The sequence below is a fragment of the Lissotriton helveticus genome, chromosome 2_1 (genome assembly GCF_964261635.1).
Source record: "Lissotriton helveticus chromosome 2_1, aLisHel1.1, whole genome shotgun sequence".
Taxonomy (NCBI): domain Eukaryota; kingdom Metazoa; phylum Chordata; class Amphibia; order Caudata; family Salamandridae; genus Lissotriton; species Lissotriton helveticus.
Genome location: NC_136059.1, coordinates 1,547,338,525 through 1,547,482,703, shown reverse-complemented (window position 1 = coordinate 1,547,482,703; position 144,179 = coordinate 1,547,338,525).

Here is a 144,179-nt window from a genome sequence, read left to right as displayed (position 1 = left end):
ATGCATCACGTTGTGAAGCCCTGCGCCATCAGGGGGCGTTCCGGCGCAAGGGAGGGCGTTCCTGGGCAGGAACGCATCCTAAAAGTGGATGAGGGAAATCTACAAGATTTCAATCAGTCACTTTTAGGACAATGATGCGTCACTCAAACCCTGCGCCTGCTTGAAGCAGTTGTACGGCTTGACGCAGCATTGGGAAGATAGGGCACCCCAGAGCATTGCTGGAGCTGCGCCATCGTTGCGACGCAACTCCAGCAATGCGCCGCCTTTACGGCACAGATGCGTAACGCTTCGGTGACGTTTTGGGCCCATGGTGCGCCGCATTGTAAATACGGCGCACCATGGGTGGTTGTGGCGTGGCGCACAATTACTGGCACATCCCTACTACTTTGCAGGGATGCGCCAGTAATTGCAAATCTGCCCCTTAGTGTCTAGCATTACGCAGTTCTGTAAACTACACTCATACATAATTTCTCAGGCCAATGAAATGAACACAAAATCGAAAACAAATAAGCATAGTAGCAACGCTACTGAGAAGGAGAGCAGTGCACCTGAAATGCACAGAAGATTTTGAAATATAATTTACCTACAATGTAATCGGCAGCATTATTGCTCTTGATAAAAAACAAAAAAATTTGCAATATAATAACACACAGAGCAGGAGAAAACAGAGTAGTGATGAAATAGCTACTACTACTCACCAAGCCCGGGGATCTCGACACCGAGCAGGCCGAGCAAGTCGCGTTCCCGGTCCAGGAGATCCGTCCAACGGTTGGTGGCCTGGTTGTTGGTGCGCCGGACCCGAGAGTGTTCAAACATGGCCCGGCACACCTTCTCCCACCGCGTCCGGCGCTCCCGGAGCCCGTAGCCACTTGCGATCTTGCCGCCTGCCGCGATGGTCCTGGGGAGGCGGCACTGTACAAAGTACACTAGTGCGGCCACCTTCTCCGCGCTAAAGATCTCCTGTGGCATCAAAGCTCCCCCCTCAAACGCCCGCACGGGAGCCGGGCACGGGGTGCGGGACCCTTCTCCTTCTCGGGCTGCTTCCCGGCTCCCTTTACCATGGTCTGGGCAGAAAGGAAGGTAAATAATAAAGAAGAAATAGAATAGGGAAGAAGAAAAGAGTTTAGAAAAGTAGTTTAAAATTAACCAAAAGTAGCAGAAAACACAAAAATATAGAGGTAGAAAAATAGAGGGATAGATAATAAGTAAAATAGATTAAAAAAACTTCAAACAAGCAAAGGATGGCAGAGATTGATAGAGGATACAGAAGGATGCCCAGAACCATAGCAATGAATGAAAAACAAGATGGCCCCGCCCGTTCACGACCGCGTGGGTAAGTTCGCGCGAGATTTCCCCCACGATCACACGCGAACTTGTACTAGCGAGCTGCACACTTTGCGAGATTACACATAGCGCCCGGAAACGGAAATACGTCACGCAAACAAGATGACCGCGCCCATGTACGACCGATAGGGTAACTTTGCGTCGTTGCGCTACAAGTGGCTTGCGAAAACGCAAAAAATCACTCGAACTAACACGCCGCAAAAAAACAAGAACAGAGTTCAGTTGCCTACTTGCAACTATTCTATGACCCTGCTCTGACCCTCACAGCAGGCTCAGAGAATAGCTACAAGTATGCCACAAAGGTCCTGTTAAAAAAAATTACACTGCAACTGAAAGCAATTACAGATAAGGAATCAGGTGCCAGACTGGAAGTTCAAATTCAGTGACACATTAATCAGCCCCTTATTCATTCATGTCAGTTGAGGCAGGGCAGGTGTGCTAACGAATTTTGCAAAACTGAAAGCAGTTAGCAGGTTCAAAAGTTCAAGCTCATCATTAATCAGGAAGCACTTACAGCTAAGGAAGCAGGTGCCAGCTCAAATTCAGTGACACATTAAACAGCCCCAAATTAATTCATGTCAGTTGAGGCAGGGCAGGTGTGCTTTTCCCCCCATAATCTACAGTGATGAACCAGAGGGTATGATGAACCAGAGGTGGCATGGGTGAACCAGAGGGTGGCAGTGGTGAAACAGAGGGTGATGTGAATGATGAACCAGACGTAGAAACAACATGGTCGCGACCGTTGCGACCCGACAAGTAAGTTCGCGTTTGCGAACTGGTAAAAAACCCTCGCGAACTGGCAGAAACCCTTGCGAACAAAAAAAAAATTTCGCGAATTTTGCGGATTGCAAATACGCAAATTTGCGAATTCGCAAAATTCGCCCATACTTAATAAAATCAACAACAGTGTGGTCATCAATGTTGGGACCATACACTGAGCAAAAAACATAATTCTTTCCCCTTATCTCCATCTGTGCAATTGCCAATATATCTCTCTGATCGGCCAGTGTTTTGCATTTCATACATGAAAACCGTTTATGTTTTAATATAGCAACCCCTGCATAGAACCTTGTAGTGTACACACCACGATTTCAAACCCTAGTTGTTTTAAAAGGCCACGATCTTTGTATGACAGATGCGTTTCTGTTAGCATTACTACCTGAGGGTTATAGATTTTTAGCTCTTCACTAACAAGATGCTGCTTAATTCTGCTATTTAAACGTGCCACATTCCAAGCAAGACATTTAATCCACTCCATTATAAAGATTATTCCCTCCAGTATTTCTAATACCACACTGAATTGAACCTGTTCCGTTTTCATTAAATATGTTCCCAGAGCTGCTTCTTAGTGCCCTCGTGTTGACCTTTTCTTCCCCCCAATAACCCCACCCATTTTGCCATAGGCGAGCTCTACACCCTCCCTACATCCTGATGGAGGAATTTTCCCCTTCTAACAGCTGCCGCTGAATTGGCAGCTACTCAGAGCAGGTGCACCCACGGCAGCTCCATAGGCCGAGCCCACACCCCCTACATTTAAACCTTTATCAATTGCAAAAAGAAATATAAAGAAATGAAAGAGAAAAAAAGAGAGAGAAAAGAAAAGACAATATATGCCCAGTGAACACAACCCTTCCCTCCCCTCTGTTCCACCCTAAACAAGAACTTCAGGCTTTCTCTGACTCACCTTTTTTCCATCTATCAATAGCTTATTTCGCTTCTTTTTCTTTTGAAAAAAATAAGATTGGCCCCCGCAAAACCTTCAAGCGTGCTGGCTCTTGAAGAAATACTTGCGCCCCAGTGCCTTTCAGCGGATCAATCAACTGCTGTAATCTCCACCGCCTGTCCTTTGTAGTTTTGCAGAGATCTGACCGCAAAGAAAAAGAATCGACTGTCACCGGAGAGCTAGGGTGGGCCTTCAAAGATATGGCCTGCTGTGACAAAAAATTGCTGAGGTAAATCAAAAATGGCCTGGGGTATTGAGAGCCCTGTTTGTGCTGTATTAATGGGAGTCTATGAGCCCTTTGCACTTGACAGTCCCAATACCAGTCTCCCAGGTCCGGAAAAGCCTTCTGTAAAAGCTGTACAACAAAAGCTCTAGAGTCTGGCCCCTCTTGGCCCTCCGGGACTCAGCTTTAAATTATGCTGCCGCTGGCGGTCCTCCAGGTCTTCTAATTTGAGTTGCATACCAGTTATATGGTCATCATGCTGCTGGAGTGAACTAGCCGTTTTAGTAGTTGCCTCCTCAGTATTAATCACCCTCTGCTGCAATTCCGTGACATCCTTTGCCAGTGATCCGACATTGAGTGTCATTTCCTGCAAGGACTGCTGGATAATATGATGAGCCGCCCTAGCTTGAGCTTAGTGCTCCTGTGCCTCTTCTCGCTGAGTTTTCAAAACTTGAAGAATCAAAGCAAGTGTCAGAAGATCATCATGTGCTGTGACTTTTCAGATTGAGATTCTTCGGTGGCTAGTTGCAACCCTTGAGAAGAGCCAGATGGTTGGCCGGAGGGTATTGCTGAAAGGTATTGCTGAAAGTATTACTGAACCTGACTCCGAACAAGCCGCTCCAGTCACTACCGCCATCATAGTACCACAGCCATCATCTGTTAGACTGACACCCGATAGCCTTGAAATCCTTGTCTTGACTCCTCCTTTTGCTTGAACCCAGCTTGGCAAGGTACTATCTGCTGAAGCATCTTTAGTCCTTGATGGTGGATCAGTGCATTGCTGCTGGTCAAGCCCGTTATGACCTTTCTTTGCGCCTTTCGTTATTCTAGATTTGGTATTTTTCTTCTTCGCAGACAAATTAAGTACAGGAGAAACCTGCTTTTCCCCGGGGTTACCCAAGACCTGCTGAGAATCACGTGGTGCTACTATGTTTTGATCATCTTGCACCTCACTATTTCCAATCAGTGTCCGAGATGGAGATTGCCTATTACTATCAATATCTGAACTCAAATTAGTAAGAGTAGGGGCCAAAAATGTAGCAGAGATTGTAGCGGAAGAGCAGATCAAACCCCTCTGATCATATGCCACACCTGGCAAATCAACAAGTGCTAAGCTTCCACTGGAGCATGTATTAAGTCTGCTGCCAATCTTGGAAGCTTCAGTTTGTGATGAATCCATTACTCCTCCTTCCATTGAATCAAGCGTAGGCTGAAGCGCAAACGAGTCCATTCCTGATATTGACACATTTACCGCTACTGATTCCTCCATTGAGTCAATTCAGGATACTACACCATTCTCACCGTTGGTAGCGTGATCATTAACAATACCAGTAGCATCAGTGTCATCAGCATTGTCAGCGCTACTGATGTTATCAGCGCTATCGGACCCCTCTAATATGCCAAAATGAGCCCTTCGTACATCACTGATAGAGTTTGGGTCGGAGTGAGCATTCTCCATTCTACTTTGTTGCCCGGGAATTGTATGTGTTACAATTTCAACTAACATGTTGCCAGTTATTAATTCAGCCGCAGAGCCTGTAGCAAACAGTTCCGCTGCCTTACCCGATTGCAGGAGGCGCAGTAACGGCTTACCGACTCTCGATGGAATTTTAGAAGAGTCCGCAGATTGAATCGCCAGTGCCTCTTCATCCCCATCAGCCCGCCTGATGCCTGTAGAAGCTGATATATTCACTGACAGTCAACTCTTTGACTGAGTGCCTCTAGCTGATGTCTTTGGTGGCGCCATATCTCCGGGACAGCCCAAATGCTGATCGCCAGCCACAGACGAGCCTTTCGGAAATGTACAGCAGCTGCCTGATGCCGCCTGCATCTGCAGTAGTAAGTCAGAGCCCCCTGACAGTAATCCACAAGGCAACACTTGTATGCAGTGGTATACAATGATTGAGATAGAGAGAAAGCACTTCGCCTTTCCTCCTCACACCATACTCAGAATTGCCTCACTCCTTCATTTCTTTTCCTTTGTCTAAACTAACTCTGTCTTCATTTATGAAGTTGAGTGCAGGAGCTCGAGAGCCTGTCAGTGTGTGCCTGCTCACACAAGCGGCGTCAATCCCCCATCTTGCTCCTCCCCATCATTTTCACTTTCATGATCAAAATCAGACAAGAGCATGTGAGAAAGATAATCAGCTCTAAAGTTCCTTCTGCCTGACACATGACTTATAGTAAATGTATATTCATGTAGTTTGGAAGGAAGTCTGGTCAATATAGCTGATATGTTGTTGTGGACACTCCCTGTAAAAATAGAGACTAAAGGTTTGCGATCTGTGTGAAGTTCAAACCACCTGCCCACAGATACATTTTAAATTCAAGCACAGCCAAGATGCATGCTAGAACCTCACGTTCAATCGAGCTTTATTGCTTTTCAAAGTTTCTAAGTGATCTAGATGCAAATGCAACCTTTACCATTTACCTTTTGGCTCAGAACTGCAGCTGTACCTTGGATCCTTGGTACCGTGCAACAGAACACGCCCCGATGGTTCCGGGTTTCGGTTGATAGAAAGAATTCTGACTTAGGCAGTTTGGAGAAGGGTTGGAGAATAACGAACTGAGACAACAAGGACAATTGAGTAGTCTACGGCGGTACTAGGACGCTGTGTGATAGCCAGGAGAGTACATTCCTGATTGCTCGCAACAGGGATCCCAAGACAGCTTCACCAAGCATGAGCTCGGTTGTTGAGAAAGCTTAAGAGTCTTTATGGTCCTGATGAGAACCCCACCAGTTTGAGGGTTCGAAACGCGTCGACCTAGTCCCAGGTCACCTGAACTAAGAAGTCATCATCGTTCATTTAGCTGATTTATTGTTAGAAATTGAAAAATTACTACAAACGTTGCTTTATAATCAGCTTTCATTATTGAAGTGTAAATTTTGTTTCACTTGAATTTTCTTCATGTGGACTTTGGTGCTCCTAGGAACAATTGTGTAGTATGTTTGGGAAGTTTGAAAGAGGTTTGGATGTAGTGTAAGTGCAATTTGTTCAATTGTAAATGTTTTGTATATTCTGTACATATTTGTATATAGAATTTATTGTATAAGGTGTTTTTTTCACACAGAATATATTTCAATTCAATTTTTCAATTTCAATTTCAATTTATTTGCATATGATTTGGAACTCAACAGAGATCCACATATTTACAAAGATAAAAACATACAATTACAGCGATTTTTTTTTTCCATACAATCATTACAATTAATATAAAGCCAAAGAACATTTAAAAAAGTAAAAAATTCTGGGACAAAACATTTCATTAGGCGGATTACACATAGCGTCCAATAGGGATTTAGAGGAAGAAATGCATAACTTTAAACATATTGGTCTCAACCACTTTCGACGCTGAGCCCTTAGGGCAGGACATATAAAAAGGATATGAGTGATATCCTGGATTGAGGAATCAACGCTACATAAATTACATTTATCGGAACAACCGTGCCATCTGGCTAATAATTTGTTTAAAGGGAGAAGGTCATATCTTAAAAGAAACCAAAAGCGGCGTAAGCCGTGGGGGAGGGACCAAGATGCGTAGGGTTGTGACTTTTTAAATATGTAAGAATTAACAACCTTAGTAACACCTTTCTTTGTACAAAAAATATCTCTGTCCCTCTTAAAACTTAACTCCCATGTTGCCCGTTTTAAAGTCAGCTTTAGCTGATGCAAAGATAATAAAAAGAGCGATGATTCCTCCAATTTTAATAACGTAACTGCCCTTCTAAAATTCTTTATAAGTAAAGAATATTCATTCATAGGGCCCAATAGTTCTTTTTTGATTAGGCATCTTAATGTGTCGGGCTTGCACTTGGCTAAATGAAAAACCCAACGTATTACTCCTGCCAGCGCCTGAACCCAACTGCTTCGTAGGCCTAATTCAAGTCTAAGGGTTTCAACTGTGCACGCATTGCTGAGTGACAATAAACAACGTAAAAGTCTACCCTCAATGGTATCCAAAAAAACCCATTGACTTAGATCTATCAGTTCAGTGCCATAGAGCAGGGAAGCAGGAATTTTCGCTCGAAAAGCCTCCAAGAGAATTGCAAAGTGTCTTCTACCGGTGGATTTATAAAGAGCGCCCAGTCCCTTCCCCTGGGACATGGCTTTCCTGGAGTTACCATCTATATGTGCTTTGTCACTTAAATTGCCACACGCTATTTTTCCCAGGAAAACATAACTCTTTACAACCTCCAACTTCTCATTCCCTAAGAGCCAACAGAAATTGCATAATTTAGGTTTTTTCTTCCCCGTGAAACACAGTACTTTGCTTTTAGACATGTTAATTTTCAAATGATGATCTTTCGAAAATAAATGCAAAGCGTGCAGGCGACTATTAAGGCCCTTAGGCGTAAGATCAAGAAGAAGTATGTCGTCTGCATACATTAAACATGCTACCTGTTTGTCTCCTAAAGAGGGGGCAATTCCTTCACTCAAGGAAAGGATCTGTGGGAGATCAGAAACATAAAGGGAAAATAGCAAGGGTGCCAATAAACAGCCCTGTTTAAGACCATTGGCTGTCGGAATTACTTGGGAGAGGCCTCTTCCCCCCCCCAACAACACTCTACACCAAGTCTCAGAGTGAAGTTCCCGAACTAGATGCAAAAGCTTGACTGGCATACCCAGAGCAAATAATTTCCTCCACAATAGTGGGCGATCAACTCTGTCAAAGGCCGTGGAGAAGTCTATGAAAGCCGCATAGACTCCCCCACCTCTAACCTTGACGTATTTATCCGTTATTACCTGGAGAGCGGTTAAATTGTCCAGGGTGCCATGATTTCTACGGAATCCCGTTTGTTCTAGAGGGAGAATATTTGCCTGGACTACCCAGTCATTAACTTGTTTCAGGAGGCATCTAGCGAAAACCTTGCCAATAGCGTCAAGCAGAGCTATTTGGCGATAATTTTGGGGGACTAATCGATCACCCTTTTTAAAAAGGGGTACTAAAATACTACCTTTCCATGAGGAAACTATCTTTCCGCTACAAAGACAAGCATTAAACACTGGGCATAACAACTTGCTCCATTTTTCACTATTATGTTTTATAACCGAAATAGGTAATTCGTCTGGCCCCATTGCGCCAGATGAACGCATTTCCCTTATAGCTGTTCTAATATCTTTTTCCGATAGGGGAATCAAAGGCTGATCCTTATCATTAACTGCTACATTAGGTGATAACAATCCGTTTATTGCATAGAGGGATGTGACATACTCCACCCATACAAGCTCATCTATGGGAATAGGGAGTGGGCGAGTTCTTGATCCACACCCATCACCTATAAGTGACCAGAATTTTCTCATATCCCCTTTAAAAGTAGCCTCTCTTAATTTGATCCAAATTTCATCCTTCCGTAGTTTTTCCTTCAACCTTTTCCTCCTTCTTTTTAATAAGGTTACTTCACTAGCTCTTTCGGTAGTTCTATTCAGATATTGTTTCCTTACAAGGTTATTTATTTCTATATTAATGGCTCGTAAGGGCCAAGAGGTAGTTGCAGAGCGCCTATTCCTATTCGTTTTTTTAGTAAGTGAAGTTATTAACCTCATAAAATCTTGGAAGCACGTCATTTCTGAACCCTGCCAATTGGCGAGATCATCAATTGCAGTATCAAGGACACTCTCCAGATTTAGTTCAGCTTGAGGGTTCCAATGACACCTTCCTGATTTTACTTCAAAACTTACATGATCACTATTTACAGACCATTGATCAGGTCTCTGAGGAGTTATGTTCATGGTAGAGAGGAGTAATTTGTGGTCGCTGAAAACCGTATCAATGACCCTAAGATCTTTAAATAAAAAAAATGAAGAATTCTCGACTATAACGTAATCTAATATGGATTCTCCCTGGTGGGACTTATGAGTAAAATTTGCGGGAGAGTCAGAGGGGAGTCTTCCGTTCACTATAATCCCCTCCATTTCAAAAAGTTCTTTGAGGAGCATCTTCCCGCGCTTATTTGTTTTAGATTTCTCGGGAAGAACAGCTTGTGGGATATGATAAGATTCTTCTTTGTCTTTATCTCGAAACAAAGACATACTTGTATTGGAAATTTTACAATTCAAGTCCCCTACGAAAATAATATTAGGGGAAGAAAAATTCTCCCTTAGGCTCTGAATATACACAAAAACTCTTTTTAAGATTACATTAAAACTAACTTCAGGGGGAATATATGCGTTGATCAATACTAGAGGTTTAGCTATTTTTACGTTCTCATAACTAAACAGCGTTATAGCTTGAAAGAGATTACTAGAATCCATATAGTGGGAGAAATTCCATTTTATCTCAGTGGATAGGAGACAGGCAATTCCCCCCTTTGCGTGTCCTCTCCTGGAGGGAACCGCCTGACCATCAAGAACAAAATAGTCCCTTCCTAAAAGGATTTTCTCCGAGCACCAAGTCTCTTGGAGACAAATCACACTAGCTTTTAATGACAAGAGGAAATTGGTTTTTTCTGGACAGTTCTTTAACCCTGCACAATTCCATGATAGTAGCGTTATATTCTCGCTAAAGATGAGAATTAGGGGGATAAACGATTGTCAAGTTCTTTGACAGAACGCCAGGCAGCCAGTCCCAACGGACAGAAGCATCTTCTGCTTTATCCTGTGAATGGAATGTTGATGGCTTAGGGTAAGACACTGAACGGAGATCTTTTGAAAGTTGAATTTTAAGATCATTAAAACCTCTATCTTGTTCTTTATTTCCTAGTACTGCCTTCGGAAGGGGGATGGAGGATCTTAAGGGCCCTAAAGATTTAGAGGGTTTATCAAAGGAAAAATCTCCCCAAAAGGGCGTCACATCGATCCCTCTACTCTGAAAGTATTCCGACCGTTGTAGAATAAGATTCACCACTAATTTTGAGTAGAATCTCACCCTCGTTAAGCTACCCCCCTCGATCTTCAGAATCCGTACTAAGTCTATGTCCGAGGTAAGTAACAATTTCAAGTTTGCAGACTCTTGAAAATATTTAAGAAGCAGTGATCTATTTAGGATGCAATCTGCATCAAACAGAGGAAGAAAATCTAGGATAAGAGTGTCTACACTCTCATCCATAAATGTTTCAGGGGTATTTAGACAGACTGCTGCAATATCCCTTTTATCAGAGAAAGGGCTAGCCAAGGGGTTAAGCCTAGGGGAGCCAGAGTTTATGATGATGGTTTCGTTTTTCTTCGGCTTCAAATTTTGCTGGACCCCTATAGTATTTGGGGGCCCCTCCAGGGGGCATGAATTCAAAGGATGAGGAACTAAAGTCTGAATTTCATCATTTTGTACCGTCAGAGGGGACTGATGAGATTCTTGAATACAAACTAATTCCAAATTTTCCTTCCAACAAATTTTACGCCGTCTATTTTTTTCAATTCTTCTGATTAAACGCCTCTTTTTTGCCCCAAGTTTTTTAATTTTCCCAGGCTTCTCCTTATTTCCAACACCAACTGGATCGGGGGCCTCCTTGTCACCCACACCCTGCTGTTTATTGAAAATAGGAAAAAGTTCCCTATCGTCCTTAGGGTCTATTACATAAGGGACCACTAGTGACGGATCCAATATTAATGAATCCATTTTCAATGGGGGAGGAACTATATCTTCCTTAACTGCTCCTTCTTGTAACACCTCTACTAATGGAACTAAATGTATTACACAGTTGGAGGAGGGTTGTTGTTCCACAAGGTGAACTGATTGTTCTTCAGCGCTTAGGGGATGGGAAATATTAACAGTCCCAGTCTTCATCTCAACCTTTTTGTGGCCTGAAAACTTTTCTGCAACCACATCAAGATTGGAAGCAGACTCCCTCTCTAATTTACAGTGAACTAAAACTTTTAGTATTTGGGTAACTGTGTCCATTTCGCAATCTGATCCCCCAACAAATTTCTCTAATAATACTAAAATGGACGACAGCAGATGTTCCAGGGAAGATAAAAAGTCAGAGACAGGTTTATCCGATTTGTCCCTCCTGGATGGGAGTAAGGAGTCAATACCTGATATGTTGAAAGTGGGACTCATTGAGATATGTGACTGAGAAATATTCGAGGGAGTGCTATTATATAAGTGAAAAATCGGTGGCATTGATGTAGAAGGTGTTTTTACAGACTCCCTGCTCTTAACAGGATCAACCTCGATATATCTTTTACAAACCTCCAAATCCGAAGCGGATAAAACAAAGTCGTTATTTTGAGCTACTCTGGAGGCGGAAAGTAGGGATGATGAATAATGTTCAGGAGGTCGCTCTCCGGTTTTGAGCGAAGAGATTGGATCCCAGCCTCCCACCGCTTGTGGATTGTCTTCAAAGGGAATATGCGTAGAGGAAGGAATAAGAGTGGAATCCTGTACAACTACAGGAGTTACTTCCTTCTCCATGTTATTTTCAAACCCTGAACCCATAAGACTCAATCCCATTTGAGCAGGAGGAGCTTTTACCAGAGGCGTATGTGCAGAATCAGCCATGGCCACTTTATTCTTTCCCCTTTCCCAAAGATTAAACAATTGACAATTACCTTTCAGTTGTTTAACATGATTATCCTTGTTTCGAAGGGGATTAGATTTTGTTTTAGAACAGGCTTTACCAACCAAGATTCTGGCAGACCGAAGCTTTTTGGCCGTCATTTGTTATTAAATAAACAATAAAAGATCTAGGGCGTTAATAAGCGAAAAGCAAATAGCGAGAAAAACCACAATTTATCAAATATAAAACAAACAAAATTAGTAATGTTTGTAATATCCTTCAAAGAGATGAGGGCACAGCACGGCCTACTTCGGCCTCAGAGGGCCTCAGAGGGCCCGCCCTTTGCCCGGGCTTTGCCCGCGCTTCTGTCCGCGCTCGTCCCGCGTTCGCGTCAGATAGCAAAGCTAAGTAGGAGGAGGAGGGGGCGGGAAGAGGCACCAGGTGCGCGCGATGATCGAGCGCTAGCACCTCTGGGCCTCGCAGTCCCGCTCCCGCTAGGGTAGTTCAATGCTTCTCTCCCTCAGCAACCACGCAGATTCACAAATAGAGCACACGGGCTCCAAAATCCACACAAGCGCCTAGAAGCAGCGCGGTCCTCGGCGTCTCCAAGAGCAGTTCAATTCCTCAGCGCAGGTTCACGCACAGAAAGACAAGCACTTCGAGGAGTAATGAAGCTTTCAGGGAGGAGGGGGCGGGAAGAGGCACCAGGTGCGCGCGATGATCGAGCGCTAGCACCTCTGGGCCTCGCAGTCCCGCTCCCGCTAGGGTAGTTCAATGCTTCTCTCCCTCAGCAACCACGCAGATTCACAAATAGAGCACACGGGCTCCAAAATCCACACAAGCGCCTAGAAGCAGCGCGGTCCTCGGCGTCTCCAAGAGCAGATCAATTCCTCAGCGCAGGTTCACGCACCAGCGTAGCACCACTCCGCGCTCTTATGCTGTTCTTGTGCTGTACAGGCGCAGGATCACAGGCTCACGGGCTCCTCAGGCTCAACCGCCCCTCAAGCCAGTGCCTCGTCCCACTCGCACCCCTATCTCCTCTCTCCTTGCTTTTTCCGCTTTCCCAGAAAGTGCCTGCCGAGGCTCCCGCCGCTACCGGGCCGCTCCCGAATTTTACCCGCCGCTGCTGCTGCACGCTGCGAGTTCTGGCAGCCACCTGCAATCGCGCTCCCGCGCTCTGCCCTGCAGGGGGGGGGGGCAGGGAACAGGCGAGCCAGCAGCCTGAAAGCCCCTCGCACCGGGGGAAAGGCAGAGAGCCCGGAGGGGCTGAGAAGGCTGAGAAGGGTCAAATCCGTGGCACTGCCTCTCACACGCCGTCTCACTCGCGTCCTCCAGCAGAGAGCGGCGCTCTGTGATCAACTGCTTCAGTTTGCCGTGAATGAGGCTACTCAGCTCATTCTGTCACTCGGCTCCACACAGAATATATTGTTCTTCTAAAATCGAAAAAAGAAAAGATTGAGTTATATCATTTAATGATGCAAATGTTCAAGCAGACGTTTATGTTTTATTCATAAGGGTCATTATTAAGTTTCATTTTTCAAAAAACTATCAGTCCTGGCGCACATATTGTTATTTAGAGTACCTTGGATGCTGGCATCTACTGTGAATATAGAATCACAACCTTCTCTAAACTCTGATAAAGCAAGAGCTTGCACCATTAAATTCTTTATTTTGATGAATGCCTTTTGAACTTCATCAGTCAGTCAAACTTTTGGCCTTTACTGAGCAAGATTCTGAGTGGTTCAACTGTGTGGGCACAACCTGACACAAATCTCGCATAATATTCTACGCTTCCTAGAAATGAACGAAGTGCATCATGGTCTGTGGGTGGACTTGCATTCTTGATGGCGCTAATCAAAGATAATTTGGGTGTAATCTCAGACCTAGAGATGGTGTGCCCTAAATACTCCCAACTCCTGGTTTGCAAATGTACATTTCTCTCTTCAGGCAGTCATACCCTTGTGCATGAGCATTGTCCAGGATAACATTGTGTTCCTCCATGGAATTGGCAAAAACCAAAATGTCATCTTGGTAGGCTTGTACCCTTGTATATCAGCAAATAAGACGTCCATGAGTTTTTGGAAGACGCTGGCAGCTGACACCAGCCCAAAAGGTAATCTAAGGTACTTGTAGGCATCAAAGGTGTGACGAAAGCTATCAGTTCTTGAGACTTGTGATCCAAAGCAACTTGGTGGTACGCAGACCTTAAGTCTGAAAACCACTTAGTACCTCCTAAATTAGCCAGCATTTCATGCATTCTTGGCAGTGGGTGACAATCAATTAAAATGTGGGCATTAAGAAACCTCAAGTGGGCACACAGGCGGATCCCGATGCCTGATTTTTTGCGTGCGACCACAATTGGGGCGATCCATTGAGAGTATTCAAGAAGTTCTATGATATCTTGAGGACATAGGTCCTTAAGAAGTTGATTTAATTCTTCCCTGACAGATAATGGAAATTGGCAGACCTTGTGCACAAAAGGTTTGGCATTGGGCTTAAGATTGATTGATGGACAAAAGCCTTGACAGTACCAACTCTATTTGAGAAAAGGGCCTTGTGCCTATCTAAAATTACGTTAAATGGTTCCACAATGTTACAGTAATGCATGGAAGCTCTCCCACTCTGATAAGATTGTCTGAACAAGGTACCAAGTTTAAACCCATCTTGGTTAAATCCTGCAAACCAACAATATTCTTACCGATGATGGCAACATAAACCATAGTAGGTGTTTCTCTACTTAAACATTGTACATTTGCATTGAAAAAGCCTAGCATGTCAAAAGGTTTTTCACCAAATGCCAAAGGATTAACATCAGGTGCATGCATTGTCTTTTTGTTGCCCCACAACTCAAAGGATATTGGGTCACATAAGATAGTGATGGGTAAACCGGAGTCTGCCATGACCTGCAACAGTTGGAGCCCTTCAAAGTTGTGTTCACCAAATTACAGTCAATAGTTAAAACCACATTGCTGATTGATTCAGTGCATGTGTCAAGTTCTGTATCGATGTTGTTAATTCATAGAAAGTTTTTGCTGCTTCTGCAAACTGCTTGAAAATGACCTCGTATTTTGCAAGATTTGCATCGTTTTCCAAGGGCAGGGCAAGCAGTATGTTTGCTAATATGATTCCTGGAAGCACACTGGTAACAATATGACTGAGATTTCTTAGTAGGAGCTCTCTGCGTATTTAATCTACCCTTGTTGAATACTGTGCACAAAGTCATTTTCAATATTGGACAATGTACATGAAATTTAACTGATAGATGGTGGTGGGTTTAGTGCTTTTGAAGATATTAGTGACCTTTCAATGCTTTAAGCTGGATCTAAACATTCATACAGTGTACGATTTCGGCAACTGATGAGACGTTCTTGAATCATCCATGAAGCACAGTTGAAAATGAATTGATCACGAATGTGTGTCAATGATTAACCCAAAATCACATGTGGCAGCTAGAATTCTGAGAGAAGAAACATATTCCTCCTTCTGGAAGTTGTTTGCTTTTGACCAAGTTATGCTTCTCTTAAATGATGCCTGGTTCCCCAGTCAATTGTTTTCTTAATCTTTCAACAACTTCCAAATAAACATTCCAAGGATTATCTCCAGATTGACCGCGGGGTCTTACTGCAGGAAGCAGATTATCAAAAAAATGTTGAGCAGCGAGACCTAAACTGTCATACAAAAGTGCTAATTGATGCTCTGGAGAATAACCACCCGCATCAATAGCCACCAAGTGATTTATCAAATAAATGGAACCAATGTGGCCATTTTATGCATGGTTTCCCAGGTGAGGACAAGAAAGGTGGAGGCTGTGTAATTTGATGAGAGGCAGCCATTCAAACAATTCAAATTTAGACACAGTGTGAAATTTCAAGAAACATCCAAGTAAAAATATATTATTAACAAAAGTAACTGTATTGATCCAGATTCCGCTTCAAAACTCTCTTTAACTTTATGCGTTGCAAGCTGCTTTGCATAATAGCTTGTCCTGTGTGAAAGACAAAGCAGCTTTTAACTAAGAAGTAGCAGCTACTGAAGAGCTGTAACTGACGTTGGCTGGGGCGGTCTGAAAATGCCTGCAATTCTGATTGGCTCTAAGCACCACTGACGTGAGGGAAAGTCAGCGGAGCTGAAAGGGATGATGGGGCGGTCCTCCAGAAGTAATCCTAAAAATGTGTTGAACAGCCCCAAGCGCCACTGTAAAAAAGTGGAAATGCGCGCAATGAAGCGCACCCCATACAGGAGTGCCAGACTGCTGTAATCCTTGAGGAGTCACTCAATGAAGAAGGCTCCTGAAGCGGACAAGCTCAGAAAACCCTGCTGTGGGCACATGTGATGCATGCTTAAACCGGGAAGTCCAAAAGAAATGAACATTTGTCAATCCAAGGTGGATGTGTATATTTTATTTATTTATTTATTTTGTGGCTTGTAAAGCGCCTGGTGACCCGAAGGCATCCCCGCGCTATGAGGTTGTGAGATCCAGGAGAGGGGGGACCAGGGGACTATTTGGGGAAGAGGAAGGTTTTAAGTTTTTTGCGGAAAAGAGCGTGGCAGGGTTCAAGGCGCAGATTGCGAGGAAGTGCGTTCCATTTTGAAGATGCATTGACCGAGAAGCGGCGGCCACCGGTGCGTGACTTCTTAAATTTTGGGACTATGGCCAGATGTTCACTGTCAGATCGAAGATTTCTGGTGGCTTTGTAAGGAATGACCATGTCTTTAAGGGCGGCAGGGCCAGCCCCGTTGATGAGCTTGTGCGTGGTGCACAGGGCCTTGAACTCCACTCGCTGGCGCACCGGAAGCCAGTGCAGAGCTTTGAGGGCCGGTTTGGTAGAGGCTCTGGGAGGGAGATTCAAAATAAGCCTTGCCGCAGCGTTTTGTGCACGTTGGAGCTTGGTCAGGGTAAATTCAGGAGCGCCGAGGTAGGCGGCGTTACCATAGTCCAGCCGGGACAGTATAAGCCCTTGGACCAGCAGTTTCCTGGACAGGGGGGGGAGGAGAGGGAGAATCTTGCGAATTGATCGCAGAAGGCCAAAACAAGTACCAGCGGTCTTGGCTGCCTGGGTCTTCATGGAGAGGTCCTGCTCCAGCCAAAAACCTAGTGTTTTAATTTCTGTCTTCGGGGGGGGGATATCACCGAAGGCGATCGGCCACATTGATGGGGGAATGGAGGACCATTTATTACCCAGAAGCATGATTTCTGTCTTTGTGCCGTTCAGTTTCAGGGCAGATTCGCACATCCAGGTGTGAATATCTTGCAGACAGTGCAAAAGTTTTTCTGGGTGGTTGTCCAAGTGGGAAAGGGAGACGACGAGTTGGGTGTCGTCAGCATAGTTTACTATTTTTATCCCATATGGGGTCACAACATCTTCCAAGGGGGCCATGTAAACATTAAACAGGGTGGGACTAAGCGAGGACCCCTGGGGCACTCCACATGTTAGAGGGAGGGGGTCTGAGCGAGAGTTGCTGTCCCACACCTGAAATGAACGACCAGAAAGGAAGGATTCGATCCATGCATATACCGTTCCCCCAATTCCTGCCCTGGCCAGGCGATGGAGGAGGACACGATGATCCACCGTATCAAAGGCAGCACTGAGATCCAGGAGGATCACTGCCACTGATCCTCCAGAATCCAGGATGCATCTTGCTTCCTCGATGACGCAGAGGAGGGCGGTGTCTGTGCCCTGGCCCGGCCGGAAACCTGTTTGGGACTGACGCAGGATATTGTTAGCCTCAAGGAATTGGGAGAGTTGCCCATTGACTAATTTCTCCGCCATCTTGCTGATACAGGGGAGGAGCGATATGGGTCTGTAGTTCGCCATATCGCCCGGGTCCAGTTGGGGCTTTTTCAGCAGGGCCTTGACGACAGCGCTCTTCCAGGTGGGAGGTACTGTGCCATGGGACAGAGAGGTGTTAATAAGATCCCTGATGGTGGGGGCTATGCTGGTAGACACAGTTTTTAAAAATCTGGCAGGGGCCGGGTCCAGGGGAGAACCGCTTTTCATTTTTACCAGCATGGCGGTGACCTCAACGAGGGAGGCTGCTCTGAAGGAGGTCAACCGCGGGCTGTTAGTGCAGGCGACTGTATTAGCAGGATAGAGCGGGCTGACAGATGGGAGGGAATCCACTATCCGCAGGATTTTGGACTCAAAGTAGGTGGCTAGGTCTTTGCTTCTATCCGGGGGGGGGGGGAAGAGCAGCGGAGGCTGAGGGGATGTTAAGTAGTTCCTTTACTATTAGGTAGGATTCCCTAGCAGAGTTAGACGCATTTTTTATTCTATTATCATAGAATGTAGCCTTGGCTAGTTGAATGGCCGATTTGTAGCGTCTTACCGCGCTGTTGTATATGTCTTTATTGCTGTGGAGCCAGTCTTTCCTCCACAATCTCTCAGCCTTTTTACACTCTTTGCGGAGGTCTCGGAGTTCAGAGGTGTACCATGGTGCATGGCCCTTTATTCTATTTTTGATCTCCCGGTTTTTTATAGGAATGATGCTGTCAAGGGATGCGGAGATCCAGTCTCTAAATTGGGTGTCGGCCTCGTGCGGGTCTTCTGCCAGAGTCGGAGTGGAGGCGTCCAGTACTTTGGACCAATCCTCCGCCGAAAGTTTGGCCCAAGATCTAGCTTTGGTGAAGATAGGGGGTTTATGGGGATTCTTGCGAGCCTCAGGAAGAAGGAATGTGACCAAAAAGTGGTCCGTCCAGGGGAGAGGTTGGGAGTTGATGAATTGGAGAGAAGAGATATTTGAGAACACCGGGTCGAGTAGGTGCCCTTTTATATGTGTAGGACCGGTGTTGGCCAGAAAAAGGCCGTGAGCCGCTAGGTCACCGATAAGGTCGGCTGCTCCTATATCCAGGGGATCGTCGAAGTGGATATTAAGGTCTCCTGTTATTAGGAAGTTGGATGTCAGGTGAGCCGAGGAAGAGACAATTTCCAAAAGGGACGCTGCGAAGGGGGCGGAGTGGCCGGGGGGCCGGTACACCAAAAGGCCTGACAAGGAGTTGGTCGGTGTTAGCTGGATCATAAAGAGGCAGCTCTCTGATTCCCGAGTTGTTATCTCACTAATTCGACAAACGAGGTGGTCCCTGTGGATGATGGCTAGCCCACCTCCTCTGCCTAGGGGGCGTGGTTGAGACATGATGAGGAAGCCCGGGGGTAGGGCCAGAACGATGTCGGAGTTTGAGTGCTCAGTGATCCACGTTTCTGTCAGGAAGAGTATGTCCAGGTTGAGATCGACAATAAGGTGATTAATAAGCAGAGCATGCCTCGGGAGCGATCTGCAGTTAAGAGTCGAGATTTTTAGGACAGGGGTTGGCACCGGGAGTTTAGGGAGGGGTAGCTTAGCTGGCTTGCAGTATTTGCAGCTCGAATAGGGGACGTTAGGAACATGCGTGAAATGGCATGTGCTGTTTTTACTGGGTCTTAGGCTAAGAAGCTCTCTTCGTGAGTAGCTTACCTTCGTGCTGGCAGGGACGGGTATAGAGTCTAGCCCTGGGCCCGGCCGTGCGCGGACGGGCGCAGACGGGCTTGCCTTAGGCGCGCCTTCGGCGCGCAAACGGCGCTCCCGCTGCGCTCGTCCGCTGCGCTGGTATGGCCGGCACATTTGTAGTTTTCAGGGGTGGGCGTGGCCTCACAGTGGGCGTGGCTATCGGCTTAGGGCGTTCCTGAATGAGCGAGGGGTCGCTGTGTCAGGGGATCGAGGAGGGCGGTGATAGCGCGTTTAAGTCGGCGCTTTAGAGCAGGTAAGCCCAGTGATGTTAAAAAATTCGAACAAGAAGAAAATAGTGCAATTTTAAAACATAAACACACACACAGTCCTCCGGCTTTCCGCCTCAGAGGATGACACAATCAACTACAGGCGCTTTCAATCAGCGTATTTGTAGCTTTCAGGGGTGGGCGTGGCCTCACAGTGGGCGTGGCTATCGGCTTAGGGCGTTCCTGAATGAGCGAGGGGTCGCTGTGTCAGGGGATCGAGGAGGGCGGTGATAGCGCGTTTAAGTCGGCGCTTTAGAGCAGGTAAGCCCAGTGATGTTAAAAAATTCGAACAAGAAGAAAATAGTGCAATTTTAAAACATAAACACACACACAGTCCTCCGGCTTTCCGCCTCAGAGGATGACACAATCAACTACAGGCGCTTTCAATCAGCGTATTTGTAGCTTTCAGGGGTGGGCGTGGCCTCACAGTGGGCGTGGCTATCGGCTTAGGGCGTTCCTGAATGAGCGAGGGGTCGCTGTGTCAGGGGATCGAGGAGGGCGGTGATAGCGCGTTTAAGTCGGCGCTTTAGAGCAGGTAAGCCCAGTGATGTTAAAAAATTCGAACAAGAAGAAAATAGTGCAATTTTAAAACATAAACACACACACAGTCCTCCGGCTTTCCGCCTCAGAGGATGACACAATCAACTACAGGCGCTTTCAATCAGCGTATTTGTAGCTTTCAGGGGTGGGCGTGGCCTCACAGTGGGCGTGGCTATCGGCTTAGGGCGTTCCTGAATGAGCGAGGAGTCGCTGTGTCAGGGGATCGAGGAGGGCGGTGATAGCGCGTTTAAGTCGGCGCTTTAGAGCAGGTAAGCCCAGTGATGTTAAAAAATTCGAACAAGAAGAAAATAGTGCAATTTTAAAACATAAACACACACACAGTCCTCCGGCTTTCCGCCTCAGAGGATGACACAAAGGATGACAAAATGTCGGTAGGTGAAGAATTCTCGATCGCCAAATGTGGTAAGGAGCACGGGAAACTTGTGGTTGAAAGAAATGGTTTATTTCATATATCGCTTCGCCCATGACGGGCAGGAACCGGCCAGCTGGGAGTGTGGAGTCAACTGACCGTACAACAGAAAACCTGCTCATCAGCTTCCCCCACCATGATCACAATACAAACATCTTTGAATCATAGCCACACTAAACATAAACATATTATGGTGGTGTGTCTCGAGGCGGACTATTGCACATTCACATTAAGATTAAATGATAGTAAGAGGAAGGTGGCTGTATTCCAACCTAATTGTAAGCTGGGGCATGTTGTATGCATTTTAAATAACCGTATTTCTGCCTATGAATAGATGATTTGATATGGTGTTCCAGTTGATGAAGCAAAAGGTAAGGAAGTTTCAGAGGGCCCTAAAGCCGATTAGATATAGCTTGTCATACTGTGACCTGTGAAAACAGTACAAAAATGGATAATGTATGATGAAGCAATGTTTTATAATGAAAACTGGGAGGAAGTGATGGCGGCTATTGTAGGGAAAACTGTCCAAAAATGTTGGAAAATTGTGAAATATGGTACCACGGTAATGGGGACTTTGAAATGAGCATGGTACCATAAGATTCATGGGTTGAGTTTATAACTCCCCTTTATAAGGAAAAGGGTAATTTTGCCCACCCCTGGATCTTTAGCCCCATAGCCAATGAGACCTTGACTTTATTTTCTGAGTCTAAAGAAAATGGTATAGGGGCATATATTTCAAGAAATTGATGCAGTGCAGCTCTGCCAGCAATCTTGCTGCACAGCGTCATTATTGAGAGTGCAGGGATGCGTCGTGTTGACAGCAATACGGTGCACTCCTGTACTTTCCTCTGTGCTGGTGATCAATTGGCTGCCTAGCACCATGCAGTCACCCTTGCACCATGGATCAAGAGGATTGTTTTTGTACAATAAGGGACATATTCCTGCACAAAAACAATTATTGGCATTTTCCTCCTTCTGTGAGTGCTGCAGAATGCAGCACATTTAGAAAGAGCAAAAATTGAGGCGAAATAAAGGTATTTCTCATCTTTGCGCCACCTTAACGCCTCCCCTAGGGAGGCATTAGAACCGGACACATTCTGGGGTTACGCAATCTTGTAACTCAGAGAATACGTCAGTTTCCATGGGTGTTGCTTGGGAACACCTACAGCAACACCCATGGAACCCCCTTTTCATGCACAGTAATCCGGGTGGCTTTGCATGGCCTTCTAAATATAGTGAAGCATTATGACCTCCGGAGCGTCAAGAAAAGTGATGCTCTGGTAGCGCAAGGGGCTTGTAATTGTGCCCCATAAACTCTAGAATTATGCTCACTCAGGCAGCAGGGCCTGATGATTTTCTGGCAATAATAATAAAATCCAATCACGATTAGTGGGCAAAATTCTTCTCTGAGGCATATAAACTATTACAACCACAGGAATGCATCCCATTTCTTGGAAAGGGGCTATTATTCGATGCATTGACATAAAAGGTGATCCTATGGTCATGAAAAACTAGGCCTGTTAGCCTATGGATGTGGGAGCCAAGATGTATGGGAAGATTCTTTTGAACATTCTTAAAGTATGGATTGAAGAAGGAAATTTTATTCCAATAGAATAAGGAGGCTTCAAAGAAGGCCATTTAACCACTGTATTAGCCTTTGGGCGATTGCCCGTAAATCACTCTAATTGGGGAGAGCCCTCTATGCTTGTATTTTTTCAGTGTTTGACTTAGTAAATCATGAAAGCCTATAAAAAATGTAAAAACCATGGAAATTCCAAAAGATATACTGAGACTTTTAAAATAACTCCATACTAATAACTGGTCGAGAGTACTAGTGGATAAAGTGGGGAGCCTCTCAAAGAAAATAAATATGGACAAGGGTCGCGATAGGGATGTGTGTTGGCTCCTACACTCTTTGCATTGTATTTAGCAGATCTGCCCAACATTTCACAGTCTACACTGTCATTTTCACCAAAAGTGGGAGGCTCCCGCATCCGCTGTCTTCTTGAAGCGGATACATTGATAATTTCAGACTATTCCAATTGGCCTCAAAAGGAAACTGGAGGTATTTAGCTGCTCTTGTGAAAAAAATTATTTAGGAGTCAATTTTGTTAAGACTAAAATTATGGGCCTAATATTGAGCTTGGCGGTCCGAGGACTGCCAAACTCATGATGGCTCAGCATTGGCGGTCCAGCCGCCACTGCACGGGTGGTCCGACCGCCAGATTACAATTTGGGCGCTCGGACTCCCATGGCACTGCCGCAACCATCAGGGATCTCTGGCGCTGGCGCGGCGGTCTGAGGGCTGCAATATGCTTGGTGGTGAACTGCCACACTGCCAAGCATTTTACGACTTTCTTCACCGCCAGCGGTCTCATGGAGGTTCTTACTCCATGAAACTGCTGGCAGTGAGGAAAGAAATGGGGCCCTACATGGCCCCCTCTTGGCCCTATGCACAGGGGTACATGTTGTGCCCCCCTTTACGCATGCACCCCATTCCTGTACGTCATGGACTGCACAGTCAATGCCATGCAGGAACGTGCACTGATGGTTCCTTGCCGGTGCACTTTGCGATCCACATATGAGCCTTTAAATTGCACTGCCGTGGGCCTGCCCTGCCGCCCGCCTTCCAGCCAGACCATGATAATACTTGTAATATAGCGGGTGGGTGGCGGCTCTGTTTGGCGATGTGGAAGCGGGGCATGGCGTGGCAGCCTACTGCCACACCGCCGAACTTGTAATCGGGCCCTATGACATTTGGCAAAAAGAAAGTGGGGAGGGTATAGGTTATTGGGAATACCACAGTTGAGGACGTTTTTCAATATATGTATCTGGAGATGATTTTTACAAAATCTTTCTACTGGAGTTTGCACTTTGATATTTTGAAGACACACATATATATATATATATATAATATATATATATATATATATATATATATATATCACACAAAAAGTTCTGCCTGTTGTAAGGAGGCCCACTCTGCCAACATTATGCCTCATGAAGTGGAGCTTGCAGCTTCGAAACACCGTTTTCCAACAGCTTTGGCCCTACGCGTTTCGGAAATTTGCTTCCTTGTTCACGGGCCATGCACAAATAAAGCAAGTGACGACTGGTGAATATCAACTGCTTTATTAACATTTTCAAGCCCTTGTGGGCGTGGTTGTCTCGCCTCGGTGTGCGCTGGTATTTGCAGTCCAAGTTAAACCCCAGTGGGTGTCGCCGCTTGCCTCTTTGCTAAATTAAAACCTCTGTAGGTGAATAACAGCCTTCACGAATACGCCGCCATTATAGTCTCTCACCAATGTGCAAGTTGGTAGTCCTGTATTACGTGCCTTCAGACACCTCAGGGCCGCCTGCAGACACAAGCGGCGGTTCCTCCTTGCGACCCAGGCAAGGCCGCTTAAACATCACACAAAAAGTTCTGCCTGTTGTAAGGAGGCCCACTCTGCCAACATTATGCCTCATGAAGTGGAGCTTGCAGCTTCGAAACACCGTTTTCCAACAGCTTTGGCCCTACGCGTTTCGGAAATGTGCTTCCTTGTTCACGGGCCATGCACAAATAAAGCAAGTGACGACTGGTGAATATCAACTGCTTTATTAACATTTTCAAGCCCTTGTGGGCGTGGTTGTCTCGCCTCGGTGTGCGCTGGTATTTGCAGTCCAAGTTAAACCCCAGTGGGTGTCGCCGCTTGCCTCTTTGCTAAATTAAAACCTCTGTAGGTGAATAACAGCCTTCACGAATACGCCGCCATTATAGTCTCTCACCAATGTGCAAGTTGGTAGTCCTGTATTACGTGCCTTCAGACACCTCAGGGCCGCCTGCAGACACAAGCGGCGGTTCCTCCTTGCGACCCAGGCAAGGCCGCTTAAACATCACACAAAAAGTTCTGCCTGTTGTAAGGAGGCCCACTCTGCCAACATTATGCCTCATGAAGTGGAGCTTGCAGCTTCGAAACACCGTTTTCCAACAGCTTTGGCCCTACGCGTTTCGGAAATGTGCTTCCTTGTTCACGGGCCATGCACAAATAAAGCAAGTGACGACTGGTGAATATCAACTGCTTTATTAACATTTTCAAGCCCTTGTGGGCGTGGTTGTCTCGCCTCGGTGTGCGCTGGTATTTGCAGTCCAAGTTAAACCCCAGTGGGTGTCGCCGCTTGCCTCTTTGCTAAATTTTTTTTTTTTTTCTTTTTTTCAAAAACCACTTTATTCGATTTTGTTAAAAATCATAAAAGCATTCTACAACAATATAAAATCATTCCAGTTACATATTTTGCAATTTCATATAATATAATACAATTAAAAACACATTTAAAAAATTCCATATGGTACAATTCAATTTTGAACTATAAAAGGTCATAAAAAACTCATGTGCAAAGAAAGCCAGAAATACTTAATTCATCGTAGTCCCCGCTGTTGGGCTTGTACTTTCCTCCTCCTAATTCGAACAGCAGCCACAAGATAATTTGCCACGCTAAACATTACCAAGGGGGAATCAAGCATTTGTAGGAACAGTAAAGCGGGTTTTGCTTGCAGGAACGCTTTCTCCTTCAATAAGGGTAACAAATACTTTCTCCTTGGAACTTGATAAAAAGGGCAAAATAGCACAAGGTGTATATTATCTTGTATGGAAAAGTTGTCACATTCACATACTGGTGCATCCTCAAGTTTACACCAACCCTGTCTTTCACAGAGTACCAAGTATATCTGGTTGAATCTAAACTTGACCAGAAGCCATCTGTGAAATGGGATGTTAACTAAAGCAAGGTACGGTTGGATGGCAATACAGGTGAGTGTCATATAATGTGCTCTGACCGTAGGTTTTGTTAACTGGAGTTGTTCTCTCTCCAAAGACTTGAGTTTACAAAAATTCTCTTTGACCCAAACTAGGTCAGCTTTTTTTAGATCAAGTGGGGAGGAGAAAATCTCCGGGCGTCCAAGTTCTTCCGAGCACTTATTAATATAAGCCAGCCAAGCAATATCTTTATGTTTATCCAATTTTAAGCAGTCCAGCAAAATTTTGTGGTTAAGACCTAAGTTGTTATTGGTCCAAACTCTTATCCACAGGAGAATAGGAGCCATGGAGAGGATATCTGTGATATAGCACACTCCAAGCTCCTAATGGTCAGAAAAAGTGGCTGTTGAAAAGGGGAGTCCTAATATAGAACATAAAAACTTATTCACCTCTGTTTGAATGGTTTCAGTTTTTACATAACCCCATAATCCAGCTCCGTATCTCGCTATAGCCAATGATTTTGCCCTATACAAGGCTAGAAGTGCACCGCTTGGTTTCCCCCCCAGTCTCCTTGAGAAGCTCAGGATAGCGTTAACAGAACTCCTTACTGCTTTGGTCTTTGCTACTACCTGAGGGGTCCAGCTGCCCTTGGTGTCAAAAATTACTCCGAGGTAAGTGAAAACTTTTACATTGCTGATCACTTCCCCTTTGCAGTAAAAGGATTTAGAGTTGTTTTTTGCTGCCCCAAAGACCATAACATGGGATTTCGCGTTATTAACTACAAGGTCAAGAGAGGACATAAAATCACTAAATGCATTGAGAAGTCTCTGGAGGCCCAAGTGTGTCCTAGCTATTAAAGCAGCATCATCCGCGTACAGGAGCACTGGGATGTGAGTGTTTCCTGCACGTGGAGTCTTTGCTAAATTAAAACCTCTGTAGGTGAATAACAGCCTTCACGAATACGCCGCCATTATAGTCTCTCACCAATGTGCAAGTTGGTAGTCCTGTATTACGTGCCTTCAGACACCTCAGGGCCGCCTGCAGACACAAGCGGCGGTTCCTCCTTGCGACCCAGGCAAGGCCGCTTAAACATCACACAAAAAGTTCTGCCTGTTGTAAGGAGGCCCACTCTGCCAACATTATGCCTCATGAAGTGGAGCTTGCAGCTTCGAAACACCGTTTTCCAACAGCTTTGGCCCTACGCGTTTCGGAAATGTGCTTCCTTGTTCACGGGCCATGCACAAATAAAGCAAGTGACGACTGGTGAATATCAACTGCTTTATTAACATTTTCAAGCCCTTGTGGGCGTGGTTGTCTCGCCTCGGTGTGCGCTGGTATTTGCAGTCCAAGTTAAACCCCAGTGGGTGTCGCCGCTTGCCTCTTTGCTAAATTAAAACCTCTGTAGGTGAATAACAGCCTTCACGAATACGCCGCCATTATAGTCTCTCACCAATGTGCAAGTTGGTAGTCCTGTATTACGTGAAGGCTGTTATTCACCTACAGAGGTTTTAATTTAGCAAAGAGGCAAGCGGCGACACCCACTGGGGTTTAACTTGGACTGCAAATACCAGCGCACACCGAGGCGAGACAACCACGCCCACAAGGGCTTGAAAATGTTAATAAAGCAGTTGATATTCACCAGTCGTCACTTGCTTTATTTGTGCATGGCCCGTGAACAAGGAAGCACATTTCCGAAACGCGTAGGGCCAAAGCTGTTGGAAAACGGTGTTTCGAAGCTGCAAGCTCCACTTCGTGAGGCATAATGTTGGCAGAGTGGGCCTCCTTACAACAGGCAGAACTTTTTGTGTGATATATATATATATATATATATATATATATATATTTATATATACTAGCAGCCCGTCCCGACCTTGTCCGGGAGCTTTCAGGCTTCCCCCTACCCCCGCTGCCCCGACATTGCCTAGCAGCCCGTGCCCCCTACCCGCGCGTGGCCTGAGTCAATCCCCGTCCTCGTCCCCCGTCTTCCCCGACCCCGCCTGCCCCGACATTGCCTTTTGGCCGTTCCCCGTCTGACCCGACACCCGCCTGCTTACCTTTTCCGCCGCTCCTGAGTTCACAGCTCCTCGCCGCTATGCTCCTCACCGCTTGTTCGCCGCCGCTCCTCCCCCGCGCCATGTCCGCCTCTCCATGCTGCTCTTCCCGTGACCGCTCCTCCCCCGCGCCATGGCCGGAGCTCCTCTGACGCCGCTCCTCGACGTGAGCACGCACGTCGCGGCCGGCGCTACTTTGGGGGGGGACTACTTTTTTTTTAAATATTAATTTTTTAAATAAGGTTTATTTTTAAACTTTATACAGCCTATAACCATCTACACACCCTGATGATTTCTACGGTGTATCGGGTGTGTAGATTGGCGCAGTGGTTCCGGAGTTTACCCGCCTCAAAGCCTGAAACTTTCTCCTTTATTATAGTATATATATATATATATTCACTGAAAAAACCATAGGGTTCACACCAGTTATAGTTAGCTGGACATTTTACTCATACAAAACCATTGAAATTCCCCCGTTATAGTTAGTTGTACTCACTATAACTCTCGCGCGCGCAATCCACTGCTGATGATGTCACATATTACATCATTCATGACATGGTCAGTGACATCACTGATGACATCTCAAATGACATCACTGATGACATCATCCATGTGACAATGAAATACACCTCATCACACACTAGTATAATATTTTTCACTCACTGTAAAATAGAAAGTGCCCTATTTCAAACCATTGACACATCAATAGTATTTTCTAAACATCCACACAGTGAATCATAGATCTATACGCACATCTAATCACTTACCTATAGATTCAGTGTTATATGCAGTGAATATTTAATAGAACACTAACAAATATACTTATACGCCTATTTCAACATTACACACCAGCACACATTGTATTCACTTATAAAGAAATCTTATTGACTTATGCAAACAATGGATCATACTTACATTTACTCACCTACACACTTCTACAAACACCACTTCATCTATTCATCTATACACTTAGTGTGTTATAAAATGACTATTAGAAATATTCAGTTCTCCATACAATCACTAAGTCCTAGGCTCACTTAATTAGATATAACTGTAACATACACTGCTTTTTTATGCAAGTTTAATGGAGATATACTATTGAGAGACATATTTAATCACCACCACACCCATAAACATATACACTCACTGAAACAAGTGTTATAACATGTAGTCTTAACCTCATTTACCTACTGAATGAACTATTCACACATTTTTAGGCAATTACATACCCCCCACCAAACCACATAGACATTCATTTACCCATACAAATACTCAGTTAAGATTTGGTACTGAAAATTCTGGACCCGTGCCATGAACATTGTCGTATCATGACGATTTTAGTATCAATAGACTGAGAATGACGAGTATACTATACACGAGTATTTTTGTCGTATTCGAGCCACGAGATCACCCTGAAATCAGATATTCCGTCCTGAACCCTCGGGTTCCATTTTGTGTACGGCAGCCATTTTAGTGGTTGCCCTCACATAGGCCGATGACTGAGGCCAGAACGAGTCTTAAGGACACGTACACCTTTAGCTGACTTTTGTGTGACTCCACTGCCCGAAGCCAAACCTGTTCGGCCAGTTCCTTTCCCAGTGGCCGATCGAGATTAGGATCAAGGCACAGCATACCATAAACCTTTTCATTGCATACAAACCATGCTTAATCTTACACACACCTGTCCCTGTTTCTTGCTTTATGACTTGCTTTACGAGGAGGAGGTGCCCGTTTTTATTAGGGTCCGTCCGGTTATCTGATGGAAATGTTGGGCCTTGCCGGGTAATTGATTGTGGGCTGGACAAACTGAAATGTGGGATTGTCATCATGACTCTGCTTTTTCTTTGTCGTGAAAATATGTGAATGGTCAACTGTAAAATAAGGAATGTTTGCCTAAAGCATAATATTTTGTATAAAAAGGGTTGGCTGACTTTGTAACTTTGAGCAGTCTCCTGAGAATATACACCGTGTTGTACTTCTAGGATACCTGTTACTGGCTGCAGCCAATAAACTCGATCTTTGACTTCACCAAGAAGACTCTGTGTTTCTGTAGTCTAAGATAGGAAGGACTCGAAGTCTTAGGGTGTGTTCCCTGGCACCGCTGGGTTCTTAAAAACCCAAACACTTCATTTGGCGCCCAACTTGGGGCGATTTCAGCGGTACCGGTCCAAGCCAGAGGTTCGTGAGGAGCTTCGTGTGAAAATTCTGGAGGAAGGCCAACCACTTCATCGACCCCTGTATGTCGTCGTGGTCCGAAAGTCTTTGCTGCGAGGTTCCCCGCTTTCCGACGGCTACAAAGGACTGCTGCCCTGACTATCGCCCTGTCTTGGAACCCTTGATGATTTGTAGAGCGAAACGATAGACGAGTCTTCTGGTGACGTCATCGATACCTCAGTTAAGTATAAGTGGAGCGTCTCCCAGTCCTTAGTTTGGTTCTTAGTTTCGGTATCCCCTTGGGATCTTTCGATTTGGAACTTGCAAGTACCAAAGCCGTGGGACTCGTGTATTCACGAGACTATTGTATTCGATAATCCTTTGAAGTTTGAAGCTAGACTAGTGAGCGAAGATACCTGGTCTTAGCAGACTTGGAAATTTGTTTTGTCTTGGTTGTAATAGGGATTCCCGATTGGAGGACTCGTGTCCGTTTCCTCCGATTGGAACTCCAACCTATGAACTGTATGTGAAGCACGGCGTAGGCCCCATCACATATAATGAAGTGTGGATCCGATACACCAGGAAAGATGGTGTTTTAAAATGGCCCCAATATGGTAGTTTTGACACGGAGATTTTAGATAATCTAGAGGTTAGACTTTTTAAGAAGAAAGCCCGGCCGGCGATGTTTGACTCTTTCCGCTTATGGCGAAAGGAAGCCAAACAGAAAGAAATTAAATTAGCAAAGAGGAATAAAAGAGAAAAGGGTATTTCGATAATGCAAGCTGCTATGCAGTTTAAAGACAATGAAGAAGAACTAGCGAGTGAGCAGTTGCACAGGCAACGTAAAATGGTGGTTGATAAATGTTATCCAGTTTTGCCGCCTCTTCAGCAAGATGCAGCAAAAGAACTTGAGAAAGATCCTTTAATGTCACATTTATTGAGTTCACCACCCCCTTATGCGCAGAGTGCTACTGCACCTCCGCAACCTTTAGTTGTGCAACATCCAGTTGTTTTGCCTCAGGTTCTTCCACAGCCGCCAGCTCCTCTTCAGTTGGCTCCTACTGTTATGGCGCAGCCTCCTCAAGGGCTGCCGACTTTGCTACCTGCTCCGTCTTTAATTCCTACGACTTTTTCACCTGTTCTTGCTACCTCCTCTGAAACCACTCCTGCATTAGCTTTTTCTCAATCCGCTTTATTTCCTGTCCTGTCAACTTCCCCTTCTGTCCGACAGAGAATGACAGACACTGTCACTAGTCTTTTGTCTCCTTTCTTTGGGTCATTAACTACGACTCCCGTTTCGGAGCGTAAACAGTTGCGTAGCCAACTGCCTGATTCTAGAGAGAAGGAGATATTGGATCATTTGGCGCACAAATGGGTTACTGACCCCACAAGGTATGAGCTAGAGTCCGTTATGGATGTCTTCCATCAATGGGAAGCACCGAAGCAGAGATATGTTTTTGAGAAAATGTGTGTTTTTCTTTGTGAGGAATTGGAGGATAATGGTTTAAAATCCAATCCACCTGAGTTGTGCCGTGTACGGTTCGAGTTTGCGAAAGGAACGATTGTGGGTTCCGATGTTGAGAAAGCAGTTGTGACATTGTTATCGTTTAGGAGCGAAGCTATTTCCCAACAGTTGTTTGAGCCTGATCTTTCTGTTAAAAGGAAAGTGAAACAATATCCAATGAGAGAGGTTCCCCCAGTTTGGAAAGAAGGGGATCTAGCAGCTAATCCACCTGTTCCGCCTCATTTTCAGCGTGTTTGGGTACATGTTCCATGGAAACGAGCTGAAGTATTGGCCCTTAAACAGACTTTACCTGACCCCCGTAAAAATCCTGCAGGGTATTATAAGGAATTGTCACAGACCGCAGACTCAAGTGTTATGAATCTGGCCGATATAGACATGTTGTTTGGAAATGTTGTTCCACAGCCTTTATGGGGATTGATTCGCCATACAGATCATGCACAAGAGTTAGGTGACTCATGGGTTAATATTAGTGCTGCTAATGATAGACAAGTTAGTGGTGCTAAACGGGAGCCTTTAGTAGCAGAACTCCCTTGTAAGATTGTTACTTACATGAAGACTTTAATGCCTGCGAGGCGTGTGAATTGGGATAAACTGTCTGCGTGTAAGCAGAAGAAAGATGAAACGGTGTCCGATTTCTTCACTAGGTTTGAAGAGACGTTTATCGACCACAGTGGTCAAGACATGAGTACAGAAGGTGGTCAACGGTTGTTCGTTGACAAGTTCGTACATAATTTGCTTCCCGAGTTGTGTAAGAAACTGAAAGATTCAGAGAGTTCTTGGGCCGTTTCCTCTTCAGCACAGATATTGGCTACTGCACAATATTATGAAAATAGAGATAAGGATGAGAAGGATAGAGCAGACAAGAAAACTAAAGAGCTGAAAACGAAGGTTTTTTTACAGCAGGCGTATCCGCCTCGTAATAACCAACGTGATTACCAGCAAACTCAGCAGTTTCAGAGAAACTCGCAAAGGACCGAATATCCTCAACAACGTTTCCCTGTAGGCCCCAATCAGTGTTCATATTGTAAGGAAGAGGGTCATTTCAAGTACAGTTGCCCTATTTTGTTACAGCGTATGAATGGTGCTTCTGGTGCAAGAGGTCGAGGTGTTCCACAAGCACCTAGAGGTAGAGGACGTGGAGGTTTCCCCCAGAACGCACGTCCCTTTCCGCCTCTAAATTCAATGAATAGTTTTGATCAGCAGAATAACGCATCTGGTAGGACGACTCAGTACTATGCTGATGACTACTATGCAGAAGGTGAGAATATGGAAGGTGATGATTGCTAGGACAGCCATAGACAAAGAGAGGGAGTTGTTTCAGTTCCAGTAGATCAGAGTGGACCTTATGTTGAGGTGATTACATCAGGTGTGTCAGAGCCTTTTCTGTTGGATACTGGTGCTACAAAGAGTTCTATTATGCACTCTAAACTCCCTGGCGCACCGTTGTCTGGCGAAATGAATGTTTCAGTAGGTTTTTCTGGCGCCCCACTTAGAAACCCGATTTCTAGTCCTATGTCTCTTTCTGTTGGACCTTGTGAATTCGAAGCACCCCTTATTCTGACGACAGGTTGTGGTGAGAACTTGTTGGGATTGGATCTGTTGAAAAGATTGTACGCGACTTTGTATTGTTCTCCTTTGGGAGTACAACTTACACTGGGTAAGAAGGTGATCTCCCCAATGTATTTGTCAAAGAATAAACTTCCGACAGAATTGTTGTCCCTCCCTGATATTCTGTGGGCCACTGGTCCTAACGATGTGGGTCTTTTGGAAATACCGCCATATGTTGTAACGGATTGGTGTCACTACAACGCGGTTTTTTACAACGCATTCCGTTACATCGGAATTTTTACAACGCAGGATCCATTACATCGGATGCCATTACAACGCATGGCATTACATAGCAGATGCTATTACAACGCATGGCATTACATCGTAAGTATAGGTAAGTATATCTTTTTAAAAAAAATGTAATTAAGTTAATTTAATTAATTTAATTTAATTAATTTAATTAAAATACATTTTAAAATAGTAATTAATTTAATTTAATAAATTTAAATCTATTTATTTAATTTAATTTTAATAAAAATTGTAATTAATTTTAATTAATTAATATAATGAAATTAATTTAATTTAAATATTTTTAAAAATTATAATTAAAATAAATAAATTAAAATAATTTATTTAATTTAATTAATTTAATTAAAAAATGTAATTAATATAATATAATTAATTTAATTTAATAAATATATTTTAATTAATTTATAAATGGTAAATATAATTTAATTAGCCCTAAGCACAAACCCAACCCTGAACCCTAAAACACCCCTGTACCCCAAAACCCAAACCCTACCCTGAAACCTAAAAACACCCCTGTACCCCAAAACCCAAACCCTACCCTGAAACCTAAAAACACCCCTGTACCCCAAAACCCAAACCCTACCCTGAAACCTAAAAACACCCCTGTACCCCAAAACCCAAACCCTGCCCTGAAACCTAAAAACACCCCTGTACCCCAAAACCCAAACCCTGCCCTGAAACCTAAAAACACCCCTGTACCCCAAAACCCAAACCCTGCCCTGAAACCTAAAAACACCCCTGTACCCCAAAACCCAAACCCTGCCCTGAAACCTAAAAACACCCATGTACCCCAAAACCCAAACCCTACCCTGAAACCTAAAAACACCCCTGTACCCCAAAACCCAAACCCTACCCTGAAACCTAAAAACACCCCTGTACCCCAAAACTCAAACCCTACCATGAAACCTAAAAACACCCCTGTACCCCAAAACCCAAACCCTACCCTGAAACCTAAAAACACCCCTGTACCCCAAAACCCAAACCCTACCCTGAAACCTAAAAACACCCCTGTACACCTGTACTTATTTTAAAAATTACTTTAATTAATATAATAAATAATAAATTAATAATATTAAAAAACATAAATAAATATATTTAATTATAATTAATATTAATAAAATTTAAAAAAAATTAAATACTTACCTATACTTACGATGTAATGCCATGCGTTGTAATAGCATCTGCTATGTAATGCCATGCGTTGTAATGGCATCCGATGTAATGGATCCTGCGTTGTAAAAGTTCCGTTGTAAAAGACTCCCGTTGTAAAAGTTGCGATGTAACGGTGCATCACCGTTGTAACGTTAAAGAAAAATGTTAAAATGCCACGCATTCCCCAATACAAGATTTCTAGTGAAGGTGAAAAGGCGTTGCTAGCGATCATTTATGATCTGATTGAAAAAGATGAAATTGAAGAAACTAGAGGCAACGTTTGCAATAGCCCTGTTTTGCCTGTTTTGAAACGTACTGACCCTTCTCAGCCACCTGTTTACAGGTTTGTGATTGATCTTAGAGAGGTGAATAAAATCGTTGTGACACAATTTCCAGTTGTTCCTGATATCACTGCCCTATTGACTATGATTCCAGCTTCCGCCACTTGGTTCTCGGTGATTGACTTGAAGAACGCTTTCTTCAGCATCCCGATTGCCGAGGAGAGTAGGGATATCTTCGGCTTCTGTTTAGGAGGTCGAAGCTTCCGCTTCAAACGCGCTGCCCAAGGCTATTGTGAGAGCCCATCGATATATAGTCAGGCTTTAAAGACACAGCTTGATACGATTATTTTACCTGACGGCGCTACCCTTATTCAGTACGTTGACGATTTACTAGTCGCTGCAGATACTGAGGAGATTTGTAAAGAAGCCACACTGTCGTTGTTGCGTCATTTGTCTGATTTGCATCACAAAGTGTCTCTTTCAAAATTACAATATTGTCGACAAGAAGTGACCTACTTAGGTCATCTCTTATCGAAGGAGGGAAGGAAACTGACCTCAGAAAGAATTCAGGCAATTGCAAAATTGAGTGTGCCAAAGACACAGAGAGAAGTGCTTGCTTTCTTGGGTATTACATCATATTGCAGACAATGGATACCGAATTTTTCTCTGCTGGCCAAACCGCTAGTGGCATTGACCTGTAAAGATACACCAAATCCCCTCCCGTGGTCTGAAGATTGTCAGAAAAGTTTTTCCGAATTACGTAATGCATTGTGTTCGGCCCCTGTGTTGGGTACCCCCGACTACAGTAAGACCTTTACACTATATGTCCATGAGAAAGAAGGATGTGCAGTATCAGTGTTGACACAGTCTTTTGGAGACAAGCAGCGTCCATGCGCGTATTTTTCGTCGACTTTGGATCCGGTAGCTAGAGCATTGCCGAGTTGTTTGAGAGCCACAGCGGCAGCAGCTGTTTCTATTCGGCAGTCTGCTGGTTTAGTGATGAATAATACATTGGTCGTAATGGTTCCACATGCAGTGGACACTTTGTTAAACAGGACCAAGACACAGCACTTAACTAGTGCTCGTTTGTCAGGTTACGAGTTGACACTTTTAGCGAGTCATGTGCACATAAAAAGATGCAACACGTTGAATCCAGCTACGTTGTTGCCGATTGTAGCAGAGACAGATGCTTCTGAACAGCATGATTGTTTTCTCAGGACAGAAGAAGAAACGAAAGGGAGAATAGATTTGAAAGACACTCCTCTTGTGAAGTGTGATGGTACCTTATGGGTGGATGGTTCGTGCTTCAAGCTTCCGAATGGTGATACGACTGCAGCATATGCTGTTACGACTTTGCACATGATTGTTGAAGCTGCACGTATCCCACATAATTCAGCTCAAGCAGCAGAGTTGATTGCACTTACGAGAGCATGTGTGTTGTCGAAAGGAAAGAAAGTGAACATATATACCGACAGCCAGTATGCGTTTGGTGTGGCCCATAATGTTGGACGATTGTGGAAAGAACGTGGGTTTCTGACCTCACATGGAGCTAAGATACAGCATGGTCAGTTGCTGAATGAGCTTCTTGAGTCACTTACTTTGCCATTGCAAGTTGCGATTGTGAAATGCAGTGCACATAAGAAGGTTACTGACGACGTTAGTCGCGGTAATGCGTTTGCTGATGAAGTAGCGAAAGAAACGGCAAGAGATGTGATGAGTCGAATGTATGTGGCGGGCCCTGCAAGATGGGTTTGTGACGTTGGAATGTGTGAAGATACGATAGAGAGTGTGAAGTCTATTCAAGCTGAAGCTACAGAGAAAGAGTTGAGTGTGTGGAGAGAAAGTACGGGTAAATTGGATACAAATGGTTGTTGGGTTGAATTGTCAGAGCATCAACGATGGTTGTTACCCGATGCGTATGTGCTTGCAGTGGTAACAATGGCCCATGGAATGGCTCACATCAGTGTGAAAGGGATCTGCAAGTTGTTGGATCCAGTATGGCAAAATGCTGGAATTCCTAAGTGTGCAGAGAATGTGGTCAAGAATTGTATGGTGTGTCTGAAATACAATCCCGGTAGGGGAACCCCAACTCCAGCTGGTCATTTTGCGCCTCCAACGTATCCGTTCGAGGTTTTGCAGCTAGATTTCATCCACATGGAGAGGTGCAACAACTTAAAATATGTACTCGTTGTTGTTTGTGCCTTTTCAAGATGGGTAGAAGCATATCCCCTGAAAGACAACACTGCCTTATCCACCGCTAAAGCCCTTGTCAAAGAATTCTTCCCTAGATTTGGTTTGCCAAGAATGGTCTGGAGTGATAATAGGAGTGAATTTGTGGGTCGAGTGATGAAGAAAGTATGTGAAGGGCTAGGAATCCAGCAAAAATTTCACGCTGCAAATCACCCCAATCAGCTGGACTAGTAGAGTTTTACAATGGCACTCTAAAACTTAAACTGGCCAAAATACAAGCAAGCTCTGGCCTAAAATGGCCCGATGCATTACCATTAGCACTCCTATCGACAAGAATGACTGTGCATTCACGAGTGGGACTTAGTCCTAACGAAATTGTGTTCGGCGGCCCGGCCAACATATGGGGAGTGCCGAGGCCGACAAAATTCAATGAAATTGAAAAACCTTGACAATTCAGTGAAATTGAACACCCTGTACTGCTTGATTATTTGTACGATTTGACGGCTAAATTGCGTGTTTTACACCAACAGGTTCATGATACTCTGCCTCAGGTTTCTGAAGATCCAGGCCACATCATCGATCCTGGCTCATGGGTCTTGGTGAAAAATTTCCAGCGGACGAAAAACGATCAGCCCCGTTGGACAGGCCCCCATCTAGGTCTTTTGTCAACGAGGTCAGCCGTTCGAGTGGAAGGAAAGAAAAACTGGATCCACGGCGTACACTGCAAGAGGGTCCCCTTACCTCTGCCGTACGACCGGTGGGTCCAGGAGGGCTTTGCAGATTCTGAGACTGAGACCGCCTCGTTTTCTGCCTTTCAGCGATGCACGTGTAAAAGGAACAATTTCTGAACGTGAAAGTGACAATCTTTTGCAGGAAGCTGTGCCACCGTCAATTCGATTGGACACTACAGAGCCTGAACTCTTGTTCCAGGACCAGACATTACCTGGAAAAAGCCGTTATAATCTGAGGCCGAGAAAAATGGACAAATAAAAAATGTCCTTTTCTTTGCTATTTTTGAAAGTGCAGCTCTCTCATCTGTGAAACTTTTTTATTTTTGTTTTTCGAACCGCCATCCGGGTTCAGCTGTAGGGTCGCGGTTGCCGAAGTCTTTGGAGTGCAGCCGAAGACGTTAGGTCGACGGTTCTGGTTGGTCTAAGGGAGTTGCCCTGGACTGACAGAGGCATTCCTTAGCATAGAACACCCTACCACCGCGAGCAGCAATTAGAGAGGATGGAGTTTTTCGAGATGGAGAGACCTGCCCAAGAAATGAACTTCAAAACCAAAATGTGTATGACAATGGCTAGAAAACGTTTTTTGATATTATGCATTTTCATGTTGCTTTGTGTAATGATGTTTTTAATAGGATATGTTTTATTCTCATTTCGAGTAACATTTGTACCCGCTACACAGCCCATACCTCCTCCTACTGTTTCCTCGCATTCTTTTCATCCTCTGCCTGAACATGAGTCCGCTAGAAGATTAGAGTTCGTCAATAACTCTTTCATTCACCTTTTGCACCAACACCAATTAGTAGTAAACATGACTAACTGTTGGGTGTGTGGTCTTATGCCTCATACTACCGATAGAGGTATCCCTTATCTGGTCCTGCCATTCAGCTACAATGGTTCTGTGTGGGCGTACAGAACGATGTTCATCTATGCTCGTGAAGTCCATCCCCTACGTTCTGTAAAAGATAATCCGAAGAATAGTGCTCTAGTCAAGGGTATAGTAGATATGATTAGAGGAGCTACTTCCTATGAGACTATGCCGAAGGAATAGACACTAGCATATATTGGATGGAACGTAACCGGATATGGAGTTAGTCAGAGTGAGAACCAGCGAGCAAAGCGATCCTCCACGATTTGGGTTGTACCCCATCAGGGTCACTACTTTGTGCAGGGTAATGGCAAGAATCCGAGAGCTCAGCTAGGGAAGAGTATCTTAGCAGCTAAGGGTACCTATTTCATCTGCTACGATAAAGCATACACATGGTTGCCCCCTGATTTCTCGGGCACATGTTTTGTTTCGTTCCTGTTGCCTCCCACCTACACCGCTGCGGCAGATTACCACAAGACAAGGGTAGTTAGAGGTGTCTTCAGTAAAGAAGATACTGCAGGACAAGAATTGGGAGATTTTGTGAAGGGTTTTCTGCTCTTTTGGGGACCTATGGTGAACAGCAGGAACATTCGACAATTAACAAGAGTAGTGGTAGTTGAAACTGCCGGTGCCCTTAGTAACTTGACTGCTGAGCTCCAGTCGGATCGCCTTATGACTCTTCAGAACAGAGTTGCGTTAGATGTCATACTTGCAGACCGAGGTGGAGTATGTAAAGTGATCTAATCAAGTTGCTGCGTTTTCATTCCAGACAACGCTCCGACAGTGTACCAGGCCATCTCCAAACTGCATAAGATCTCTGAATCTATTCATGTGGATAAAGGAGATTGGTCGTTGATGGGATGGTTCTGGGAACTGTTATCTGCCTGGGGGTGGAAGATTCTGATGATCATTGGGATGATCTTAGCCATTCTTTTCCTGCTCTGTCTGTGCGTACAGTGTGCTCCTACTATATGTGGCCTACATCATGTGTAAGGAAACCTGTGTCGAGGGACGAGCTAAGTAATAGGATGATGTTACAGCAACATCTCAATGATTTCGTGAATATAGACCTGGACTCAGATTAGCGTGAGTATAGGTTAAATTGCCTATGTAAGGGCAAAAGGAGGGTCTGTGGTACTGAAAATTCTGGACCCGTGCCATGAACATTGTCGTATCATGACGATTTTAGTATCAATAGACCGAGAATGACGAGTATACTATACACGAATATTTTCGTCGTATTCGAGCCACGAGATCACCCTGAAATCCCTGAGATTCCGTCCTGAACCCTCAGGTTCCATTTTGTGTACGGCAGCCATTTTAGTGGTTGCCCTCACATAGGCCGATGACTGAGGCCAAAACGAGTCTTAAGGACACGTACACCTTTAGCTGACTTTTGTGTGACCTGGGCAAGCTGCCCGAAGCCAAACCTGTTCGGCCAGTTCCTTTCCCAGTGGCCGATCGAGATTAGGATCAAGGCACAGCATACCATAAACCTTTTCATTGCATACAAACCATGCTTAATCTTACACACACCTGTCCCTGTTTCTTGCTTTATGACTTGCTTTACGAGGAGGAGGTGCCCGTTTTTATTAGGGTCCGTCCAGTTATCTGATGGAAATGTTGGGCCTTGCCGGGTAATTGATAGTGGGCTGGACAAACTGAAATGTGGGATTGTCATCATGACTCTGCTTTTTCTTTGTCGTGAAAATATGTGAATGGTCAACTGTAAAATAAGGAATGTTTGCCTAAAGCATAATATTTTGTATAAAAAGGGTTGGCTGACTTTGTAACTTTGAGCAGTTTCCTGAGAATATACACCGTGTTGTACTTCTAGGATACCTGTTACTGACTGCAGCCAATAAACTCGATCTTTGACTTCACCAAGAAGACTCTGTTTCTGTAGTCTAAGACAGGAAGGACTCGAAGTCTTAGGGTGTGTTCCCTGGCACCGCTGAGTTCTTAAAAACCCAGTACTTCAAAGAAACCAATAACAAATATAGTCTTTAATATACCAATTAAGTCAAAGCAATAAAGACTTTAACACAGTTAAATAACGACATATTATATATAGTGAGACTGTACAAATTAGTCATGGAAACAATCAATGACACTGTCCATCATTCACACATTTATATTTATATATCCACTCATTCTTCAATGCAAAGTAGTGTATTTATAATACATGTTTAAATATCAAAGCAAACCACATTCACTGGATGATGTCATCAGTGATGTCATTTGAGATGTCATCAGTGATGTCACTGACCATGTCATGAATGATGTAATATGTGATGTAATATGTGACATCATCAGCAGTGGATTACGGGCGCGCGAGTTATAGTGAGTACAACTAACTATAACGGGGGAATTTCAATGGTTTTGTATGAGTAAAATGTCCAGCTAACTATAACTGGTGTGAAACCTATGGGGCCTTATTTACGAGCCCCTTGCGCCTCCGGAACGTCATTTTTTGTGACGTTCCGGTGGCGCAGAAGACTGAGTGATATTTATCAGGCAGGACTAAGCCACTCTTTGTGGCGTAATCCTGCCTGATAAATATCAGTCCTTTTAACGCAGTGTCCTGCGTTAAAGGGGCGTGCAATGGGGGTGCCTGGGGGTGTTCCCAGCAGCATCCATGGACTTGAGTAATTTATAGCATCCTCAAAGTCAGTCTTTCGAAAACTCCAAAGTATAGGACATGATAATCCAAATCCAAATGTTTCTCAAGAAAAGTCATAAACCGTGTCCGTGGGTCATATCTGCCCAAACGCCGATATTCCGAACGATTGAAAATGACTTTCCTTGAGAAATATTTGGATTTAGATTATCATGTACTATACTTTGGAATTTTTGAAAGACTGACTTTGAGGATGCTATAAATTACTCAAGTCTGCCTGCATTGTGTGGGTAAAATTGATACCTAGTCACGTTGAATAAGAATGTACTTACGACTCGTCTAACATTTGGAAGAAATATCTAGTTATATGACAACAGGATACCGACATAACTTGAAGGAAATAAGAACGCCCTGAAGAAGTTCTGTTGTACAGAACGAAACGCGTCGGCTGGCTGTGGTACATAAACTTAAGGAAAATAAAAGCATTTGAATATACACCAAGATTCAGCGCTTCAATAAGGACTCTAAGTGATATGATTTGATTGGACTTGTTGTGCAAGTGGTGCTGTGCCAAACTTTGGAATATTCTCCACTACTCTCTACTACTCACTCTCTACTACTCCACTACTCTCTAATACTCACTCTCTACTACTTATTCTCTACTACTCTCTCTCTACTACTCACTCCCTACTACTCACTATCTACTACTCTCTACTACTTACTCTCTACTACTCTCTACTACTCACTCTCTACTACTCTCTCTACACTACTCACTCTCTACTACTCACTCTCTACTTCTCACTCTCTACTACTCACTCTACTACTCTCTCTCTACTACTCTCTCTCTACTACTCACTCTCTACTACTCACTCTACTACTCACTCTACTATTCACTCTACTATTCTCTACTACTCACTCTACTATTCTCTCTCTCTGCTACTCACTCTCTACTACTCACTCTCTACTACTCACTCTTTACTACTCTCTACTACTCACTCTCTACTGCTCTCTACTACTCACTCTAATACATACTCTCTACTACTCACTCTAAATTGTAAATTGATACTTGTATAGCGCACTACTCACCCGCAAGGGTCTCAAGGCGCTTGTACGAATACCGCTGTGGAACCCATCCTGGCTTTCCCTGTGAGGTGTCCACTCCTAGGCACTCCCAGGGTGGAGGCCAGGCATCCTTAGCGTTGTGGGGGCCGTTGTGGAGATTAAGCAAGCTATTGCCCAGAGTTGCAGAGTGGGACTCCATGATTGGAATATGCACCGAGGCGAGAATGATCAGGTCCGTGGAATTTTTGAGCCCAAGACCCGCCGAGGCGGGGAATTGAACCCTGGTCCCGGGCTAGACCTCTGCATCAGGGTCTGCCGCTCTAATCATTGAGCCGCACTGCTCCACTCTCTACTATCTGCTACTCACTCTACTATTCACTCTACTACTCTCTGCTACTCTCTCTACTGTTCTCTACTACTCACTCTCTACTCTCTATTACTCACTCTCTACTCTCTACCTCTCTCTACTTCTCTCTCTACTAGTCTCTACCTCTCTACCTCTACCTCTACACCTCTACCTCTACACCTCTGCCTCTCTACCTCTCTCTACACGCACACATATATACACATATATATATGCATATGCATTTATATATATGTATGTGTATATATATATATACATACATATATAAACATATATAATCTGCATATCTATATAAATACAAATATAAATGCATGCATACATATATGCATACATATGCATGTTATTTACATGAAAGTTTGAAAAACACTAATAAAAGCAAAGCTAAAAAGCCACCTCATTACAAACAGAATGGCTTTAACTTAAACGAGGGCGAGATCTATTGCATTTTCAATGCTTGTTTACTTTGGTTCCATCAAGAAGGCAGTCAGATGTGTCACACATTTGCCATGAATTCTGAATGTTAGCACTCTAGTTGCTCAATAGATCACTGTAGTAAAGCTACTGCTCACCAGGGAAGTCTGCTGCTGGTATTCAAAGTGCATGTTTCAGTCTGCATGTCAGAAATTTTTTAATGAAATAGAAGAGGATTTGAGAAGTCAAAATGTGCCCTAATTTTTCTTTCTTCAGCACTAATCATAATTTCTATAGCACAATGAACCCCCTCATTTTGTTCCTTTGCAAATTAAATGTTTTAAGTGTTACCACTTTATTCCAATCAAGATGACTTCAGGTGTGCCATACTTTTGTCATAAGTAAGACTGTTAGCGCTCTAGTTGTTCTTTAGAACACTCTCAGACATTCTGTCATTGGGCTATACTTGGGCTACATCAGGGGGATATTTGTGCTACATTTGGGCTCTTTTGTCTCTGGTGGCCATCTTGGGAGACTTATTTGTTATGAAGTTTCCTAATTTCCTCATTTACTACAGTCTCCTCAGTAGGAAATACTTTCAGTTTTCTACTTTGATTCCATCAAGAAGGTATTCAAATGTGACACACATTTGCCATAAATTCAGAATGTTAGCACACTAGTTGCTTATTAGATCACTGTAGTAAAGCTACTGCTCGCCAGGGAAGTCTGCTGCTGGTATTGAAAGTGCATGTTTCAGTCTGCATGTCAGAATTTTTTAATGAAATAGAAGAGAATTTGAGAAGTCACTCAAAATGTGCCCTAATTTTTCTTTCTGAAGCACTAATCATACTTTCTATGGCAAAATGAACCCCCTCATGTTGTTCATTTTTAAATGAAATGTTTTCAGACTTACCACTTCATTCCAATCAAGATGGCTTCTGGTGTGCCATACTTTTGTCATAAGTAAGACTGTTAGCGTTCTAGTTGTTCTTTAGAACACTCTGGGACATTCTGTCATTGGGCTATACTTGGGCTACATCTGGGTGATATTTGGGCTACATTTGGGCTCTTTTGTCTCTGGTGGCCATCTTGGGAGACTGCATGTCAGAATGTTTTAATGAAATAGAAGAGGATTTGAGAAGTCACTCAAAATGTGCCCTAATTTTTCTTTCTGCAGCACTAATCATACTTTCTATGGCAAAATATACGCCTGATTATCAAAGTTCTTGTAGCCTGGGTTGACACCTCGATAAAAGCGGCCTCTGTATCCGCGGGATCTGGACGGGTATAACCCCGCCTGGTCGGGCTCCTGGGTGTATCCCCCTCTGCCACGTCGAGGGGTGTATTCTCTCTGGGGACTGTTATTAGAGAAGCGGCTGTGCGAACGTCCCCTGCCACGACCGGCCCTTCCAGAGACCTGATGTAAAACCCTCTTCAGGGATGCCTGCGACTTGTCAAGGGACGAAAAAGTGCTAACAAACTTCGCAATGTCCTTTACAAATTTATCAATGTCCTTTACAAATTTATCACCAAACAACTGTCCTTCGGCCAGAGGCCCTGGCTCTAAAGAGGCCAACTCCACCAACTGTGGATCAATTCGAAGTAGGACAGACTTCCTTCTCTCAGAAGCAAGGGCGCAGTTAGCATTCCCAAGCATGCAGATAGCTCGCTGCGCCCAGCCAGCCGGAACCTCGGGATGGATGGTGGCGCCTGTTTCTTGAGCCTGGAGGGCCAATTCCATTATTTTTGCCAACGGGCCCGAAAGGTCAAGGACCTTGTCCTAGCACGCCCTAAGCGCGCGATCAATCCCCTTCTTGGGGTCCTTCTTATATTTCTTCAGGAAGGTTGTCATGGAGGTGTCAATGTCAGGGGTCATGGCCACTTAGTGGGCAAGGTCTGGGCGTGGGCAATCAGAGGATCTGGGGTGGACAATGTCCGAGGGGTCAAAGGAAAAGGGAGAAGGGGTGACCGGGGAAGAGGCATGCTTACGCTTCTTGGTGCACTTACGGTGCTTGGAGGCTTGTGAGGAATCAGTATCGGTATCAGTGTCAGTAGTGGTATCTATTAACGTGACGGGAGAGGAATGGGACCGGGTCGGGTCAGGCTCTGCGTCTGTGAAGGCCTCTTTAGATTTACACAATTTAGAGAAGGAATGGGAATGAGGCAAGGAGGGGTCCACTGGAACCTTCTTTGGAGGGGGGGGGGGACTTATCCTGGTTAGAACTAGGAAAGGGCTTAGGCTTATCAGGGACTAGTAATTCTAGTTTTTTGGTCAGGGGAAGCAGGGCTGATGAAAGGGCTTTGTCCACCTTAGCATCAAGTTTTTTATCAATAAGGTCCTCCATGGACTCTTCTTCGTAATATTCCTCATCGCCCTGTACGTTACACGCAGTTACCTCCTCTTCGCAGTAGTCAAGCTCTGCCATAATTAAACCGGAATTGTACAATTCCACTCCAATCCCCGGAGGGAAGCTCGATTGTCCAGCCCACACGGGAGTCGGTTAGGAGAATGTGCGAGGCGCAGGAGTCAGTAATACTAAGCTAAAACAGTCACTTAACAGATTATAAAGTCCAATCTAGGACTAATAGAGTTAGTAGGGCCTTATCAAACCACGAAAAAAGGCCTCCAAAAATTGTGCAGACTCCCCAATCTCAGGGAGTCCAGGGGTTAATAATTGCTTCCCTCGATAGAATTATTGAGAGGAAAACGCTGCTTTTTATGACTAAAAACGGCCTCACCGGCTCCTGGCCAACTGCGTGTTAATCCCCACTTCAGCCGGGGGCAAAGCGTCTCTGTGGCACTGTAAGCGGGGCTGCGCGTGTACAGAGCCCTTAAGAAGCACGCTGGAGGCCGCGAAGGCCTCGGCGTGCGTCTCCCTCCCAGCGGGGGGGGCCAAGTCCCTCACCAGCACGGAACGCGCTAGGAAGCAGCCGCGGCTGCAGGCAGACACATGGGGCAGAACGGGGAACCCTGCAGCGGAACACACGCCTAAGCTAAAATGAATCACCGGAACGGGCCGGGGAAATCCGCGCACATGATCGGGCACAAATGCAGGAACGCGCGAATGCAGCGCGCGCGAAGGCTAGGTAAAATCAGCACTTGAGCAGTCCTGCAACAAATAACACATAGCAGTGCAGTGTAGAAACACTAATACCACAATAAATACAATCATGTGGAAATAAAACACAAGGTCAATATAAGCATAAGAGTAGAGAGGCACTTATCTGGGCTGCGGAGCAGCAAAGAAAGAGGATACCAGATTAGTGTCTCTCTACTTTGTATGCTTATGTATGCTGTGATTGGCTGTTATGACAGAGGCGTGGTTCAAAGCCTCATGGGTATTGTGGTTTTTCAATACCGTAGTTTTACTTTCATTGGCTGCTGTGTTTTGCAGTAAAGAAATGAGAAAGCATAATCAGAAGCCTCCGGTGCTGCCATAGAATCAACTGACAGTCTCTGTCCTTGTTGAATGTACATGTTTTACTGAGAATGTCAGACTTCATTCTCACATGACTGAGAAAGATAATGTGAATTTACAGAAAATATGCTTTCACTTTAGCTTATAGATCCCCTTCCAAACCACTGTGGGAAAAGCATGAGATAGTAGTTTTCTTTCAAACATGATTCATGATATCCCAGCAGAAGGCTTTTTCACATGGTAAAACCACCTTAGAACACACCACAATTCCTAAAATGAGTATGTTACCATCAACAAATGATTTATAATGTAACTAAAGTCCTAAAACCTTCTATTAACTGCAATGCTTTTTAATGAGGTGCTATCATGTATATTGGTCCCAAGATGGCTGCCAACACTTCTTGGATGAAGCGCTAACAGCCAATCAGATATATACATTTTTTCACATTTGATTTTCTCAGGAACTACTCGAGGGATTTACACCATTTAACCAAAAGGGTGATCTGCGTACCAGACCCTACCATTTTCCCAAATGTGGTGTTATTCCGTTCAGCGGTTTGGGCTGTAGCCGTGTCTAATCGTCTTATGGAAAATAACATGGGGAAAACACGTTTTGGGACCCCCCTGTTTTCTCAGCCCCCACTTGACAAATCCCCCCAAAACTTTTAGGGAAGGAGCAGAGCAGAGCGGGCCATCTTCTTTGAGAAATTCGCGAAGATTCATCAACCGGCGCTAAAGTTATTCCCAATAGAATGTTGCGGATTTCCTATGGAAACTAGGTCCTAACTATAACTACCTACTGGCGACCGCCAGTAGGTAATATATATATATATATATATATATATATATATATATATATATATATATATATATATATATATACTTTTTTTTACGTGATTATGGTGTTCCTTCAATTTAACCAGTCCTCACTGCATTTAGGGCTATGGTTCTCCCACAGTTTTTATTTGTAGTGGAGGTACTGGCTCTGAACAGGTTTATAGATTTGGCCAAGATGGAGGTTATGTCTAAAGAATTTACTCTTCGTACCAAAACGTGCCATGGACCAGGCAATGAGAATGGAGACTGGATTAGAACCATGGTCAATGGTTGCTATGGTTAACTTGTTGTGATTTTGGGATAAAATAATTAAATCTGAGCAACCTAAAGTAGCCTCTTTCTGTAGAGATGAGATCGTTAAAAGTGAATTAGGTTGGCAAGAAAGGTTAAAAAGCTTTTGATTAATATAGGGGAGATATTACTAATAAACAATTATAGCATTTTTTACTCTACCACCCTATTGAAGAACGAATTAAAGATGAGGGGGCTAGGGTTGGGATGGAAAGAATTCAAAATACTTAAAAAGGTATCTTTAGGTGACATCCATGAAGTCTAGGAATCTGATATCACTTTCCCTTATTTGCACAAGCTGTCCAATCAAGTAATACCAATGCAATCCTAAGGTTTAGAGTTGGTCTGCACCAACTGCAGTATCACCTGGCTGGATAGCACTTAAAAATAATTCTGCAAGTTTATGCCATCTGGTGTAAATATACATTTAAAGACCCAACATATTGTATTGGAATGTTTTTATCTTTCAAATGCATGCTGGGGAAATTTAAAACCTGTGATTTTAAACTACAACAAAATAATTAGATAGGAAGCAAAATTATTTCGGCTTCATATCCAATACATTGATGTAGCATTGCATGGGCTACATATATAAATGTGTTTTAAATATATCACACTTGTGATGAACAATTTATAGCTGTTTGTAGATTTTATAATGTATATATAATGATATCCTATAGAGTTTTGTAATATCATATTTTATGGACTTGGAATTATGGTTTAAGGGACACTGTCTCAAAGAAGCTTATTTATGAACCTGACCCTGAATGCTGCATCAAGTTCTTGCATATCTTCGGCCGAAATAATCCAGACCCAATGCAATGAGACAAACATCACTGGTAGCATAAAAGGCCACTTTTATTCGTTAGATCAGGCAATTTCATAAATATCCGTAAACCTTCAAACACTTGTAATTTTACACTTATCTTCAGAACCGTTGAATTTGCATATTGTACCAAAACCATAACATTTATTTCTGCACTTGTTTGTTTATAACTGTATTGCTCCAAAAACCAATATAACTTCCTTTTTCTTGAATTCACCACCATGTTTCAAAATCTTTCACTTTCCATCTTTTCTTTCCTTTTCCCCCATCCTGTACCTCCCACCACCCTCTCTCATGAAGGACGGTCAAGTCCGCTCTAGATCTTGACCTCCCCCTATTCCGCCACTCCCAGATAATAGGATACACATCAATTGCCTGACCTACAGTGGCATATTGCAGGTTTAACATCTCTGTCTATTCATACAAAGCTTGTTAATAACATACACAACTTATTTAACATCTTGTAATCAGAGGGTGGGTGGGCGGGCCTCGCCTAAAACACTCCTGCCTCTTACAACTGGAACCTAAAATGGCGCCTCTCCCCTGACTAACGCCTACTCAGCAAGCTATGCGCGCGCTGCCCTACTCTATCGCGTCATCGCTCCGGGTCTGTCCACCCGGGTGAAAATCCGCGGGGGGAGACTGCTTCGCTCTGCTCCCCCAGAGGATCTCATCGTCCGAAATAATCCAGACCCAATGCAATGAGACAAACATCACTGGTAGCATAAAAGGCCACTTTTATTCGTTAGATCAGGCAATTTCATAAATATACGTAAACCTTCAAACACTTGTAATTTTACACTTATCTTCCGAACCGTTGAATTTGCATATTGTACCAAAACCATAACATTTATTTCTGCACTTGTTTGTTTATAACTGTATTGTTCCAAAAACCAATATAACTTCCTTTTTCTTGAATTCACCACCATGTTTCAAAATCTTTCACTTTCCATCTTTTCTTTCCTTTTCCCCCCCATCCTGTACCTCCCACCACCCTCTCTCATGAAGGACGGTCAAGTCCACTCTAAATCTCGACCTCCCCTATTCCGCCACCCAGGAAAAACCTTGGATTTTTCCTGACCCCACCCGAAAATCAAAACCATTCTTATCTTACTGTGATGTTGCTCAGTTCAGCCTGTTTTTGTTTTTTTTGTATTCTTCCCTTCTGGAAGACACCCACAAATCCACTTTCAAAATTTTTGATAACATGTCTCTTATTTCAAGTATGTAATAAGCCATCCCCAATTGTGTGAGGTGGACACCGTCTTCCCTAAACAAATGGCCTTCCTTTCCAGTGATGCTGTCATGTGCAATGGTCTGGATCCCCAAACCCACACAGAAAATCTTCATAGCCCTGTTTAACTTTTTCCTGGCTTTTTCCGTAGCGCTGTGGCTCCTTGCATTCCTCCACTGTTGTCCTAAAACAAATTCGGTCCACACTAGACTGGTCCCTAGCCAATTGTTGGATATCACAGCTAAATCTAACTGCATGGCTTTAATTAAACTTAAACCCGATAATGCCACCAGGTCATTTTCCCCTAGATGGAGGATTAGCATATCAGGGCCACCTCTGTCATACCTGATCTTTGCCAATAGAGGGAACAAATTCTCCCAGCGCATGCCCCCTTTTCCGCACCAGTAAAGTTCATGTCCAGCGCCGGGGATACCCAAATTCCTTCCATAGATTTGGTGGTCAGCAAAACTCGCGGCCCACTTCACGAATGAGTGTCCTACGATCCAAATTTGTTTTTTGGCAGGACTCAAGCCCCGAATGTCACCTGGATAAAAGAAAAACAACCTATTAAGAAAACTCAAACCATATAAATTGATGCTTACAACTCATGACTTTGACTGATGTCTATGGTGACTTTCTTTTTTTTATTTTATTTTTTTTCTTTTTTATTTCATCACATAACTTGCACAGCAGTTTGAACTCCATCTTCCTATCCTCTTGATCACGCTCCAACCCAGCCCCAAACAAGCTGCTACTGATGCCGCTCCTATACGAAAGGAATGCGTTGCATATTTCATTGGATTTAAACCTAATAGTAAAACCTTTAAAAGACTGAAAATCCCTCCACTCTTGTACTGGACAACAACCTTGTATTTGGGTCACATTTAGGTGTATCCACACTCCTTGCCCCATCTGATCTGTTTTTGAATTGCATAACCATATTTTTAACGTGTCACCATCCAAGCAAAGCCCGCAGTCATTCTTCAAACCTAACAGTTCGGAAACTCTAAATGCTCCAAAGAAGAGCCTTATCATAACTAATCTATAAAGCCTAATCTCATGAACATTGTAACAAGATTTAGGTAATGACCATAGCAATTGCTGTAGCAAATCAAAAGTTATTGGTGCTCTTGTGTGTGGACTGGTAGCTTTCGCCCTCTGCAAACCTTTCAAAACTCTCTTTACCAATACATTGTTATTTGGATCCAGGCCCCAATACAATTGACGGTAGAAGGAAATCCCCGCTAGCTTTCCCGCTATTGTGTTATGCGACAACCCTTTATCAATTAATGTTAAAACGAAGTCAAGTATAAGTGGAATACACATCTCTTCTCTTTTTACAATGTCGAAAGTGTTGACATAACTTAGAAATTCATGCCGTGCCAGCATATAACTCCGTTGTGTGGATGATGCTATTGAATTCTCCACCAGCTGTAGTATCCTCAGTCCCCTAGAGCCCAGACGCTGGGAGGCACCAGTGTTTTCTTGACTGCTGCTCCCGGAGCCAGCCCACGAAATCTGTCCCACTGGGAACGAGAGAGTGCATCAGCGATTGTGTTATTGATACCTGGAATGTGTGCTGCCCGGAAAACAATGTTAAGACGCAGACTCAACAACATGAAAGCCCTCAAAAGACCTAACACTCTCCTGTCTCTAGCTTTCTGTCTATTTATTAAGTGAACTACTGACATGTTGTCTACGTGGAAAAGGATTGTTCTGTTACTAAGCTCCTGGCCCCATGCCTGCAAAGCTACCAAAAGGGGAAAAGCTCCAGAAACGCTATGCTACAACCTTGTGAAATCCACTCCTCTGGCCACCTCTCGGCGCACCAGCGCCCGTCCCAAAAAATGCCAAATCCATTCAAACCTGACGCATCCGAATAAAGTTGCACCTGCCACTTCATGCCTTCTTCGATGAACAATAGTGACACTCCATTAAACTCCTCCAGAAATAATAACCAAATTCTCAAATCCTCCTTTATATTTCTGGTGAGCCTGATTCTATGGTGTGGCAGAGTTGCTCCCGACATGGCCATGCCTAACATGCCTAACAACCTGCAGAAAGTCCTGCCTGCCCTTACCACTCTGCACGCAAAATTCAAATATCCTAATAGCCTTTGCACTTGCCTCAGTTGTAATTTGTCTACCTGTAAAGCCTCTTGAATACATGACTTAATCTCTTCCAATTTCTTCTTAGGAAGTCGTGCCACCATCTCCACAGTATCTATTTCTATGCCAAGAAACGTAATCTGTGTACTTGGGCCCTCCGTCTTGTCTCGTGCCAAAGGCACCCCAAATGTTTCAGCCATGTGCTGGAAAAATTGTAAAGCTCTCTCACAATGTCTGGACTGCGCTGGACCCATGAACAAAAAGTCATCAAGGTAATGACACACCTTGCCTTCCGTACACCCTTGCTGAAAAACCCACTCTAAAAATGACCTGAATAACTCAAAGAGGGCACAGGATACTGCACACCCCATTGGTAAAACTTTGTCAAAATAAAAATAGCCATTCAACTGTATACCTAAAAGCTCAAAATCCATGGGGTGAATCGGGATCAAACGAAAAGCAGTTTGAATGTCACATTTGGCTAGTTCAGCATGATCTCCTAAACTTTGAACCATTTTTAAAGCCTCATCAACTGTGGTGTAAGAGACCGCTGTGTCCTCATCAGCAATGAAATCATTGATTGATCTACCCTCCGGCCACGAAAGGTGCTGAATCATGCGGAATTCACCTGAAGACTTCTTGGGAATGACCCCTAGCGGTGACACCATAAAGTGAACAAAAGGCATCTCCTCAAAAGGACCAGCCACTCTGCCTAAACGAACTTCCTCTTCCATTTTCTTGTGCACTACCTCCGGGAAGTCTTTTGCAGACCTTAAATTCTTTGCCCAGCGCCTGCATCTGGGGCCCTGGTAACCAATTCAGAATCCATCCCTAAACCCCCAATATAGTTTGGCAGCCGCCTCCATGCCCGGGTACCTGTCTAACCAAGGGACAAACAATTCCCATTTAATTTGGGTAAAAGCCTTTTGGTATCGGAGGGAGTGGAGTTCCCCTACCTCTTGTTGCCTGGCCTTGTGCTTGCGGTGTGTGTTCAACTGTGTCTGATGCTGGTGTAAGGCACTGAAAGAGCATGTGTCTGCCTCCGCACTGGGAACATTCATGTTTAAATCTACAATATGGCCTGTTACAATAACCTCTGTTGTAGTTCCAACAGGAGCCCATGCCGCTTGGATGTCCCCTTGTAACCGGCCCCGCCCCTCCCTGGGCGGCGCGCCCTGGAAAGGGCCGGTACGCCACCAGCAAGCCACTAGCTGTATGAGTGGTTTCTGTAAGCTGAGAGGATGACATCCATTGCAACCATAATTCTGTATCTATGTACCCCCATGGTTTATCAGGATTCATACTCATCCTGGCCCTGAACTCCTCGTCGTAGTTCAGCCAGGAAAAGCCACCAAAATGCATGTGAGCCTTACGTACCACATCCATGTACTTGAAAAGTGAAACTGCCCTCTCCGGATATTTTTCACAGTAAATGCTAGAAAAAATTAAAAAGGCCGATGACCAATTATCTATATTTCTAGGCACTCTAGGGCGTCTTGCCAGTTCCATCTCCTCCTCTTTTGACCCTTCTCTCGCTTGCACATCTCGATGCAGTAAACGAAAAACATCTCCATAATCATGCTGCCATATCTTTTGTTTCGTCTTTTGAGACAAATGTGTGCCTAGCGGCATTGACATGCCCATATAAGGTAACCTGCCTGGCACAGATGATCTATCTTCCGTGCCTTCATGTCTAATGTTGTGTACTGTCTTACCACCCTGCGCACATACCTGTGAAGGCGCCACTTGACTGTGTACCGAAACATCCTGCTCTTGGACCTTTTCACCAGCCACCTGTGAAACGACATCCAATGCCCCCCACCAACGCGGCTTACCCTTTGGAAGCTGTTCCTCACATCGTCTCAAATCTTCTTGAGAGATCCGCTCGAGATTCTCCTTCTGTATTCCAGAATCCGCCTCTTCGTCTTGAACCTGAAATGATTGAACAGATTTTGTTGTCCCCATCCCCCTCCCTTTGCCCACTGCTGGAGCTGGGTGTCGTTTTTGCAAACTCATCAGTTGTTTGCCAACATTCTGCTCCTCCGAGTGTTGTAGGAAAGCCGCTCTCCCCGCCCCCATGGTTTGTGGGGCAAAGACTTGCTGGCTTCCCCCCGAACACTCTTCATCTCCCACACCCCAATCATAAGTTGCCCAATTAAGAACAGGCCCTCGCTCCAAAGGCCTGTCCACCTGGTGTGAATCCGCAAAAAATTCCACGTTAAAACCACCTTGGTCAGTGGCCGCCCTGTCCGTCGCAACTTCTCTGCCCTGCGCTCTCCTACTTCTTGACTGATTCCTGCTCTGAACCTGCTCCGCTACAGAGCCACCTGACATCCTATCTGCCTCTTCCACTAGAGGCACCCTGCTGCTTGAGTCCCCCAATTCCCCTTTGCTCCGCTGCGCTTCAGAAGGGGTGGAATGTTCTAACCACACCCATTGACCTTCTAAACTGTGGTCCAAATCTAGCTCTTCTGACCCAAAACATAATAGGGCCTGGCGCGGTGCCGGGAAAATGTACTCTCGGTTAAATCTGGTGTGCTCCAGATCATTGTCATACATGTATTGAATAAAGTTGTCTTGGCCTTGTTCTGGCATGCCAGCCTCCCTCCTCTGAAAGCTCTCCCCCAAAGCCTGCGCCTGGAAGACCCTCTTGGTCGGTTGTGTGATAGACTGAAAAATCTTCAGCAGTATTTTCAACAATGCTGAAAGCACCCCCTACCTCCTCAAACTCTGGCTCCCGGGGCATTGCCCCTGTGCGAGGTAACTCCCTCTGTTCACTAGTGCACTCTGTTTGATGTGGCATAACCGCAGACTCCTCATCGCTGCCACTTGAATAATCAACCAAAGGCTGAGGCTGTGGCTGCAGTGCCACTAAAGCTGTATTGGGGAGCAGGCGCTTATCCGCCCCCTTTGATGCATAGCCCTCCAAACTTTGAGGCACACTGAATAAAGGCACTGGCCTAGGCCGTGTCTGCCGCGCTGGGGCTGCTCTTGCTGACCTGCCCCTTCCCACTGCTGAGCACGGGGAACCTGAGCCAGGCCCACCCGCTGCTAACCCCTCCCTCATAGCCGGGGGCGTAGCCAACTCACCCAGTCGCCTGACGACACAGCCAGACCCTCGGAGCATTGCTGGAACTAGGGAGCGTGAAGACTGTCCCCTCCACAGGGCTAATTGGCGGGCATGCCCCACTGCCTGGCGTGCACCTCTGGCAGAGCGCGCTCTCCTTGTGCCTTTCCGTGCTGCCGCAGGCTGCCTGCACGCCTCAATGGCTCTCCTTACGCCATTCGCCGCCTGTCTCCTCGGTGGCCTGGGGGGGGGCTCTGCTGCACCTTCGACTCCGGCCGCTAAAAGGTCGCTCCGTCCCGCTGCCGCTATGACGCGGAGCGCCTCCTGCAGTGCCTCCTTCGTCACCATGGCCAAAGCGGTAAGCGGCAATATTAAATTAAAAGCTGTGAAATTTTCTACTGCCTAAAAATGCCCAGCCTCGCCTAAAACGCTCCTGCCTCCTACGACTGGAACCTAAAATGGCGCCTCTCCCCTGACTAACGCCTACGCAGCAAGCTATAGGCGCGCTGCCCTACTCTATCGCGTCATCGCTCCGGGTCTGTCCACCCGGGTGAAAATCCACAGGGGAGATTGCTTCGCTCTGCTCCCCCCGGGGATCTCATTAGCCAGTTGTGAAGAACTTTTTGAGCAGAAGGTGAACTCTGTATATGCAAAAATGCACCCAGTCTTGATGCGGCTGGCCTGAGCCCACCTGTCCATTCAGATTCAAAGTTAACCCATACCATTACGGGAGACCATTCCTTACAAAATGAATTTTCTTTTAAAGCATGTTACGTCTCTATGACAACAAGATGCAGAGGAACTTCCACTCACAGATTTATATTGGCTGTGAGTACACTTTCTGGCCAACCAAGTACTGTTGAAAGGGTCTTCCCTCTCCTGCAGAACAGAACACAGAATGTGGGGCATGGGAAGGCTCCACTTCTCTTTTGTTTAAGAAGAGCACGTTTTTGCCTTGCCTTTGGACCATTTATTGTGGCCCTTATCAGGCCACAGGCTGGCAAGTTGGAACTAGTTTGGTCCAATCCTAGTGAGCAACATAAGATCTTTGCTCTTAGGTGCAAATTCACCTAAGAGGAAGGATCTTATGAATTTGGATTCACAAATAATTGTATATAGAGACAGTGACATCAGGGGAACATCACAGGGGTGAAGGATGGAGGGGATATGCAGGGTGACTGGAGACAACAGCACTAGCATGAAACCCTGTGATCACCCTGCAATTGTAGAGGCTACGTACTACTAGCTCACTGGTAACACACTTTCCATGTACCAAGCACTTTCATGCAGACAACAATCGAGGAAATCAGGGGCCCAGGGATGTCAAACTACACACATTTACCTGGTAGAACCAATTTGCATACTCCCAACCGTGACCGTGATGCAGGTAAAAGGCCCTGTGCGCCACCACTATAATGAGCTGCCCACAATCATTAGTAGTGTTCTGTCCTGGTTATAGGGACTGAATCCATCAATGTGAAAAGCAGTGTCATTTTGGTGGTGCCCTTTTTAACCCACTAGAGTATAGCACACTGTTTAGTGAGGCAACATCCAAAATCATTGTAGTGCCCTAGTCAGGAGACTTGTGACAGGGGCATCTTTCCCAAGAAAACATACTTTGTAGGCCAGAATGATGAAATTCTAGTTATATGGACACACAGCAGGGAGCTTAGACTCTACGCTGTTAAAATACCTCAATGAGTTAATTGCTTGCTGCAAAACTGTGAGACCTGACGGGTCAAAGGTTTGGTTTTTGACAAGCCACTCAGCCTTCTGTAATTATGATGTCTATACTAAGATTACCATTGATTTGAGTAATGGTAACACAAGTTACAACTCTACAAGATGGCAAAACTTTGGAAAATTAGTCTGTTTCAGGAACATGACTTTTCTTTGTGCAGCTTTGGTATAGTGGTCTTTAACTCAATTGGAATACTGTGATTGTGAGGATTGTTTTTTGTGTCGTTGGGTGTTCCTTATAATGTAGTATGCACTACATGCACTACAGGCGTTAAAATCACTGTTTGAGTAGGTATGCTCAGATATCCATGCAAACAAAGAACGTGGCCCTCAAAAGCAATGAAATACAAACTATTTGGCCCTGATTCGTGTACATTGAGAGCACAACTCTGCAGCGAAAACGAATGCGAGTCCTGCTAGGTGCCGTGTTCATAAATGGCCTATGAATTACTATTGGCCTGCTCTGTGCACACACCAGTGCACCATGAGCCCCTTAATCAATATGCAGGGTTCTCTAAATATGCGCCGTTCTCAAATTTAATTCCAATACCATTCGATCGATTGATGCAGGTTTGTTTTAGAAAACTGCCCCCGACCAGGGAAAAATAATTTGACATCTTTAGGGCACTTTCAGTAATAATCTGTGCTATAGGGACGCCTGTTAACATGATGGAGCTGTTCCTGCGATGGCACCTGCATTAGGTTAGACCCCTTGAAGGTTTACGTATGCCTTAGTGCAGTGGACTCTGTTTCGAGAGGTGCCCAAAGGCAATTCAACCATTTGTGAATGAAGTAGTATCGTATATTAGACACACCTCTGTAAAGTCGTGGATAGGCCCTGGCAAGTTAAACACACCACGCACGAGTTGTATACTTTGGTGGCCAGTTAACACACTAAACCACGCCCAGCGTCCTGGGCCCTTTATTCACTCCTGAGCGTGCCGCCCGCGCAGATGCAGGGTCGGCCCACAACAGCCACGCACAGAGGGGGGGCTAGATATCCCCACAGGACTCTACAAATTGGATTGGCCCGATCCCGGGCAACATTACATTCCTCCTTTACCCAGAAAGGCAAAACATTACAAAATTAAAATGATGCATCAACAGCCTGACGGCAATTACAGTCTCTGCAAGTTACAAAAAAAATTGGAACAGTCTTACTTGGTCTTGGCCGGTATACCGGTTCGTCCTACCTCGTAGCTGGCAGCGGGCAACAAAGTCTCGGTACCTCTGGGATGGCCTTGGACAGGGGCGCAGGTGGTACCTGCCTTGGCTGTTCCTGTTCGGCAGGGTTTGAAACATGTCCTCGGAACAGTCTCTCTCTGCCGTGTCTTGGATGCTCTGTGCTCATTGCAACGGGATGCCTTCCTGGTCTTGCATGGCTGGGTCACTCCTTGGGCTTGAGGTTCTGGGCAGCGTATTTCCTTCAGCCGCTTCTCCTGGATCTTGTGAGGTGTCCGGGTGGTTCTCTCCTGGTTCTGGGAATTCTCCGTCGTCATCCATCGGGACTCTTTTGAAAAACGACACGTTTCTCGTGACCTTCTATCCCCCCCGGGATGCAGTGATCATGGTACCATTAATGTTGGTTACGGTCCAAGGGTCCAGTTCAAAAGGTAGGCGCAACTTTCCCCCTGGGTGGCGGTCCTTCACCAGCACTCGGTCGCCAACTTCAATTGGGCTGTCGGTGGCTTTCCTCCTTCGAGATGCTTCTGTAGGAGAGTAGGGTCTGCAATCCTATGATCACCCAGATTTTTGCTTTTTGCTGCACTGGTTTACGACTTTCCCTGGCTGTGGGCCTGCTAATCAGACCCACAGCCTAGCTGTTCTCTCTATCCAAATTGTACTCAAGTACTGAATTGGCACTGGGCCCTCTCCAAGTCCCTGTACCCATGGCTGAGGTGTACCCAGAAGTCTCCCAGGGGCTGAAGCATGTATTATGCCACCCCTGGGCTGACTAACTAAACTGACACAACTGGCTGCACGACAGCTGGGGCAAGGTGGTGTACTCACCCTTTGCTTTAGATATAGTATACCTATATCTAACCCTAAAATGGACACACAGATCTCCTATCAGTCACTCCTATGGCAGGCCTTAACAATCCTGAAGGCAGAGTGCTTGGAATCGTGTGAGATGGTGCTCTGGCATGAGCTGAGCCTGTCTGCGGCTTTCGGGATCCATCCCTTAGCCGTTTCCACGATATCGCATACCATATACTCTTAAGTGCATTATAATCCTCGCGGTTATATGCCAACTCTGGTATCGCTTTATCAAAACATGTCGAGTAAGGTGTCATACGAATTGGAATACTAACCCCTCGCCAATTCTGGCGACGGGGTTAGCATTCCACCCTTCTAGAGGGACACGACATGTATGTAACCCCTAACCCCGGTTAAAGTCAGACATAGCCTCAACTCCACAAAATGGATGCTGCCACCGAGACACAAGTCTGCCCTCCTGCTGCTGGGAGTCCTCCCAGAGCAGGAGGCAAGGACAAAGGGTTTCCTGCCAGGGGCGGTGCCAGCACCGTCCCAGACAGGGTTTTGTGTATTCCAGGTAGGCAGGGCTACAGAGGAAGGTGACTGCAAGTGGCACCCCGGTGCTCACTGTGCATAGGCCGGCTGAAACCAGTTCCAGGGGCACTCCAGCCCCTGGCCTGGGGAAAGCCCGCCAAAGGAGAGGGGTTTAACCACCCCCCTCCTGGTCCCACCCATAGGGCAGGACTTAGTCGCGTGCCAGCCCCCTTTTCCCAGATAAAGGTAGGAGCAGGCCCCCTTCCAAATTAGATCATCTTTGGAATCAAGATACCACTTTCCACGAAAGGACTTCACGATTTCTTCCTCAAAGATTCTCCCTTGTGGCTAAGGAGTAGTCACCCTGCATCCGCAGGCACCATCCCAGAACACTGCGGTCTGCTGCACGTCCTTCCTCCGGAATCCGACTGCCCAGCTCGACGAGACCCGGCTTCCCTGGCACCTCTGACCTCTACCCACCTCTACAGCACAGCTGAGAACCGTGGGTGCGACGAGACCTCGAGGGACCGGCCATCGCCAAGACTGCACGACTTCTGCACAGCAAGCCCACCGAGTAAATTCCTGGTGAGTGCTTTGGGGTCCGAGAAGCCCCCACCCTGAGCAGCTCCAGCACCGAAGAGCAGCCCCCCAGCATCTCCACGATCGGCGTGGGGCCCTTCTGCTTTTTGCTGCTCACCGCGTTGTTTGGCTACTAGCCCGCTGGCTTGTGGCCTTCCGAACGACGCCCGACGACAACACTGCTGCTAGTCTGGTTGCTCCAGACTGGCCCTTGCTTCCCTCCATCGGAGAAGTACCCTGGACCCTCCTGGTCCGGCTAAGACGCCATTTTAGGTCCACCGCGTGGGCCTTGCATTTGCCAAGACTTGTTGCCCAATCCTGGGTCCAGCGACGTCGACAGCAAGAACCTTCGTGGGACAGCTCGCACCTCCATCCTGGTCACCGACAACGCCTCCTGGTCCGAGAGACTGCAGAGCCCAGCAGCGCCCACTCACCTGACTGCGGTGACTTCGCCCGGTGCCATCCTGGTGCCCACTTAATCACTGGCTAGTGATTCAAGAACTTGGTCCCCTCTGCTTTCAGGTTTTCTTCTTCCTTGATCCAGGCTTGGATTTATCGAACTTTTCTTCACTGGTCGCCTGCCAGCAACTTCCTTCTTCCAGGCTCCTGGTCCGGCACGAGGATTCCCGACGTCTTTTCAGACCTATGCAGCTGCAGCCCCTGGGCTAGGTAACTTCGGCATTTCGGTGCCCCAGCATAGCCTCACTATCCAAGGGTCAGGATCCACTGTCGTTTTCTCCCTATCAGGTCGGGTTCGCCCGTGAACACTAACTTTGTGAATTCTAGGTTCAGTAGTCCAGTCCTAGCGATCCCAAAGCCTCTGAGAATCGTTACTTACCTGCTAGTAATTCGCATTCCACTTTTAGAGTATATGGTTTTTCGTGCCCCTCGGGCATTTGTGTATAACGTGCTAACTTAAGTATTTTCATAAGAGTTTTGTTGTGTGCTTAGCACCCTGTCCTCATAAAGAGTACAGGGTTGTTGTGATTCTAATAAATACACTGTTTATTTTCATAACACTTGTGTGGTGTCCTTTCACTGGGTGTTCAAGGGGTAATGTGATGGTAAAACAGCTGGCTTAACACGCCCTCTAGAGTCTTAGCCTTAGACTGCTCGTATCCATGCTACTAGGATAGCTGGTCTATAAGGTTGACTTACAACCAATCATCAATAAGGGTTGTTTGGACTGATATATAGTGATCACTAGAATAGTGAACACTGCACATCAGGCCAACTTCTCACATTGGTGGCAGCGGTGGGATTTGAGCTTGCTGTTGTTTTACCACACATGCCCTAAGAATATCTTGTGAAAGATCACATAAGTACTAAAGGTACATATAACTTAGCTTAGAATACTCTGAGTTCTACTGAACCAGCTGTTGTAGCTCCTAGGGCCTAGCACACCCTAAACTACAACTCTAGCAAGGGATCAGTAGGCAAACATATAGTGTAGGTAAGTGCACCACTTACACCTCACTAGAAAAGCATGTCTACCCAGGGAGAATCTACTGAGACTCCCCTGGTCAGTGTTGACCCTCCACAGGTCACTTCAAGATATGCAGCTCTCAGTTTTCAGGAGATGAGACAAATCTGTGTCTCCAGGAAACTGAAGCAGGGGTCTAACCCCACCACTCCCTTTCTGATAGGTCTCTTAGAGACATATGATGCCAGAAAGCTTTCTCAGTTACATGAGAACATGCCAGCCTTAGAGGGAACCTCTGAGGATCCAGATCTCCCCAACATTGCTACTGCAGTTGAGGAGGAGGATCAAGGGGAACTCTCTGGGGACGAGGTAGACAAAGGTCTTGAGGTAGTCAGAAGGCTAACTAGGGCCAACTTAGACTTGCTTGGGCTAGGATCTGGGGGACCCCCAGTACTGACCCTAAGTAGGCCTAACCTTGGAGTTAGGAGAGATAGATCTCTTTCTAGGGACTCCAATAGATCTCTGCACTCTAATGCCTCTTCTCAGAGGAGAAGGAACTCTCCCCAGAGGAGATTGACTTCCCCTCAGAGAATGGAGCATGAAGCTAGGATGAGACAGGCTACTCTGAGGATTGAAAGGGAAGAAATTGCCCTGGCCAAAGAGAAGCTTGCCTTGGCAAGAGAGCAGCAGATGAGTGGGTTAGCTCCCACTGGTGGCAGCAATCTCCCAAGAGATAGAGAGAAGGGTTTAGATACTAAACACCTGACTAAAATAGTGCCCCCCTTTAAGCAAGGGGATGATATCCAGAAATGGATGGCTGCTTTGGAGAGGGCCTGCACTGTGCAGTGCATTCCCCGAAGTCAGTGGGCAGCTATACTGTGGCTCTCCTTTGATGGCAAAGGTAGAGATAAGCTCCTCACTACAAGAGTGGAGGATGCTAATGATTACCAGGTCCTGAAAAATGCACTGATTGATGGGTTTGGTTTAACCACTGAGCAGTACAGGTTGCTGTTCAGAGACACCCAGAAAACTCAGTCTCAGGACTGGTCTGACTTTGTGGATAGTGCCACTAAGGCTTTGGAGGGCTGGTTGCTGGGTAGCAAGGTTACAGATTGCACAGGATTGTATAATCTTATGATGAGAGAACACATTTTAAACAATTGTCAGAACCAGTTGTTGCACCAGCACCTTGTTGATTCAGATCTGACCTCTCCCCAAGAATTGGGAAAGAAGGCAGACAAATGGGTCAGGACAAGGATCAAGCAGAACCAGAACCAGAACCAGGGTGGTCAGAAGAAAGCAGACCAGAAGGGTAATGCAAAGAGTGAACAAAATGACCAGAAGTCTTCACCAGGTCCCCAACAAACCAAAGAGGGTGGGGGTCAGGCTTCCCAGAAGAAGAAGACTCAAGAAGGCCAGTCAAAAAGGTGGTGCCAGTACTGCAAAAGTAAATCTCACTGGTTTAGTGAGTGCACCAAAAGAGGAGGACAAACTCCTGCCACTACAACCCCTAAGGCAACTGCACCCCCTAGTACAGTCAGTAGTGGTAGTGTACCTCCCAAGGCATTAGTTGGGTTAACCTTGGGAACTGAGGGGTCTGACAACTTAGTTGGCACACTCACTCAGGCTGTCCTTGTCTGTACAGGGGATATGGATATAACCCCTGAGATAAGTCCCAATACTTTGGGCAAATACAGGCAGACGCCTTTGATTAATGGCAAAATGGCTCAGGCCTATAGGGACACTTGTGCCAGTGTCACCATGGTGACACCTAACTTTGTGGACCCTGGACAGATCATGCCAGGTACTGATTTCCTGGTGACCAATGCCAGCAATGTCACTACTAGTCATAGTGTGGCAATTGTGGCTTTCTCCTGGGGTGGAGTGAAGGGACAAAAGAAAGTTGTAGTCAGTTCAGACCTCCCAGTTGATTGTTTGTTGGGCAATGATTTGGAGTCATCACAATGGTCAGAAGTGGAGCAGAGGACTCACATGGAGATGTTAGGCTTGCCAGCACATGTGCTTGCTGTGACTAGGTCACAGGCCAGAAGATGCCCCACTGAACAGGTGCTGGATCCTGAAATTATGGACCAGACCCCTTCCAAGAAGAAGAGCAGTAAGGGTAAGGCTTTGCCTTCCCCCTTGCCCCAGGTTGAGGATCAAGTCTCTGAGGAGGCTGATCTGGAAGAGCTGAGGGAAACTGAGCCTAAAGAGCTTGAACTTGATCAAGTTGAGTTTCTGGGCTCAGGGGGACCCTCCAGAGCAGACCTGGGGAAGGAACAGTTGAGCTGCCCTTCCCTTGAACCCCTCAGACAGCAGGCTGCTGCTGAGGCTGCAGGGAATGCCACAGGTGCCCACAGGGTATACTGGGAAGATGGACTCCTGTACTCTGAGTCAAGAGACCCCAAGCCTGGTGCAACCAGGAGGCTGGTCATCCCCTTGTCTCTGAGAGGTTTCCTTCTCACCTTGGCCCATGAGATTCCCCTTGCAGGTCATTTAGGTCAGACAAAGACTTGGGACAGGCTTGTCTCACACTTTCACTGGCCCCATATGAATGAGAATACCAAGGAGTTTTGTCGCTCCTGTGTCACTTGCCAAGCCAGTGGTAAGTCAGGTGGCACAACAAAGGCCCCCCTCATACCACTACCTGTGGTGGGGGTTCCCTTTGAAAGGGTGGGGATTGACATTGTTGGTCCAATGGAACCCCAGACAGCATCAGGGCACAAGTTTATACTGGTGGTAGTGGATCATGCCACCAGGTATCCTGAAGCTATTCCACTTAGGACCACTACAGCACCTGTAGTGGCAAGGGCCCTAGTTGGAGTGTTCTCCAGAGTGGGCTTCCCTAAGGAGGTTGTTTCTGACAGAGGTACAAACTTCATGTCAGGATATCTGACTGCAATGTGGAAGGAGTGTGGTGTGAACTACAAGTTCACCACACCCTACCACCCACAATGCAATGGGCTTGTTGAGAGATTCAACAGGACCCTCAAAGGGATGATTCATGGGCTACCTGAAACTCTTAGGAGAAGATGGGATGTCCTGATCCCCTGCCTCTTGTTTGCTTACAGAGAGGTCCCACAGAAGGGGGTTGGCTACAGCCCTTTTGAGCTTCTGTATGGGCATCCTGTAAGAGGACCCCTGTGTTTGGTGAAGGAAGGATGGGAGAGACCTCTCAAAAAGCCTGCAACCAACATAGTGGACTATGTACTTGGTCTCCGCTCCAGGATGGCTGAGTATATGGAAAAGGCATCTAAAAACCTGGAGGCCAGCCAAGAACTTCAAAAAGCTTGGCATGACCAAAAGGCTGTTCTGACTGTGTACCAGCCAGGACAGAAGGTGTGGGTGCTGGAGCCAGTGGCCCCAGCAGCTCTGAAAGACAAATGGTCTGGGCCCCACACCATCATTGAGCAAAAGGGAGAGGTTACCTACTTGGTGGACCTTGGAACTCCCAGGAGCCCTCTCAGAGTGCTCCATGTTAACAGGCTCAAGGCATATGTTGACAGGAAGGACATGAACTTGCTCATGGCCACAGATGAGGGACAGGAGGAAGAGAGTGACCCTCTCCCAGACCTGCTCACTCAGAATCCTGATGATGGATCAGTTGATGGTGTTGTCTTTTGTGGCAGCCTCACTGAACATCAACAACAGGATTGCAGGCAAGTCCTGCAATCCTTCAGACATATGTTCTCTTTGACACCCAGCCAAACTGATTGGGGTACCCATGATGTTGACACTGGGGACAGTCTGCCTGTCAAGAGTAAAATCTACAGACAGCCTGATCATGTTAGAGACTGCATCAAAAATGAAGTGCAGAAAATGTTGGAGCTGGGAGTCATTGAGCCCTCAGATAGCCCTTGGGCTAGCCCAGTAGTTCTAGTGCCAAAGCCTCACACCCAGGGTGGTAAGAAAGAGATGAGGTTTTGCGTAGACTACAGAGGCCTCAATGCAGTCACTAAGACTGATGCCCACCCAATACCAAGAGCAGATGAACTTATAGATAAATTGGCTTCTGCCAACTTCTTAAGTACATTTGATTTGACAGCTGGGTATTGGCAAATCAGGTTAGCTGAGGAGGCCAAGCCCAAGACAGCATTTTCTACCCCTGGAGGGCATTATCAATTTGTGGTAATGCCCTTTGGACTGAAAAATGCACCTGCCACCTTCCAAAGGTTGGTGAATCAAGTCCTCACTGGGCTGGATGACTTCTGTGCAGCATATCTAGACGATATTGCTGTCTTTAGCTCCACCTGGGAGGATCACCTGGTCCACCTGAGGAAAGTGTTAGAGGCCCTGCAAAAGGCAGGCCTCACTATCAAGGCCACAAAGTGCCAGATAGGGCAGACACAGGTTGTATACCTGGGCCACCTTGTAGGTGGAGGCCAGGTTCAGCCACTGGAGAGTAAGATACAGGCCATCAAGGACTGGACTCCTCCAATCACCCAGACTCAGGTTCGAGCTTTCTTGGGCCTGACTGGGTACTATAGGAAGTTTGTCAGAAATTATGGGTCCATAGTGACCCCTCTTAATGACCTGACAAGCAAAAAGATGCCAAAGAAAGTTCAGTGGACAGCAAGCTGTCAGAAAGCATTCAATGACCTAAAGCAGGCCATGTGCACAGCACCTATCCTAAAGAGTCCAGATTACTCCAAGCCATTCATTGTCCAAACAGATGCTTCTGAGTTGGGTGTGGGGGCTGTTCTGTCTCAACTGAATTTTGATGGTAATGATCAGCCTATTGCTTTCATTAGTAGGAGGTTGACACCCAGAGAGAAAAATTGGTCAGCTATTGAGAGGGAGGCCTTTGCTGTGGTCTGGGCCCTGAAGAAGCTGAGGGCCTACTTGTTTGGCACTCACTTCACCATTCAGACAGACCATAAGCCCCTCTTGTGGCTAAATCAGATGAAGGGTGAAAACCCCAAACTGCTTAGGTGGTCCATTTCCCTACAGGGGATGGATTTTACAGTGGAGCATAGACCTGGTACTGATCACAGCAATGCTGATGGGCTCTCCAGGTATTTCCACTTAGAGCAAGAAGACTCACCTGGTCAAGGTTAGTTTATTGTCCCAAAGTTTGGGGGGGGGGTCATGTAGGAGAGTAGGGTCTGCAATCCTATGATCACCCAGATTTTTGCTTTTTGCTGCACTGGTTTACGACTTTCCCTGGCTGTGGGCCTGCTAATCAGACCCACAGCCTAGCTGTTCTCTCTATCCAAATTGTACTCAAGTACTGAATTGGCACTGGGCCCTCTCCAAGTCCCTGTACCCAGGGCTGAGGTGTACCCAGAAGTCTCCCAGGGGCTGAAGCATGTATTATGCCACCCCTGGGCTGACTAACTAAACTGACACAACTGGCTGCACGACAGCTGGGGCAAGGTGGTGTACTCACCCTTTGCTTTAGATATAGTATACCTATATCTAACCCTAAAATGGACACACAGATCTCCTATCAGTCACTCCTATGGCAGGCCTTAACAATCCTGAAGGCAGAGTGCTTGGAATCGTGTGAGATGGTGCTCTGGCATGAGCTGAGCCTGTCTGCGGCTTTCGGGATCCATCCCTTAGCCGTTTCCACGATATCGCATACCATATACTCTTAAGTGCATTATAATCCTCGCGGTTATATGCCAACTCTGGTATCGCTTTATCAAAACATGTCGAGTAAGGTGTCATACGAATTGGAATACTAACCCCTCGCCAATTCTGGCGACGGGGTTAGCATTCCACCCTTCTAGAGGGACACGACATGTATGTAACCCCTAACCCCGGTTAAAGTCAGACATAGCCTCAGCTCCACAAAATGGATGCTGCCACCGAGACACAAGTCTGCCCTCCTGCTGCTGGGAGTCCTCCCAGAGCAGGAGGCAAGGACAAAGGGTTTCCTGCCAGGGGCGGTGCCAGCACCGTCCCAGACAGGGTTTTGTGTATTCCAGGTAGGCAGGGCTACAGAGGAAGGTGACTGCAAGTGGCACCCCGGTGCTCACTGTGCATAGGCCGGCTGAAACCAGTTCCAGGGGCACTCCAGCCCCTGGCCTGGGGAAAGCCCGCCAAAGGAGAGGGGTGTAACCACCCCCCTCCTGGTCCCACCCATAGGGCAGGACTTAGTCGCGTGCCAGCCCCCTTTTCCCAGATAAAGGTAGGAGCAGGCCCCCTTCCAAATTAGATCATCTTTGGAATCAAGATACCACTTTCCACGAAAGGACTTCACGATTTCTTCCTCAAAGATTCTCCCTTGTGGCTAAGGAGTAGTCACCCTGCATCCGCAGGCACCATCCCAGAACACTGCGGTCTGCTGCACGTCCTTCCTCCGGAATCCGACTGCCCAGCTCGACGAGACCCGGCTTCCCTGGCACCTCTGACCTCTACCCACCTCTACAGCACAGCTGAGAACCGTGGGTGCGACGAGACCTCGAGGGACCGGCCATCGCCAAGACTGCACGACTTCTGCACAGCAAGCCCACCGAGTAAATTCCTGGTGAGTGCTTTGGGGTCCGAGAAGCCCCCACCCTGAGCAGCTCCAGCACCGAAGAGCAGCCCCCCAGCATCTCCACGATCGGCGTGGGGCCCTTCTGCTTTTTGCTGCTCACCGCGTTGTTTGGCTACTAGCCCGCTGGCTTGTGGCCTTCCGAACGACGCCCGACGACAACACTGCTGCTAGTCTGGTTGCTCCAGACTGGCCCTTGCTTCCCTCCATCGGAGAAGTACCCTGGACCCTCCTGGTCCGGCTAAGACGCCATTTTAGGTCCACCGCGTGGGCCTTGCATTTGCCAAGACTTGTTGCCCAATCCTGGGTCCAGCGACGTCGACAGCAAGAACCTTCGTGGGACAGCTCGCACCTCCATCCTGGTCGCCGACAACGCCTCCTGGTCCGAGAGACTGCAGAGCCCAGCAGCGCCCACTCACCTGACTGCGGTGACTTCGCCCGGTGCCATCCTGGTGCCCACTTAATCACTGGCTAGTGATTCAAGAACTTGGTCCCCTCTGCTTTCAGGTTTTCTTCTTCCTTGATCCAGGCTTGGATCCATCGAACTTTTCTTCACTGGTCGCCTGCCAGCAACTTCCTTCTTCCAGGCTCCTGGTCCGGCACGAGGATTCCCGACGTCTTTTCAGACCTATGCAGCTGCAGCCCCTGGGCTAGGTAACTTCGGCATTTCGGTGCCCCAGCATAGCCTCACTATCCAAGGGTCAGGATCCACTGTCGTTTTCTCCCTATCAGGTCGGGTTCGCCCGTGAACACTAACTTTGTGAATTCTAGGTTCAGTAGTCCAGTCCTAGCGATCCCAAAGCCTCTGAGAATCGTTACTTACCTGCTAGTAATTCGCATTCCACTTTTAGAGTATATGGTTTTTCGTGCCCCTCGGGCATTTGTGTATAACGTGCTAACTTAAGTATTTTCATAAGAGTTTTGTTGTGTGCTTAGCACCCTGTCCTCATAAAGAGTACAGGGTTGTTGTGATTCTAATAAATATACTGTTTATTTTCATAACACTTGTGTGGTGTCCTTTCACTGGGTGTTCAAGGGGTAATGTGATGGTAAAACAGCTGGCTTAACACGCCCTCTAGAGTCTTAGCCTTAGACTGCTCGTATCCATGCTACTAGGATAGCTGGTCTATAAGGTTGACTTACAACCAATCATCAATAAGGGTTGTTTGGACTGATATATAGTGATCACTAGAATAGTGAACACTGCACATCAGGCCAACTTCTCACACTTCCGTGTTTGTTTTTGTTCTTCGTTCCATGGAGCGGCTTGGTGGGGCTGGCGATGTTGCCCACGTAGGGTGGTGTGGGATGGTATCCATGACTTCCCTGCCAAAACAGAGGCGGCTTGGTGTGACTCCGGTCGTGCAGTGGGGGGTCAGCCTGTATTCGCGCAGAAATTGGTAGAGGGCTAGCTCCAAACTCTGGCCATCCGCCAGAGCTATCTGGATAGTCTTATTCAGTGTCCACATTAGCCGCTCTACTTCCCCGTTTGCCTGGGGCCACCTTGGGGTTATGTGTCGGTGTTTAACATGGTGGGACAGCAGATACTCATCCAGCTTAGCACCATTGAAGGGCGGCCCATTGTCCGTGCGCAGTATACCAATGAGGCCATGGGTGGCGATTATCTTTTCCAGCTTTGGTATGACTTCTGATGCGGCGGTGGAGGACAGGACCCCCACCTCTGGATACCGTGAGAAGTCGTCCACCACAACGAACATGTATTTTCCGCCTGGGAGGCTACCAAAATCCGCACTGGCCCGTTCCCACGGAGATTACCGGTGCCGGGTGGTTTGGCAGGCTGGTTGCTAGGCACACGGGGCACCATTGGACGATGGCTTCCACAATCCGATCTAGACCAGGAGGGCTGCTTGTTGGGTGAGACAGTCAGGTAACACAAGGCGAGGGCCTCTCAAAAGACACCCTTCTGGAGAGACTGACAGTTCGTTGCGGACTTGGTGCAGTGCTTTCAACGTTGTTTGAGCCTCAGGAGTGCGGAAGGAGGCCGGGCTTTGGAGAGGTTTCCAGTTCCCTGAAGCGAGGGCCTGAATTGCGATCTGCAGGCAGTCGTCATCTTTGGTGGCTCGCGCTACTTCGTCTAGAGAGATGGGCAGTGGCCTGGACCTTTCCACAATCATCCGGACGTACTCCACCGTGGCGGTGGCTTCTGCCGCTTCCGCTTCGGTGACTGGGCAGGCATGTCGGGACCGGAAGTCGGTGGGGTTCCGAAAGCCGGGCCGATATTCCACGGTGAATTGGAATTCCTGGAGCTGGAGTACCCATTTCTCAATTCGGGGAGGAGGGCGAGTGGAGGATCCCTGGGACAGCGGGACGAGAGGCTTGTGGTCGGTTATTACCACGAATGGATGTCCATATAAGTAGATGTGAAAGTGCCGACACCCCCACAGGATTGCGATAGCTTCTCTTTCAATCTGCGAGTAAAGCTGTTCTGTTGGCGTAAGGGTCCTGCTTGCGTATGCTACGGGGGCCCACTCTCCGCAGGCTTGCTTGTGGGCTAAAACGGCTCCCAGGCCTGTTGGGCTCGCGTCCACTACCAGTTGTGACTCGTTTCGGGGGTCAAAGTAGGCCAGGGTTGTGTCTGCTGATAGCGTGGCTTTGGTCCTCCGGAAGAATTCTTGTTGTTCTGGGCCCCACTCCCAGGTGATGGTGGACTTGGTGAAGTCGCGAAGGGGGCCAGTTAAGTCCGCCAGGTCCTTGATGAACCGCCCGCAATAGGTGACCATTCTGAGGAAACTGCGGACGGCTGTCACTGATGTTGGGGCGGGAGCTTCGTGAATGTCTTTGACTTTCTCTGGATCCCAGCCTATCCCTTGGTCAGAGAAGCGGTATCCAAAGAAACTAATGTCCTTGCGCAGGAAGTCGCACTTCTCCCGATGAAGGGTCAGGCCTCGCTCTTGAAGTCGGGCAAACACTGCCTGGAGGCGTCTGATGTGCTTGTCCAGAGTTGGTGTGTGAACTAGGATGTCGTCACTGACGTTCAAGACGCATTCCAGCCCCTGCAGGATATTCTGGATGATGTTTTGAAATATCTCCGCGGCACTTGATATTCCGAAGTTGAGCCGGGTGTATCGCCTGAGTCCGGCGTGAGTAGAGAAGGTGGTAATCGGGCATGAATCTGGGTGGAGGGGAATTTGGTAGTATCCTGACAGCAAGTCCATCTTTGAGAACCACTTCGAGCCGGACAACTCACCAATGATATCATCTATCGTTGGCGTCAGATGGCGTTCACGCGTGATAGCGAGATTTGGGATGCGCATGTCCACGCAGATCCTCACTGCGTCGGGCTGTTTTGGTTTCTTTGCCACCACTTCGGGCGACACCCACGGGGTGGGGCCACTCACTCTATCGATTATTCCTGCTCGTTCAAGCAAACGTAGCTCTGCTTCCACCTTGGGCCGTAGGTGGAACGCGATACGTCGGTGCCGGAGGGCTACTGGGGCGACTGATTTGTCTATGTGAAGGTGAATGGCTGGTCCTTTCAAACATCCGATCCCATCGAACAGGGTCGTGAACTCTTGCACCAGATGGTCAAGGCTGTGAGCTTGGACAGTGAGGGCAAAATGGATTAATCCAAGGTCTTGCGCTATTCTACATCCCAGTAGGAATCCTGAGCCTTCCTGAGATACATAGACTTTGGTCTGCAGGCGGGTGGAGTCGTGGGATAGGTCTGTCCGGAACATCCCACACAGGGGGAGTGGGCGCCTGGTGCCGTAGGCGTACACTTGCACCCTGGTGGGATAGAGTGCTGGGGCGTTCGCCAGTGTCTGATACACGCTGGCAGCCATCAGATTGATTGTCGTGCCTGTGTCGATCAGGGCTGCTACCGCTTGGTCCTGTACGTTGATCTTGCACATGGGCGCCGCAGACGGCATGGCCGCGAGGGTGTTTAGCATCCGGACAACATGGACGAAGGTGGTGTCTGCTTCGTCATCATCCATGTCGATGCTGGTGGGCTGTTAGGAAGCGATCCACTGTCCTTACCCTCCTGGGCGGGCCATTTTGTTTCTTCTTCGGCGTTGACCGGCACACACTCGCAAAGTGATTGACTTTCCCGCAGACCTTGCCCTGTGCTGGGCAGGTTGCGTTGTGGGGCGTCGGGCCGCCGCAACACGCGCAGGCACGGCTGTGCGATGAATGGGCTGGTTTAATCCTCGCCGGGGCTGCTTTGGACGGGTGTCTGGAGCATCGGTCTGTATGGCACACACCGGCTCTGTCTTGATCACGACGGCTGGCTTGGACTCCATATACGCGCCTCTGGCCTTGGATAACTCTTTGGACCGTCCGAGCGCGAGAATGTCCCTCATGGACATATTGTCTTCTTCCAACACCCTTTCCTGCAGTTTCGAGGACGCGCAACCCTGGATGAATTGGGCACGGATCTCGTCATCGGCATCAGGGAGGGTACACGTGCTGGCTAGCTTCTTCAGCTTTGCATAAAAGACGTTGACGGACTCATCTGGGAGCTGGCGGGCTTGACGAGCAGGAACCTCTCGTAGTCGGCGCTGGCGAAAGGCTCGAAGTACGGGGTAATTGCGTCGCGCATCATGGCGTAGTTTCTGGGCGGGCCGCCTTCTCTGACCTCCTTCGCGAGAGAGGCTGGTTTTATACAAGCCAGGCCTGCATTAATTTACCTCCAGATGTTGGGCAATACTATATATTATTTTTAGTGTCGCTAGTTTCTTAGCGGAAGCATTTAAAATCAGGAACAAACGAGTACCACTGAATGTTCTACTTTAATCATGGTATTGTTTTAAACGCTTTTTAATTATGCATATATGATGCACATTAGGCTAACCAGGTCTCAGCACTGATTTTGTACATAAATGAAATGTCGATTTTAATTCTGTGTGTATTGTCATCCGCCTTTTATGATTTTTTTTAAATCGAATAAAGTGCACTTTGACTGACTGACTAACTGACCTCCTTCGCGATGTCATGGATGGCCTCTCCTCCCAGGTGTAGCAGCATGGCGCGCCGCCGCGGAGCCGCGATTTCCGCCGCCTTAAAGAAGTTCTCTAACCGCTCCATCCACTACTTCTACCTCGCAGCCCGCGACGGCGGTGGGCCGGTGATTGTCAACGCCTCAAGGGGGGGCACGGTGGTCATGGCAGCGGCGGACAGGCGTGGGCGACGAGGGTAAAGCGTTCACCCTGCAGAAGGTTGGCACCCGGCGTGGGGCACGATGTGCAGGCGTGTGTAAATGCCCAGACACCAGGGGCACGCAGGATGCACACAGGAGGAGCGTCCAAAGAGGCCTAAAACAGGCACACTAATCTCACGCGAAATGCGTGAGGAACAGGAGGACCTCACGCGAAATGCGTGAGGAATAGGAGGGGGCTGACAGTCTGTAGTGCCGCTTGCAGCCCTGCTTCTGTGGGCATCGTCGCAGCAGAGAGCTGGTTGCCGGGCGGTAGGGGCAGCTGAGGTGAGGGAGCTGTGCTCGAGCTCACTGCCGGGCAGGGGGCAGCCGGAGCGTCGCAAAGCGCACAAACTCACCTCCAATGACGATGCCGCCAAGCTCCGGGCTGGGAGACAGCGGGGGCCGCAGCCGGGAATGAGCGCCAGCGCCGCCGGCGTGCGCACTGGCGGAAGGCACAGCCGGGGCACAGCTGGATGCCGGCACGGAGAAGGCGATTCAGAAAAGGGGGTGGTGATGGACAGAGCATCTGAGTTAAACAGAACACTCATACCCAGTCAAAAGATCAGGGCTTGATCCATCACCGTTTTTTAGCTCACTGCACCATCCCAGTTCAGAACCTGGCTACATGCAAATTAGTCTGTCCCTGGCCCAGTGCATCATGGGAACAGGGCAGACCAAACTACCAAGCCAATTCTTTACTGGAAAGGAAACAAGCTTCCGGGGACCGGTTTCTGGCATTGCAGCCGTCTTCGGCCCGGCTTGCTTGAATCCTGATGGTGCAGTGAGCAAGGGACACCCTGCATACGCAGGCACCATCCCAGAACACTGCGGTCTGCTGCACGTCCTTCCTCCGGAATCCGACTGCCCAGCTCGACGAGACCCGGCTTCCCTGGCACCTCTGACCTCTACCCACCTCTACAGCACAGCTGAGAACCGTGGGTGCGACGAGACCTCGAGGGACCGGCCATCGCCAAGACTGCACGACTTCTGCACAGCAAGCCCACCGAGTAAATTCCTGGTGAGTGCTTTGGGGTCCGAGAAGCCCCCACCCTGAGCAGCTCCAGCACCGAAGAGCAGCCCCCCAGCATCTCCACGATCGGCGTGGGGCCCTTCTGCTTTTTGCTGCTCACCGCGTTGTTTGGCTACTAGCCCGCTGGCTTGTGGCCTTCCGAACGACGCCCGACGACAACACTGCTGCTAGTCTGGTTGCTCCAGACTGGCCCTTGCTTCCCTCCATCGGAGAAGTACCCTGGACCCTCCTGGTCCGGCTAAGACGCCATTTTAGGTCCACCGCGTGGGCCTTGCATTTGCCAAGACTTGTTGCCCAATCCTGGGTCCAGCGACGTCGACAGCAAGAACCTTCGTGGGACAGCTCGCACCTCCATCCTGGTCGCCGACAACGCCTCCTGGTCCGAGAGACTGCAGAGCCCAGCAGCGCCCACTCACCTGACTGCGGTGACTTCGCCCGGTGCCATCCTGGTGCCCACTTAATCACTGGCTAGTGATTCAAGAACTTGGTCCCCTCTGCTTTCAGGTTTTCTTCTTCCTTGATCCAGGCTTGGATCCATCGAACTTTTCTTCACTGGTCGCCTGCCAGCAACTTCCTTCTTCCAGGCTCCTGGTCCGGCACGAGGATTCCGGACGTCTTTTCAGACCTATGCAGCTGCAGCCCCTGGGCTAGGTAACTTCGGCATTTCGGTGCCCCAGCATAGCCTCACTATCCAAGGGTCAGGATCCACTGTCGTTTTCTCCCTATCAGGTCGGGTTCGCCCGTGAACACTAACTTTGTGAATTCTAGGTTCAGTAGTCCAGTCCTAGCGATCCCAAAGCCTCTGAGAATCGTTACTTACCTGCTAGTAATTCGCATTCCACTTTTAGAGTATATGGTTTTTCGTGCCCCTCGGGCATTTGTGTATAACGTGCTAACTTAAGTATTTTCATAAGAGTTTTGTTGTGTGCTTAGCACCCTGTCCTCATAAAGAGTACAGGGTTGTTGTGATTCTAATAAATATACTGTTTATTTTCATAACACTTGTGTGGTGTCCTTTCACTGGGTGTTCAAGGGGTAATGTGATGGTAAAACAGCTGGCTTAACACGCCCTCTAGAGTCTTAGCCTTAGACTGCTCGTATCCATGCTACTAGGATAGCTGGTCTATAAGGTTGACTTACAACCAATCATCAATAAGGGTTGTTTGGACTGATATATAGTGATCACTAGAATAGTGAACACTGCACATCAGGCCAACTTCTCACACTTCCGTGTTTGTTTTTGTTCTTCGTTCCATGGAGCGGCTTGGTGGGGCTGGCGATGTTGCCCACGTAGGGTGGTGTGGGATGGTATCCATGACTACCCTGCCAAAACAGAGGCGGCTTGGTGTGACTCCGGTCGTGCAGTGGGGGGTCAGCCTGTATTCGCGCAGAAATTGGTAGAGGGCTAGCTCCAAACTCTGGCCATCCGCCAGAGCTATCTGGATAGTCTTATTCAGTGTCCACATTAGCCGCTCTACTTCCCCGTTTGCCTGGGGCCACCTTGGGGTTATGTGTCGGTGTTTAACATGGTGGGACAGCAGATACTCATCCAGCTTAGCACCATTGAAGGGCGGCCCATTGTCCGTGCGCAGTATACCAATGAGGCCATGGGTGGCGATTATCTTTTCCAGCTTTGGTATGACTTCTGATGCGGCGGTGGAGGACAGGACCCCCACCTCTGGATACCGTGAGAAGTCGTCCACCACAACGAACATGTATTTTCCGCCTGGGAGGCTACCAAAATCCGCACTGGCCCGTTCCCACGGAGATTACCGGTGCCGGGTGGTTTGGCAGGCTGGTTGCTAGGCACACGGGGCACCATTGGACGATGGCTTCCACAATCCGATCTAGACCAGGAGGGCTGCTTGTTGGGTGAGACAGTCAGGTAACACAAGGCGAGGGCCTCTCAAAAGACACCCTTCTGGAGAGACTGACAGTTCGTTGCGGACTTGGTGCAGTGCTTTCAACGTTGTTTGAGCCTCAGGAGTGCGGAAGGAGGCCGGGCTTTGGAGAGGTTTCCAGTTCCCTGAAGCGAGGGCCTGAATTGCGATCTGCAGGCAGTCGTCATCTTTGGTGGCTCGCGCTACTTCGTCTAGAGAGATGGGCAGTGGCCTGGACCTTTCCACAATCATCCGGACGTACTCCACCGTGGCGGTGGCTTCTGCCGCTTCCGCTTCGGTGACTGGGCAGGCATGTCGGGACCGGAAGTCGGTGGGGTTCCGAAAGCCGGGCCGATATTCCACGGTGAATTGGAATTCCTGGAGCTGGAGTACCCATTTCTCAATTCGGGGAGGAGGGCGAGTGGAGGATCCCTGGGACAGCGGGACGAGAGGCTTGTGGTCGGTTATTACCACGAATGGATGTCCATATAAGTAGATGTGAAAGTGCCGACACCCCCACAGGATTGCGATAGCTTCTCTTTCAATCTGCGAGTAAAGCTGTTCTGTTGGCGTAAGGGTCCTGCTTGCGTATGCTACGGGGGCCCACTCTCCGCAGGCTTGCTTGTGGGCTAAAACGGCTCCCAGGCCTGTTGGGCTCGCGTCCACTACCAGTTGTGACTCGTTTCGGGGGTCAAAGTAGGCCAGGGTTGTGTCTGCTGATAGCGCGGCTTTGGTCCTCCGGAAGAATTCTTGTTGTTCTGGGCCCCACTCCCAGGTGATGGTGGACTTGGTGAAGTCGCGAAGGGGGCCAGTTAAGTCCGCCAGGTCCTTGATGAACCGCCCGCAATAGGTGACCATTCTGAGGAAACTGCGGACGGCTGTCACTGATGTTGGGGCGGGAGCTTCGTGAATGTCTTTGACTTTCTCTGGATCCCAGCCTATCCCTTGGTCAGAGAAGCGGTATCCAAAGAAACTAATGTCCTTGCGCAGGAAGTCGCACTTCTCCCGATGAAGGGTCAGGCCTCGCTCTTGAAGTCGGGCAAACACTGCCTGGAGGCGTCTGATGTGCTTGTCCAGAGTTGGTGTGTGAACTAGGATGTCGTCACTGACGTTCAAGACGCATTCCAGCCCCTGCAGGATATTCTGGATGATGTTTTGAAATATCTCCGCGGCACTTGATATTCCGAAGTTGAGCCGGGTGTATCGCCTGAGTCCGGCGTGAGTAGAGAAGGTGGTAATCGGGCATGAATCTGGGTGGAGGGGAATTTGGTAGTATCCTGACAGCAAGTCCATCTTTGAGAACCACTTCGAGCCGGACAACTCACCAATGATATCATCTATCGTTGGCGTCAGATGGCGTTCACGCGTGATAGCGAGATTTGGGATGCGCATGTCCACGCAGATCCTCACTGCGTCGGGCTGTTTTGGTTTCTTTGCCACCACTTCGGGCGACACCCACGGGGTGGGGCCACTCACTCTATCGATTATTCCTGCTCGTTCAAGCAAACGTAGCTCTGCTTCCACCTTGGGCCGTAGGTGGAACGCGATACGTCGGTGCCGGAGGGCTACTGGGGCGACTGATTTGTCTATGTGAAGGTGAATGGCTGGTCCTTTCAAACATCCGATCCCATCGAACAGGGTCGTGAACTCTTGCACCAGATGGTCAAGGCTGTGAGCTTGGACAGTGAGGGCAAAATGGATTAATCCAAGGTCTTGCGCTATTCTACATCCCAGTAGGAATCCTGAGCCTTCCTGAGATACATAGACTTTGGTCTGCAGGCGGGTGGAGTCGTGGGATAGGTCTGTCCGGAACATCCCACACAGGGGGAGTGGGCGCCTGGTGCCGTAGGCGTACACTTGCACCCTGGTGGGATAGAGTGCTGGGGCGTTCGCCAGTGTCTGATACACGCTGGCAGCCATCAGATTGATTGTCGTGCCTGTGTCGATCAGGGCTGCTACCGCTTGGTCCTGTACGTTGATCTTGCACATGGGCGCCGCAGACGGCATGGCCGCGAGGGTGTTTAGCATCCGGACAACATGGACGAAGGTGGTGTCTGCTTCGTCATCATCCATGTCGATGCTGGTGGGCTGTTAGGAAGCGATCCACTGTCCTTACCCTCCTGGGCGGGCCATTTTGTTTCTTCTTCGGCGTTGACCGGCACACACTCGCAAAGTGATTGACTTTCCCGCAGACCTTGCCCTGTGCTGGGCAGGTTGCGTTGTGGGGCGTCGGGCCGCCGCAACACGCGCAGGCGCGGCTGTGCGATGAATGGGCCGGTTTAATCCTCGCCGGGGCTGCTTTGGACGGGTGTCTGGAGCATCGGTCTGTATGGCACACACCGGCTCTGTCTTGATCACGACGGCTGGCTTGGACTCCATATACGCGCCTCTGGCCTTGGATAACTCTTTGGACCGTCCGAGCGCGAGAATGTCCCTCATGGACATATTGTCTTCTTCCAACACCCTTTCCTGCAGTTTCGAGGACGCGCAACCCTGGATGAATTGGGCACGGATCTCGTCATCGGCATCAGGGAGGGTACACGTGCTGGCTAGCTTCTTCAGCTTTGCATAAAAGACGTTGACGGACTCATCTGGGAGCTGGCGGGCTTGACGAGCAGGAACCTCTCGTAGTCGGCGCTGGCGAAAGGCTCGAAGTACGGGGTAATTGCGTCGCGCATCATGGCGTAGTTTCTGGGCGGGCCGCCTTCTCTGACCTCCTTCGCGAGAGAGGCTGGTTTTATACAAGCCAGGCCTGCATTAATTTACCTCCAGATGTTGGGCAATACTATATATTATTTTTAGTGTCGCTAGTTTCTTAGCGGAAGCATTTAAAATCAGGAACAAACGAGTACCACTGAATGTTCTACTTTAATCATGGTATTGTTTTAAACGCTTTTTAATTATGCATATATGATGCACATTAGGCTAACCAGGTCTCAGCACTGATTTTGTACATAAATGAAATGTCGATTTTAATTCTGTGTGTATTGTCATCCGCCTTTTATGATTTTTTTTAAATCGAATAAAGTGCACTTTGACTGACTGACTAACTGACCTCCTTCGCGATGTCATGGATGGCCTCTCCTCCCAGGTGTAGCAGCATGGCGCGCCGCCGCGGAGCCGCGATTTCCGCCGCCTTAAAGAAGTTCTCTAACCGCTCCATCCACTACTTCTACCTCGCAGCCCGCGACGGCGGTGGGCCGGTGATTGTCAACGCCTCAAGGGGGGGCACGGTGGTCATGGCAGCGGCGGACAGGCGTGGGCGACGAGGGTAAAGCGTTCACCCTGCAGAAGGTTGGCACCCGGCGTGGGGCACGATGTGCAGGCGTGTGTAAATGCCCAGACACCAGGGGCACGCAGGATGCACACAGGAGGAGCGTCCAAAGAGGCCTAAAACAGGCACACTAATCTCACGCGAAATGCGTGAGGAACAGGAGGACCTCACGCGAAATGCGTGAGGAATAGGAGGGGGCTGACAGTCTGTAGTGCCGCTTGCAGCCCTGCTTCTGTGGGCATCGTCGCAGCAGAGAGCTGGTTGCCGGGCGGTAGGGGCAGCTGAGGTGAGGGAGCTGTGCTCGAGCTCACTGCCGGGCAGGGGGCAGCCGGAGCGTCGCAAAGCGCACGAACTCACCTCCAATGACGATGCCGCCAAGCTCCGGGCTGGGAGACAGCGGGGGCCGCAGCCGGGAATGAGCGCCAGCGCCGCCGGCGTGCGCACTGGCGGAAGGCACAGCCGGGGCACAGCTGGATGCCGGCACGGAGAAGGCGATTCAGAAAAGGGGGTGGTGATGGACAGAGCATCTGAGTTAAACAGAACACTCATACCCAGTCAAAAGATCAGGGCTTGATCCATCACCGTTTTTTAGCTCACTGCACCATCCCAGTTCAGAACCTGGCTACATGCAAATTAGTCTGTCCCTGGCCCAGTGCATCATGGGAACAGGGCAGACCAAACTACCAAGCCAATTCTTTACTGGAAAGGAAACAAGCTTCCGGGGACCGGTTTCTGGCATTGCAGCCGTCTTCGGCCCGGCTTGCTTGAATCCTGATGGTGCAGTGAGCAAGGGACTCATGTCTGAGCATACCCTGCCACTCCTATAGTGGCCAAAACTATTCAGAAAAGGGGGTGGGGATGGACAGAGCATCTGAGTTAAACAGAACACTCATACCCAGTCAAAAGATCAGGGCTTGATCCATCACCGTTTTTTAGCTCACTGCACCATCCCAGTTCAGAACCTGGCTACATGCAAATTAGTCTGTCCCTGGCCCAGTGCATCATGGGAACAGGGCAGACCAAACTACCAAGCCAATTCTTTACTGGAAAGGAAACAAGCTTCCGGGGACCGGTTTCTGGCATTGCAGCCGTCTTCGGCCCGGCTTGCTTGAATCCTGATGGTGCAGTGAGCAAGGGACTCATGTCTGAGCAAACCCTGCCACTCCTATAGTGGCCAAAACGATTCAGAAAAGGGGGTGGTGATGGACAGAGCATCTGAGTTAAACAGAACACTCATACCCAGTCAAAAGATCAGGGCTTGATCCATCACCGTTTTTTAGCTCACTGCACCATCCCAGTTCAGAACCTGGCTACATGCAAATTAGTCTGTCCCTGGGCCAGTGCATCATGGGAACAGGGCAGACCAAACTACCAAGCCAATTCTTTACTGGAAAGGAAACAAGCTTCCGGGGACCGGTTTCTGGCATTACAGCCATCTGTGATGGATCAAGCCCTGATCTTTTGACTGGGTATGAGTGTTCTGCTTAATTCAGATACTCTGTCCATCACCACCCCCTTTTTGAATCGTTTTGGCCACCACAAGTGTGGAAGGGTATGCTCAGATGTGAGTCCCTTGCTCACTGCACCATCAGGATTCAAGCAAGCCGGGCCGAAGACGGCTGTAATGCCAGAAACCGGTCCCCGGAAGCTTGTTTCCTTTCCAGTAAAGAATTGGCTTGGTAGTTTGGTCTGCCCTGTTCCCATGATGCACTGGGCCAGGGTCAGACTAATTTGCATGTAGCCAGGTTCTGAACTGGGATGGTGCAGTGAGCTAAAAAACGGTGATGGATCAAGCCCTGATCTTTTGACTGGGTATGAGTGTTCTGCTTAATTCAGATACTCTGTCCATCACCACCCCCTTTTTGAATCGTTTTGGCCACCACAAGTGTGGAAGGGTATGCTCAGATGTGAGTCCCTTGCTCACTGCACCATCAGGATTCAAGCAAGCCGGGCCGAAGACGGCTGTAATGCCAGAAACCGGTCCCCGGATGCTTGTTTCCTTTCCAGTAAAGAATTGGCTTGGTAGTTTGGTCTGCCCTGTTCCCATGATGCACTGGGCCAGGGTCAGACTAATTTGCATGTAGCCAGGTTCTGAACTGGGATGGTGCAGTGAGCCAAAAAACGGTGATGGATCAAGCCCTGATCTTTTGACTGGGTAGGAGTGTTCTGCTTAATTCAGATACTCTGTCCATCACCACCCCTTTTTGAATCGGCACGGAGAAGGCAGCGCTCCGCGTCGCGGCCCGGCTGGAGACAGAGGCGGGCGCCGGGCAGCACACCCGTGCTGTAGGGCAGCAGCAGCACACGTGGCGCCGGGAGACAAGGTAGGCCGCTGGCGGGGGCCACTGCAGGCAGCCTCCAGGCACGAGTGGTAGGTGTGAGTGCACGCGGTGGGGTGGCGAGACCACCTCGTCGCCAATGTAAAGTCGTGGGTAGGCCCTGGCAAGTTAAACACACCACGCAAAAGTTGAATACTTTGGTGGCCAGTTAACACACCAAACCACGCCCAGCGTCCTGGGCCCTTTATTCACTCCTGAGCGTGCTGCCCGCGCGGATGCAGGGTCGGCCCACAAAAGCCACGCACAGAGGGGGGGCTAGATATGCCCACAGGACACTACAACTTGGATTGGCCCGATCCCGGGCAACATTACAACCTCAGCCCCCTTTTTATGCGATTGCACCATTCATCGGAGGCCCAATCATAAGTGTGTTTTTTTAATTGTTGAATTTCATAGGCAGGTATTAGTAACTGTGCAGATTGCAAGTGCATTAGCCTGAATGATATGAATAAGCCTTCCTATTTTGTTTTTCTCCTCTAAATGACAATATTTGGAACTTTTTTAAATCTCTCTGTTGTAGTTACGCTTTGTTGTCTTTGTATTACAAAGAAATGTCTAGGAAACGGTTTTCTCTGAAGCTACACATTATTGTGCAAGTACTTCTTACAAGCAGTGTAATCATGTAATTCACTGTAATCATATACTTCTAAGGGAGCAAAGTAGAAGTAAGGACGTGAAAGGTTAAGTGCTGTTTGACACAGTACCGAGCAACATCTTTGTTGCTATTTCTGGTGCAGCATTAATACATTTCAGCATTATCCTTTTACTTACACTAGATGGCAGTGTATACTCAAGATTTAGGTTCTTTACTGAACAGAGCATTTTAATATTTTTTTTACGATTTTACCACATGGATGATTCTCAAAGTTTTTCGTCTCAGAGGCAAACTTACAAAACAAGCACCGACAAAGCCAAAAAGTCTCACCAGTGCAGTATCGGTTGAACTAAAAGAGCATTGATAAACCAAATAGGTCTCTTCTATGGGAGAGCTATTGGATTTGTTAATTCTTTTATTCATGTTATGCATTTGCACAGCTGCTGTGCAGCATGGCTTAAAGTTAGAAAAAAAGTAGCTATGATGCTCCTAGCACTGACCGCAGTGATCCGTTTTCTTAGTATAGGATTATCTGTGCCTTATCACCCATGGAATGCCAATTTGATGGCAAGCAGTAGCAAAAGGAATTTTTACAGTCCAAGATTTTGGGCTGGAAAATAAAAACAATATGAAGAGTTTTGTGCTGTTTGCATCATTTTTGTGACTTTCTGGTGGCACAAATTCTTGATAAATCTTAACCTTCATCTCATCACTTGATAATGAAGGACCATGGTACACTGAGCCACATGCAAAGCAGTCAAGTTTGGAAAATTCCCTGGTATGAGAAGTAATTATCATATCTAATGGGATCACTGACGTAAAATCAATGCATACTATATTGAAACACAAAAATTAAATATCAATAACAAAAATATTGAGTTCCTGTACTTAACTAGTAAAACCACAAATATCGTTGTTAAAAATTTCGATTTTTACCTATATCTAAACAAAAGTATTGTAAGAAAATATTTTGTTACCTTTATATACATTTCAAAAATTATATATTGGGACAATATCAACTATAATATTATTGCTAAAAGAATTAAAAATGTATTTATAAATATATAAAAACACTTTTTACCTAAAACAATTTCTTCAAATAAACCCATAGGTGGGACTGAATTATGTAGGAGATAGTCTGGGTTTAGCATCACTATTACTTTGGCAAAAAAGTTGGAAAACACCAGAATTAGAATTATTTTCTAAGCATATTCTCAAAGACTGGCATTAGACAGTGCAGAGTGCATACCATGGTTTGCATGCGTGAAGTGTACTCTAAGGGCCCGATTACTAGGTTGGCAGTGCTGTGATGGGTCCGTCCTGGTGCTGCACTGCCAAACCCTGGTAAGATCACCTGCCAGATTATGAATTTTCGTGTGTCTGAGGGTGATATTTTGGGGGCGTTCACCCGGCGGGCCTTTAAGAACAGGCACCGTAATGGGAACGTCAAAAAAAGTTTCTTCACGTCCTGGACTCGAAAGTCCATTCCTTGCAGGAACTGACGTGCATGAACACAGGGGGGCACATCGCGTGCCCCCAGTATGCATCCATACCGCGTGAGGCACAAGCGGGCCCTATAGGTCCACCCTTTGTTTCCTCTCTGCCAGGGTTTACAAGGAGGAGGAACCGCCATGTAAATCCTGGTGGAAAGGAAACTCCTAATATGCTTGGCAGAACCACAGTCATCCCACCAAGAATTTTGCTGTCTCAGAACCACCGCACCACCTCCTGGGAATGGCTGTTCCCTTGTGGTGGTCCCATGGCAGTCCCACAACCTGAGTCTTAATCGGGCAGGCAGGAGACCGCCACGCCCACATGAGTATGCCAGTCCTTAACCCGCCAGACTCTGGCCCCTATTGTGTTGGAATTCAAAATTTGCAAACATACGTGACAAGAATTTTCAATTCTATTAAGGACAAGGAGGCGAGGATTAAGCTATACTCATTTCTTTATTAGAAATGCCCAGCAGCCAATGAAAACACATAAAAACCACAATACACATGAACACTTGGATAACAACCATAGAGTCTGCAGTATATAAGGCCAGGTAGATAGTACACTTCCTCTTTCTTTGGTGAGAAAAGTTTGTTCAGATAACCAGAAAATTTAACATGGAAAGTCAGTCAAGGTAAAACACCATCACCAATCCAGGACAGCGATGGAAACCTCCGAATGCCAACAAAGCCGAAAACAGGAACCACAATCCTCAAAGGAGCAGGCAAGGAAGTCCAGGCCTCCACGAAGAGTCATCACTTGGGATCAGATCCTGAAAAGAGACAGAAAGCCGTAATACACAGTCTGCGCAAAATGATCATAAAAAGAAGGGTGGGTAGAAAAACAAGATCAGTGCATTATGTCAACATCAAGGAAATCTTGAACACTTGTACAGTAACAATAATGTATTCAACAATGGGTGGGATAATCCTCGCCTCCTTGTCCTTAATAGAATTGAAAATTCTTGTCACGTATGTTTGCAAATTTTGAATTCTATTTCAGGACAGGAGGCTCCGATTATGCTTCTTTAAAGCTGATCCACCACAACAGAAGCAACATGATCAATAGGCTTAAAGTAAAAGGTTTTAAAAACAGAATCAGAGGACCAATCAGCGGCCTTCATAATATCAAACAAAGTGACACCCAACGAGAAGGCTTTAGAAGCCATAGCCCCTCGTGCAGAATGAGCCCCAAACACAGACACATCAATTCCAGCTTCCGCCATGCGCCAACGTACCCACTGAGCCAAAGTAGCCGGGGTAACTGGGTGAAAGGGCTTCTGCAAAGCAATCAACAATTGACCCTGCATATCAGAACGAAAAGAAGAAGTACTTACTTCGTAATCTTTGAGGCATTGAACGACACAAAGGTTAGGATGCGCGGGGAAGGACGGATAAGAAATAAACGTAGTATTGGTCTTGGTATGCCTAGAGAGACGAAACGTGACGCCCTCAGGAGTAAAACTACGCCCGGCTAGATCTAAAGCACGGACATCCGACACCCGCTTGCAGGAAACTAGACACAACAACATAGTCAGTTTGGCTGACAGCTGTTTACGGGACAGCAAAGAATTGACCGGCCAAGCCTCCAGAAAACGCAAAACAATAGACACGTCCCATAGGGAAACGTATTTAGGACGTGGAGGATTCGCAAGGCGGATACCTTTGAGCAATTTAGCAACTAAAGGATGCTCACCCGCCGGTTTACCGTCTACGTGGCGGTGACCCGCAGAAATAGCCGAACGGAAATTGTTCACTGTGCGATATGCCAAACCAGAAGAAGCAAGCGAGGCCAAAAAATTGACCATCGCAGAAACATCAGCTGATGTTGGATCAACTTGCCGTTGAACACACCAGTCACTCCAACGCTTCCAAGAGCCTCTGTGGCGTTTGTGGGTACCAGGAGACCAGGCGTCACTGATGAATCTGGAAGCGTCCGCCGAAAGGCCCGGGATCGACCAGCGTTCGCCGAAATCCGCCACGCCAGAAGAAGGAGAGAGCCTGACAGAATCAGGGGATGCGGATTCTGAAGAGGATCTAGCAGGAGATTCCACTTCTGGGGAAGAAGGAACGGTACCGCACAAGCGAGGTCCAGGAGAACCGGGAACCATGCCTGAGCCCTCCACAGAGGAGCAATCAGAATTAACTCTGCTTGGTAGCGCTTGGTGTAAGCCAGGACCCTGGGGATCATCATGAACGGGAGAAAGGCATAACACAGCGCTGTGTGAAATGCATCTGTGGCTAAGGCATCCGGATCCGGCCTCCAACTGAAGAACAGTGGAAGCTGAGTGTTGAGGCGGGATGCAAAGAGGTCTATCTGACATCGTCCCCAGGTCCGGAGGAGATGACGGAACACGCAAGGATGAAGCCTCCAATCGCTGAAGTCCCTCAGATGCCTCGAGTTCCAATCCGCAACAAGATTGTTGCAACCAGGGAGATACTCTGCAATAACCGTGCAAAGCTCTGTAATGCAGCGGGGCCGGGAAGATCGCCTGAAGGGAAGAAGCCAAGAGTCCGACAACTCGTGCTAACGATCTCAATGACACAGTCGGTTTCGTAATAATGGAAGTCAATTCCCTCTTGATATACCAAATCTTCTGATTGGGTAAGAGAAGCTGACATGTAAGAGTGTTGACTTTGAAAACCCAGGAAATCTATCACTTGAGTCGGATGCAACACAGACTTCTGGATATTCACCAGAAACCCGAGAGATTGCAAGAGCTCTATGGTCCACTCCAGATGAGACATTAGCTTGAGCGGACAATCCGCCAGAAGGAGGATGTCGTCCAAGTAAATGATCAACCGAACTCCTCGACTGCGAAGAGATTCCACGACCAGCCTCAACAGTTTCGTGAAGCACCAAGGTGCTGACGAGAGTCCGAACGGGAGAACTTGATACTCGTACCAAGTCCCCCGCCAGTGGAACTGGAGGAAGCGACGATGCGGGCGGTAGATGGGGATGGACAAGTAAGCGTCCTTGAGGTCCAGACGAACCATCCAGTCCTTCTCGCGCAGAAGATCCCGCAACAGATGGATTCCTTCCATCTTGAAGTGTCTGTAGACCACTCCCCCGTTGAACTTTTTTAGATTGAGCACCAATCTTGAGCCCCCTCCCTTCTTCTCGACAAGGGAGACCGTGCTGACGAACCCCTGTGGATGACGCACGGTTGGAACAATCGCCCCTTTTAAGAGAAGTGACTAGAGTTCCTCGGTGATGAACTCCTGATCCTTTTGGGAAAAACAAAGAGGAGAGGGAAGATGAGCTTGACACTGGGGTTGATAGAACTCTATCTTGTACCCTTGGACCGTCTCCAGCACCCATGCATTGCTTGAGATCAAGCGCCAATTGTCGAGGAAAAAACAAATCCTGCCCCCCAGAACAACACTGCATGCAGGAATCAGGCTCACCTGAAGTTGCGGAATCTTGATATCCACCGGAGGTGCCACCGGAACGTCCCTTTCTGTACTGGCCGCGGCCTTTTCTAGAGGGATAGAAGTTGGACTTTTGGTAGTTGCCGGAATCCTGATTCCCTCCTCTGTGGGACTGGTACCCTCTCTGATTGGGCTGTTGTTGACCACGGCCGAACGAGCGTCCCCTGTTTCGCCCGGCCTTGTTGAAAACTGGACGCAAGGTCCGGCCAAGCGAGGCCTAAAAGTGTTGACAAACTGGGACAGTTCTTTCAAAAAAGGCTGACCAAAAAGCAAGCCCTGTGCAGCAGGACCCGACTCAGAAGTGGAAAGCTCTGCCAGTTTGGGATCGAGTTTTGAAAGGATAGAATGACGCCTCTCACTGGAGAGAGCGCAATTGGCGTTGCCAAGTTGGCAAATCGCCCTCTGAGCCCATTCGATAAGCTCATCCGGTGACTCTTTGGCCATGAAACCAAGATCCAAAATCTTTGTAAGGGGGCCCAGCATGTCAAGGACCTTGTCCTGGCATGAACGCCAGGAACGGTCCAGAACCTTCTTCGGGTCCTTTGCAAACTTGCGAAGATAAGTCACCATGGTGGGATCCACCTCTAGTGTGTTTGCCAAGTTGTCCGCCAGATCCGGTCTAGGGCACTCTGAACGGAGACGTGCACGGACCTCTTTCTCAAAAGGTTGACGGATGTGTTGTTGCACATACTCTGCCACCGCTGGGGATGGGAGCCAAGCTGTGGAATTGGGGTGGACAATCTCCGTGGGATCAAAGGTGAGGACTGGAGGATGAGTGGGGGCATCCACAAAATGTTCTTTGCACTTCCTCTTCTTCGGAGGTGGTGGAACGTGCTCCGAGGAAGAGGAGGAGAGCTGGTCGTCATCCTCTACTTCAACAGCCGCAGATTTGGACTTGGCAGCGGACAGAGACTTAGCCAACCGCTGAAAGTCTGAGGAATGGGGATTTCCTGGGGAACTGGAAGACTTACGCGATGTAGGGACCCAACCCTGTTGTTGAGCATATTGGGTTAAATGTCTCTTTAGAGGATGTATTGCACGAACCAATGCCCTGTTCATGGAATGCTGTACACCCCTATCAAGGGCTTCCACCAAGTAATATTCAAGAGACTCAGAGGCCTCATTGTCATAATCATTGTCATCTTCATAGTAGTATTCAGCCATGACACACCAATAGTGTAATTCTGCCCACAAGATGACTGTAATTAAATTCCCCGAAGGCAAAAGTCAGGGGGAGTGACAAAAACCCCACAGCAAGCAAAGGAAAGCTGAAAAAAACGCTTCAAAAATAAGTAAAAGGTGGAGGGAGGGTTTGCCGTCTAATAAATAGCACTCTAGGCAGAGCCTATGCCAAGTTATTCCTGCCTGAAGCTTCTTCCAGCAACCGGCGTATATTTGGGGTTAAATTAGAGGCTGTGGGCGTGATAGTCGCAATGGACGTCCTTCTGTGAAGCTCCGGTTTCAGTCAGTCACACGGAGCGCCGGAAATCCTCACCATGCGCGGATACCGGCAGGCTCAAATTGAAGAGAAGAGCTCGCGCAAGCAGCGCGAGTCCTCCACGACCCCCAACTCCCACTCCACAGGCAAAGGGCCCGGACCGCAAAGGAGGTGAACACACGCTCCCAGCCGCGCAACGCCGAAGCAGCACAATCAATGGGAAAAGCGGCACAGACGCAAGAGAACGCGGAGCACAGCACGGCACAGAGCGCGAGCAAAGCGCGTATCAAAAGTCAATTAAATCACATCAAATCGTAAGTAGAGAATAGTAAAGCACTTAACTGGCTGCGGAGCAGCAAAGAAAGAGGAAGTGTGACTTTCTACCTGGCCTTATATACTGCAGACTCTATGGTTGTGACCCAAGTGTTCATGGGTATTGTGGTTTTTATGTGTTTTTATTGGCTGCTGGGCATTTCTAATAAAGAAATGAGTATAGCTTAATCGGAGCCTCCTGTCCTGAAATAGAATTTATAGGGCCCATTACCTGTTAAATCAAACCTCCATGTTCTACACCCAGTGAGCAAACTGAAAGCCAGATAATAACAACAGAGCAGACAGTAACAACTCTGACTCAAAATCCAATTGAAACGAAATCCTCAACAGAAGAACACAAATTTAGTGGTAATGCTGCTGGCCCATACCTTCACAGTGCAGATATGCATTCAAGCAACGAAGGACATCCAACACCTGAAAGTCTATTAACACTAGAATTGATTCCTCACTATAACTCAAGAGGACGCCACGACATACTCAACTGTAGCACAATATTAAAGCTTGCAAGCTCTATTGAAACATAAAAATGTATTAACACTAATCGCATTGACAGTGTAAAATTCAAAACACACAAGATGATGGACGGAATGTTGCACAATGGCAAAACATTCACCCTCAGTCACAGATCTGGGTTTAATCCATCGTTATTTTGCTCACCAAGCCACCCCAGTTCAGACAAGGCCATATGCAAATCAGTCTTGACCCTGTGCCTCATGGGAACAGTCCAGCCCGAACTGCCAAGCCATGTCTCTCCTGGACCGGAATCAAGCATCCTAGGACCGGTTTCTGGCTATCAGCCTTCTTCAGCCAGGAAAGCTTGACTCCAGTGGCTTAGTGAGCAAGGGATCCACGTCTGGGCATACCCTTCCCACATAGGGTGAACAGCAAAACACACAAGATGATGGACGGAATGTTGCACAATGGCAAAACATTCACCCCCAGTCACAGATCTGGGTTTAATCCATTGTTATTTTGCTCACCAAGCCACCCCAGTTCAGACATGGCCATATGCAAATCAGTCTTGACCCTGTGCCTCATGGGAACAGTCCAGCCCGAACTGCCAAGCCTTGTCTTTCCTGGACCGGAATCAAGCATCCTAGGACCGGTTTCTGGCTGTCAGCCGTCTTCAGCCAGGAAAGCTTGACTCCAGTGGCTTAGTGAGCAAGGGACCCACGCCTGGGCATACCCTTCCCACATAGGGTGAACAGCAAAACACACAAGATGATGGACGGAATGTTGCACAATAGCAAAACATTCACCCCCAGTCACAGATCTGGGTTTAATCCATCGTTATTTTGCTCACCAAGCCACCCCAGTTCAGACATGGCCATATGCAAATCAGTCTTGACCCTGTGCCTCATGGGAACAGTCCAGCCCGAACTGCCAAGCCATGTCTTTCCTGGACCAGAATCAAGCATCCTAGGACCGGTTTCTGGCTATCAGCTGTCTTCAGCCAGGAAAGCTTGACTCCAGTGGCTTAGTGAGCAAGGGACCCATGTCTGGGCATACCCTTCCCACATAGGGTGAACAGCAAAACACACAAGATGATGGACGGAATGTTGAAAAATGGCAAAACATTCACCCCCAGTCACAGATCTGGGTTTAATCCATCGTTATTTTGCTCACAAGCCACCCCAGTTCAGACATGGCCATATGCAAATCAGTCTTGACCCTGGGCCTCATGGGAACAGCCCAGCCCGAACTGCCAAGCCATGTCTTTCCTGGACCAGAATCAAGTATCCTAGGACCGGTTTCAGGCTGTCAGCCGTCTTCAGCCAGGAAAGCTTGACTCCAGTGCCTTAGTGAGCAAGGGACCCACGCCTGGGCATACCCGTGTAAAATTCAAACCAGACACAGATGCAAAAGGGAGAGAAATCATGGTGGTAACCTGGAGTGATCCAACAACCACTATGGAAGTCTGGCACCACAGACATCTCTTTGCAAAATGGGGAATTGATATAAAAACAATCGGTACCCAGGCCCGTTATGTCCAACAGAAAAAGCCCGAATGCCGACTGTCAGCGGATTACTCCGGGGTGCCGTAAGGCCTACCGATAGAGCCCTGGAGAGAATGTTCAATCTACGTATCACCCATTACGCTGCATCTGGAGCAGCCAGTCAAAACAGACACGTTTTCATCTCGACAGCTTGGGCACCACAACCTCAAAGAGTAAGGCATGAATAAGGGATTTTAAACTGTGCTCTTGGAATATTAACAGCTTAGGCAGCAGGATGGAGGAGGTCGACCTTTTAACATTTCTTCGAAAACTTGACGTTCTGTTATTCCAGGAGACCTGGGCCATTGTACCAACACTGATCACTGGCTTCACAGAATACCATCAAAACGCCATCAAGAGAAAAAAATCAGGCAGAGCGTCTGGAGGTCTATCAATCTACCTTGCCATCGATATACGGTGGAAATCCGAATTGATTGAGCTAGCCCAAACCTGGATCCAATGCATCAAAATTCCTTACAGCAAGATCCTCACACAGAATCTTTGCGCAAACATGAGAAAGATTCATTACTAATATGTAATGTGTACATCCATCCGGGCTCAAAGGAACAATCTGAGAAAATTCAGTCCTTAAAAGCTTTACTTAAATTGTTGCAAATCACATACCCGCAAGCAGGCATCCTGCTGTCAGGTGATTTTAACATATTCTTATTACAACCTGGCCCATTCCAAGGAAAACAACAAAACAAACTTAACGGGAAAAACATTCCTTCACCAATCACAAATCATCACAAAATTGATCGATATGGTAAATTGTTTGCTTCATTATTATCCAAAATAGGGATGCTAACCCTAAATGGTTGATTACTACAAGATCAACCAGAATATTGAGGCATGCTAACTCAGTTCTAGACTATACAATAGTGGATATTGATTTACTTCAAATGACTTCCAACTTTCAAATCATCACTCGATTAGAGTGCGACCATAGTCCCCAGTTAATTGATCGCCGCATTTATCCCCCGAGAGCCGCTGCAAGTAACGACGTGCTGAAAGTCCAAGCCCCTTCAACCTAAAAAGGCTAGCATGGAATAGCAAAAACGCTCCTGTATTAATGAATTACATAAAGAATTTGATGGTAACCGAACAAGCCTCAAACGGGCATGGGTCATGGCAAAACTTGGAAAATATGATAACGATTCTTATCTCCAAATTCTCTTCACACAACAAGCAACACGAAAACAGAACCAGGAAAGAAATACCAGAGTTTGTCAACTCGATAGCATGGAAAGAAAGGATGCTCCACAGGGAGATAAAAAGACTTCGGGGGTAGCGCACTAAAAACAGGCGAAAATGGGAATCTCCAAATTAACCAGCTAAGTCGGCAAAACAAACAGGAAGTATGGACAGCAAAGAAATCACATCAAACACATATCTGGCTCAAGCTGCTGTATACAAGTAAATCAAACAACAACAAGATGTTCCGGCCAGAAATAAACAGCATAGCTAATGGCTCCTTCTGGCATCACAAAGCAAATATCCCTGAGGCCAATTAGATAGCCCACCTGAGCCGCACTGACAAACATGTAGCTATGGACGAACATCACCATGCCCTGAAACAACTGAAATGTGAGCGCCCAGAAAATCTGCCCAAAGGTAACTGGATTCGAAGTAATCAAGTTGAGAAAGTCCTAAATAAACTTAGATCTGGTGGAGCCCGTGGCACCAAACGGCTTGCCAAAGTAGCTGTTCAAGTCAGACCAAGGTTTCTGGGCCTATCTCTGCACGCCGCTGTTCAATTACGGTTTTCAATCAAACAGTATACCAGCATCATGGAGAGGCAGTATACTGCACCCGATATTCAAAGCTGGCAGTAGATCAGACCCGGCAAATGACAGATAAATCACGCTCATTGATGTAGAAGCCAAAGTACAGGCGTTGAATCTCCTTCTCTACCTCGAAGAATGGGTCACCTCATGCAAGATCCTTCCAATCTCACAAGCAGGCTTCAGACCAGGCACAAGCACAATGTGTAATCTTTTGGCCTTGAGCCTCCTCGTCAAAAAAGCCCAGTGAAAGTCCATTAAATTGTATACATGTTTCGTCGACTTGAAAGCAAAATGGCATCCCGCCACATCTAGTAAGGGCCATAATTAATTTGTATTCAGCTACCTGGATTCAGGTAAAGCTAGGAAACGGAGAAAGAACCACAGCAAGGATACCAACACACAGAGGCCTAAAACAAGGGTGCGTGCTAGCTCCCAGCTTATTTAACATATTCATAGCAGAACTAGACAAAAAGCTGACAGAAGTCCAAAGTGACCCTCCAAAGCTAGCACATTGCCATGTCAGAAGTCTGCAATACGCCAATGACATCGTCCTATGCAGCCAGACCCCCGACCGGCCTACAGCGCCTTACCATGCAACTGTTTGAATGCACAGAGGAGCTCGGACTATCCCTAAATTACAAAAAAACAAAGGTCAAATGTTTCTCTGCAAATACCAGGCCCCACAGCAAAAAACATAATTGGTACACAGCAGCGAACAGCATAGAGCAGTGTGGCTCATACAATCACTTAGGAGTGGTGGTAGACTTCAGATTTACACTCAAAGAACATCTTACCAAAAGACCAGCATAGGCGAACAAATTACGTTTTGCACTAAACATTCTAAGACTGAAATTAATGTGCCCATCCAACTCCCATATTCTAAAAGTAATTGCCGCTAAGTTTCTCCCAACTCTCACTTACTTCTCTGAATTATTTAAAGGCAAAGATGCAAACTTTTTTAATCTACAACAATTCGGCCTCTTCAAACAAATTTTCAGGATTCCGAAATTTACATCCCAGGCACAAGTTCGCTTGGAATTTGGGCTACTAACCAACTCCCGGATAAGTTAGCAGCAATACTAAATTTGTGCTGGAAGATGAGAGTAGCTCAAGAAGAATCCTTGCTATGTCTCTGCTGGATGTAACTGAAGACTGGCCAACCGCACTTGAGCAAGCGTTAACCACTGCCAGCTTGCACGAAGCATGGGGCACAAACTACAGCTTCCCTAATTAAAAAAAATAGAAAAGAATGCCACCAAACATAAAGCCTGGCTATTGGACAAAGCAGCACTGGCAAAGAAAAAACACGGATGGATGGTTTTATCTTTGTACGGAATCCGGTCGCCGGAGCTGTATCTTGTACATCATATATCTCCAACTATGAGATTGCAAACACATTTGCAGCTCATTATCAAGAAATATATCTTTCACGAACGACATACTCGATAAGCGATTCCCAGGGTCTCCTTAGGGATATTTCCCTCCCAACACTTTCGCCCTACGATTTGAAATACCTAGAAGATGATCTCTCTACTGATGAGAATGCGCAAGCAATTAGAAACCTTCCGTCCGGGAAGGCCTCAGGCCCCAATGGCCTACCGATTGAACTCTACAAACTCAGACCTGATAAACTTGCCCCGTAAATACAGAAGATGTTTGAAGAGAGTAAGGATAAGGGGGAACTGCCACGAGACCAAAGAAGAGCGACGCTGGTCACTATACATAAAGAGGGAAATGCACGGACGGATTGTGCCTCATATAGGCCAATCTCATTACTGAATGCTGAGCCCAAGATCTTAGCTAAGCTCCTCGCAACTGGGCTTGTTAGGGGATTGGCGGGTTGGTTCACCCAGATCAATCGGGCTTCATGCCCCAGCGCAACACTGCTCTGAATCTGTGCAGAGTGCATGCAGTACTGGGGAAGGCAGCTACTATTCAAGTGGAGGCGATAATCGTATCGCTAGATGCCCCAATGGCATTCGACACGATCGAATGGCCATACCTTTTTGCTGTTCTCGAAAAAATGGGATTTGGTCCTCACTTTATCCAGTGGGTATATAACTCCTCTACTTGAATCCCTTAACCCAAGTGGTTGTCAAAAACAAAAAGTCGGAAGTCTTCACGCTGAGTATAGGGACCCGACAGGGCTGTCGTTTCTCCCCTTCTATTGGCTTTGGCCCTGGAGCCCCTGGCATCCGGAGTACGTAAGGACCCAGTGACATGTGGCCTGAAATAGGCATACACGTGGGAAGACCGTATCTCGCTATATGCGGATGACATACTTCTATTTTTGGCCTCCCCAAAGGCATCCCTTGTGTCTGTCCTAGATATTTTTGCAATCTTTGGCAGGTACTGGAATAAATCGGTACTGTATGTCCTCAGTGGTCCCCGGCCTGTCATCCTTAGAGAGTGCCCGGTGCAGGTCACCACGACAGACTTTAAATATCTGGATATCTACATCACAGCTGATCCAGCTAGTAGATTTGAACAAAATCTCCTCCCCCCTCTACAGAGACTGAAGAGCGACACTGTGCGCTGGAAAGCACTTCCACTCTCAATGCTAGGCAGGGCTTCCCTATATAAAATTATGTCCCTGCCCCGCTTTCTGTACGTCTTGCAAAATTCCTCTGACCTAGTTCCTGCGAGCTACTTTAAAGAAATTGAAAGCCTGCAGAGAAGCTTTCTGTGGAGCGAGAAACCGCGCATAGCACTCACCAAACTTAACCTTAATTGGTATGATGGGGGAATTGGCCTGCCTTATCTTTAAAAATATTATTCGGCAGGTCATCTGGCTGCCATCATTCATGGAACGTATCGCCGAGCCGACGACCCAGCCTACGCAATGGATAGGTGGCTTTTGCCGGGCGGGAACTATAATAGGGCTCTCCATTCGAAGGCTTGGAAATGTAATCTGATGGGTCCCACTAAGCACTCAGTACAATTTTGCCATGCTGCCAATAGAAGCCTGGGGTGGGAGCATAAGGTGACATTATCAACCCCCTGTAGAACTCGGGCCTACTTGGGAACCTGTGGAAATCTAAGGGCTGTGACAAGTGGGACCTCATAGGCATCTCTAAGATAGGAGACCTATGGATGAAGGGGGGACTCCCTGCAACAAGAGTATGATATGGCCGCCACTGAACACTTCAGATACATCCAGATTCGGCATGCGCTACTGATACACCTCCAGAAGGGGGCCGCTCCCCCTGAGTCCTCGCCTCTCGAGAACAGGAGACTGGATGGCTAACTGCCAACAAAAGCCATTTCCTTAACTTATAAATAGCTGGTAAATAACTTTAGTGAACCCCTCCAGGGCCTAAGAGAGAAATAGGAGAGAGATGGCATACTCCTTGATGATGAGGACTGGACTGTGGCAGTTGCCTCTCCTAGGGAGGTGGCAATATCTGCTAGACTACTGCTGGTTCAGCTTAAAATCTTGCACCATATTTACATAACAGGGCCAAGCCTAGTGAAAATGGGGAGGGCGGATGCAGGAGACTGCAGGAGACACTGTGGGGGTGAGGGACATTCCTACATATACTATGGGAGTGTGTACATGTACAGCGGTATTGGCGGAAAATACATGATCTTCTCAGTGAAGTCCTTGAACTCACTATTCACTCGGAAGCCAGAAGATGCCTTCTAAATGTGTGGGATCTCACTGATCTTAATAACAAACGCATTACATGGGTTACACTGGGATTGATGGTAGCGAAGCGTAATATTGCCCAGCTGTGGGGGGCCGCACAGACACCAACCGTGTCAGCCTGGAAGAGGGACATGGATTGGTGTATGTTCCGAGAAAAGATGGTGTATGTGGCAAGTGGATTCCCCAAGAAGTGGTCCCAAATATGGAATGTACAATCAAAGAATGAGCTGGGAGTACAAAAAATTTTTGTTGGATAGAACAGTGATAATATTTAATCACAATTTTGTCACCACAAACTCAATAATTATCAAGCAACAGTTAATCAAAAGAGACAAAAAATAATTCATATATTCTTGGTATATTTTTCTTTAAACTTCCAACAGCCAGTGGCTCAACTTTTTTGCCTAGTGTTTAGCTGGTTTTTGACTTAGTTGGCCTGGGATCCTGCTATCCAGGGCCCCAGGCTATCTGCTCTCTCTGTAAAATGGACTCCATGTACTTTAGGTACATACCTAATTGGGATTGGGTCACCTTTGTGAGCCCCTGTATAGTGTACCATAGGTACCCAGGGCATAGGAGCATCCAAGGCCTACCAGGGGCTGCAGCATGAATTATGCCACCCCTGGCTAGCCATCCAAACTGACACCACAGGCTGACCACTCAACTTGGGCAAGGTCATGTAATCACCCCTTGCTTAGATATAGTATACCTATATCTACCCTTATATATAGACACATATATAATATATACCTGTAAGTCACTCCTATGGCAGGCCTTGACAATCCTGAAGGCAGAGTGCTTGGTTTTATGTGAGATGGTGCTCTAGCATGAGCTGAGCCTGTCTGCAGCTTTCGGAACCATGTCCTCATAGCTGTTCTATGATATAGCCATACCATATACGCTTAAGTGCATTATAATCCTCGCGGTTAATGCTAACTTTGGTTTGGCTTTATCAAAACATGTTGTGTAAGGTGTCAAACACTTTGGAATACTACCCCCCGGCAGTACTGGCGGCAGGGGTAGCATTCCACCCTTCTAGAGGGAGAAGACATGTAGTTACTGCTTTACCCGGTTAAAGTTAAACAGAGCCTCAGCATCACAAAATGGATGCTGCTGCCACAGACACGGTTCTGACCTCCTGCAGCTGGACGAAACTCCGGCAAGGGAGGCCTGGACAATAGGTTTCCTGTAGTGTATTGGGGCAGGGTGGGTTGAATGGAAAGATGCTTTTCCAGACACTGCCTGGGGCACACAAGGTGTTCCATGCATAGCCCGGTTCAAACCAGCTCTGGCGCAAAACTGGACAAAGGGAAAGGGGTGTAATCACCCCCTTCCCAGGTTCCACCCATAGGAGGGACCTAGCAGGTAATCCAGCCCCTTAGTCTATACTACTATTATAAAGAGAGAGCTGAATCCTTTGAGGCGGGTAAACTCAAGAAGTACAGCACCAATCACAACACCCAATACAGCATTTTAAAGGGGAGATGCAGCAGATGGACATAGGCTATACAGCTGGCCACCATATATATTACAAAGGTCAAACAACCTTAGGGGTAAAGTAGTCCCTTGTGGGCGTGTCAAAGTACACTTGGGCCTTGGCGTGGGCGTGTCAAACTACACTACATTATTCCTTTGTTGGCGTGCAGCATTGACAGAGAACTTGGCACAACAGCGTTGTCAGAGGGGTGTGTCACAAATAAAACAAAAAATGGCCAGGTACTTCAGTAGCGCGCCTTTCAGAAACAATGTGCGCGCCCAATCCCGCTCCACCTTCGAGTCTCACACGTCCGTCTACAAACACCAAGCTGCAACCTTTGTGGGAGTCAGCGTTGTCAGAAGGGGCTGCACCAAAATTAAAATAAAAAGGGGCTCGCCTTTCGCCAACAATGTGCGCGCCCTTTTACGCTCCACCGTGGCGTTCTGATGACGTGACATTAATGATATATAGTGCGGCACAAAGTTTGTGGGCGTCAGTGTTGTCAGAGGGGGCTGCACTAAAATTAACACACAAAAAAAGGGGCGCGGCTTTCGCCACCAATGTGCGCGCACATTCACGCTCCGCCTTGGCGTTCTGATCACTTCTCACACGGCCGTATCAAAACACCAACGGGCGCCGCATTGACGGACCTTGCCATACTGCCTACAAAATTAAACTAACAAAACAAAACTTTACTCCTTTAGGAACGTAAGATTTGTCAGAAGTGGCTGCAGGGAAAAAAAAAAGGGGCATTCACTCACCGCGACATTCACGCTCCAACGGCTCCAGCGGACACTGAAGGCAGGCAGCGTACCACACGATCTAAGCCACTTCACAATTAAAATTTAGTCAGGGGCTCAGGCGGGGCCTCAAACCAGCCCTCGCAAACACGGGATCATGCTGTCAGCGTACACACATTAACGTAAAAAACAACCCGCTTGGGAATTAAATAACCAACACACTCCACAACACACAAAAGCTGCAAAACTTAAAGCTGAGGACGCACACATAACGAAGGACAAGCAAATACGGGACAGCTAAGGAGGCACATATGAAGAACGCTGTTACTAACAGTGCAGACCAAAAATGTGGTATACCGTGAAATCTTACAATAAATTAAGATTTACTATTACAAACATTACACACATAACATTTCATACCCGGACAATGTCGGGACGGGTTGCTAGTTTAGTATAAAGTTAGGAGCTGTGTCTAGAGACATTAGATTATCCTGGAAAGAAACTCTGAAATGAACTCTTGGACCTTCGACGTTTCATATCGACTGGAAGACTGAAGGCATCTCCCTTGTGGTCAAGGAGTGACCACTCTGTGCAAACAGGCACCAACAGAGGTGAAAAGACTGGGTTAAAGCTAGCCAAACTGTGCCGTATAAAGTAAATCCCTTGAGACTCAATAGAAGGAAATGCTGGCATGAACTGTAGAAAGCTAACAAAGACAAGGCTGCAGCGGATATGGGCCAACTAATGAGGAAGTGTGCCCGGTACTCCAGAGTTGAAAATAGGTCCAAAGAATGAGCGCATCAAAGCAAGAGCCCACCGGGAAAGCTGAGCAGGCACTCTAAATGTCCAATGCATACTGGAGGGAGGAACGTACCTCGAAGGTAGGACACGGCGGCAGCTTAGTGGCTGTCCAACAGGAATGGCTGACAGCTGGGATGGAACGGGATACCGGCAGGTTCCCAGACAACTGTAGACAGAGCTGGTGCATACCGCAAGTATAAATATCCAGTTGTCAGTGCGCGTTCAACAAATGTGTGACGAAACGGGAGCAACGTTCTCCTCCCACTAGATGCGCTCCATGTTCCATGTGGCACGGCGTACCCAATAGGTAGGGCCGCTACCAAGAGTGCCATGTTGGAACAGAATCCCGAATACAAATAAGCATGACAGATTGTCCGGGAATGGTATCAAAAGATAAAATACATATTAGGACTGGGTGCATTGTTGTTATATCCTATTCCAAAACATCAAGGACCGTAATAAACTAAAACCTAACGATAAAAGACAGGCACAGCCCAATTACCAGAATTAATAAAAGGCAGATATAAACGATCAACGTTACAAACCAGCATTGAAGAAGCGGCCGTATATTATTGAGGAATAAGACAATGTGGATAAAAATAGAAGTTGGAAAACAGGTGTGAATGAATAATAAACATAAATATGTACTCCAAGGAACTCTCAAGCGCTAATAGTTCTAGAGCAGGTAAGGATCTGAAAAGAAGAGAAACCTAATGATGACCACATGGTAACAGATGTACTTAAGAGATGTAAGTCGACCGGGGGGCCCTCCACAGAGAGAGATGGCTCACAAGAAATAACACAAAAACAGAATGACAATACAGTCCCGCCAAGGTATTCCAAGATATAAAAAGGCAGACAAAATAGCAACAGCAGGGCACCAAAGAGCAGGTAACAGAGATCAAGCCCCATCAAAAAGTTAAAGGATGGCATTCTCTCATGGTAGATTTTCATAAGTCCTTTATCTTTGGTGTTAAGTGTGAAAATCCAGAAAACCTCTCTTTTTCTACGCATGGTTGACACATCCCTCCACATTTCGGGTTGGACTTTTTCCAGAATGGACCATCTAAGTTCCCCCTCAAAATGGCTGGCCTCTATCCAATGGCTAACCAGGGGTGCGGTATGTTACAGTAGTCTAATGTTGGATTTATGCATGCTCCCCAATGCGTTTCCTATATTCCCTTCCAGTTTCGCCTACATAGGCCAGACTGCAGGAACAGAGAATAATGTAAACAATATTCGAAGATCGACAATTTGTCATTTCTTTGAGGAACACCGTTCTCTCATTAATTCAAATATTGTCACTCACAATAGCATTGGGGCAAGCTTGGCACAAACCACGATTGTGGTTGCCTTTGACAAGTTTGCCTCAAGTGATGGATTTCTGACAGCAGTTGTTGTTCTCTGGTCTCTTAGCCCTCACCAGTATGTTGCTAATGTTTTTGTTCCTATTAAAAGCCAAAAGAGGTATTGGCAGTTTTTGTTCATGTTGATCTATATTTAAGAGATGCCATTGCGAGTTGATAATTTGGCACACTTTGCTGTCGAAGTTAGAATGTTTGGTAACACATACAAGTTTGTCAATTGGTTCTTTATTTTTGAGTTTAAGCATTGCCACAAACATAGTACTTAGCTCTTTTGAGAGCGTCTTTGATAAATTTAGTAGGGTAGCCCCTCCTAATGAGTTTATCCTTAAGAGTTTCAGCATGCATCATAAAGTCCTTGATAGTAGTACAATTTCTTCGGAGACGAATAAATTGACTAAACAGGAGGCCATCTTTCTGGCATCGAGAATAAAAACTGCTAAAATGCAGTAAAGTATTTCTTGCTGTGGGTTTGGTGTAGAGAGATACCAATAGATGGGGGTTTTGGTGCTCAATCCACACATCAAGAAAGTCCAACTTAATGTTACTGGTATGTGCAGTGAATTTAAGGTTGGGGTCAGCTGCATTAATCCATTGTGCAAATTCATCTAGGGTGTCCTGGTCGCGTTTCCAGACAAAAAATTTGTTGTCAATAAACTGCGACCAATTAGAGACGCTCTCAAAGAAAGGGGCCATGTCGTTGTAGTTCTGTAGTAGGGGATCTCTGTGTATAGTCATAATCTAGTGAATAGTCCCGCCCATGTGCGTGGACCCCGGAGCAATCAAAAATAATCTCTTAGAGTGTCGAAAATTGCAGAAATGCACAGACACTTAAGAGAGAATTTAAAGACAGATAATGCAGCCTATAAAAGGCTACACTGTCCAGTACTTCAACTAGAAATTCCACCAAAAAAATCCACAAAACAGCAAAGTCTGTACAGATTTCCCTTGCTTAAACAGCAAAAAAAACCTCTGGAATGATAGAGAGGAGGACCTGGACAGACAAGCCACATAGGCTGCATTATGTGGCTCAGAACAGGATACTGTGCCTTTAAGAGAACTTTCCAGAACTTCACAGTATCCCAGAATGCACTGCAGGTCCCAGTTACTTTCAGTTCTTTTTTCCGGCTCCTGCAAGCAGGACCCTGGAGCATTGAGCTCTCCCTTTTCAAGGGTTTTCTTGGTGTTTTTCACTTTAAATTCGATTTGAGTGCTTTTAAAGTACTTTTGTGCTTTTCTTCTTGGTTGTTTGCTCCTTTTTGATGTCAAATATGCCTGCATTATTTGACAAATGCCCGGAGTGCTCCAGGAAGAAGGCAAAATCGGACCCTCATGAGGTGTGTATCCTCTGTCTTCCCTCTTCCCACATCCCAGTGGAGTGTGAGATTTGTCAAAGCTTCTCTGGCAGGACCCTGAAGGACAGAATGAAGATCAGACTTCAGGGCCTCGAGTAAAGAAGGCTGAAGGCTCAAGGTGGGTCCGGAGGGGCTTCATCTGCCCATGCTGAGGCCTCTGGGGGGCTCCCCAGGGGCAGGAAGTCCAGCAAACGTCCCCGTTCTCCGTCTGGATCAGTGGCTCTGACCACGACGTCGAGAGGGAGGTCCACGGCCGGCTCCACGTCTCCCCAGGGCTCTGGGTCGAGGAAACGTCGCCCGTCGACGTCGAGGGAGTTGCACAGGCCGCCGTCGAACCCTTTGACGGTTTCGTCGACGTCGAGTGTTCGGCGTCGACGGTCCCGGCGTCGGCGCTCGCCCTCGAGGTGACACCGCCGGTCGCCGTCGACGGTGAGGACGCTATAGTCGTCGAAGGGATCTTCGTCGTCGAGGCCGCCTTCAAGAAGGAAGAGGTCGACGTCGAGGCAGAAGAGATCGCCGTCGAGGCGGAGGAAGTCGCCGTCGAGGCGGAGGAAGTCGCCGTCGAGGCGGAAGAGGTCGCCGTCGAGGCGGCCGAGGTCGCCGTCGAAGCGGACGAGGTCGCCGTCGAGGTCGCCGTCGAGGCATAAGCGATCGCCGTCGAGACACAAGGGTTCGTCGTCGAGATGGTCGGGATCGCCGTTGAGGCGTGGAAGACGGTCGACGCCGAAGCATGGAAGACGGTCGACGCCGAAGCATGGAAGACGGTCGATGCCGAAGGGGCGCTCGACGTCGAGGGACCTACGTTCGCCGTCTGGTCACCGTTCTTCGACGTCGAGGGATCGTGATGCACGGCCTAAGACTGTGGGGGGCTCCCCTCAGTCTGGAAAGAATGGCGGGTCACCGGGATCGGTGTACTCGGAGGTGTATACTCCGAAGAAGACTATTACGCCTCCGCCTCCTTTGCCAAGAGGTCTCCCTCCGAGGGCTACATCCCCTCCTACGTTGCCTACTCTGCCTCTACTTCCACGGCTTCCTGTGCCAGACAAACCGCCACCGGTTCCGCCGAGGTCGGTCTCGTTGCCACGGCTTCCGACTCCTCCTAAACAGACTCCTAAGTCTAAGGAACCTCCCAAGACGTCCGCCCCGGGGAAACCGGCAGAACGTCCCAGACCTAGGAGATCAAGGTCGTGCTCCAGGCGGAGAGACAGATCGAGGAGTAGACACAGGTCCTCCACTATATCGAGGCATCGCCATAGGAGGCATAGGTCCAGGTCCCGTACGGCATCCTCTAGGACTCGTTCCTATTCGCCTACTTTATAGGACTCCCCGGAGACTAGGGTGTCTCCGATTGACGACATCGGCACGTTCCAGGAGGTTCTTCTGAGGGGGGCTGCGAAGTTGGGTATCACGGTGACGGATCCTACACCTACGACGTCCGTGATATTTGAGACTCTTCACATGAAGCACATGTCTCGCCCTCTGCTGCTGTTGGTACCAGGGCTGGTCGAGCCTGCGGAGGCGCTGTTCCTTACGCCGGCTGTGGTGAAGGCTGCCCCCTCCAGACTTCTGAAGAAGTACAGAGCACCTGATTCGGACCCGGCCTTCCTAAGAATGGACCCAGTGCCCGATTCTGTGATAGTGACGGCGGCCAGGAAGTTGCATTCTACCTCCCCGTCCTCCACCGTGCCACCGGATAAAGAGAGCCGCTGGATTGATTCGGCTGGAAGGAAGGCCTGTGGGACTTCTTCCACTACTATGAAGGCCTCCAGCAATTCAGCTTTGCTGGGACGGTACGGCCGTGCACTGTGGGACTCCCTGGAACAGTTCGCGGACCTTCTACCACGCGACAGGAGGGAGGACTTCCTAGAAATTGTCAAGGAAGGGATGCTGGTTTCCAACCAGGCCATCAGTGCCGCTGCGGATATCGCACTGTTGGCCACGCATGGCTACTGTCACGGGGTCAACCAGCGCCGCCATGCTTGGCTCAGGCTTACGTCACTCAAGCCTGAGGCGCAACAGCGAGTGGCCAATCTGCCGTTTTCCGGTTAAACACTATTCGGGAAACATGCCGACGATGAAATGGCCCGCATGAAGGCCGAAGCTGAAACCCTGACGGCTGTGGGTCTGGGGAAGCCCAAGGACAAAAAGCCTTACCGCCAGTTCCAACGGCGGTTCGGCTCGCAGGGGAAAGGACGAGGACAATCTTCGGGACAACAGCAGCAGCAACAACAGCAGCAGTTCTGAAGACCCTTCCAAAAACGCCAGAGGGGTAGAGGTGGACAGCAGTCCTCTACCGCGACCAAAGGCCCGGCCGGGTCTCGACCCTGAGTGGTTACTTCCCCTTCATCCGTTACCCGCTCCGGTGGGGGGAAGCGTTCAATTTTTTCTGGCAGAGTGGAGAAAAATTACTCAGGACAAGTGGGTGCTGAATATTGTTTGCAATGGATACAGTCTTCGGTTCATCAGCCCTCCTCCGTCGATTCCTTCGGTCAGCTCACAGTATCAGCTGCGCGAGCACCAGGCGGAGGCCGATATCCTGTTAAGGAAAAGGGCGATAGAAGATGTACCTCCGTCTCAAAGAGGAAAAGGTCTGTACTCCCGATTCTTTCTGGTCCGCAAGAAGGACAAGAACGAGTTCAAGCCCATTCTGGACTTGTGGCAGGCAAACAAGTGGATTCGCAGAGAAAAGTTTTGCATGCTGTCGTTCCATCAGATTTATCCTCAGTTGCAACAGGGGGACTGGCTTTGCGCCATAGACCTACAGGATGCATACTTCCATGTGCCCATTGCATGCAAACACAGGAAGTTCCTGCGATTTCAAGTCGGCACCAATCACTATCAGTACACGGTACTTCCGTTCGGGCTGAAGTCTGCGCCCAGGACGTTCTTGAAGTGCATGGCAGTGGTAGCGGCACACCTACGGAAGAACAAGGTGTTTGTCTACCCGTATCTGGACGATTGGTTGATCAAGGCCTCCTCCTTCTCGGAAGCTCAAGTACACTTCCAGAAGACGTGCGTTCTATTGAACAAGCTGGGGTTGCACATCAACATGTCCAAGTCTGTCCCGACTCCGGTCCAGTGCATTCAGTACTTGGGAGCCTCCATCAATACGCTGTCAGCAAGCGTGTCTCCTTCGGAGGAGCGACGATTATCACTCCTTCGGAAGGCTCAGGCTCTCATGTCCGCTCCATCTACGACAGTGAGGACCGTGTAGTCTCTACTGGGATCGATGGCCTCTTGTATCTTCCTGACGCCACATGCACGGCTGCACATGAGACCACTGCAGGAGTGCTTAGAAGATCAGTGGGACCAGAGGAGAGGATCTTGGGACGACAAAATACGACTGTCTCTGCATGCTCTTCAGTCTCTGAAGTGGTGGTGTTCAGCGGAGAATCTCCTCAGAGGGGTTCCCTTCCACAAGGACATTCCCACTCAGACTTTCGTGACGGATGCTTCTCTCCAGGGATGGGGAGCGCACTCCGGAGACTTACAGATTCAAGGGACGTGGTCCCCGACGGAGTCCACGTACCATATCAATTTCCTGGAACTCAGAGCTGTTCACTTGGCACTGAAGGCTTTTCACCCGTCCTTCCAGACCAACTCTCTGCTTGTACAGACGGACAATACGACCACGATGTATTACCTCAACAAGCAGGGGGGCTCGAGATCCCGCACTCTGTCGCAGGAGGCGCAGGCGATCTGGCACTGGCTTTTGGCCCGAGGGCTGTCGATAACGGCCACTCATCTGCCAGGTGTGCAGAATGTTCAGGCAGACGAGCTGAGCAGACTGATTCAGGAAAACCACGAATGGGTCATAAACGACGAAGTACTAGGAGAAGTCTTCGCAAGGTGGGGAACTCCAGACGTGGATCTGTTCGCCACTGCCGAAAACAGCAAATGCCGAGACTTCGTCGCCTCCAGGTACTACCAGCCAGGGACGCTGGGGAACGCGTTATGGATCAACTGGTCGAACAGCTTTCTGTACGCTTTTCCACCCATTCCCCTGATCCCGATGGTTCTCATCAAGCTGTCCCAATCCAGGGCGAAGATGATTCTGATTGCCCCGGAATGGCCCAGACAGTGGTGGTTCACGGACCTGCTTCACCGGTCTCTCCTTCCTCACATGAAGCTGCCGTGCAAGCCGGACCTTCTCACGAAGTTCGGGGGGCGAATGGTGCACCCCAACCTCTCGTCTTTGAGTTTGGCGGCATGGCTCCTGAAATAGTGCAATATGGCCATCTGAATCTCCCAGAGGATTGTATGGACATACTGAAGGAGGGTAAGCGACCTTCCACTAGGACTTCTTATGCTTACAAGTGGAAGAGGTTTTGCATCTGGTGCAAGTCTAAGAACTATGACCCTACGACATGCAAGGAGGATGTCATCCTTCCATATCTGCTACATCTGGCGCAGTCTGGCCTTAATGTCCATTCCGTTAAGGTTCATCTGGCTGCTTTGACTGCCTACAGGAAATGCCCTTCACAGACTTCCTTCTTCCAGATCCCCGTGATCAAAGATTTTCTGGAAGGCTTGAAGAAAGTATTCCCTCCTCTCAGGCTTCCTTCGCCTTCATGGGACTTGAATGTGGTGCTGTCCAGGTTGATGAAGGAGCCTTTTGAACCTATTCATAAGGCTTCGTTGCAGCACCTGTTCTGGAAGGCGGCGTTCCTCGTGGCCATTACATCGGCCCGCAGGGTGAGTGAAATTCAGGCGTTGTGTTGCCAAGAACCTTATACTGTATTTTATGCTGCTATGGTTGTTATGCGTACTCACCCTAAGTTTCTTCCCAAGGTTATTTCTGATTTTCATATCAACCAGACTATAACTTTACCTACGTTCTTTCAGAATCCTTCATCTCCAGCGGAAAGGTCGTTGCATTCCCTGGATGTTAGGAGGGTGCTGAAATTTTATCTGGATAAAACCAAAGATATTCGTAGGTCAGACCAATTGTTCATCAATTATGGATCAGTCAGGACGGGTCTTGCTACCTCTAAGCAGTCCATCTCGAGGTGGATTTTGTCCTGCATACAATTGTGTTACCAAAAAGCTAATAAGACCTTAGGGGGCAAACCTAAGGCTCATTCCACCAGGGGCAAAGCTGCCACGACAGCTTTGCTTCGTAACGTGCCTATTGCTGAAATCTGAAAGGCGGCCACTTGGAAGTCAGTCCATACCTTTGCTAAGCATTACTGCCTGGACACTGATGCCAGGGCAGACACTCAGGTTGGTCAGGCTTCGCTGCGAAATCTGTTCGCACAATAGTGGTGTTATTTCTCGTTTCTCTACCGCCGCTTTGGTGTGGGGATGGGCTTGCCATTCTATTCACTAGATTATGACTATACACAGAGATCCCCTACTACAGAAGGAGTAGTTTCTGTCCTGTAACTCCAGTTCTGTAGTAGGGGTATCTCTGTTATAGTCATAAGCGCCCGCCCTCCTCCCCGGTGGAGAGAGATATTCGTGTACGGAATGCTACAGGTCTGGCGTGTTACGCCTTCAAAAAGAACTGAAAGTAACTGGGACCTGCAGTGCATTCTGGGATACTGTGAAGTTCTGGAAAGTTCTCTTAAAGGCACAGTATCCTGTTCTGAGCCACATAATGGCAGCCTATGGGGCTTGTCTGTCCAGGTCCTCCTCTCTATCATTCCAGAGGGTTTTTTTGCTGTTTAAGCAAGGGAAATCTGTACAGACTTTGCTGTTTTGTGGATTTTTTTGGTGGAATTTCTAGTTGAAGTACTGGACAGTGTAGCCTTTTATAGGCTGCATTATCTGTCTTTAAATTCTCTCTTAAGTGTCTGTGCATTTCTGCAATTTTCGACACTCTAACAGATTATTTTTGATTGCTCCGGGGTCCACGCACATGGTCGGGACTATTTACTAGATTATGACTATAACGGAGATACCCCTACTACAGAACTGGAGTTACAGGACAGAAACTACTCCATATTGTGCATCTCAAAGTGTCCCATATAAAGACATGCTACACTAGGGGCACAGGCGGCGCCCATACTGACACCCTGTATTTGTTGAAAGAAACTGCCATTGAACTCAAAAAGCTTTCTCCAAGTATGATCTCAAGACATTGGAGAATAAAGGAGGAGTTGGTAACTGAATGATCAGAGTTAAGTATTTCCCCTATAACCCTCATCGCCTCCATTTGCGGAATGTTAGTATATAAGGACTCTAGGTCCATGGTGACCAAAATTTTCCTTTCATTATCGTATGGTAGACCTTCTGTCTTGGATGTAAAACGGCCGGTGTCCTTCACATACGAGGGAAGGTAACACACAAGAGGCTTGAGGAACAGGTCAACATATTTGGATAGGGGTTCCGTGGCGACCCTAATCGTGGAGACATTCGGTCTCAATGGAGGGTCATTAACATCCTTGTGGGTTTTTGGGACCCCGTAAATAATGGGTATACGGGTATTGGAAGGAGTGAGAAATTCCGCCTCTCAACACCTGCCTCCACTAACCTCAAATCCTACATTTGAGGTTAGGTTCGGGGGATCTTTCTGTAGTGCCTTTGTGATCCAAGTAAGCTATCCATCTTCTCTACATATTGTGGGGTGTAAAAAATGACTATACCACCACCCTTATCACAGGGCTTGATGATAAGATTCCTGTTATCCTTAAATGATAGGAGGGCAGTATTTCCCCCTTAGATATGTTGGTGGGAGTTTGTGTACATATCTAATAGCTTTTTGAATTTTGGACATCACAGCTTTTTCAAACATTTCTTCTTCTGCGCCCAGCGTGTCTCAACTAGGGGTAAAATCTGATGGGGGTTTCAGGCCTGGAACGTTGGCTTCAATATTGTTGGTGGGTCTGCTTTGAAAAAACTTTTTTAGCCTGATCCTACGAATAAATAAATGAAGATCTTTCGTTAGTTCATACTTGTTAAGACTAGTTGTGGGAACGAAAGAGAGTCCTCTAGAAAGTACAGCCTCGGAATTAAAATCAATGTTGTCCGAGTACAGGTTAAATACTGGAATGGAATTTATGTTCTCCAGTATTGTTGGTTGCGAGTTTGTATATATTTCTGTGGCTGATCCTGTTCCTGGTAAAAACCCTCTCTGCTGCTGATTCCGAAATCTGGGGCGAAAGTTTCCCCTTCTGTTCCCTAAAAAACGATTGTTAACAGGGTGTCTTTCTAAATGTTCTTGTGTCGGTTGGTAGTTAGGGTTTTGATGTAATGGGCCCTCACTGTCCGAGTCAGTGGTATCAGAGAAGGTGGTCACACACCTGCTGCCACAGTTAGACACACTTACACCTGTAGGATTCTCACTGTTGGAGGTATAGAAATTCTCAGTGAGATATGGGCATGTGCGTTCCTGGGAAAACAGGCAGATGTCCTTCCTAAGTTTTTCAGTTTTCCTGTTTATTCACAGGAGTCAAGTTCAAACGTGATCTCCTCAAGTTTCTGCTTGCCTTCCTGTACACTGTTATTCTGTTTGAGTCTCTGTTCAAGATCCTGGATTTCTTTATTCAGTATGGAAACTACTTCCCTGGCAGTTTCATTAATGAGCATCATCCAGACCCTGGAGCTTCTATTAGAGATAAGTTCCCATTTGTCCAGGAACTGTCTTATCTCAATAAATAGACCAGTAATGTTTCTAACCCTCAAGCCAATAGGGATGGTGCCAGCTTTTAAATATTGTAACATAAAGTTAGCATGTGACTCAAGTTCATTTAGATTTCTCCTTTAAATTGAGTATTTTGGTCCATTCCTCATTAAGATTCTTTGACAGGGTGAACGGTCTATCGCTGCCCTGGGTTTGGCCTAAAAGGCGGGCAAAGTCTTCATCTGAGAAGCCGAAGTCCTTGATACTCTCCATAAATGGAGGAAGGATGGAACAGTTAAAAGGCCCTAGCTGCAACAGACAAAACTGGATGGTACCAAAACAGGAGACATGAGAGGGAAGAAGGAGAGAATCCCAAACAGAACCACAATAAGGTTCTCAGTATAACGTGTTGGAGCTCAATAGAGCCAAGGATTTAACAAGAAAGAAATAAAATAGGAAAAATCAAACAGACAGGGTGACAAAAGGTAAGAAAAAATAAGAGAATATGTAAAGAAATAATAACAATGTGCACAATGGTTGGGGGAAAACATGGCGGCCGCTAGTTAGAGTGGTGCGCACGTCCCGACGGAGGCTCCAGTCCTGATGCCCCCACCTTAACAGAATTTCCGACTTGGTCACACACAGTGTATCCACGGTGGCCCTACTTGCCTGGGGGTTCAGAGCGTCGGCCGGAGTTTGTTTCTGTGCGTTTTGCCGAGTGCTGGGTGCTCGGCTCGGCTTCTTCGCTTCCAGCTGTTCTTCTTTCACGCGGCTCAGCAGTTCTCCTGGGTGCCACGGTCGGAGCAATCGATGTGCTGGGGGCGGGTCTCTCTCCCCGCGCCCTTCCGCTGGTGCGAGGTGATCCAGCGGCCTATAGAAAATATATCATAAACAACGCTACCCAACTTCATAACCTATAAACAAAATTCTATACTAAAATTTGGACCCATTTATAAACCTGACATATTTTGGGCCTACTGAATCAGGTGGTCAGATTAAATCTATATATACATTATCTACAAACTATATACACTTTTATACATCTGCGGAAAGAATATTGTCATTAGAATAAAACTTAACCATTTAAACGACCACCATTGGCGACGTGATCTAGCTAATAGTAACCTACACTCCTGAATAACCAAGACCAGCTTGTTTGTCAAAAGTAAGATTTTATTTACTAAATTATGGTATATAAGTTGATAGTTTTATAAATGAATTTTATTAGCAATAAAGCAAGCATGATTGTAAAGAAACGTAAGAAAAATACAATTTAAGCAAGTGAATCAAAATTAAAGTGAATATATAAAGTTTAGCATTTCTAAAACCTAAGTCCCTAATTAAGCTAAATAGATAGAAATTAAAGTAAAGTTTTTTGAGGATTCTTACGTGCTCCACGCAAAGTCCGACAGCACTTCACCCTCATCGGAAAGTCAGAAAGCAGCAGCCAGCCCATCCCTAGGGGCATGACTTTTTATACCTTTCTACGCTAACTAAACTACGCAAAGGAAAGTTTTCAGAAATCTTCGACGTCCCATTGGCTGAGAGTGACAAGTGACATGTCACCCACTTTTCAAAACTTCCATTAAGTCACTTTTCTTAGAGACCATTGTCCCTTCCGAGTGCAACCAGGAGCTTCCTAGGATTGCAACATTTGTATAAAGTCATTCTCGCTGCGTCCATTGACTTCCAATTGACTTCCGCGGATGCCAAGTTAAGGACTGACAAAATGTTCTTTTTCGACCTTGGCCATGTCCGACAGAATGATGATAGCACGTCAGTTTTTGCTTAGTGAACGCAGCTTTTGACGAACAATTTATTTCAGAATGGGCGTCTCAGCACTTTTGCAGAAGTAAAATTCAGCATTTTGTAGCTCGGGCAGACTAGGCCCAAAAGTAGACAACTTATGTTTTCTAGTATAAAACAAACACAAGAAAAGTATTAATGTAAGAAATAATGTAGATTCTGTATCCACCCCAAGATTTACTAATTAATTAACCCACCCGATTAATCAAATGTTACCTAGCCAATGCAAACAAATAAAGCAGCGTTTATATCTACCAGTCTCCGTTAATCCATGAGACTTATATGCACCTAGAATAGTAGAAATGACATCACACAGACAAGGAAAAGCAAAACAAGCACATGCTTCTTTTAAGTTTGCAGCAGTTAGTAATGACAAAAACGAAAACAATAAATTATTTTATTATTTTGCACGAACAAAAAGATGCAACAATTATGCACGTTTATGAGCACACATGTTAGTCCCCCCATGTGTAAAGTTTAATCTAAGTTGTATTAGCACGACAAATCACAAATCATTAATATTATTATTCATGTTATGGAAATGTGACTTCACGAGTTTAAACAAAATTTTGTTTTCTATCTCGCTCCATCAACTCCCTCATCTGGTGATTAACAAATCACCACACCAGCACTCAAAATTTTGATTATTTAAATTTCTAAGAAATCGATTCAAATTCATTTGTATCAGTAAACCTAAAAGTCTGTTTCTGCATAATCTTTGGAATTAGCATAACGCTCTCTATGTAACTCCTGTAATTCGATCTCTCTTTCTTCTTCTTTTCTAAGTTTATAGATTCTTTTCTTTTCTTTCAACTGTTTCTTTCTTTTATGTAACAAACAACCTATTTTGGTCAAAATAAAAATGAATACTATTATAATCAAAGGTGCCAGAATCTTGCCAAGAATTGAACTTCCGATATCATGAAACCAGTTTTTAATTGCTTGGAACCTTTTTGAAAGTTTCCCTGTAAAATCATCTTCTTCTAAAGGAATTATCTCTGAATGCATTTGTGTAATATTCTTAATGTACATTTCAATATTCTTACTTTCGTCAGGTATATATGTACAACAATGTTGTACATGTAAAATGCCACAGACTCCTCCCTCTTTTGCTAGGAGTATGTCTAAAGCAAGGCGGTCTTGAATTACCATGGATCTAATTGCAATAACTTCAACATTCACTAATTGAAACCCATCAGCTGTGTCAGTTGATAATCTATCAACTATAGTGGACAATTTCCTGATTCTCCCTGCATTTAGGGTTATACCAACAAAAGGTATTACTGCTTGAAAAATATCTCCCAGAACTTCAGTAAAAGTTTCTCTTTTAACTCTATTTACATAATTATGAATTTTAAACAATCCTTCTGAATCTCTGTCAACATGAAACACTTTAGGAAAAACAATTCCTACATAACAAGTTCCATACCAGTGGTCTGGAAGGTTGTAGTAGGCTTTGTCACCACAAACAAAATAAATCCCAGGAAAGATTGGATCCTTTCCACCTTTGAATCCCCAACCTCCCAAAATCTGATAAGTATCTTCACAGTTACTTGCACCTACAAAGTAATTATCAAAAAGTGTATTATCTCTTCTAATGCAAAGCTTTCCACTAACTGGTTTGTCTATGTGAATTGCAATATTTTCAAGCATTTTGCCATTTAACTTCTCATCCTCTTTCTGCCAGAAACTTGACTTAGTCTGCTTGACTAATTCATTCCTCTTATAAATTGCTCTTCTCTCTTCAACCATGTTCAAAAACTTCTTTCCTTCAGCACTTAATTTGCAAGTTAAATTATTTTTATAAGCATACTCATAAGTAAGTTCGTTAGTAACAAGGAAAAATTCTCTCATTTGTTTTGCTTTCTTATGCTTATTTAAAGCATTATCAATTTTAATATTTGCAAAAATTTCATCATAATTTGAATAGTAATATTCTAAACGTCCAGTTTGATAAAATAAACTAGTTAATACACTACATGTTACAGCATAAGTGAGAGGAAGCATATTATATGTTACTCCCTCAGAAACAGAAGCAGGTAACTTAACGCAGACGTAGCAGTCTTTTGCATCCATTACCTTAACATATTCACTCAATAGCTTTGTGAATGTATTACTTGAAAAATCACCAATTGATTTATCTTGATGAATGTTAGGCTGATGATCAATAACTTTTGCAGACGCACTATGTTTAGTTTGGCTAACCAGAGCTTTGCTTGTTATGTTAACTTTGTGTAATTCTCTATTCATCTCCAAAGGAATAATCACAGCTAAAACCAACCAGAGCAGAATTAAAATGAGCAGACACACCAGAGTCATCTTACAGCATCTTTTAAAAACAGAACACTTTGAAGTGCTCTCCTTAACATAAGGCATTTTTGGTTAATTTTAGCCTCAAAAAATAAAAATAAATTTTAAAATTCTAAATTTATATTTACACCCCCCTTTTAAAATATTTTTTTTTTTTTTTTTTTTTTTTTTTTTTAAAACCCTAAACAAGATTTCTTCGACCTTATGTCATACATAAGTTTTCTTCAACTAAACAGTTTTTCTTCGACCTTGTGTCAACTAACAAATTTTCTTCAGCCTTTTGCCAATTTAATATTTCTGTACTTCAATCATTGTCACTAATTTCTTGGATTTCGTTTTCTTCTTCACTACTATCATATATGTCAATAACAGGTGGAATTACTAAGTAAGTCCACTCAGGAGACTTGTATTTTTGGTTTGGTCTTATTATTCTCTTCCCTTTTCTCGATATCACTTCAATTTTTCTTCCAACTCCAACTTCTTTTCCGGGACTCTTTTGACTACTGATTTCTTCAACTTGTTCTTTTGGCTTCTTGATCAATCTGACTCTCAATCTTCCACCTGGCCAGTAGTCTGCTTTTCTCACGTACTTCTTCTTTGGTTCAGAATTATTTGATTCTGACTTCCAAGTCCTTTTCTTTCTGTTTTCACTTTCACCTTCCACGTCACTTTCTTCAGTTTCGTAGTCTGAAATTTCAATTGACTCAGGAACTTCTCTATTCGGCAATTTCACTCCTTCAGGAACTTCACTTTGTCTTCCATCACTGGTACTCGGTAATTCGTCTTCCCCCTCTTCCTCAATTACCCCCAACTTCCCAGATTTCGGATATCTGTCCCTTACTTCAGAGTTTGTTCTCTGCCTTTCGATACTCTCCTGGTCTGAAACTTCTTTTTGTTCTGCTTCTTTGTCTTCGATAGAGACAACCGAATCCTCAGTTATCTTTCCTTTTAACAGATTCTCTTCACCTTCAGAATCTATTTCAATTATTTCCAAGTCTTTTCTTGTCAAATTTCCATTCACTGGCACAATTTCCAGATGTCGACTTTCTTGTCGATCTTCAGAATCTGGAATTATTTCACCTTCTGTTTCGCCTTCTGCTTCAGAATCAGAATCATCTGTGGTATCACTTTCAACGTCAGAACACTCAGGAGTTGGTACTGGAATAGTATGACTAGGATGAATCCAACGTTTCAATCCTCTGCACTTTACAGCATTAGTAGTGATCAAAATTATCTGCCTAGGTTTCTGCCATCTAGGAGCTAGACAATTCCTTCTCCGATGTACTTTCGTTCTGACCCAATCGCCAGGTCTCAGATCATGTGTCAAAACCTTTTCATCTGATTGTGCTTCAGTTCCCACCTGATTAGACACAGAAGTTACCATATCAGATAACCTTTTACAGTAATCCAAAATAGCACTGTCATTTATGCTCAACAGTTTACCTACAGGTACAAAAGCTTGCCTCATAACTCTTCCCATTAAAATTTCATGAGGACTCAAACCTGTCTTTTTATCTGGTGTACTTCTTAATGACATCAAAACAAGTGGAAGAGCATCAGTCCACTTTACACCTGTTTCAAGACACATTTTTCCAATTCTGTTTTTAATTGTTCCATTTATTTGTTCAACCACTCCTGATGCCTCTGGTCTGTATGCACAGTGTATTTTCTGCTCAATGCTCAAAGCTTCGCAAATTAACTTCATCAGTTTGTTATCAAAATGGCTTCCTCCATCACTCTCAATAGTGACTGGAAAACCGTACCTTGGGATGATTTCTCTGAGCATTAGTTTTGCCACTGTAATTGAATCACAATGTCGTGTAGGGAAAGCTTCTACCCATCTTGAGAATAAGCAAACAATTACAAGCACATATTTCAAACAATTGTGTAAGGGCATTTCAATGAAATCCATTTGTAACCTGGTAAAGGGACCACCTTCTCGACCAATTATTCCTGTCCCCACCACTGATTTTCTGTTTGGATTCATTTGTTGGCATGACAAACACCTTTGACAAAAAGATTCTGCAATAGTTCTAAACTTGGTATTGAACCATGTTTCTCTGAAAAGTCTAACCATAGAATCTGTTCCCAGATGTGCTGGACCATGATATAATCTGGCCATGTCAGCAATCAAACAATTTGGTAAGACTACTCTGCCATCTTTGTAAACCCACACTCCATCTTCTTCACGTGGTCTACAATCTGATCTTAACCACAAGTCTTTTTCTTCATCTTCTGCTTCATTTTGTAAATCTCTAATCTCATGCCATGTTTCTACAACTGTTGTTAGCATTAATGAATTTGAATCAGTTTCTTTACTCCTCTCCCGATTGTAAGAATAATTTTTCCTTGCGCAGTATTTAGCTGTTTCATCTGCGAAGGCATTTCCCTTGGAAATATAATCAGTTCCTCTAGTGTGCGCTGCACACTTAACAATGGCGATTTCTTTTGGCAATTGTATTGCTTCTATTAATCTCCTAATGAAAACTGCATTTTTAATTGGTGATCCTGCTGATGTCATGTATCCTCTCTGTGACCAGAGTTGTCCATAATCATGCACAACTCCGTACCCATATTGACTATCAGTAATGATGGTAACTCTTATATCCTTTGATATTTCACATGCACGAATTAAAGCAATTAATTCAGCCACTTGTGCTGAACGAACTCCTTCAAGACATGATGCTTCTTCAACATCTACGACTGTACAAACTGAATATGAAGCTTTTAAGACACCTCCTTCGGATCTTAAGCATGACCCATCTACAAAGTAGACAAAATCCGATTCAGACAAAGGTCTGTCTTTGATGTCTTTTCTTGGTTTAGTGCAGAATTCCATGACATCTAAACATTCATGTTCTGTTTCAATGTCATCAACAATTTCAGAATCAGGCAATAATGTAGAAGGATTCAGATTTAAACATCTTGAAATCGAAACATTATCTGCTCCTAGTATGATTTTCTCATACTTTGTCAATCTGCTACTTGTTAGATGTTGAGTTTTACCTCTTGTCAGCAATATTTCAACTGAATGAGGCACAAAAACTTTCACAGGAAATCCCATAATGATCCCCTCACTTTGTTCGAGGCTGATACTTGTAGCTGCAACTGCTTTCAAGCAACCTGGTAATGCTTTTGCAATTGGATCAAGAACTGCAGAGAAGTATGCAATAGGTTTCTTTAAATTTCCATGTCTCTGAATTAACACAGATAATGCACATCCTTCTCTCTCACTACAATACAGTTCGAAATCTTTCTCATAATTTGGCATACCTAAAGCAGGAGCTTGACATAAGCTCTTTTTCAGGTTCTCAAAAGAATCCATTTCAGCATCATTGAGAATAATTGGATCTTTTACATCTGACTTTGTCAGTCTTTGTAGTGGTTTTGCAATTACTGAAAATCCACTTATCCATTGTCGACAGTAACCAACCATTCCCAAGAACATTCTGACCTGTCTTTGTGTTCTTGGTGGTAACATTGCTTGTATCATTTTTATTCTCTCTATTGTTACTTGTCTTTTTCCCTTTGCAATTCTGTGACCAAGATATTTTACTTCTTGTTTGCAAAACTGTAGTTTTGCTGGGGACACTTTATGTCCTTCTTCTGCAAGGCGATTTAACAGAATTATTGTGTCTGTTACACAATTTTCTCTTGTCTTTGCAGCTATTAACAAATCATCAATATACTGCACTAGTGTAGACCTACCAGGTAAGTCTAGGTCTTCTAATGATCTTTTTAACAATTCATTAAAGATTGAAGGACTTTCTGTATAGCCCTGAGGGATTCTTGACCATCCGAGGGTCTTACCTTGGAATCTGAAAGCAAAGATTTCATAACTGTCTGGATGTAATGGAACAGTAAAGAATGCATTGCAAAGGTCAATGACTGTATACCATTCAGCATCATGTGGAATCTGGAATAGAATTACTGCTGGATTTGGAACCACAGGACAACATGGAACGACAATTTGATTAACCTTTCTCAAATCTTGTACGATTCTAAATGTTCCGTTAGACTTTTTAACTCCCATAATTGGTGAATTACAAGGACTACTCTCCATTTCTTTTAATACACCTTGCTTGATTAATTTTTCAATTATAGGTGTAATACCTTCAATTGTTTCTGTTTTCATTTTATATTGTGGAATGTTTGGAAATTCTATTCCCTGTTTCAATGTAATTTTTACTGGATCTACGTTTTTCATCAGACCCATCTCATTTCCAGTAAAATCCCATATTTCAGATTTCACTGTTTCTTTGAGTTCTTCAGGTAAATCCTTTTCTTCAAATGCAGGAAACAATTTTGTTTCTTCTGCTTCCATCATCATCATTGTCATTCTGTATAAACCATCTTCCTCCATTGTTTGTAACTCAACTCCATCAGGAGAACAATATATTCTACAATTCATTTTACATAGGATGTCTCTGCCCAATAGATTCACTGGACTACTATTACAAACCACAAATCTGTGTTTGTCTCTGTAATTTCCAATTTCAACTGGTACTGGATCAGTTAAGTCAGTTTTAATTTGTTGATTACTTACTCCGACAACTTGGATGGTATCCCCAGAGAGAGGTAGGTTTTCAATTTCCACTGATCTAACAGTAGAACGGGTAGCACCAGTGTCCACTAGAAAAGTGATGTCTACATCATTAACTTTCCCGTTTACAAAAGGACCTGACTGGTCAACCTCAAGAGTGGCTCCAACAACACACTCTTCCTCCTCTCTCGGGCACCGTCAGCAATAATCATCAGAATCGCTGTCTTGACTTTCTGTTAATAAAAATTGTTGTGAAGCATTTTGCATTTGAACCCTTTGCTGCTTTTGCTGTTTTTGTGGTTTTATTACCTGTTCACTTCCCTGAAATCCCACGTTTGGATTATATTTTTGAACTCCCCCACAATTCGGAAAAGGTGGTTGTGGCAATTGGTCTTGACGATTATTCACCTGTTGTTGTTGCTGTAATTGTCGCTGAATATTTAATTCGTTTAACCCCTGTTGCATCTGTAGCTGTCGCTGCAGGTCAACACCATTCTGCATCTGTGGATTCAATAAGGGATTCTTTAAGTTTTTAGGAGGATGAGGACACTCGTCTCTCCAAAGTCCAATTTCGCCACAATTAAAACAAGGTAATCTTTGTTTCAACTCCTCAATCTTTGGGCTAAATTTCTTTGGGAAATTATTATTTTTAAACTTTCCTTGTATCTGGTTTGTATTTCCAGTTTGAACAAAATTAGTGTTCTTATTACCCATGCTGGCAATCTGTTGCTCAGCCACCTTTACCTGAGCCCACATGGCTTTCTCCTTGAGCTTTTTCTGTTTTACTTCTATTTCATCACTGCAATACTTAGCTTTTCTTAGTATATCATCTACAGATAGTGATTGCCATCCGACAATACTATTTCTGATCATTTCTCCAATTTCAGGTTTTAGTCCATAAACAAATCTATAGACAAAATGGCTCATGTCTTTTTCGTCTAGTTTTTCATAACCACTGTATTGTTTAAAGATTAACAGTAGTCTTTCATAAAAAGAATGAACTGATTCTTTTGTTTCCTGTTCTGTCCTTTCTATTTTAACCCAATCGACTTCTTTGGGTGGAATTTTGTTTTTCATCCAAACAATTACTTTTTCATAAAAATCCATTACAAGTGGATTTGGAGCACCTGTTTCTTTAATTCGCTCAGGTTCTGTTTTTGGCCAACTAATCGATATTTTACATTCTGTCCAAAGATCTGATGGAACAACAATATCAAAAATCCATCTAAATCAATCCACAGAACTTTTGACACCTTGATAAATCTATCGACTTGCCTGTACCACTCAACTGGTTTCTCCCTCAATTTCGGAAAGTCATTTGTAAATAACAGAATGTCCTGTCTCGACCAAGGGACATGAACATATCCTCCACCTGCAATTTCTCTCATTGGAAATTGTTTTGACAATTTTTCCAATCTTTCATCTTCCTTCTTTTTCGTTCATTTTACTCTCCATTTATTCAGTTCTCCTAGCTTTTTGATATAGACAATCAAATCTTTTATATGAACTATTCTTCCCATTGAGTTCAAACTCTCAATGTCACTTTCTGAAAAGTCTAATCTGTAATGTTTTGCAAAATTCTTTTGTTTGCTCACATCAATTTCAAGTTCAGCTGCTAGATCCTCTAGTTGATCATATTTATTTTTTGTTTTCCATTGTATGCTTTTACAAATGAACAGTAGTTCATCGTCTCGATAGTAATTTAAACTATCTGGACCAATTGTTCCAATTATTAATTCTTCGATATTCGCTTTTAATTTGGCCACATCAAGTTTTGGTGTGGTTACCCTGACTTCAGGACTCCCTATATCTGATATAGCACCCATTGGTGTTTTTGGAGATAAATCCTCATTAAAGGTTAAATCAGGCATTCTCGATTTAGAAGAGTTTATTTCAGATAAGTCTGAATAAAATTTTTCAGCAGCCTTTTGAATTTCTGTATTTAAAGGAATAGTTAATCCAGTTTTGTTTGTTTCCTTTTGGTCAAATACAGGCTGAACAGGACCAATCGTTACTGGAACTGTTACAGTTTCCATGCCTTTTGTCATTCTTTTTATTAATTCTTCTTTAGATCTTAAATATTCATTATAATCAACGTCTTCAACATTTCTTGCCTCTCTTGTATAATCTTTTGGAGCTTCTCTTGCTCTTGGAGCCATTGTAAAATGTCTACCTTCATTTCGAGCATTCTCGAATTCTGGTCTTCTAGGAGTTTCAATAATTTCACAATTATTTGGATAAAGTTTAGGAGCTTCATTAATTGGAGGTGCACTCGGTGAAGTTTCAGTAGAAACCACCGGAGTAGACCATGATCTAGGAGGTCTCAAAGGCTGATTCTTTCTAGCAGTTGTATATATTTCTTCCATAACTGCATCCTCAGATTCACTTTCCATAGATTTCCCTGTAGGAGTACCCATTACCATTTCCTGAATTAAATACAATCCTTCACTCATGTTTCCCTGTCTCCACATTCGCAATCTATCTTCATGAGTTTCTCTTCTCCAAGGTGGATTTTTAGAAGGTCTTTTAATTCCACTAGCTTCTCTTTGTAACTGATACATCTCGTCTTCCCACTCAACTAAAGCTTCAAATTGAGTTGGTCTCGGTTTCGGAACAAGAGCATTCATTTTCTCTCGTAAATTTCTCAAGACTTTTACATTAAATGAACCATCATCAGGCCAAGTTAAAACACCGTCGTTCTTAGTATAGCGTTTCCAACTATCGAACCATAAGACAGTATGATATCCATATTCACCTTCCATATACGCTGCAGGTGTTTTATACTTATGAAGTAGTTTACCACCTCGCGTTTCGATTTTCTTGTCAGGTGAAAATAAATTCTCAAACTTCTGAAATAATGTTGGCTTTTTCTCAACATGTTTAAAATGATAACTCATTTTTAAGAGTTAAATCTAATTCACAAAATCGTTCGTAAAATATTTCCGGGATGTTCCGCAAAACAACCAATCTGTGCGCGAAACACACCAACAAGCCAATGACAGTTGAGCTACGTCACTTTTCTGCTCAACCAATAAAATTGGAGTTTTTCTGAAGGACCAATCAGCTCACAGGTCGTCAGAGACTCAAGAGCCAATCAGAATATAGCTTGTGACGTAGGTCACCCAATCCCAGCGCGGCTCTGTGACGTACACAGCAGCTGCGGTTTCTCGTTTCTCGCTCCTGGCGCTTACCCCTCCTTCACAAAATCTTTTCACAGCGCCATTTTAAGAACACTTTTCAGTGTAAATTAATTCTTAACAATGACTATAAGGACAACATCTGTTCGTTTCACTATTTAGGATAGTTTACATACATTCAAGTATCCACACTTCGGAATAGACGGCGCTATTCACACTAAGGATAATATCCAATTGTCAGTAGAGTAACCCTTACCCCACCCTTCTAACACGTATAATTATGAACTCGCTTTGCTCTGAACCCACCGCGAAGTGAAAGTTCTAAGAGTTCCACTTGAACATAAAATACAATTCAAACTCGCACTTTCACACTGAAAATTCCCTAATTTCAAACACACATGAAATCCGTACAGGACTCTCACCTGTTTATAGAGATCATGCACCGTTAGCAAAATAACGACGTTATCCGTACAGGGCTCTCACCTGTTTATAGATATGAAACATGTACCCGTACAGGACTCTAACCTGTTTATAGATAATCATGCACCGACGCTAATTTACCCTTCACTCTAGCTCGGATATAACTAATACTATTATCACAGTGAGTTTTATGGAAGGCGCTTTGTCCCTATTCTCATGCTGCTTTAATTTCTTAGAAAACCCTCACTATACAAGATTCACACCTAGCCCTAAAACTGTGTTGCTCGGCGACAACAGTATGGTACACGGCGATACCTCTTGTGATACTCGGCGATATCACTACAAACAGAACAGATGGCTTGCGTGACTAATTTCTCGCCACACAATCTATACCGGTATAGCTTACAGATAGCACGAAAAACTAACTCAACATGTGTTAAAACATCGATCCTATTTCCATACCATAACGTTTTAGTAACCCTTAGCAACCAACATATTACCTTGGTTACCCTTAGCAACCATCCTCTGCTACCAGAGAATTGATCCAGCGGCCTATAGAAAATATATCATAAACAACGCTACCCAACTTCATAACCTATAAACAAAATTCTGTCCTAAAATTTGGACCCATTTATAAACCTGACATATTTTGGGCCTACTGAATCAGGTGGTCAGATTAAATCTATATATACATTATCTACAAACTATATACACTTTTATACATCTGCGGAAAGAATATTGTCATTAGAATAAAACTTAACCATTTAAACGACCACCATTGGCGACGTGATCTAGCTAATAGTAACCTACACTCCTGAATAACCAAGACCAGCTTGTTTGTCAAAAGTAAGATTTTATTTACTAAATTATGGTATATAAGTTGATAGTTTTATAAATGAATTTTATTAGCAATAAAGCAAGCATGATTGTAAAGAAACGTAAGAAAAATACAATTTAAGCAAGTGAATCAAAATTAAAGTGAATATATAAAGTTTAGCATTTCTAAAACCTAAGTCCCTAATTAAGCTAAATAGATAGAAATTAAAGTAAAGTTTTTTGAGGATTCTTACGTGCTCCACGCAAAGTCCGACAGCACTTCACCCTCATCGGAAAGTCAGAAAGCAGCAGCAAGCCCATCCCTAGGGGCATGACTTTTTATACCTTTCTACGCTAACTAAACTACGCAAAGGAAAGTTTTCAGAAATCTTCGACGTCCCATTGGCTGAGAGTGACAAGTGACATGTCACCCACTTTTCAAAACTTCCATTAAGTCACTTTTCTTAGAGACCATTGTCCCTTCCGAGTGCAACCAGGAGCTTCCTAGGATTGCAACATTTGTATAAAGTCATTCTCGCTGCGTCCATTGACTTCCAATTGACTTCCGCGGATGCCAAGTTAAGGACTGACAAAATGTTCTTTTTCGACCTTGGCCATGTCCGACAGAATGATGATAGCACGTCAGTTTTTGCTTAGTGAACGCAGCTTTTGACGAACAATTTATTTCAGAATGGGCGTCTCAGCACTTTTGCAGAAGTAAAATTCAGCATTTTGTAGCTCGGGCAGACTAGGCCCAAAAGTAGACAACTTATGTTTTCTAGTATAAAACAAACACAAGAAAAGTATTAATGTAAGAAATAATGTAGATTCTGTATCCACCCCAAGATTTACTAATTAATTAACCCACCCGATTAATCAAATGTTACCTAGCCAATGCAAACAAATAAGGCAGCGTTTATATCTACCAGTCTCCGTTAATCCATGAGACTTATATGCACCTAGAATAGTAGAAATGACATCACACAGACAAGGAAAAGCAAAACAAGCACATGCTTCTTTTAAGTTTGCAGCAGTTAGTAATGACAAAAACGAAAACAATAAATTATTTTATTATTTTGCACGAACAAAAAGATGCAACAATTATGCACGTTTATGAGCACACATGTTAGTCCCCCCATGTGTAAAGTTTAATCTAAGTTGTATTAGCACGACAAATCACAAATCATTAATATTATTATTCATGTTATGGAAATGTGACTTCACGAGTTTAAACAAAATTTTGTTTTCTATCTCGCTCCATCAACTCCCTCATCTGGTGATTAACAAATCACCACACCAGCACTCAAAATTTTGATTATTTAAATTTCTAAGAAATCGATTCAAATTCATTTGTATCAGTAAACCTAAAAGTCTGTTTCTGCATAATCTTTGGAATTAGCATAACGCTCTCTATGTAACTCCTGTAATTCGATCTCTCTTTCTTCTTCTTTTCTAAGTTTATAGATTCTTTTCTTTTCTTTCAACTGTTTCTTTCTTTTATGTAACAAACAACCTATTTTGGTCAAAATAAAAATGAATACTATTATAATCAAAGGTGCCAGAATCTTGCCAAGAATTGAACTTCCGATATCATGAAACCAGTTTTTAATTGCTTGGAACCTTTTTGAAAGTTTCCCTGTAAAATCATCTTCTTCTAAAGGAATTATCTCTGAATGCATTTGTGTAATATTCTTAATGTACATTTCAATATTCTTACTTTCGTCAGGTATATATGTACAACAATGTTGTACATGTAAAATGCCACAGACTCCTCCCTCTTTTGCTAGGAGTATGTCTAAAGCAAGGCGGTCTTGAATTACCATGGATCTAATTGCAATAACTTCAACATTCACTAATTGAAACCCATCAGCTGTGTCAGTTGATAATCTATCAACTATAGTGGACAATTTCCTGATTCTCCCTGCATTTAGGGTTATACCAACAAAAGGTATTACTGCTTGAAAAATATCTCCCAGAACTTCAGTAAAAGTTTCTCTTTTAACTCTATTTACATAATTATGAATTTTAAACAATCCTTCTGAATCTCTGTCAACATGAAACACTTTAGGAAAAACAATTCCTACATAACAAGTTCCATACCAGTGGTCTGGAAGGTTGTAGTAGGCTTTGTCACCACAAACAAAATAAATCCCAGGAAAGATTGGATCCTTTCCACCTTTGAATCCCCAACCTCCCAAAATCTGATAAGTATCTTCACAGTTACTTGCACCTACAAAGTAATTATCAAAAAGTGTATTATCTCTTCTAATGCAAAGCTTTCCACTAACTGGTTTGTCTATGTGAATTGCAATATTTTCAAGCATTTTGCCATTTAACTTCTCATCCTCTTTCTGCCAGAAACTTGACTTAGTCTGCTTGACTAATTCATTCCTCTTATAAATTGCTCTTCTCTCTTCAACCATGTTCAAAAACTTCTTTCCTTCAGCACTTAATTTGCAAGTTAAATTATTTTTATAAGCATACTCATAAGTAAGTTCGTTAGTAACAAGGAAAAATTCTCTCATTTGTTTTGCTTTCTTATGCTTATTTAAAGCATTATCAATTTTAATATTTGCAAAAATTTCATCATAATTTGAATAGTAATATTCTAAACGTCCAGTTTGATAAAATAAACTAGTTAATACACTACATGTTACAGCATAAGTGAGAGGAAGCATATTATATGTTACTCCCTCAGAAACAGAAGCAGGTAACTTAACGCAGACGTAGCAGTCTTTTGCATCCATTACCTTAACATATTCACTCAATAGCTTTGTGAATGTATTACTTGAAAAATCACCAATTGATTTATCTTGATGAATGTTAGGCTGATGATCAATAACTTTTGCAGACGCACTATGTTTAGTTTGGCTAACCAGAGCTTTGCTTGTTATGTTAACTTTGTGTAATTCTCTATTCATCTCCAAAGGAATAATCACAGCTAAAACCAACCAGAGCAGAATTAAAATGAGCAGACACACCAGAGTCATCTTACAGCATCTTTTAAAAACAGAACACTTTGAAGTGCTCTCCTTAACATAAGGCATTTTTGGTTAATTTTAGCCTCAAAAAATAAAAATAAATTTTAAAATTCTAAATTTATATTTACACCCCCCTTTTAAAATATTTTTTTTTTTTTTTTTTTTTTTTTTTTTAAACCCTAAACAAGATTTCTTCGACCTTATGTCATACATAAGTTTTCTTCAACTAAACAGTTTTTCTTCGACCTTGTGTCAACTAACAAATTTTCTTCAGCCTTTTGCCAATTTAATATTTCTGTACTTCAATCATTGTCACTAATTTCTTGGATTTCGTTTTCTTCTTCACTACTATCATATATGTCAATAACAGGTGGAATTACTAAGTAAGTCCACTCAGGAGACTTGTATTTTTGGTTTGGTCTTATTATTCTCTTCCCTTTTCTCGATATCACTTCAATTTTTCTTCCAACTCCAACTTCTTTTCCGGGACTCTTTTGACTACTGATTTCTTCAACTTGTTCTTTTGGCTTCTTGATCAATCTGACTCTCAATCTTCCACCTGGCCAGTAGTCTGCTTTTCTCACGTACTTCTTCTTTGGTTCAGAATTATTTGATTCTGACTTCCAAGTCCTTTTCTTTCTGTTTTCACTTTCACCTTCCACGTCACTTTCTTCAGTTTCGTAGTCTGAAATTTCAATTGACTCAGGAACTTCTCTATTCGGCAATTTCACTCCTTCAGGAACTTCACTTTGTCTTCCATCACTGGTACTCGGTAATTCGTCTTCCCCCTCTTCCTCAATTACCCCCAACTTCCCAGATTTCGGATTTCTGTCCCTTACTTCAGAGTTTGTTCTCTGCCTTTCGATACTCTCCTGGTCTGAAACTTCTTTTTGTTCTGCTTCTTTGTCTTCGATAGAGACAACCGAATCCTCAGTTATCTTTCCTTTTAACAGATTCTCTTCACCTTCAGAATCTATTTCAATTATTTCCAAGTCTTTTCTTGTCAAATTTCCATTCACTGGCACAATTTCCAGATGTCGACTTTCTTGTCGATCTTCAGAATCTGGAATTATTTCACCTTCTGTTTCGCCTTCTGCTTCAGAATCAGAATCATCTGTGGTATCACTTTCAACGTCAGAACTCTCAGGAGTTGGTACTGGAATAGTATGACTAGGATGAATCCAACGTTTCAATCCTCTGCACTTTACAGCATTAGTAGTGATCAAAATTATCTGCCTAGGTTTCTGCCATCTAGGAGCTAGACAATTCCTTCTCCGATGTACTTTCGTTCTGACCCAATCGCCAGGTCTCAGATCATGTGTCAAAACCTTTTCATCTGATTGTGCTTCAGTTCCCACCTGATTAGACACAGAAGTTACCATATCAGATAACCTTTTACAGTAATCCAAAATAGCACTGTCATTTATGCTCAACAGTTTACCTACAGGTACAAAAGCTTGCCTCATAACTCTTCCCATTAAAATTTCATGAGGACTCAAACCTGTCTTTTTATCTGGTGTACTTCTTAATGACATCAAAACAAGTGGAAGAGCATCAGTCCACTTTACACCTGTTTCAAGACACATTTTTCCAATTCTGTTTTTAATTGTTCCATTTATTTGTTCAACCACTCCTGATGCCTCTGGTCTGTATGCACAGTGTATTTTCTGCTCAATGCTCAAAGCTTCGCAAATTAACTTCATCAGTTTGTTATCAAAATGGCTTCCTCCATCACTCTCAATAGTGACTGGAAAACCGTACCTTGGGATGATTTCTCTGAGCATTAGTTTTGCCACTGTAATTGAATCACAATGTCGTGTAGGGAAAGCTTCTACCCATCTTGAGAATAAGCAAACAATTACAAGCACATATTTCAAACAATTGTGTAAGGGCATTTCAATGAAATCCATTTGTAACCTGGTAAAGGGACCACCTTCTCGACCAATTATTCCTGTCCCCACCACTGATTTTCTGTTTGGATTCATTTGTTGGCATGACAAACACCTTTGACAAAAAGATTCTGCAATAGTTCTAAACTTGGTATTGAACCATGTTTCTCTGAAAAGTCTAACCATAGAATCTCTTCCCAGATGTGCTGGACCATGATATAATCTGGCCATGTCAGCAATCAAACAATTTGGTAAGACTACTCTGCCATCTTTGTAAACCCACACTCCATCTTCTTCACGTGGTCTACAATCTGATCTTAACCACAAGTCTTTTTCTTCATCTTCTGCTTCATTTTGTAAATCTCTAATCTCATGCCATGTTTCTACAACTGTTGTTAGCATTAATGAATTTGAATCAGTTTCTTTACTCCTCTCCCGATTGTAAGAATAATTTTTCCTTGCGCAGTATTTAGCTGTTTCATCTGCGAAGGCATTTCCCTTGGAAATATAATCAGTTCCTCTAGTGTGCGCTGCACACTTAACAATGGCGATTTCTTTTGGCAATTGTATTGCTTCTATTAATCTCCTAATGAAAACTGCATTTTTAATTGATGATCCTGCTGATGTCATGTATCCTCTCTGTGACCAGAGTTGTCCATAATCATGCACAACTCCGTACCCATATTGACTATCAGTAATGATGGTAACTCTTATATCCTTTGATATTTCACATGCACGAATTAAAGCAATTAATTCAGCCACTTGTGCTGAACGAACTCCTTCAAGACATGATGCTTCTTCAACATCTACGACTGTACAAACTGAATATGAAGCTTTTAAGACACCTCCTTCGGATTTAAAGCATGACCCATCTACAAAGTAGACAAAATCCGATTCAGACAAAGGTCTGTCTTTGATGTCTTTTCTTGGTTTAGTGCAGAATTCCATGACATCTAAACATTCATGTTCTGTTTCAATGTCATCAACAATTTCAGAATCAGGCAATAATGTAGAAGGATTCAGATTTAAACATCTTGAAATCGAAACATTATCTGCTCCTAGTATGATTTTCTCATACTTTGTCAATCTGCTACTTGTTAGATGTTGAGTTTTACCTCTTGTCAGCAATATTTCAACTGAATGAGGCACAAAAACTTTCACAGGAAATCCCATAATGATCCCCTCACTTTGTTCGAGGCTGATACTTGTAGCTGCAACTGCTTTCAAGCAACCTGGTAATGCTTTTGCAATTGGATCAAGAACTGCAGAGAAGTATGCAATAGGTTTCTTTAAATTTCCATGTCTCTGAATTAACACAGATAATGCACATCCTTCTCTCTCACTACAATACAGTTCGAAATCTTTCTCATAATTTGGCATACCTAAAGCAGGAGCTTGACATAAGCTCTTTTTCAGGTTCTCAAAAGAATCCATTTCAGCATCATTGAGAATAATTGGATCTTTTACATCTGACTTTGTCAGTCTTTGTAGTGGTTTTGCAATTACTGAAAATCCACTTATCCATTGTCGACAGTAACCAACCATTCCCAAGAACATTCTGACCTGTCTTTGTGTTCTTGGTGGTAACATTGCTTGTATCATTTTTATTCTCTCTATTGTTACTTGTCTTTTTCCCTTTGCAATTCTGTGACCAAGATATTTTACTTCTTGTTTGCAAAACTGTAGTTTTGCTGGGGACACTTTATGTCCTTCTTCTGCAAGGCGATTTAACAGAATTATTGTGTCTGTTACACAATTTTCTCTTGTCTTTGCAGCTATTAACAAATCATCAATATACTGCACTAGTGTAGACCTACCAGGTAAGTCTAGGTCTTCTAATGATCTTTTTAACAATTCATTAAAGATTGAAGGACTTTCTGTATAGCCCTGAGGGATTCTTGACCATCCGAGGGTCTTACCTTGGAATCTGAAAGCAAAGATTTCATAACTGTCTGGATGTAATGGAACAGTAAAGAATGCATTGCAAAGGTCAATGACTGTATACCATTCAGCATCATGTGGAATCTGGAATAGAATTACTGCTGGATTTGGAACCACAGGACAACATGGAACGACAATTTGATTAACCTTTCTCAAATCTTGTACGATTCTAAATGTTCCGTTAGACTTTTTAACTCCCATAATTGGTGAATTACAAGGACTACTCTCCATTTCTTTTAATACACCTTGCTTGATTAATTTTTCAATTATAGGTGTAATACCTTCAATTGTTTCTGTTTTCATTTTATATTGTGGAATGTTTGGAAATTCTATTCCCTGTTTCAATGTAATTTTTACTGGATCTACGTTTTTCATCAGACCCATCTCATTTCCAGTAAAATCCCATATTTCAGATTTCACTGTTTCTTTGAGTTCTTCAGGTAAATCCTTTTCTTCAAATGCAGGAAACAATTTTGTTTCTTCTGCTTCCATCATCATCATTGTCATTCTGTATAAACCATCTTCCTCCATTGTTTGTAACTCAACTCCATCAGGAGAACAATATATTCTACAATTCATTTTACATAGGATGTCTCTGCCCAATAGATTCACTGGACTACTATTACAAACCACAAATCTGTGTTTGTCTCTGTAATTTCCAATTTCAACTGGTACTGGATCAGTTAAGTCAGTTTTAATTTGTTGATTACTTACTCCGACAACTTGGATGGTATCCCCAGAGAGAGGTAGGTTTTCAATTTCCACTGATCTAACAGTAGAACGGGTAGCACCAGTGTCCACTAGAAAAGTGATGTCTACATCATTAACTTTCCCGTTTACAAAAGGACCTGACTGGTCAACCTCAAGAGTGGCTCCAACAACACACTCTTCCTCCTCTCTCGGGCACCGTCAGCAATAATCATCAGAATCGCTGTCTTGACTTTCTGTTAATAAAAATTGTTGTGAAGCATTTTGCATTTGAACCCTTTGCTGCTTTTGCTGTTTTTGTGGTTTTATTACCTGTTCACTTCCCTGAAATCCCACGTTTGGATTATATTTTTGAACTCCCCCACAATTCGGAAAAGGTGGTTGTGGCAATTGGTCTTGACGATTATTCACCTGTTGTTGTTGCTGTAATTGTCGCTGAATATTTAATTCGTTTAACCCCTGTTGCATCTGTAGCTGTCGCTGCAGGTCAACACCATTCTGCATCTGTGGATTCAATAAGGGATTCTTTAAGTTTTTAGGAGGATGAGGACACTCGTCTTTCCAATGTCCAATTTCGCCACAATTAAAACAAGGTAATCTTTGTTTCAACTCCTCAATCTTTGGGCTAAATTTCTTTGGGAAATTATTATTTTTAAACTTTCCTTGTATCTGGTTTGTATTTCCAGTTTGAACAAAATTAGTGTTCTTATTACCCATGCTGGCAATCTGTTGCTCAGCCACCTTTACCTGAGCCCACATGGCTTTCTCCTTGAGCTTTTTCTGTTTTACTTCTATTTCATCACTGCAATACTTAGCTTTTCTTAGTATATCATCTACAGATAGTGATTGCCATCCGACAATACTATTTCTGATCATTTCTCCAATTTCAGGTTTTAGTCCATAAACAAATCTATAGACAAAATGGCTCATGTCTTTTTCGTCTAGTTTTTCATAACCACTGTATTGTTTAAAGATTAACAGTAGTCTTTCATAAAAAGAATGAACTGATTCTTTTGTTTCCTGTTCTGTCCTTTCTATTTTAACCCAATCGACTTCTTTGGGTGGAATTTTGTTTTTCATCCAAACAATTACTTTTTCATAAAAATCCATTACAAGTGGATTTGGAGCACCTGTTTCTTTAATTCGCTCAGGTTCTGTTTTTGGCCAACTAATCGATATTTTACATTCTGTCCAAAGATCTGATGGAACAACAATATCAAAAATCCATCTAAATCAATCCACAGAACTTTTGACACCTTGATAAATCTATCGACTTGCCTGTACCACTCAACTGGTTTCTCCCTCAATTTCGGAAAGTCATTTGTAAATAACAGAATGTCCTGTCTCGACCAAGGGACATGAACATATCCTCCACCTGCAATTTCTCTCATTGGAAATTGTTTTGACAATTTTTCCAATCTTTCATCTTCCTTCTTTTTCGTCCATTTTACTCTCCATTTATTCAGTTCTCCTAGCTTTTTGATATAGACAATCAAATCTTTTATATGAACTATTCTTCCCATTGAGTTCAAACTCTCAATGTCACTTTCTGAAAAGTCTAATCTGTAATGTTTTGCAAAATTCTTTTGTTTGCTCACATCAATTTCAAGTTCAGCTGCTAGATCCTCTAGTTGATCATATTTATTTTTTGTTTTCCATTGTATGCTTTTACAAATGAACAGTAGTTCATCGTCTCGATAGTAATTTAAACTATCTGGACCAATTGTTCCAATTATTAATTCTTTGATATTCGCTTTTAATTTGGCCACATCAAGTTTTGGTGTGGTTACCCTGACTTCAGGACTCCCTATATCTGATATAGCACCCATTGGTGTTTTTGGAGATAAATCCTCATTAAAGGTTAAATCAGGCATTCTCGATTTAGAAGAGTTTATTTCAGATAAGTCTGAATAAAATTTTTCAGCAGCCTTTTGAATTTCTGTATTTAAAGGAATAGTTAATCCAGTTTTGTTTGTTTCCTTTTGGTCAAATACAGGCTGAACAGGACCAATCGTTACTGGAACTGTTACAGTTTCCATGCCTTTTGTCATTCTTTTTATTAATTCTTCTTTAGATCTTAAATATTCATTATAATCAACGTCTTCAACATTTCTTGCCTCTCTTGTATAATCTTTTGGAGCTTCTCTTGCTCTTGGAGCCATTGTAAAATGTCTACCTTCATTTCGAGCATTCTCGAATTCTGGTCTTCTAGGAGTTTCAATAATTTCACAATTATTTGGATAAAGTTTAGGAGCTTCATTAATTGGAGGTGCACTCGGTGAAGTTTCAGTAGAAACCACCGGAGTAGACCATGATCTAGGAGGTCTCAAAGGCTGATTCTTTCTAGCAGTTGTATATATTTCTTCCATAACTGCATCCTCAGATTCACTTTCCATAGATTTCCCTGTAGGAGTACCCATTACCATTTCCTGAATTAAATACAATCCTTCACTCATGTTTCCCTGTCTCCACATTCGCAATCTATCTTCATGAGTTTCTCTTCTCCAAGGTGGATTTTTAGAAGGTCTTTTAATTCCACTAGCTTCTCTTTGTAACTGATACATCTCGTCTTCCCACTCAACTAAAGCTTCAAATTGAGTTGGTCTCGGTTTCGGAACAAGAGCATTCATTTTCTCTCGTAAATTTCTCAAGACTTTTACATTAAATGAACCATCATCAGGCCAAGTTAAAACACCGTCGTTCTTAGTATAGCGTTTCCAACTATCGAACCATAAGACAGTATGATATCCATATTCACCTTCCATATACGCTGCAGGTGTTTTATACTTATGAAGTAGTTTACCACCTCGCGTTTCGATTTTCATGTCAGGTGAAAATAAATTCTTAAACTTCTGAAATAATGTTGGCTTTTTCTCAACATGTTTAAAATGATAACTCATTTTTAAGAGTTAAATCTAATTCACAAAATCGTTCGTAAAATATTTCCGGGATGTTCCGCAAAACAACCAATCCGTGCGCGAAACACACCAACAAGCCAATGACAGTTGAGCTACGTCACTTTTCTGCTCAACCAATAAAATTGGAGTTTTTCTGAAGGACCAATCAGCTCACAGGTCGTCAGAGACTCAAGAGCCAATCAGAATATAGCTTGTGACGTAGGTCACCCAATCCCAGCGCGGCTCTGTGACGTACACAGCAGCTGCGGTTTCTCGTTTCTCGCTCCTGGCGCTTACCCCTCCTTCACAAAATCTTTTCACAGCGCCATTTTAAGAACACTTTTCAGTGTAAATTAATTCTTAACAATGACTATAAGGACAACATCTGTTCGTTTCACTATTTAGGATAGTTTACATACATTCAAGTATCCACACTTCGGAATAGACGGCGCTATTCACACTAAGGATAATATCCAATTGTCAGTAGAGTAACCCTTACCCCACCCTTCTAACACGTATAATTATGAACTCGCTTTGCTCTGAACCCACCGCGAAGTGAAAGTTCTAAGAGTTCCACTTGAACATAAAATACAATTCAAACTCGCACTTTCACACTGAAAATTCCCTAATTTCAAGCACACATGAAATCCGTACAGGACTCTCACCTGTTTATAGAGATCATGCACCGTTAGCAAAATAACGACGTTATCCGTACAGGGCTCTCACCTGTTTATAGATATGAAACATGTACCCGTACAGGACTCTAACCTGTTTATAGATAATCATGCACCGACGCTAATTTACCCTTCACTCTAGCTCGGATATAACTAATACTATTATCACAGTGAGTTTTATGGAAGGCGCTTTGTCCCTATTCTCATGCTGCTTTAATTTCTTAGAAAACCCTCACTATACAAGATTCACACCTAGCCCTAAAACTGTGTTGCTCGGCGACAACAGTATGGTACACGGCGATACCTCTTGTGATACTCGGCGATATCACTACAAACAGAACAGATGGCTTGCGTGACTAATTTCTCGCCACACAATCTATACCGGTATAGCTTACAGATAGCACGAAAAACTAACTCAACATGTGTTAAAAAATCGATCCTATTTCCATACCATAACGTTTTAGTAACCCTTAGCAACCAACATATTACCTTGGTTACCCTTAGCAACCATCCTCTGCTACCAGAGAATTGATCCAGCGGCCTATAGAAAATATATCATAAACAACGCTACCCAACTTCATAACCTATAAACAAAATTCTATACTAAAATTTGGACCCATTTATAAACCTGACATATTTTGGGCCTACTGAATCAGGTGGTCAGATTAAATCTATATATACATTATCTACAAACTATATACACTTTTATACATCTGCGGAAAGAATATTGTCATTAGAATAAAACTTAACCATTTAAACGACCACCATTGGCGACGTGATCTAGCTAATAGTAACCTACACTCCTGAATAACCAAGACCAGCTTGTTTGTCAAAAGTAAGATTTTATTTACTAAATTATGGTATATAAGTTGATAGTTTTATAAATGAATTTTATTAGCAATAAAGCAAGCATGATTGTAAAGAAACGTAAGAAAAATACAATTTAAGCAAGTGAATCAAAATTAAAGTGAATATATAAAGTTTAGCATTTCTAAAACCTAAGTCCCTAATTAAGCTAAATAGATAGAAATTAAAGTAAAGTTTTTTGAGGATTCTTACGTGCTCCACGCAAAGTCCGACAGCACTTCACCCTCATCGGAAAGTCAGAAAGCAGCAGCCAGCCCATCCCTAGGGGCATGACTTTTTATACCTTTCTACGCTAACTAAACTACGCAAAGGAAAGTTTTCAGAAATCTTCGACGTCCCATTGGCTGAGAGTGACAAGTGACATGTCACCCACTTTTCAAAACTTCCATTAAGTCACTTTTCTTAGAGACCATTGTCCCTTCCGAGTGCAACCAGGAGCTTCCTAGGATTGCAACATTTGTATAAAGTCATTCTCGCTGCGTCCATTGACTTCCAATTGACTTCCGCGGATGCCAAGTTAAGGACTGACAAAATGTTCTTTTTCGACCTTGGCCATGTCCGACAGAATGATGATAGCACGTCAGTTTTTGCTTAGTGAACGCAGCTTTTGACGAACAATTTATTTCAGAATGGGCGTCTCAGCACTTTTGCAGAAGTAAAATTCAGCATTTTGTAGCTCGGGCAGACTAGGCCCAAAAGTAGACAACTTATGTTTTCTAGTATAAAACAAACACAAGAAAAGTATTAATGTAAGAAATAATGTAGATTCTGTATCCACCCCAAGATTTACTAATTAATTAACCCACCCGATTAATCAAATGTTACCTAGCCAATGCAAACAAATAAAGCAGCGTTTATATCTACCAGTCTCCGTTAATCCATGAGACTTATATGCACCTAGAATAGTAGAAATGACATCACACAGACAAGGAAAAGCAAAACAAGCACATGCTTCTTTTAAGTTTGCAGCAGTTAGTAATGACAAAAACGAAAACAATAAATTATTTTATTATTTTGCACGAACAAAAAGATGCAACAATTATGCACGTTTATGAGCACACATGTTAGTCCCCCCATGTGTAAAGTTTAATCTAAGTTGTATTAGCACGACAAATCACAAATCATTAATATTATTATTCATGTTATGGAAATGTGACTTCACGAGTTTAAACAAAATTTTGTTTTCTATCTCGCTCCATCAGAGGCAGCCGTGGAGCTGCGGAGGAGCAGAAGGGCGGCTGCATTTAGTATTTTCACGAGAGGAGCTACCTCAGCCTCAGCAATACGGTGCGGTAAGCGGGGTCTTCGGGGGGAGACTGTTCTACTGGAGGAGCAGTTGGAGGGTAGTAATACAGCAGTTCTTGACAACAGTACTGATAGTGCTCCAGGTGCAAATGTTGAGTGCGACTGCCCTAGCCACAAGCACACACAGTCTGATATAGCAGGCAGAAGTCTTCCGACTCTAAAATCAAAAAATCGAGGAGTAAGCACTGTGCAGCTCCCAGGAAAAGACTGCTATTCAGTTCCCACCCCAGACCTGACTAGTGTTGTAAATAAGCTGCAAGCCCTTTCCAGCGCGGTCTTATCTCAGAAAAATAGTAAGGCACAGTTCAACAAGAAGAGAGCAGAAACGAAGAAAGGGTTCACTAGCAACAACCTGGGGAAGCGAAAGGCAAAGGGAAAGGGGAAAGGTAGGAAGAAGGACATAGATTTGGGAGACGCAGACAAAATTGTCGGTCCAGACTCAGAGCAAGTGCTTGAAGGGTGCCCGGAAAGAGAAACAGAAATAGAGTCAGAAACGGTGTCGGAGCTAGACTGACTACAATCACTGACTCTTAAAGTGCCGAGTGGCAAAAAGAGGCATTCGACAACTCACAACACTAAATCAGTAGCGGAGCGACCAAGTAGCAGCCAGAAGGAGTTAACCCAGAGCAAAGGTACTTCTAAAAAAATTAAAGCTACGAGAATTACACCCTCTCTGAAGTCTTACTTTAAGATCCTACCCCAGGTCCTAAATATTAATCAAGATTGCCAGGGCCTGACTACCACACAGAATACGTCCATCCCACCTAAAGTCCTTGCCTCACCAGCTATACCCAGCGGCACCGTGCTCTTAGCAGCGGAGGTAATGGAACAGGAAAAAAACTCAGGCTTGGATGACGACGCCGTAAAGCTGAGCAGAGCCACGATGCCACCAACAGAGCATTTGGGCATCAACTTAGCAGGAACAGAAATAGAAACAGGAACTACAAGCGTAGAAAAGGCTTCGGATCCATGCTCAGGGGGCAACAAAGTAGACAGCAAAGACAGCGAAGATACAATCCAACAAATACTCCTCAGTATGAGAAAGGAGATTAAATCGGGATTCAACGAGTTTAAGAAGTGCTTTGCTGAATCAAGGCAAAATCAATCTGAAATCCGGGCCATGTGCGAGGATTTGGAAGTCAAAGTGGACGGGCTATTTGAAAGAACCGGGAGCCTAGAGAATTCTGTGGGTGAACTTAAAGCCAAACTAGACCACGTGGAAACAAAGATCCTGACTCTGAGAAGAGAGGGGGAAGCAGTAAAAGAAAGAGTTGAGTCGTTAAAAGACTATTCAAGGAGGAACAATCTTAGGATTTTAAAAATCCCGGAAGGATAAGAGGGAAGTGAAATAAAGAATTATGTTGTGACTCTCCTTAAGGAAGCTCTTAACTTAGAGGATTCAGTATCAGAATTAGAGTCAGACATACGAAGGATACATCGTGACCCCTTCCGTCTCAACCCAGGCTGGACCAAACCCAGGAAGATCCTCGTAAATTTTCTAACTTAAGCGACGAAGGAAAAGATTCTCAATTTAGCACTTAAAGCTAAGACTTTGAAGACTCACGACTTCTCTTTCGAAGTAAGGTCAGATCTATCCAAAACCACATTGGATAGGCAATGGGAACTGGGACAACGGATGGAAAAGTTTAGAGCCCTAGGAGCCACGGTACAGATGCGATTTCCCGCCTTCTTGAAGATTATGTTTAACAATAAAATGTACAACATCAAGACTCCTCTCGAGGCAGATGATCTACTAGTCTCCATCAGCAAATTTTCTCAAACTTCCTGATACATGATGTCAGCCAGGATCAAATATAAGGAGGGGTCGAAAGAGATAGAGTATAGGAGGAAAAAACGCGTAAATTAAACGAATAACATCTGCGTTCCCCCGTCTAAAAAAATAAATATATATATATATATATATACAAATATGGACATACCACCCATAAAGATAAATAAAAGGGAAAAAAAATGAATGAGAGAAACAGTTACAAGTAATTTCCCCCCCCCCCAAAAAAAGGGGTTATAATAAGTGTACCTGAAAAGGGAAAAGGCAAAGGCCCAAAAAAAAAAAAAGGGGGTAGAATAATAAAGTAAATTTAAAAAAAAACAAACACTAAACATAAAATAAATCAAAAGGGATAGCAACAGGGAGAAAACAAGGCAAAAGGAACAAAACGTACTCGGTTATTGATCTCCTTCCTCTTTTCCCCTTTAGTCTTTTATTTGATTTAAGATTTGATCTTGACCTACTCTTGGATTACTCCTTAAGAGACGTTAATCATGCCTATCCGCAGGATAAAAAAAAAAAAAAACTACATAATTCTGATTAGAGTTACCGAACAATGAGATAGATGGGGCCTCAGGTGAGAGTCCGTCAGGGGCGACAATCTGGCTAGCCATCCGGCCAGAGTAAGTAGGGGGGGGTTTCCAGGAGAGGGAGGGGGGTAGGTGGGGGGGTAAAAGCACAAAAAGGTCCTCATAAGCAAAACTCTAAAATTCTAAAACTCATTGATTCCAGGGTGTACTACATAAACCGAGTGGTCGATATTAAAAACAACAGACAGACAACCAATAGAAATAAATATACAATGGGGGGAGTAGGTCAATTGGATGGTAAAGAAAAATGAGAGATATTAAATTTCTGTCCTGGAACGTAAATGGCCTGCGCGTACGAGGGAGAAGACATAAAATTATGCAGTATCTTAGAGACTCGCCCGCGCAGATCAGAACGATCCAGGACACACACCTAAATAATCAAGAAATCACAAACATACTTAAAAAATTTAAATGGGTTGACAAATTTATTAGCACAGACCACAACGCCAGTATTCGTGGATTAGCCATCATCTTCAAAAAGGGCGCTAGGGCTCAGATTGAGGATTGGAAGACAGATCTGAGTGGTAGATGGCTGATAGCCAACATTCAGCTTGACTTAAGGCGATTCACCTTAGTGGGTTATTATGGTCCTAACCAGGATGACCCCTCCTACTTAAAAATATTACAGAATCACTTGACTACCATCACCGATCCAATAATCTGGATGGGAGATTTTAACCTAGTGTTGGATCCCAAATTGGATAAATCCCCTAGGTCTAGGGCTATAGTCCATAATAAAACAAGAGACGCACTTTTGTGTTGCATGTCCAATTTGGGACTGGAAGATGTATGGAGACAAAGAGTCGGGAAAACATTGGGAGTCTCTTTTCATAATTACAAATATAAGCACAAATCGCGAATTGACTATGCCCTATTTAGTTTTTCCTTAAAAGACTCTATAAAGAACATAATATATTTACCGCAGCATTTGTCAGACCACTCAGCCATCCTCTTCTCGCTAAAACTAGATCAGGAACCCACTTTTGCCTCATGGTCTTTTGACCGCACCCTCGTATTAGAGGAAGAGGAAAGAGAGCATCTCATATCTGAAACCACCTCTTTTCTAGAGTGGAACATAGACTCTGCCTCCCTGGTTAGTGTGTGGGAGACATGGAAAGCGTACATAAGGGGCTGTATTACCAACCGGGCTTCCTATAGAAAAAAGAAATACACAGAGGAGCTATTATCAATAGAGCAAGATCTGGCCCGATTGGAGTCAGTAGATCAAGTGCCCTCGGTTAACCTAGAAAAGAAAAGAGAGCTAAAAGATAAACTAGAAACACTACTACAGGAGAGATTGAACAAACGATGGCAGGCCAGTAAACTTTCCCATTTTGAATATGGTGAATCAGCAGGGAAGTTGCTAGCTTGGAAAATAAAAGCGGACCAGAACAGAAATCATATAAAAGAAGTGAGAGTAGATGGAGAAATGGACAATAGGAAGACTGATCTCGAAATTGGTGAAGCCTTCAGGGTTTTCTTTCAAAATATATATACAGACGAGATTAATGTTAACATTGAGGGAAGAACCGAATGGCTGGAAAAGATGAACCTTCCAAGGTTAAACGGGCTCCAGAGTGAAAATCTGGATAAAGAGATAACTGAGGCGGAAGTCGAAACTGTTATTAAACAACTAAAACAGGTGAAAGGCTGCAGAACCGGATGGTATTCCGGATGAACTATACCGAGTGCTGATTTATACTCTCACCCCGGTTCTAACTAAGCTATTTAACAACATACTAATAAGAGGTGAGACACCACCCAGTTCCTGGGGAGAAGCAAACATCGCTTTAATTTTAAAAGCAGGCAAGGACCCAGCAGACTGTGGCTCATATCGTCCAATCTCGCTTCTCAACAACGATTATAAGATCTTTTCGTCAATTTTGGCTGCACGTTTGGGAAGCGAGATTGGAACAATCATTCATCAAGATCAAAAGGGATTTATAAGAGGTCGACAACTGGCCGACTTAACATATGACCTAGTCGGAGCTATAGATATTGCCTCAACCTTTGCTCTACCCCTCGCAATTATGACACTCGATGCAACAAAAGCATTTGACAGGGTCAACTGGTCCTATCTAAATGCAGCCATGGAAAAGTTTAAATTAGGCCCTACATTTTGTAGAGCGGTAGGCTTATTATATAAAAAAACAATGGCAAGTCTGTTAATTAATGGTACACGCACAAATCCCTTTGAAATTAGTAGAGGGACAAGACAGGGGTGTCCTCTTTCCCCCCTACTATTTAATATCTATCTGGAACCATTTGCCCATATTATAAGAGAAGATACCAATATTCCACCTTTCTCTTTCTCTGGTTGGGAGAAGAAAGTCGGACGGTATGCCGACGACATTCTTATCTATACAACAGATCCGACCCAGGCATTCCCTACGGTCATCAAAAGCGCGGAGGAGTTTGGGAAACACTCAGGCTATGAAATAAACGAGAGAATGGCTTGGAACATCACAAATCTTCAGCTTCCTGTGAAACTCTCAATGCGTTACCTGGGGATAAAAATCACAAAAGACCTAAATCTCCTGGCCCGGACTAATCTAGATTGGATCTCTCGCGAATCCAAATCATTGATGAAATCCTGGTCTTTTCTCCCTCTTACCATCTATGGGAGAACCAGCCTCGTAAAAATGTCCATCCTCCCCAAATATACATTCATTTTCAATACCATTCCACTAATTTTCGATACCAAACAACTACTAAAATGTCAACCAAACATCAACTAATTTATTTGGTGCTATAAGTCAACCAGGCTGGCATGGAAGAAGTTAAGAAGGAGGAGGGAAAAAGGAGGGCTCGCCTTTTTTTTTTTTTTGGCGGAGTTTTATATAGCGCAAACTAGACCCGAACCGAATCAGGTATCAGAGCGCTTTACATAGCACCAGTTACTTTACATGAGGACGGACGGACACACATTCATTTTAGGCACCGGGAGATTAAGTGATTTGCCCAGAATCACAGGAGGTTTTGGCGTCATTACCGAGACTCGAACCCAGATCCCCAGGTCCGAGGTCAAGCGCCCTAGCCGTTAGGCCAACTCCTCTCCTGCCTTTGCAGACCTGGAATACTATGCTTGGGCCTTTCATCTTACCCACTCCAGGATGTCATTAAAGACCCCACTAGACAACTCGAACGGCCACATGTTTAAAGAAATGTTACTGGGTTCTGATCTTCCATTGGACGGATTCCTATTTAAGTTTGGGCACCAGAGATTCTTCAAAAAAGTTAGGCTAAAGTCATTACACTGGCCCATAAAAGAATGGTCTCAAATCAAATCCAAGGGTGGGATTGCATACTTTTCTAACTACGCACCGATCTGGGATATACCAGGAATCTCTCCGCAATACACTCAGACGGTTAAAACAGTCCTACAGGAAGCAGGAATAACACGATGGGGAGAGCTAGTGGCAGGAGGCTCCTTTTTGGATTGGGAAACATTCTCAGACAGGGTAACCTCACCCCTATCTTGGTTTGTTTATATACAACTATCCAGTTGGCTGCGGACTGAAATTAAGAAAAAGATCAAATTTGGAGGATTTAGCTCCCTAGAAAAAAATCTATTTGAGAAACCCTAAAGAGGTAAGGAGGTTGCGTCTCATTACTGAAACATCATGGAAGAAGGGGAGGGCGAGTTTAACCTTCCGATAAAATTATGGGGAGGAGAGGGAGAACCCCAGGCAGAAGAGAAATGGATAGAATCCTTTACCCTTCTCTATAAAATCATAAAACCCGCATGGTTAAGGCGCAATCAACTATTTACATTACATCGGGCGTATTATTCCCCCAAAAAACTTTCGAAGTTCCTACCAAGGAAGTGCTGTAGCAAATGCCTCTTTCCAGTAGCCTCAGACCTACATATGTTCTGGGAATGTCAGAACATCACTGCTTTTTGGCAAGAAATCAAGACATCACTTGAATCAATTCTCAGAATCTCTATTCCTCTCTCATGGTCTTTAATCATCTTTGGGCTAAGTAACAACATCAGGGGATTAGAAAGAGAATTTCTGTATTATGCTATTTTACTAGCAAGAAGACAAATTTGTAAAAAACTGGGTTAATATTAATCCACCGACCCATGTAGAGTGGTTGTCTTCACTTTATGCAACATCGAAAGTAGATTTAGCTAGAACGTGTAGCCCCCGTACAGTGAGATTTTGGAACCTCTTAATAGAGTGGGGACGGAATTAGTTAAAGTGCCCGGGGTTTGTTTTTTTTTTTTTTGTTTTTTTCCCCGGGTCCGATGATTAAGCCTGAGTCTCCAGGTCCTAAGGGAGGCACCCCAAGCCATATTGACATTGGACCATCAGCCAACAATGGGCTCGTATGGAGATAGTTCGTATGGGGTTCTTTTTCTCTGCTGAGACATCAGGCCAGCTTTTCTGGAGATTATGAGACCACTTTCTGGTTTCTTGATTGTACAGAGGTGACTATGTCTTGCGGTTGGAGCACCCCTGGATCGCCTAAGTGGCTAATGAGGACAAAAAAAAAATAACAAGGTGCACAATTACCACATGGGAAACACAAAGTAACCCCCACAGCTCAAGGCCGGGACAGAACAACCACTTACACGGAAGGGGGGCCCCTGATGCAAATAACAGGCAGAGAAAACAGGGGGAAACAGAAAGCTAATCAAAACAATAATTCTCTGCCTGTGAACTAAGTCATATGAAGCTAATAGTCACTGATGCAATTATACAACCTGAGACACTTCCAAAATATACACAAACATAAAGTACCAAACATATCAAAATGTATTTATTAATCGTGTGTTTTGCAGTCTAGATAAAAACATAATAAGAATTATATCCCACAAGTCCAAGCACATCCTACATCACATTCACACATACGTTCAGCCAGACAGAGGCATACCCACACATACTCATGCGTCCTCAGTCATCAGTTAGTAGTACAATTCATGCTTTTAAATCACTGTTCCTTCTCCCGGGGTTGGGGCATCACATTGCCAAGAAGAGCTCCAGCGCCGACAAGCGTTTCGGTGATTGACCCCAATGTGGGTCTCACCTTCTTCAGGGCAAACTAATAGTGTACAGAAACAGAGATGGACGTGCCTGGAGGGAGAAAAGGTACCACATGCTGTATATTCGTTGTACGTCAAGATAATTCACCATAAATTCAAACATCAGAAACAGATGCAGCTTGATTTAAAGCGGAAGGCACAGGTTCAAGATACTTGGGAAAAACTTGACAAGAAAGAGTAAACAGGGAAGCGTGCACACTCGAGAACAATGTTAAAAGAAAAGGGCAAACAATACCCCCTAAGTAGAAAGAGACAGCCACAACGCCGCTGTGTAAAGCACCCGTGCCTGAAAAGGAGAATACAAGTGAAGAGTTTAGTGATCATACTATAACAGTGGTGATCCCATATTGAGAGAACCCTACACAACAGTGATAAAGTCGGATGGAATAACGGCCAGCACTGTACTGGGTTTAGGCAAGTCAAGAATTTCTACATGGGTATTCTAACTCCCTTTGCTTCAGTTTTCTTTTTTTTATTTAAACATATTTTATTGATTTTCATAATACAACAAAGGCCTTTTTCATTGATATACCTTTGAACAACAGTAATCACGTATTTGATTCCATAAGTCAGTACATCATGCCATCATTAGTAAGGGCAGTGTAAATATCGCACATGTTGACAGTGACAATGAGCATATTGTTACATACACTGTAGTATAAATGTGTCAGTGATACGGCTCTCCCACCCTCTTCCCTTCACTAGTAACAATGCAAAAGCATTCCACCCCTCTCCATGTTGTGTCCTCATTCTGCCAACTTTCTTGCTAGATTATATTCTGATCCCTCTAGGTCTTGCAGAGGAGGCCAAACCGAAGACCAAAAGAGGGGAAGACAGAGTAGTATCCCACAAGTAAACTGCTGATTCCACTTCCATCTCCTTTTCATACTGAGGCCACCGGAAAAAAGGAGATACCATGGCCGACAGAAAGATTGGCTTAATCATAGGACTCGCGTTGTTTTCTCTCCACCTTACCACCTTACGGACTTACCACCTTTGGGCTCCACCTTACGGAGCCCACATTTGATCCTTGCTTCTTGGATTGCATGCCAAGTCGGACTTACTTGTATATATGATGTTTCCAAAGAACTCAGTAAAACATGGAGGGTTTTCAGATTTGCATAGTCTGCCGATTTCACGCCTTGCTATCAGGATTACATAAAACAAAAACGTTGAGATAACCAATGTAATCTGTACTTCTTCCTCCGAGATTATCCCAAAGTAGATTAGGCAAAGGCATACGTTAATCTGTATCCCAGTAATTTCTCCTAAAAAGTCACAGACTGAGTGCCAGTAAGATACGATTTTAGGGCATTACATAAATAAATGCACATCATCTGCAGCTAAATGCTTACATCTTGGGCAGCAATATGTATTACTGGAAACCTTGGACAGCTTCGCAGTTGACCAATAAACTCTGTAGGTGGTAAATAGATGGTTATGTTTAAGTGATGCTGATTTTACTACTGTTTGTAAGATACCATGGGCCATATGTATCATTCCAAATTGCGATCGCTAACGCCGAAATTTGCAGAATTTCGGTGTTTGCTATCGCAATTTGGCTCCGTGGAATGTATGAAAGAAAAGCTGCCTCGCAAAATATAGAATCGCAAAATTTGCTATTCCTTATTTTGCAATTGCATTTAAGGAATCACAAATTGCTATTCCTTAAATGCAATGTAAGAAGCACAGAAAAAGTGCAATTAGGCCTTAAGGAATCGCAAATTACCACCAACTTCAAGTTGGTGGTAATTTGCGATTTCTCTGAAAAATGCACTTTTTTGCATTTT